The 103,391-nt window shown below is 37.2% G+C and overlaps 1 protein-coding gene across 1 annotated transcript; it reads left to right on the top strand.

Moving 5' to 3' along the window:
* On the top strand, positions 11,696-85,058 carry DDX4 (DEAD-box helicase 4). The gene is made up of 23 exons (XM_005694694.3): positions 11,696-11,877; positions 11,954-12,276; positions 13,321-13,397; positions 20,789-20,849; positions 39,386-39,463; positions 43,490-43,567; positions 45,449-45,499; positions 49,568-49,627; positions 52,262-52,363; positions 53,305-53,385; positions 54,651-54,698; positions 58,417-58,464; positions 58,568-58,615; positions 59,170-59,312; positions 59,937-60,089; positions 62,187-62,341; positions 64,915-65,044; positions 66,435-66,601; positions 70,906-71,051; positions 80,881-80,980; positions 81,755-82,025; positions 83,298-83,408; positions 84,360-85,058. The coding sequence occupies exons 3-23, from the start codon at positions 13,326-13,328 to the stop codon at positions 84,444-84,446; spliced, it is 2,190 nt and encodes a 729-aa protein (XP_005694751.1). The 5' UTR covers positions 11,696-11,877; positions 11,954-12,276; positions 13,321-13,325; the 3' UTR covers positions 84,447-85,058.

Raw genomic sequence — 103,391 nt, 5'->3', positions numbered from 1 at the left:
TCTTATACAGAAAGCCAGTGAATTTTTTTTTTTTTTTGGAAGCAAAACAACCAGGATAAATACAACAATGTAATATGTTAATAGAAAATGAAATAACCCAAATTTAACAAATATCTAATATTGAGTGCCAAGCATTTTACATGCAAAATATCTTTTAAAAATATTTTCTTTTATTATTTTTGGCTGTGCTGGATCTTTGTTGCTGTGCGGGCTTTCTCTAGTTATGGAGAGCAGGGCTACTCTTCGTTGCAGAGGCTTTTCATTGTGGTGGCTTCTCTTGTTGTGGAGGACAGGCTCTAGGTGCGCTGGCTTCAGTATTTGTGGCACTTGGGCTCAGAAGTTGTGGTGCATGGGCTTAGTTGCTCTGCAGCATGTGGAATCTTCCCTGACCAGGGATTGAACCTGTGTCCCCTGCATTGACAGTTGGATCATTATCCACTGTACCCTCACATTCAATATCTCTTTAAGTCTTTACCATGATTCTAGAAGTGTATATTACCCCTATTTTACAAATAAGGAAGCCATCCTAGAGAATTTAAGTGAGTTACCCAAGGCACAACAACTATTAAGCAGCAAAAGAGCTGGAAATCAGACTAAGGTCTTATTCCAAAATCTGTGCTCTCAAACACTGCCTCTGGTATTGAGAGTTTGACAAATACAAGGCAGGTGATGTGATGAATGTTGCCTTTAAGGTGCATGCTAAGTCACTTCAATAGCGTCTGATTCTTTGTGACCCTATGGACTGTAGCCCGCCAGGCTTCCCTGACCATAAGATCCTCTGGGCAAGAATACTGGAGTGGGTTGCCATGCCCTCCTTGCCTTTAAGGTAGATAAAAGTTATTTTACTAATGGTATCCTTATTTAAAAACTTTTGCAATTGCTCTTTAGATCAACATTACATTCTTCAGATCAACAGTACATTTCTTTTGATAACTCCAGTGATAGCAAAATGTTCTTTTTTTCTCTGCTTTTCAAGCTGAGAAAATATTTTTAGGCAAGGCTGAGAAGTGTAAAAGGAAATGGTATAGAATGACATCAGCAAAGATAGCTGAATAGGGAACTTGAAAATTGTCCCTCCCATAAAAGCAATGAATAAGCTGGCAAAACTGTCAGAATCAACTTTTTTGGGTACTCTGGAATCTAATAAGGAAAAATTACAGCAACCAGGGGAACACTTAAGGAGAGACTGCTAAATTTTGGCAAGAAAGCTCTATGATCATCTCCAGCTCGTCTGTGGCCTTGAAGACAGCAGCCCACATTCCTGGCTTAGGTTGGCGGTAACACAGAGGGCAACACGGACCTGAATCTAAAGGATTCCACGGCAGTCCAGTGCTAAGGAGTCCCTGCTTTTACTTCTGAGAGCCCTTGTTCAATTGCTGGTAAAGGAGCTAAGATCCCACAGGCAGTGCTGTGAGGGCAAAAAAAAAAAAAAAAAAAAAGAGAGAGAGAAAGAGAAAAAGAGTTGTAATTGTGTGTTTTGACCTATCTGGTGGTTCCCTAAAGGTTTGGCTCAAGGCTGTCCTGGAGCCTCCCCAGGACTGAGGCAGCTAGCTTCCTAGGCAGTGTTTGTCAAAAGGATTTAAAATATATTAGCCACTGCCATAAGGGTACAGTATAACAGATGAGACAAACAATAAGCAGGCCAAGCCTGGGAAGGAAGAGGCTGGGGGAACAGATACTTGGGGAATAAGGGTTTTGAAAAGCTTCCTCTTATTCTGGGAAATCTAGAAGGCCACATGCCTGCCTTGGTCTAGACACATACTCAGAAAAGACCTGAGAATACCCTGTCGACCTAAGCTCTCACTTCTGGTTGACTTTTAGAGTTGGTGCAAGGAGGAAGTGAAGACTACTGCAGAACTGTAAAGTATCTAACTAAGCATTGAAGACTACTGCAGAACTGTAAAGTATCTAACTAAGCATTGAAGGAGTGCCCCAATGACACAACTAATTGGCAAGCACTGGAAGAGTTTTTTTGAACCTTGATTGTTTATTTTTATTTTTTGCTTCTAGGCATTTAATAAAGACATCTCTGCTAAATTACTAGTTGACCACCAAGCTAATGGAATGGAGTGATCATGCAACAAAGAAGGCAGACTTTATAGAATTAGTTGACTGGTAGTTAAATCTCCTTGAAAAAGACCCTGATGCTGGGAAAGATTGAAGGCAAAAGGAGAAGAGGGCAGCAGAGAATGAGATTGTTATTAGATAGCATCACCTACTCAGTGGACATGAGTTTCAGCAAACTCTGGGAGACAGTGGAGGACAAAGGAGCCTGGCATGCTGCAGTATATGGGGTCACAAAGAGTCAGACATGACTTAGCAACTGAACAATGGCAGTTAAGTCTAGAAGCTTGATTATATTTAAGCTTGATTTTTAAAATCAATTCTTTGTAAGTGGTATTGTGTACTTCCTATCATATTAGGAAGCACATTTCTGGAAGTCTCATTTGCGATATTAAACTACTCCGTGAGCTCAAATATTTTCTCTTTCAAAATTCTCCTTTAGCTTTTCACCATTCTTTGATACGGAGAAAGCAATGGCAACCCACTACAGTACTCTTGCCTGGAAAACCCCATGGATGAAGGAGCCTGGTAGGCTGCAGTCCATGGGGTAGCTAAGAGTTGGACATGACTGAGTGACTTCACTTTCACTTTTCACTTTCATGCATTGGAGAAGGAAATGGCAACCCACTCCAGTGTTCTTGCCTGGAGAATCCCAGGGACAGGGGAGCCTCGTGGGCTGCCGTCTATGGGGTGGAACAGAGTCGGACACAACTGAAGTGACTTAGCAGCAGCAGCAGCAGCAGCCATTGATGATCATCTGCTAGATCAGAGGTTCATGTCACCTTTAGTGTCTGAGTAAATTTTTCTCAGTGTCCTTGTTTCCATTTACTAAGTAGTTAGGTCCAAACAAGTTAATATGTGTTTATGCCCTAACAATTTTAACCGTTTAAATAGATATGTCAATTACAAGAAAACTATTTTATTTTATTTTTAAAGAACCACAATTGCTTACTAATTGGGTGTGTATACCTATTGGGCACTGTGTAACTGCACAAACCTGGAAATCAGATGGGACATCACTATCTTCATGTCCTGTCCCACACTGGATTTTGCATGACACTTACTTGAGATCATAGCAACTGTTGCAAAGTCAATTTTCCAAAGATGTGATGTTAGCCAAAAGAATTAGCTTGATCTAATGTTAAAACTGTGAAGTATCTCAAGCTGGTTCACCTGGCATCTGACAGATGTTGCCGTGTTTACTAGCATGTGAGATGAGTGCAATTGTGCGGTAGTTTGAGCATTCTTTGGCATTGCCTTTTTTTTTTGTATTGGAATGAAAGCTGACCTTTTCCAGTCCTGTGCCCACTGCTGAGTTTTCCAAATTTGCTGGCATATTGGCACTTTCACAGCATCATCTTTTAGTGTTTAGATTGTTACAAAATTATGCATATCCGCTGAGGCAGCAGCAGCTCAGGGCTTCCAGGTGGCACTAGTTGTAAAGAATCTGCTTGCCAGTACAGGAGATGCAAGAGACGGAGGTTCAATCTCTAGGTCGGGAAGAGCCCCTAAAGTAGGAAGTGACCACCACTCCAGTATTCTTGTGTCGAAAGTTTCATGGACAGAGGAGCCTGGCGGGGGGGCTATAGTCCATGGGGCTACAAAGAGTTTGACACGACTAAGCACACACACACAGCAGAATTCCCATCACATTCAACGTTCCTCAGACAGCTGCCTCAACTCCAATGAAGTACTTTGGTTAACTGTCCTTCACATAACTCTTTTACCTTGTAATAGCCTTAGCCTGATTATTTCTCTTCTCTCTGTCACTCATCAAGTACCTCATGACTGCTTAATACTGATGGATCACCCCCTGAATTCTTATAATGATCTAAAGGAAATTCCACTGTGTAATATTTCTTTCTCATGATTTACTGATGGTTCTTATTTGAAAGGTGACAATGGAAAATATTGTGTTGGGTATGCTGTAACAATTCTTTCTGATGTTGAGGCAGCATCTTTATCGATAACTACTTCAGCCCAATACACTAAATTATATGCTCTTACATGGGCTTGTACTTTAGTCAAGGACAAAACTGCCAATATTTATACCGTTAGTAGACATGTTTTTGAAGTAGTTCATGATTTCAGAATGTGGAAACAACATGGCTTCCTTCTTCCAGTGGAAGTAAAATTTTAAGTGTTGGTTATTTAAAAACTGTGTTTTGGACCAAATAATAATCCAGTCCTGCTGAAGAGTCTAAAATTCCCACTCTTCACTACTATATATGAATTAAACAATTAGTATACTGACAAAATAATAGCCTTCATGAATCAATACTGGTGGGGAAACAACAAGGCTGCAAAAAGTGCCTACCTCACTTGTCTCACTTGTTCAAAATACAAACCTGGGAAGCTGGTTTGTATTACATCCTGGACGATTTAAATTGCATCGTGGACCATCTGAGGTCTGGCAGGTGGATTTCATACAAGTTCCTCCATCTAATGCATATAAGTATGTTTTAGACATGGTTTATATGTTTTCACACTGGACTGAATGAAGCCTTTCTTTGAAGACAGACTACTACTTCTTCTGTGGTTAAAGTCCTTTTGAAAAAGATCACCCCTACCTGGGGAACTCTTCTAGAACTATGAGGAGCCCATCTTATTGGCCAGGTACTTTGACAAGTCTGTGCTGTTTGGCTGGCTTTATGTCACTTTCACTGTGCTTACCATCCTTAGTCCTCTGGTTTAGTCTAACACACGAAGGGTGTTGTTAAGATTCAATTGGCAAAATTCAGAGAGGCCTAAAGCCTTGCTATGATTCCTCTAAATCTCACATCCATTCTTTTTGGAATTTATAAACTCTTAGATATAGTCACAGTATATCCAATGAACTTGGCTCCTGCTTCTTTTGATGCACAACTGATAAAAGGAGAGGAACTCCAGTATTGCAGATGCATAATAGCTTCTATTAAAAATAACCATGTTTTGGTAGATTAGTCTTTTCAAATGGCACCCTTGGGGGACAAAGACCCTAAGTGTCACGACTTGCAACTTGGAGATTTCATTTATTAGAAAATACACATCCAGAAGAATTCTCTCCAGTCTTGTTGGAAAGCCCTTTATTGAGTACTCCAAACAACCTTTGTGCCTCCAGACACCAAAGAATAAACTCTTGGATTCCTGAGCTACACCTAAAGAAAGCACCAAACCCTGACTAAAACTGCACGTCGTCTGGTGACATGAAAGTGAAGATTTTCCAGAATTGAAGCAGATGACATCTGATGAGACAACTTTCCCTAGATATGTAGACCAGGCCTGTTGGAAGTTTGCTGCCAAACCTTTGATGATGGCATAATACTTCAGAAGATCTCTGATATAATTATTTTGATAACAGGACTTTAGATAAAAAGTGCTTGACAGTCTTCCCTCCTTCCCCTCCTTGTTATTCAAATTTGACATTAATGGGTTTCCAATCTAATGTGAGACACTATGCCCAGTAATGGTCCTTTGTGACATTGAGGGACAAAAAGCTGTTAAAACTAGAAACCCTGACTCTTGATCAGCAATGCTTTCAGAGAAAAATCCTGATCAAAAGGGGAAGATGTAAAAAATTAATGAACAGAAACCTCAGTTAAGTAGAGTTGGGAGACCAGAAGGGGGAGCTCTTGTAACCTGTGATGATAATAGAACCCAACAGGAAGAGGAAAGACTCCTTTCCTGACAAGGACTCAGTGAAAAGCCATGAGCTGTTTGTTTTAGTCATGATCTTTATGTTTGTGCACTGGACTGAAGACTTTCCTTGAAGACAGACTACCTCTTCTGTGGCTAAAGTCTTTTTAGAAGTGGTTATCCCTACCTGGGGAACTCCTCTAGAGCTATGAGGAACCCATCTTATTGGGCAAGTACTTTGACAAGCCTTTCTCCTTTCTATAAAAGTGTTCTCCTTCCTTTGCCATGCCAGGGCTTGCATGTGGGTTGGGATGGCTGCCGACCCCAAACTGCAGTTCTCTTCTGATCCTGAATAAACAAATCTTTGCTGGAGAAATATTTAGCAGTGTTTTTGTTTCAAGTAAACATTAGTCTATGTGCTAGCATGTGTACTGCTGATGGGTTTGTCATAGTTGCTAAATTTTTTCAGTGGGCTGAGTAAGGAAGTCTTTGTGTTGTAAATTTTTTATTTTTTTTAAGGAGATAATATATCATGAGTTCATACTGATATTTCTAGTTCAAATTTGAGAGTATAGGGTTATTTCTTAACCTCTGCTTTTCTTTTTCAATTTCTTTTCTCTCACACTGAAAAATCTTACTTCTTAAACAATAGTAACTTAATTATGCACCAGTTTATTACTGACAATATGAACTACAGAACTGGTGGATTTTATGCAGTATTGTTTGCCTTATGATATATCTCACTAGGGACATATGGTCAAATTACTATATTTTAAAGCATTTGAAATACATTTCTGTGTGGTTAAGCCACTAACTAAATACACATTTAAGTGCATTTGTTTTTTTGCATTAACTTTAAAGATTGCCTTTTTAAATTTTGATTTGATTTAGTTTTATAATTTTGTATAACAATCACATGGTTTCACAATCAAATCCACTCATTCAGAGAAGTCTGACATTCTTCTCCTTCTTAACCTATTCTCTCTTAGTCATTTTATAATTTTTGGCTTATCCTTCCATTAAAAAATATATAAGCAGATGTATCTTTTTAGATATAAGCCAGCATACTTGACCTAACATACTTGACTACACTAAAGCCTTTGACTGTGTGGATCACAACAACCTGGAAAATTCTTAAAGAGATGGGAATACCAGATCACCTTACCTGTCTCCTGAGAAACCTGTATGCAGGACAAGAAGCAACAGTTAGAACTGGACATGGAACAAAAGACTGGTTCAAAATTGAGTATGTCAATATCAAGGATTATATTGTCATCCTGCTTATATAACTTCTGTGCAGAGTACATCATGTGAAATGTCAGGTCGGATGACTCATAAACTAGAACCGAGATTGCCTGGAGAAATATCAACAACCTCAAATATGCAGATGGTACCACTCTAATAGCAAAAAGTAAAGAGGAACTAAAGAACTTCTTGAGGAGGGTGAAAGAAGAGAGTGAGAAGGCTGGCTTAAGACGGAACATTCAAAAAACAAAGATCACAGCATCTGTTCCCATCACTTCATGGCAAATAGATGGAGAAAAAATGGAAATAGTGCCAGATTTTTTCTTTGGCTCCAAAATCACTGCAGACAGTGGCTGCAGCCATGAAATCAAAAGACACTTGCTCCTTGGAAGAAAAGCTGTGAACAACCTAGATAGCATATTAAAAAAAAGCAGAGACATCAGTTTCCCAACAAAGGTCCATATAGTAGAAAACTATGGTTTTTCCAGTAATCATGTAGGGATGTGAGAGTTGGACCATAAAGAAAGCTGAGCACCGAAGAACTGATGCCTTCAAATTGTGGTGCTAGAGGAGACTATGAGAGTCCCTTGGACTGCAATGAGATCAAACCAGTCAATCCTAAAGTTAATAAACCCTGAATATGCACTGGAAGGACATTACATTGATACTGAGCCACCAAGAAAACCCCTGGTCACTTCTTTGAGTCTCATATTTTTATGTGACTCCTGTATGTATGAAATTAAAATTGTTTTTCTCCTTTTGTTTAGTGTCAGCTTAATTATTGGGCCAGCCAAAAAAGTCTACAAAGCAAGAAGGGAAAAGTTTTCTGCCCCTTCAACTACATGGGTGGATGTTTTGGTCTGCTATTGAGGGATTTTGGGCTTATTTCTGGTTAACTTTTAGTTCTGCCGTTAATAACTTTGTGGAAACAGTGACAGACTTTATTTTGGGAGGCTCCAAGATCACCTAAGATGGTGAATGTAGCCATGAAATTAAAAGACGCTTGCTCCTTGGAAGAAAAGTTATGACAAACCTGCTGCTGCTGCTGCTAAGTCGCTTCAGTCATGTCCGACTCTGTGCGACCCCATAGACGGCAGCCCACCAGGCTCCCCCGTCCCTGGGATTCTCCAGGCAAGAACACTGGAGTGGGTTGCCATTTCCTTCTCCAATGCATGAAAGTGAAAAGTGAAAGTGAAGTCGCTCAGTCGTGTCTGACTCCTAGCGACCCCATAGACTGCAGCCTACCAGGCTGCTCCGTCCATGGGATTTTCCAGGCAAGAGTACTGGAGTGGGTTGTCATTGCCTTCTCCATGACAAACCTAGACAGTGTATTAAAAAACAGACACATTACTTTGCTGACAAAGGTCCATCTAGTCAAAGCTATGGTTTTTCCAGTAGTCATGTATGGATGTGAGAGTTGGAGTATAAAGAAGCTGAATGCCAAAGAATTCATGCTTTTGAATTGCGGTGTTGGAGAAGACTTTTGAGAGTCCCTTGGGCTTCAAGGAGATCAAACCAGTCAATCGTAAATGAAATCAATCCTGAATATTCATTAGAAGGACTGATGCTGAACTGAGGGTCCAATACTTTGGCTACCTGACATGAAGAGCTGACTCATTAGAAAAAACCCTGATGCTGGGAAAGACTGAAGGCAAAAGGAGAAGGAGATGATAGTTGGATAGAGGAGAGGATGTGATAGTTGGATGGCATCATTGATTCAATGGACATGAGTTTGAGCAAGCTCCAGGAGATGGTGAAGGACAGGGAAGCCTGGCATGCAGCAGTCCATGGGGTTGCAGAGTTGGACACAATTGAGCAAATGAACAGCAGATTTGTCCTTTTATATTTTTGTTAGTGTATCTTTGAGATAAATTCTAGAAGTAGGATTATAGGATCCAGGGGTAAATGCACATGTGATTTTGCTAGATGTTGTCAAATTCCCTTCCCTCAAGGTTTAGGCCGTGGAACATCCCCAACAGTGATGTAAGAGGGTGCCTGTTACCTCGAAGCTTCTCTAACAGGGTTCATTATCAACATATGCACTGATGAATGTGTCTAATATATACTAAGCTATTAAATAAATACACTAAAATGACTATCAAAATGAAAATTGTCTATGAGTTGCCTAAAATCAGTGGTATGAGTACCACACATTCATAAACACTGCCTTAGCAATTACTTGAAAAATAGTTATTTTGGCCCCTCTGAACCCTGCTTGGTATGCTGAAAACCCCTGTCCAAGCTGCTTTCTTCCTTAGATGTTTCACTAGTACAAGATGTGCTAACTGTCTGAGACATTATAACCCACTCCACCTTGTTTCTGTGTTGATTTATAGGGCTCCAACCTGGAGTATTTAATTTTTTTTAGCCTATTGTATGGTTATGCACATAATATAAATATTCTCAATATTTATAATACTTAAAGATGAACATCTAATTCTCCCCCACGTGAGGTAATCCATTTTTGTACTGTTTGTTGTTGTTCAGTTAGTAAGTCGTGTCTGACTCTTTGGTGACACCATAGACTGTAGCCCACCAGGCTCCTCTGTCCATGGGATTTCCCAGGCAAGAGTACTGGAGTGGGTTGCCATTTCTTTCTCCAGGAAGTCTTTGGACCCAGGGATTGAACCTATGTCTCCCGCATTGGCAAGCAGGTTCTTTACCACTGAACCACCAGGGAAGCCTCATGTACTACTGGTAGATTAAAAGAATTTTTAATAGACTTGACATGGTGCAAGGCACAGTACACATCAATTAAAAAATCATTACTTGAATAATGTGGAGAGAATGCTAAGAACATAAAATCTCTATCAGTCATCTTTATATGCATTACTTTGAACTAACTACATTGATTCCAAACTGGGAGACAGCTTTGAGGAAAATCTTCTCCTACCTTATTATAGGGGATTTAGGGAATTTGGTGGAGAAGGAACTGGCAACCTACTCCAGTGTTCTTGCCTGGAGAATCTCAAGGATGGGGGAGCCTGGCGGGCTGCCGTCCATGGGGTCGCACAGAGTTGGACACGACTGAAGCGACTTAGCAGCAGCAGCAGCAGCAGGGAATTTGGAGAAACATTACATAAGCTTTCCAGGGGATCTTTTGAGATAAGAATGTTAAGGTTTAAATTCCATTGGTCATTGCCATTCTTGTCACTAGAATGTTCCTTGAGAAGCTAATTTTACCTGGAACATTTAGCATAATACCTGGCATACAGTAGGTGCTCATTTAAAGCCTATTTAACTAATGAATGAATCCATGCCTTTTCCATACATTGTGATTTATTACTACCAGTAACTTAGGATCTGTTAGTGAGAACAAGAAAATAGAATACTCTTGCCTGGAAAATCGCATGGATGGAGGAGCCTGGTAGGCTGCAATCCATGGGGTTGCTAAGAGTCGGATAGGACTGAGCAAATTTACTTTCACTTTTCACTTTCATGCATTGGAGAAGGAAATGGCAACCCACTCCAGTGTTCTTGCCTGGAGAATCCCAGGGACGGGGAAGCCTGGTGAGCTGCCATCTATGGGGTTGCACAGAGTCGAACACGACTGAAGTGACTTTCTTGAGACACCCATTAAGGAGCAAGTGTTTACTAAACTGTGCTTGTCTTTTTTCACTGTTTATGTTCAATTTTTGAATTGCATGATTTTTATCCATTGTTTATCCTTTACTCAATACTGAACTTTAGTTCTCATCAGAATGCACTTTTTCTTAACCAGGAGCTCTCAAGGATTATATTGAGTGTTTCATAAAGGAACTATTTCATTGCAATACCTGAAAGCACAAAAATTTCTTCTAGAATTAACAGCAGATAATGTTTGCCAAGTGTTTTTAAAAATAAATGCTCATTTTAGAAAACATTTCCAAGCTTTCCATTCCTAAAATAAAAAATCTAGTTGGTTATCATTCTATTTACACAATTTCATATCTTATTTTCACTTAATACATATTTTCCCACAACATAAAAAATGTTGAAAGAACATTCAATTCAAAATGAGTAAAAATACATCAGAAGAAACTGTGTACAAATTCAGAGCATCAGAAAGAGTGTTGGTAGCTCTCCCCCATAGATATACAGTTGAAAGTATAAGATGCCTCAAGAGTATGATGTAAAAATTTTGTTTAAAAATAGAAATTATTAAAAATGAAAAAATAAAAATTATAAAAAATATTCTGGTTTCACTTTTGTTAAATGTAATCTTTTAAAGATAATTCACCTTGATAATAGTCTGACAAAGTTTGATGCTAACTAAATAAATCCTTTTTCAGGATTCAAAGAAATAAGTATTTTTAATTAAAGAGACCAATAATGATGGTTCTAGAGATGGAAAGTATAAAGTGTTCCATAAAGTACCTCAGCCTCTCTCCTCTGTGCCTGAGTGTCAGACTGTTTTGGGACTTACATTTCTGAACTATTTAGGAATTTATTAAAAGATTCAGAGCATGGAAAATGATGAAAATAAAGCCAAAAATAAAAATGGTATTTTTTCCAGCGGTCTGTTGTTATGCCTTTTGGAGGGATGGGAAAATATGGAAAGATTTTCCTGACTTTTTGTGGGACAGAACAAACACTAACTGGTTGATGAGTGGAAGTTCGAAGTACCTTCGGACATCCTTAGGTTTGGTCAGTAAGTAGGGCTATAAACAGGTGGGTCACAAATCAAATGAACGAACTTCACCAGCACAATTTACTTCTTTCTGGATCAGAGGGTGCCCAAAGAATTCGACCTCTAGCTCTGTAAGACAAGTTATTGTCTTCACAGCCTCCTAGGTATCGGCGTGACAGTTTCATCCTTCGGTCTGGGAAGAAAAATAAATACACCACCGCCCCCGGCCTCAGCCGTACTTTGTGGTACCTGGGAACCCCCTGGATGTGAAGCAAGCACCTCAGAAATAAGAGGCCAACTGCCAGGGACTGCAGTAGGCAAAAAAGGAGAGAAAGCTTAAAGAGGTAGGTAGGAGGACGTTTTAATTCCTCTTCTAGTTTAAACTTTGACTTGCAGTGCTTACATAGGAAAATTCTATAGCCTCTCCAGATTGAGGACCTCGCACAAGCATCCAGAGAAAGTGACCCACGGTCAGCCTTGTACCCCCAGGCCTAACGGGCCATTCCGTCCGGAACGTAATGGGTCAGCGGATGGCGGCCTCGAACGCGAACGCGTAGGGTAGGAGAGGCGGGAGATGGGGGCGGGACGACATGGCTGCCTGACGCTGATTGGCTGATGGAGCTCGTCGCCTGGTGCCATTTGTTGTTGGATCAGCGCACCAGACGCAGTCTGCGTCCTGCACGTGCAGCCGTTTAAGCCGCGTCAGTGCCTGTGAGGACCCCGGGAGAGCAAGCTGCGGAGAGGTGAGTGGGCCGCCGGCTCTTTTCCCAGTACGGGTTTCGTCCCAACGCTCTGGGCTTCCTAGTAGTAGCTGGACTTCGGGCCAAGTGAAGAACTGTTGGGGTGGGTAGGGGTTTGAAGCAGTCCTTTGGGGTCTTTCTGCTTCCTGCCGGAGAGTCCAGTAGCATGGTGCGTGTCCGAAATCTGGAGTTGAGGCCTGCAGGAAAGGTGAAGGAGCATTTTTGACCACCTGGTACTACACCATCCGTGTTCAGAGAAAAAGACTCTCTGAACACGGATGGTTGTAGAACTACTCGTGTATACACTCTCTTTCGGGAAACTAGTTGTTTGTTGGAGACATTCGGGCCACCTAATCACCCCTTCCTTCCCTGCCAAACTTCAAGGCCTTGAGCCCTGGTCAGTCTCCCCCTCCCCCGCCAAAGAAACTAAATAAACCCCACGCGAAACGTCGTACCCAGTTTTGAAGGGAGAAACCTTGAGTAGTATCTGAAAAATTTCCCCTCCCTCTCAATATTCAGTAAGACGTATTGGGAACCCTTCGGTGAGAAAATAAATTCTATCAACAGATTTTGGGGAAAAGCCTAAACTTCACCGGGACATGGTGGTTGCTAGAGTGATTAGATAAGTGATTCAACTAATTTTTTAAGGTAAAAAATTGGAAGTCGCTCAGTAGTGTCCGACTCTTTGGGACCCCATGGACTATACAGTCCATGGAATTCTCCAGGCCAGAATACTGGAGTGGGTAGCCATTCCCTTCTCCAGGGGATCTTCCCAACCCAGGGATCGAATCCTGGTCTCCCGCATTGCAGGCGGATTCTTTACTGTCTGAGCCAAAAGGATGAATATAAATGGTATCTCTTGGTAAGAAATAAAACTTTAATTGCCCTTTTTGCAAAAACTTTTGGGGAGGAACAACAGTTAATTGTGTAGTTTGGAGGTATATGTGTGAAAAGATGATTTATGCTTTTAAAGGTACAACTCTGATCTCTGATTCTGACTGAGCCTAAATGTGCATGTTTGTATTTTTATAAAAACTGAACTGGAAGCCACCATGGGAGATGAAGATTGGGAAGCAGAAATAATCAAACCTCATGTGTCTTCCTATGTTCCTGTATTTGAGAAGGTAATAAAATTTAAAGTTTGTAGTTATCGAATGCTACAGATTTATCAAAGTTGAAAATCTCTATGGTGAGAAAGTTCATCTGTGGTGGGAAGCATGCTGTGCTTCTCCACGTGATTGTTATTAACTGTCTTATAGGGAATGATGAAGCATGCTAAGCCTCAAATAGAAGAAAACAGTCTGACATAATAATTAAAACGTAAAACGGGTATAATATTATTAGCAACTTAATTTAAATCTCAATGATTTAGAACTTATTGTGGGTGAAGGCAAGCTTGTGTTAATGTGGTTGAATGTCTCTGAGATACAGTTGTATAGAAAATGGAAAAATAAAATTTTGTTTTTGGGTGGCAATTTGAATTCTGAAAATTGGTTTTATACAAGCAGGGCTCTCAAAATGAAAACATTAGGCTGGTTCAGATGGTAACATCAGTTTGATCTTCAGATGTACAAATCTGCAGATCTTTTCCCTCAATAGCTTTTTAAGAGTTACACTGTAATTTAGATGAGGGGGTTATGGAGTGGGTTTTTGGATTTTAGTTTTGACTCTAAGATGGTGAACAGAGTCTGCTTTGGAAGACAGTGTATTTAATGGATTGCTTTTACGTAAATGTTATCTATTTGAAAATGTCTCCAAAAGTCAGTTTGTTTTCCTTTTAGGATTTCCAGTTTGTATTTATGTTAGTCAATTCTGACACTTTCTATTTCAAGTGATGTCTTAGTAGAAATTCTTAATTTACCCCAAAACATAAAATTTAATTCTTAGCCTGTCTTGAATTTGGTCTGTTTGCATTTAAAGTTTAGATTAAAATACCTAAGATGTTAATCTGAGTTTATCATGTTTCTTGCTTTGGGACTTATTTTAGAAATAACATTTTTTTGTATGTTATCTTTTTATAGTCGTCTTTATGTTACAATATCATAAAATATTGTAAGACTAAAAGAGGAGAAACATTACCTAACAGTCTCGCTCACTAGCACAAATGCTCTGTTGAGGTTTTAGTAAATTTTCTTCTGTATTTCCCAAACACATTTTTATATGGATTGTAATGATTGTACATAATAGCAATTTTTGATTTCAGCTTTTTCACTCTTCAGCACTTGCTATTCCATATTACTAACTTCCTAAAAATAATTTTTTATGGTTATATAGTGTTTAATGGACTATAACTACCATACTGCTAAGTCACTTCAGTCGTGTCCGACTCTGTGCGACCCCATAGACGGCAGCCCACCAGGCTCCCCCATCCCTGGGATTCTCCAGGCAAGAACACTGGAGTGGGTTGCCATTTCCTTCTCCAATGTATGAAAGTGAAAAGTGAAAGTGAAGTCGGTCAGTCGTGTCCAACTCTTGGCAACCCCATGGACTGCAGCCTACCAGGCTCCTCCGTCCATGGGATTTTCCAGGCAAGAGTACTGGAGTGGGGTGCCGTTGCCTTCTCCAATAACTCCCATAACATAATTAATTTTCTGTTGGTAGAAATTAAAGTGTTATCTTTGCTCTGTAGTATTGTCATGAATATCTACAGTTTATTATTTAATTTGGGAGTATTTTTTTCCAAAATGGAATTACTTGGTCAAATAATTTTTTATGGTTCTTTTTTTCCCAGGTTCTTGGTAGATTTGTTCTAATAACACAGTTTAACTCACAGGTACAGATGTTCTTCCACTTAGACTTGTCTAATTTTTACTTTTTCTTACTCTGAGATTTTGTCTTCACTAAGTATTATTCAAACGGTATACTGCACTGTAGCATGTTGTGCATGGTTATTGCAAAGGGTGTCTGAAACTGAGGATGGTCAACTGTCAGGCTTCCAGATTTACCTTTTGGGAGTCTTTGTGCTATTCCGTAGCATACTTTGTTTCTTGATATTGGTCATACTGATTAAATATTAATTATGTCAATATTTCTATCTTACGATTCTTAGTACATATCTGTGTGGGGCCAATTTGTAGTAAATTTTTTGCATTTGTCCACAAACTTAACACCTGGTGCTAGATGTGCAGTTAGTAATTTGACCTACTTGACTTGAAGGAACATGATGCATTCAGTGGCTTTGTTTGCTTGTCTTTGTTGAATAAGCTGTGTAGAAGCTAAGGATGAACAAATGACATTTTTATGTAGGAGAAATCTGAGATCTTTTCTTCAGCCTGTTTTCTTTTAAAGGCCCCATTTGATTGGTTGGTCTAATTGGGTTTCTGTTTCAAGAAGTGACTGGGTTTCCCTTTTGTTCAGTTTGTATTGGCTGTGAGATCATCTTGGATTAGTAATAATATCTGTGATCAGCCTTTTCTTAATTTAAAAAATTGGGAGTATGGTTGATTTAAGTGTTGTGTTTCTGCTGTACAGAAAAATAGGTCAGTTATACATATACATATATTCATTATTTTTTATCTTCTATTCTTGTATAGGTCTATACAAAGTATTGAATAGAATTCCCTGTGCTATTCAGGAGGTTCTTATTATGTGATAAACCTTTTCTGAATGCTTCTAAGGATCCTTCTAAGGAGATTTAGTATTAACACAAGCTTATATAATTTTGAACTAACAGGTTGCTCTTCTGGTAGTTTTTAGAACCACTGCTAGTTTTTGAAGTGAGTGTACCATGCGGGGATAGAATAATAAAAAAATGTGAGGTTGAGAAATATTTGGTAATCTCGCAGTTACAGTAGTCCAGAAATGGTTAGGCATTTGCACATTGCGTGCACACTTGTTGGGGTGAGAGATGAAATGGATGAGCGTGATGACTGTAACAGGATACTGAGTTTGCTTGCTAGTTGTAATATTTCTTATTAAATGACCGATGAATCTACACACTCATCTCTTCTGTCTGATCTTTTTGCCTTTTTTCTGGTGTATTTCAGAAGGCATATACTCTTGTGATTAAAGTGGAAACTGCTTAAGATAATTAGTCCATTCACAATTATTATTTTGAAATTTATAATGTTTGAAATAATGTTTTAAAATTTCTAGATTGGTTCACTTGGATGAGTAAAGAGGTTATAAAAGTTTTATAGCTAAATGTTCTAAAAATAGGTAATGTTAAGACCTAAGACTCATTCAGCAAGTTTTTTTGAGCCTTATTAGTGCTGGAGCTAGTGGTGAACATGATAGATAAGGGGCTTGCTGGTATGGATGTTGTATTTTACTGGAGGAGGCAGAATAAGCACATTAAAAATCACATACTAATAGTGAAAAGTATTAAATAATAATTTAATAATAATAGTAATAAAAGAATCAGGAAACTCTCTGTGTGTGAGGGGGAGAGGAAGAAAATTGGTATGGGTAGATTTAGATCATATGGAGAGGAAAATATTCCTTGAAACTATGACTCGTAACCCGGAGACCTGAAAGAATCCCAGTAACACATGATGTGCAAAGATCCTGAAGAGGGAACAGAGAGGGGTATCAGGACAACAGGAAGAAGTACAAAGTATTAGTTGCCTATAGATGCTGTAACCAGTTATCACAAACTAGATAGCTTACAGTTCAGTTCAGTCGCTCAGTCGTGTCCGACTCTTTGCGACCCCGTGAATCGCAGCACGCCAGGCCTCCCTGTTCATCACCATCTCCCGGAGTTCACTCAGACTCAGATAGTTTACAGTAACAGAAAAATTTCTCTTATAGTTCTGGAGGCTAGAAGTTAGAAACCATGGTCTCAGCAGTGCTATTTTCCTTCAGTAGGCTCTTGGAGAGAATCCATACTTCTTTCAACTTCTGGTGGTTATAGGCAGCCTTGGCTTGTGGCTGCATCTCGTTCTGTTGTCTTCACTTGGCCTTCTCTGTGTTTGTGTTAATACCCTTGGCCTTTCATAAGGGCACTTGTGATGACATTTAGGGCCCACTTGGATAATCCAGGTTAATCTCTTCATTTCAGAATTCTTAGTTATATTGGCTAGAACTTTTTTTTCAAATAATATAACACATTTCAGAAATTAGGGCTTGATATCATTGAGTGGACATTATTCAATCTCCTATAGCTAGTATAGAGTTATTTCAAATCCTAAAAGATGATGCTGTGAAAGTGCTGCACTCAATATACCAGCAAATTTGGAAAACTCAGCAGTGGCCACAGGACTGAAAAAGGTCAGTTTTCATTCCATTCCCAAAGAAAGGCAATGACAAAGAATGTTCAAACTACCACACAGTTGCACTCATACACGCAGAGTAATGCTCAGAATTTTCAAAGCTAGGCTTCACCATAAACTGAGAACTTCCAGATGTTCAAGCTGGATTTAGAAAAGGCAGAGGAACCAGAGATCAAATTGCCAACATCCTTTGGATCATAGCAAAAGCAAGAGAAGTAAAAAAAAAAACACCTACTTCTGCTTCATTGACTACGCTAAAGCTTTTGACTATGTGGATCACTTCAAACTGTGTAAAATTCTGAAGGAGATGGGAGTACCAGACCACCTTACCTGCCTCCTGAGAAACCTGTATGCAAGGCCAGAAGCAACAGAACCGGACATGAAACAATGGTTTGGTTCCAAATTGGGAAAGGAGTACCTCAAGGCTATATATTGTCACCCTGCTTATTTAACTTATATGTAGAGTATATCATGTGAAATGCCAGGCTGAATGTAGCACAAGCTGGAATCGAGTTCCTGGGAGAAATATCAATAACCTCAGATATGCAGATGATATCAGCCCTATGGTTGAAAGCGAAGAGGAACTAAAGAGCCTCTTGATGAAAGTGAATGGGGAGAGTGAAAAGGCTGGCTTTAAATTTAACATTAAAAAAATGAAGATCATGGCATCTGGTCTCATCACTTCATGGCAAATAGATGGGGAAACAATGGAAACAGTGAAAGACCATTTTTCTGGGTTCTAGAATCACTGCAGGTGGTGACTGCAGCCATGAAATTAAAAGATGCTTGTTCCTTGGAAGAAAAGCTATGACCATCCTAGACAGCATATTAAAAAGTGGAGACATTACTTTGCCAACAAAGGTCCATCTAGACTAAGCTATGGTTTTTTGAATAGTCATGTATGGATGTGATAGTTGGACCATAAAGAAGGCTAAGTGCCAAGGATTGATCCTTTTGAACTGTGATGTTGGAGAAGACTCTTGAGAGTCCCTTGGACTGCTAGGAGATCAAACCTGTCAATCCTAAAGGAAATCAGTCCTGACTATTTTGGCTACCTGATTTGAAGAGCAGACTCATTAGAAAATACCCTGATGCTGGGAAAGATTGATGGCAGGAGGAGAAGGGGAAGACAAAGGATGCAACGGTTGGATGGCATCATGTGACTCAATGGACATGACTTTGAACAACCTCTGGAAGATGGTAAAGGACAGGGATGCCTGTAGTGCTGCAGTCCATGGGGTTGCAAAGAGTTGGACATGACTGAGTGACTGAGTAACAACAAATATCTAGTATGGCTAAACCATAGTAAGATAAGGCAAGATTTGTAGAAAATGAAATCTGAGAAGGAAAGAGAAAAGGAAGAAAGGGAGAGGACCCTGGAGATACAGGTGGACATATAGTTGCTAGGACTAGATGGGCTGGATATGGGGAACTCAAGAGTGATGCTAAGTTTTTTTATTGAAGCAAGTAGATGGATGATGGTGCTCTTTACTGAAATGGGAAATATGTGGAAGATGAACCAATTTGGGAGAGAAAAAAATCAAGAATTCTGTATTTGCAGTGTTCAATTTCAGATGCCTAAGATTTAAGTAAGGATACTAGTCAGTAGTTGTTGCTTAGGAGAGGAATCAGAGCTGTAGGTACAAATTTGGGATTTATCTGTTTTAATAGGATTTAAATCTGAGAGTGGGTAAAGTTGGATGGAATAAAACAGACTTAAAGAGCTCTGCCATGAACTGTGGGGCACTTTGACTTTAAAGGTATGTTAACTGGGGAGCTGGCAAATGGGACTGTGGAGGGAGTGGCCATGGGGCAAGAGGAAAACCTTATGTGTTCCCTAAGCCAGAGAGGGAAGTAGATAGCCTGTTGTTTCAAATGCTGCTGAGAGCTCTGGCAGGATGAAGCTTAAAAGTAGTAATTTTATTACATAATATGCTTACTATAAGCTTTTTGAGTGCAGAGGTGAGGATGGAGGCTAGCAAGAGTAGCTTGAAGGAAATTGGGAATGTGAGAAAATAGAGGCAGCAAATGTAGACAAAATTTTTTGCCTACAGTGGAGCAGAGAAATGATGCAGTAGCTGGAAGGGAATATGAAATTATTTTTAAGGTAATGAAAAATGTTAAGGATTTTAATGATGAAAGATGAATTCTATTGAAAAAAAATTTTTTCTTTTTTTTTTTTTTTCAAAATTTGCCTTAGAGGGTATGTGGGATGTTAAATTTCATCTTCTGAAGATTGTTTGGTAATAATAATTTTTCAGTTGTTTGGTACCAGGGTGTTTCATTACTTTTTATCAGTTATATGAAGCTGAGTGTTACAACACTTATAAAACTAACCCTTTTGGGGGCTCTATTCATCCAGTAGTATTTTGGATACTAGAAAAGAGAAAGTCTTCATTGTTTCACTTTAAATCGGGAAAGCCGGATTATTTTTCTGGTTTGTCTTATCGTCTATGGTAATCATAAATTGGAACTTTTTACTGTAGCAGTTATCAAAATCTCAAGCCATTTCAAGGATTTTATTGTATGTTTTTAGTAAGTTAGAAAAATAATTAAATGTCTTTTGAGCTTTATAAAGGTAGGTTGTTTTTTTTGTGTGTGTGTGGAAAGGGAAGTTTGCTTTATTTTGGATTCTGTAGGGTGAGGAAGGGTGGACTCCTGTCCAAAGGCCTACTCCCCTCATCCCTGCCCCACCACTGACAACCACTGGGCAAGAGCTTTTCTTCAAAGTCAGTGTATTTTGTGAAAGAAATTTTGGAGCAAAAGTATTACATGAAGATGTTAATACCTACCTTGGTGCACTTCTTCCAGTTTTAGGTTTATTTAAAGAAACTTATTTGACAAAAAAAATTGTGATTTTTCTAATTCAGTCAGTTAATTGAAATGTTACCTGTAAACTTTAGGTCACTTTTTGTTGGAATTATTGAATTTGATTTTGAAGAATTTCAGAGCTCTGTTCAAAAGTTTTGCCTTTAGTATCAGAAACTTGTTTGAGAGGAAGCAGCCTGTTACATACCTAGATGAGTTGAGGATGGCTTTTTTCCAGTAAAACTTTATTTCTAAAAACTGGTGGCCCACCAGATTTGGCTTGTGGCTATAGTTTTCTGACCATTGTTTTAAGTAATATATTAGTATGCTGTACATACAGTTTTAAAGTGAAGATGTTTTAGAGTAGTTAATAAAGGAACATGCAGTGACCCAGGAAATCTTACATCCTCTAATTGTTTTGTTCTGGACAAAACCCAGTTGTTATACTCATTTTTATTATTCAAGGTAGAAAACTAATCTTTTCTTTTTTCTTACAGGATAGGTATTCTTCTGGAGCAAATGGAGACACTTTTAACAGGACTCTGGCTTCATCGTCAGGTATGTGTTAAGGCAAAAATGCAGAACTGTTTTTAGGTTAAGGGCTTCATCCAATGGATGAGAAGCAGACTAGTAGATACCTTGTCAAGAAGTTTTTTAATTTTCTAGTGAGACATTCCGGAGAAGGCAATGGCAACCCACTCCAGTACTCTTGCCTGGAAAATCCCATGGGCAGAGGAGCTTGGTAGGCTGGCATCTATGGGGTCGCTAAGAGTTGGACATGACTGAGTGACTTCACTTTTACTTTTCACTTTCATGCATTGGAGAAGGAAATGGCAACCCACTCCAGTGTTCTTGCCTGGAGAATCTCAGGGACAGGGGATCCTGGTGGGCTGCTATCTATGGGGTTGCACAGAGTCGGACACAACTGAAGCGACTTAGCAGCAGCAGCAGTGAGGCATTCTGGCTTGAATATTTTGGGTTGGGAGCCTCTTAACAATTACAGGAAGAGAGAGAAGAAAGAGTGTAGTATTACAGAATGTATCTTTGATTTAGTGGGTTTGCTGTAAAACTTTTGCCCAGCCTGGAAGTTGCATGTTTGGCTTTCAGGCTGCTATGGGAATTCCTGATATCAGGATTCCTGATATAAGCCAGTAGGAGAGTAGACTCAGGTGTTGAAGCAGGTTACAGTGATGGTGACCTGTCAGGATAGCAGCTATTTAAATCAAACTCATATCAAATTAATACACATAAATCCCTTGCATTTCCTATATACTAACAATGAGAAAATAGATATAGAAATTAAGGAAACAATCCCATTCACCATTATGTCCAAAAGAATAAAATACTTAGGAATAAATTGACCTCAGGAAACAAAAGACCTATATTTAGAAAACTGTAAAACACTGATGAAAGAAATCAAAGATGACACAAATAGATGGAGACATATACCATGTTTGTGGATTGGAAGAATCAACATATTGAAAATGAGTATACTACTCAAAGCTATCTACAGATTTAATACAATCCCAATCAAGCTGCCAATAACATTTTTCACAGAACTAGAATAATTAATTTCACAATTTGTATGGAAACACAAAAAACCTCAAATAGCCAAAACAATCTTGAGAAAGAAGAATGGAACTGGAGGAATCAACCTGCCTGACTTCAGACTATACTATAAAGCTACAGTTGTCAAGACAGTGTGGTATTGGCACAAAAACAGAAATATAGATCAATGGAACAAAATAGAAAGCCCAGAGATAAATCCATGCACCTATGGACACCTTATCTTTGACAAAGGAGACAAAAATATACAATGGAGAAAGGACAATCTCTTTAACAGGTGGTGCTGGGAAAACTGGTCAACCACCTGTAAAAGAATGAAACTAGAACACCTAACACCGTACACAAAAATAAACTCAAAGATCTAAATGTAAAACCAGAAACTGTAAAACTCCTAGAGGAAAACATGGAACACTCTCTGACATAAATCACAACATGATCCTCTATGACCCACCTCCCAGAGTAATAAAAATAGAAGCAAAAATAAACAAATGGGACCTAATTAAACTGAAAAGCTTTTGTACAACAAAGGAAAATAAATAAGCAAGTTGAAAAGACAGCCTTCAAAATGGGAGAAAATAATAGCAAACAAAGCAATTGACAGTTAATCTTAAAAATATACAAGCAGCTCAATACCAGAAAAATAAATGACCCAATCAAAAAACGGGCCAAAGAACTAAACAGACATTTCTCCAAAGAAGACATACGGATGGCTAACAAAGACATGAAAAGATGCTCAGCATCACTTATCAGAGAAATGCAATTCAAAACCACAATGAGGTACCATCTCACGCTGGTCAGAATGGCTGCTATCAAAAAGTCTATGAACAATAAATGCTGGAGAAGGTGTGGAGAAAAGGAAATCTCTTACACTGTTGGTGGGAATGCAAACTAGTACAGCTGCTATGGAGAACAGTGAGGAGATTCCTTAAAAAACTGGAAATAGAACTGCCATATGACCCAGCAGTCCCACTGTTGGGCATACACACTGAGGAAACCAGAATTGAAAGAGACACATGTACCCCAGTGTTCATTGGAACATGGTTTACAGTAGCTAGGACATGGAGGCAACCTAGATGTCCATCTGCAGATGAATGGATAAGAAAGTTGTGATACGTATACACGATGGAATATTACTCAGCTATAAAAAGAACGTATTTGAGTCAGTTCTAATGAGGTGGATGAAACTGGAGCCTATACAAAGTGAAGTAAGTCAGAAGGAAAAACACCAATACAGTATATTAATGCATATATATGGTTTAATTTAGAAAGATGGTAACAGTGACCCTATATGCAAGACAGCAAAGGAGACAAATATAAAGTACAGGCTTTTGGACTCTGTGGGAGAAGGTGAGGGTGGGATGATTTTAAGAGAATAGCATTGAAACATGTATATTACTATATGTGAAATAGATGACCAGTCCAAGTTCAATGCATGAAACAGCGCCCTCACAGCTGGTGCACTGGGACAACCCAGAGGGATGGGATGGGGAGGTACATGGGAGGAGGGTTTGGAACAGGGGGACACTTGTACACCCGTGGCTGATTGATGTCAATGTATGGCAAAACCCACCACAATATTGTACTTAGCCTCCAATTAAATTAATTAAAAAAGTAAAATATTTAAAAAAAGATAATATGAGCCTCTTTGGGATCTGAAAACTAACTTAGGGAGGTCCTCAGCAAATAAGAGAAACAAATCAAAATAAGGGAACTGTTGTTTTTCCCCTATCACTTGTCTCCATCTTGTTTGCCTACATTTTTTATGAAGTTGAGAAGATAGCTGGAAGTGGTAGGACCTGGGCTAGAAAATTAAACTCATGACAGTAGTCTTTGATTTTAAGTTCACAGCAGGCTGATACGCTACTTCTAGTATTTTTCAATTAAAAAATGCATATAGCAACAAAATTTACTGTATTAACCATTTTTAAATGTACTGTTCAGTGATATTAAGTACCTTCATGTTGCTGTGCAGCCTGACCACAGTCTACCTCTGAGACTTTTTCACCTTCCCAAACTGAAATGTCATACCTAGTAAGCAATAACTCAACAATCACTCCTGTCCTCAGCTGTTGGCAACCATTGTTTACTTTCTACGAATTTAAGTTACTGTGAATTTTCTGTGAGTCTCTGTGACCTTGAGTAACTACTTCTTTTAAGCCTTACTGTCATCAAGAGAGGGGCTTTCTTGGTGGCTCAGTGGTACAGAATCCACCTGCCTAATGCAGGAGATGTGTGTTCAATCCCCAGTCAGGAAAATCCTCTGGAGAAGGAAATGGCAACACACTCCACTATTCTTGCCAGGGGAATCCCATGGACAGAGGAGCCTGGTGGGCTACACAGCCCATGGAGTTGCAAAAGAGTCAGATATGACTTTGCAACTAAAACAGCAACTAATGTAAGAAAGAGGGCCTGGTGATACCAGGTAGTTTCATTTCTCTCATCAAAAATTTGTGAATAAAGTAAAACATTTTTATAGTTAAGGGAGCTACTGGCTCACTGAAGCCTGTCCTAATGTGAAAAAACCTATGGAGAGGTAGTTTATAAAATGTAAAAGTGGGGGTGGGGGGGGGTTGAGAGAGTTCATCAGGTTAAAGCATATTTAATTCCCATGTTCACCTTAAGTTCAGAGTAATCCTCTTGATAGAAGGAAGTGAAGTTTAGACGAAATGCTTCTGTTATTGTCAAGATACACTTAGCTTTTGTAAACTTTTAAATGCAGCAGTTTAATATAGAATATCTTGATTCTGAAAAGTTTATTAAATTCCTGCCTGCTGAAACCCCAGCAAAAGGCTAATAACCATGTGTATGTGTATGTACTTGAAGTATTCAAAGAAGAAAATTGGGTGAAAGTAGTCTATACTTAACATATCTATATGCATAGATCATTGTATAATCAGAAGAAACCTTGTTCTGTGAGGTGTCAAAGAAAACTTTCATGAAGGAATGAAAGTTTGAATCTATAGTATATTAAGGTGTAACATTACTTTGTAGTGAAGTCATCAGTAAGTTAGATTGAAATGGCCACCAGCTAAAAACATGGACTTCTCTTAGCATTAGATCTTGAACGTTCAGACTAATGAAGTAAAATCAATAATAAAAAATATAGTTTGCCTGTTTACCTTCTGAATAACAAGTACTTTGGTATCTCTTTTTTAATTGATTTCTTTTTCATGAAAATAGATTTTCTTATTACAGAAATACATACCAGAGCAATGAATGCTATCCTAAGTTACTATCTAAATATTGCAAAAAAACCAAAAAAAATATTGCAAAAAAACAAAAAATGAAAAAACTTAAATATAGTGGTGTAAAGAAAGAAAATAATCTGAAATCTTGACTTCAAGGTTTAACCGCTTTTGTTAAACTCTGTTAAGTCTGTTGATTCTGATATTTTAGATTTCTTTCTTTTTAAAAAAAATTACTTATTTGAGTACAACAGAGTCTGCTCTGTTGCAGCGTGTGAGCTTCTCTCTAGTTGAGGCGTGTAGGCTCAGTAGCTTAGTTGTCCTGTGGCATGTGGGATCTTAGTTCCCCAACTAAGGATCGAACCTGTGTTCCCTCCATTGGAAGGCAGATTCTTTTTTTTTATTATTTATTTTAATTGGAATCTAATTACTTTACAACAATGGTGGTTTTTGCCAGACTACCAGGTTCATCTGTATTGCCAATTATTGTAGTTGATTTATAATTACATCGTGAGAAACACTGGGCTGGAAGAAGCACAAGCTGGAATCAAGATTGCTGGGAGAAATATCAGTAACCTCAGATATGCAGATGATACCACCCTTATGGCAGAAAGTGAAGAGGAACTAAAAAGCCTCTTGATGAGAGTGAAAGTGGAGAGTGAAAAAGTGGCTTAAAGCTCAACATTCAGAAAACGAAGATCATGGCATCACTTCATGGGAAATAGATGGGGAAACAGTGGAAACAGTGTCAGAGTTTTATTTTTTGGGGCTCCAAAATCACTGCAGATGGTGACTGCAGCCATGAAATTAAAAGATGCTTACTCCTTGGAAGAAAAGTTATGACCAACCTAGATAGCATATTGAAAAGCAGAGACATTACTTTGACGACTAAGGTCCGTCTAGTCAAGGTTATGGTTTTTCCTGTGGTCATGTATGGATGTGAGAGTTGGACTGTGAAGAAAGCTGAGTGCCAAAGAATTGATGCTTTTGAACTGTGGTGTTGGAGAAGACTCTTGAGAGTCCCTTGGACTGCAAGGAGATCCAACCAGTCCATTCTGAAGGAGATCAGCCCTGGGATTTCTTTGGAGGGAATGATGCTGAAGCTGAAACTCCAGTACTTTGGTCACCTCATGCAAAGAGTTGACTCATTGGAAAAGATTCTGATGCTGGGAGGGATTGGGGGCAGGAGGAGAAGGGGACGGCAGAGGATGAGATGGCTGGATGGCATCATTGACTCGATGGACGTGAGTCTGAGTGAACTCTGGGAGTTGGTGATGGACAGGGAGGCCTGGCATGCTGGGATTCATGGGGTCAGAGAGTCGGATACGACTGAGTGACTGAATTGAACTGTTGTGTGAATACTGTGTAATACAGTATGATTATACAGTTGAAGTGAGAAATAGATTTAAGGGACTACATCTGATAGATTGCCTGATGAACTATGGACGGAGGTTCGTGACATTGTACAGGAGACAGGGATCAAGGCCATCCCCATGGAAAAGAAATGCAAACAAGCAAAATGGCTGTCTGGGGAGGCTTTCAAATAGCTGTGAAAGGAAGAGAAGTGAAAAGCAAAGGAGAAAAGGAAAGATATAAGCATCTGAATGCAGAGTTCCGAAGAATAGCAAGGAGAGAGAACAAAGCCTTCCTCAGCGATCAGTGCAAAGAAATAGAGGGAAACAACAGAATGGGAAACACTAGAGATCTCTTCAAGAAAATTAGAGATACCAAGGGAACATTTCATGCAAAGATGGGCTCAGTAAAGGATAGAAATGGTATGGACCTAACAGAAGCAGAAAATATTAAGAAGAGGTGGCAAGAATACACAGAAGAACTGTATAAAAAAGATCTTTACAACCAAGATAATCACGATGATGTGATCACTCACCTAGAGCCAGACATCCTGGAATGTGAAGTCCAGTGGGCCACTACGAACAAAGCTAGTGGAGGTGATGGCATTCCAGTTGACCTATTTCAAATCCTGAAAGATAATGCTGTGAAAGTGCTGCACTCTATGCCAGCAAATGTGGAAAACTCAGCAGTGGCCACAGGACTGGAAAAGGTCAGTTTTCATTCCAATCCCAAAGAAAGGCAATGCCAAAGAAGGCTCAAACTACCACACCATTGCACTCATCTCACATGCTAGTAAAGTAATGCTCAAAATTCTCCAAGCCAGGCTTCAGCAGTACAGGAACCATGAAATTCCAGATGTTCAAGCTGGTTTTAGAAAAGGCAGGGCAACCAGAGAACAAATTGCTAACATCTGCTGGATCATCGAAAAAGCAAGAGAGTTCCAGTAAAACATCTATTTCTACTTTATTGACTATGCCAAAGCTTTTGACTGTGTGGATCACAGTAAACTGGAAAATTCTTCGATATGGGAATACCAGCTACCTTACCTGCCTCTTGAGAAACCTATATGCAGGTCAGGAAGCAACAGTTAGAACTGGACATGGAACAACAGACTGGTTCCAAATACGAAAAGGAGTACGTCAAGGCTGTATATTTTCACCGTGCTTATTTGACTTATATGCAGAATACATCATGAGAAACGCTGGGTTGGAAGAAGCACAAGCTGGAATCAAGATTGCTGGGAGAAATATCAGTAACCTCAGATATGCAGATGATACCTTATGGCAGAAAGTGAAGAGGAACTCAAAAGCCTCTTGATGAAAGTGAAAGTGGAGAGTGAAAAAGTTGGCTTAAAGCTCAACGTTGAGAAAACGAAGATCATGGCATCTGGTCGCATCACTCCATGGCAAATAGATGGGGAAACAGTGGAAACAGTGTCAGACTTTATTTATTTTGGACACCAAAATCACTGCAGATGGTGATTGCAGCCATGACATTAAAAGACGCTACTCCTTGGAAGGAAAGTTATGACCATCCTAGATAGCGTATTGAAAAGCAGAGACATTACTTTGCCAACAAAGGTCTGTCTAGTCAAGGCTATGGTTTTTCCTGTGGTCATGTATGGATGTGAGAGTTGGACTGTGAAGAAAGCTGAGTGCCAAAGAATTGATGCTTTTGAACTGTGGTGTTGGAGAAGACTCTTGAGAGTCCCTTGGACTGCATGGAGATCCAACCAGTCCATTCTGAAGGAGATCAGCCCTGGGATTTCTTTGGAAGGAATAGTGCTAAAGCTGAAACTCCAGTACTTTGGTCACCTCATGCAAAGAGTTGACTCATTGGAAAAGACTCTGATGCTGGGAGGGATTTGGGGGCAGGAGGAGAAGAGGACGGCAGAGGATGAGATGGCTGAATGGCATCATTGACTCGACGGACATGAGTCTGAGTGAACTCCGGGAGATGGTGATGGACAGGTAGGCCTGGCGTGCTGTGATTCATGGGGTCACAAAGAGTCGGACACGGCTGAGTGACTGAAGTGAACTGAATACAGTATAGAACACAATATATGCAAAACTCCATTGTGTGATTGTACCACATATTTGAATTCTCTCTTAAATGCACATTTGAGTTGCTTCCTTTTTTGTTGTTACAAGCAAAGCTACCATGAACATCTCTTATTTTCCCTTGTTTGCTAAATATATGTTTTAGGTTATGAATGGTGTTGAATTGTATTATGTACTTTAATCTGTGGAGATAATTAGTTTTTGCAATCTGTTAATGTTGTTAATACCTCTTTAGATGTCTGATGGTAAACACCCTTGAATACTGGAATAAACTCAACTTAGTCATACTGTTGTACCTGTTCAGTTTACTATTGGGATTGATTTGCTAATATGTATTTTTGAGATTTTATATCTACTCATGAGTAAAAGAGATTTAATTTTCTCCTGTCTTGTCATATAATAATTACTATGGCCTTGTGGAATTAATCGGGGAATAATTCCTCTTTCTATTTTCTGGTAGAATTGTATAATGTTGGAATGATTTGTTCTTTGAGAGTTTGATAGAACTCACCTGTGCACCTACATTTAAATAGGTATGATACAGAGATTTGAGTACTGGTTCCTTTTCTGTAGGGAAACAAAAACAAACCTTCTGTTTGTTTTTGTTTTCTTGAGTCAGTTTTGGTGAATCAGAACTTTGCTGTTTGTCTTTTTTTAGATTTCAGATGTAAGTGATATATGATATTTGTCTTCATTTTTCTGACTTGGTTCACTTAGTATGTTATTCTCTGGGTCTACCCATTTTGCTTCAAATGGCATTATTTGTCTTTTTTTAATGACTGAGCAGTATTCCACTGTGTGTGTGTGTGTGTGTGTGTGTGTGTGTGTGTGTGTACGTATTCTGTGTCCATGTCTTGGTTATTGTAAATAGTGCTGCTGTTATTCCACTCTGTGTGTGTGTGTGTGTGTGTGTGTGTGTGTGTGTACGTATTCTTTGTCCATGTCTTGGTTATTGTAAATAGTGCTGCTGTTAACATTGGGGTGCATGGGGTGTATGTATCTTTTCAAATTAGAGTTTTCTCCAGACATATGCTGAGGAGTGAGATTGCCAGATCATATAATAACTCAGTATTTTAAGGAACCTCTGTAACGTATGGAGGTTTTCCATAGTGGCTGCACCAGTTTACATTCCCACCAATAGTGTAGGAGGGTTCCTTTTTCTCTACACTCTCTTCAGGATTTATTATTTTATGACAAACCCACAGCCAACGTAGTGGTTTATTTTCAGGACCTTTTAGTGACAACCATTCTGACTGATATGAGGTTATGCCTCATTGTAATTTTGATTTGCATTTCTCTGATAGTTAGCTGTGTTGAGCATCTTTTCATGTGCCTGTTGGCTATCTGTATGTCATCTTTGGAGAAATGTTTGTTCAGGTGTTCAGCCCATTTTGTAATTGGGCTGTTTGTTTTTTTTTGTTATTGAGCTGTTTGTATGAGCTCTTTGTACATTTTTGAAATTAATCCCTTGTTGGTCCTATCATTGGCAGATATTTTCTCTCAGTCTGTAGTGTGTCTTTTAATTTTTTTTTATGGTTTCCTTTGGTGTGCAAAAGCCTATAAGTTTTGATTAGGTCCCATTTGCTTGTTTTTGTTTTTATTTCTGTTGCCTTGGGAGAATAACCTAGGAGAACATTGGGTAAGATTTATTTCAGAGAATGTTTTGCCTTTCTTCTCTTTTAGGAGTTTTTAATGTGATTTTAAAAAGAATTTTAATTAATTTTCCCTTTCTGATATTTCCTTGTAAGTGTTAAAAAATGCAATGAATTCCTATATGGTAATCTTGTATCCTGCTACTTTGCTGATTTTATCAGTTCTAGTAGTTTTTGTGTGGAGTTTTTAGGGTTTTCTATATATATTATCATGCCATCTGCATATAATGACAGTATTACCTCTTCCTTTCCAGTTTGGACATCTTTTATTTTTCTTATCTCGTTGCTGTGGCTAGGACTTCCAATACTATGTTGAATGGAAATGGTGAGAGTGGGCATACTTTATTTATTTTTATTTTTATTTATTTTTTTGGGGGGCATACTTGTTTTAGATTTTAGTAGGAAGGCTTTCAGCTTTTTGCTTTTGAGTACTATGTTGGCTGTGGGTTTGTCATAAATAGCATTTATTATGCTTGGATACGTTCCTTCCATATCCACTTTGGTGAGAATTTTTATCATGAATGGGTGTTGAACTGTATCGAATGCTTTTTCTGCATCTGTTGAGATGATCATGTGGTTTTTGTCTTTTGTCAGTATGGTGTATGTATTGAACCATTCTTTTGACCCTGTGATGAATCCAGCTTGATCATGGTGTATGACTTTTTATGTGTTGTTGGATTTGATTTGCTAATACTTCCTTCAGAATTTTTGCATCTATATTCACCAGAGGTACTGGCCTGTAATTTTCTCTTTTGGTAATGTCTTTGCCTGGTACCAAGATGATAGTAATGTCATAGAATCACTTTGGGTGTGTTCTTCTCAGTCTTATGGAAGAGTTTGAGAAGGATTGGTTCAAGTTTTTCTTTGTATGTTTGGTACAATTTTCCATTTATGCCATCCAGTTCTTAACACTTGTTTGTAGGGAAATTTCTTTTTTTTTTTTTAGTAATATTTTGGTCTCCATATTTAAGAAAATTTTAAATTTAGTTTTTAATTGAAGGATAATTGCTTTATAGAATTGTGTTGGTTTCTGCCCAACATCAACATGAATCAGCCATAGGTATACGTATGTCCCCTCCCATTAGAACCTCCCTCCCACCTTCCTCCCAATCCCACCCCTCTAGGTAGTTACAGAGCTCCAGTTTGAGTTCCCTGAGTCATACAGCAAATTCCTATTGACTGTCTATTTTACATAGTGGTAATGTAAGTTTCCATGTTACTCTCTCCATACATCCCACCCTCTCCTTCCTCCCCATATCCATGTCCATAAATCTGTTCTCTATGTCTGTGTCTCCATTGCAGCCCCAAATGAGTTCACAGTACCATCTTTTTAGATTCCATCTATATGCATTAGTATAAAATATTTGTTTTTCTCTGTCAAACTTACTTCACTCATCATAATAGGCTCTAGGTTCATCCACCTCATTAGAATTGGCTCAAATGTGCTCCTTTTTGTTGCAGGAGTTTTTAAATTACAGTTTCTATTTCACTTCTAGTGTTCAGTCTGTTCAGATTATCTGTTTCTTCTTGCTTCAGTTTTGGTAGGCTGTATGTTTCTAAAAACTTGTCCATTTCTTCTAGGTTGTTTAATTTATTGGCATATAATTGTCCATAGTATTCTCTTATGGTTTTTTGTATTTCTGCAGTATTGGTTGGTATTTACCCCCTTTTCATTTCTTGTTTTATTTCTGTTCTCTCTCTCTTGTTCTTGGTGAGCCTGGCCAGAGATTGTGGATTTTGTTTGTCTTTTCAAAAAACTAGGTCTCGGTTTTATTGATTTTTTTTCTGTTTCTTAATCTCTATTTTAATTTATTTCCTCTTTGATCTTTAATAAATCCTTCCTCCTTCTGACTTTAGTTTTTGTTTGTTCTTCTGTTTCTAATTCTTTAGGTAATAGGTTAGGTTACTTGTTTGAGAGTTTTCCTTGTTTTGTGAGGAAGGCCTGTATCACTATACACTTCCCTCAAAGGACTGCTTTTCCTGCATCCCATAGATTTTATGTATGGTTATGTTTTCATTGTCATTTGTTGCAAGGTATTTTTAAAATTTCCTCTTTGATCTCATTGATCCATTTGTTTTTCTTAAGTAGCATGTTGTTTAGTCTCTGAATAATCACTTTTTTTCTTGTTTCTCTGTGGTTGATTTCTGACTTCATGCCATTGTGGTCAGAAGAGATGCTTAAAATAATTTCTGTCCTCTAAAATTTGTTGAGGCTTACTATGTATCCTTCAGTTCAGTTCAGTCGCTTAGTCGTGTCCTGACTCTTTGAGACCCCATGAATTGCAGCACGCCAGGGCTCACTGTCCATCACCAACTCCCAGAGTTCACTCAAACTCGCGTCCATCGAGTCAGTGACGCCATCCAGCCATCTCATCCTCTGTCATCCCCTTCTCCTCCTGCCCCCAATCCCTCCCAGCATCAGAGTCTTTTCCAATGAGTCAGCTCTTCGCATGAGGTGGCCTAGAATGGGTCTAACCTAGAGAATGCTTTATGTGTAATTGAAAAGAATGTGTAGTATATTTGTTTTGGGGATGTAATGTGACTGGTTCCAAATCAGGAAAGGAGTACGTCAAGGCTGTCTATTGTCACCTTGCTTATTTAACTTATATGCAGAGTACATCATGTAAAATGCCAGGCTGGATGAAGCACAAGCTGGAATCAAGATTGCCAGGAGAAATATCAATAACCTCAGATATGCAGATGACATGACCTTATGGCAGAAAGCAAAGAACTAAAGAGCCTCTTGATGAAAGTGAAAGAGGAGAGTGGAAAAGTTGGTTTGAAGTTCAACATTCAGAAAACTAAGATCATGGAACCCAGTCCCATCACTTCATGGCAAATAGATGGGGAAACAATGGAAACAGTAAGAAACTTTATTTTGGGGGGCTCCAAAGTCACTGCAGATGGTGACTGAAGCCATGAGTTAAAAGACGCTTGCTCTTTGGAAGGAAAGTTATGACCAACCTAGACAGCATATTAAAACACAGAGACATTACTTTGTCAGCAAAGGTCCGTCTAGTCAGAGCTATGGTTTTTCCAGTAGTCACGTATGGATATGAGAGTTGGACCATAAAGCTTAGTGCCAAGGACTCATGCTTTTGAACTGTGATGTTGGAGAACTTTTGAGAGTCCCTTGGACTGCAAGGAGATCAAACCTGAATATTAATTGGAAGGACTGATGCTGAAGCAGAAGCTCCAATACTTAGGCCACCTGATGTGAAGAGCTGACTCATTTGAAAAGACCCTGATGCTGGGAAAGATTGAAGGTGGGAGGAGGAGGGGGGTTGACAGAGGATAAGATGGTTGGATGGCATCACCAACTTGATGAACATGTGATTGAGTAAGCTCTGGGAGTTGGTGATGGACAGGGAAGCCTGGTGTGCTGCAGTCCATGGGGTCACAAAGAGTCTGAGCAACTGAACTGAATGTCCTGAAAATATCAATTAAGTCTAACTGTTCTAATACGTCATTTAGGATCTCTGTTGCCTTATTGATTTTCTGTCTGGAAGATTTGTCTACTGATGTCAGTGAGGTGTTAAAGTCTCCTCTATTACTGTATTCCGATCCATTTTTCTCTTTAGGTCTATTAGTATTTGTTTTCTATATTTCAGTTCAGTTCAGTTGCTGAGTTGTGTCCAACTCTTTGCGACCCCATGGACTGCAGCACACCAGCCTTCCCTGTCTATCATCAACTCCCAGAGCTTACTCAAATTCATGTCCATCAATTGGTGATGCCATCCAACCATCTCATCCTCTGTCATACCCTTCTCCTCCCGTCTTCAATCTTTCCCAGCATCAGGATCTTTTAAAATGTCAGTTCTTCGCATCAGGTGGCCAAAGTATTGAAGTTTCAGCCTCAGCATCAGTCCTTCCAATGAATATTCAGGAATTATTTCCATTAGGATGGACTGGTTGGATCTCCTTGCAGTCCAAGGGACTCTGAAGAGTCTTCTCCAAAACCACAGTTCAAAAGCATCAATTCTTCGGCACTCAGCTTTCTTTATAGCCCAATTATCACATCCATACATGACTGGTGGAAAAACCATAGCTTTGATTAGACGGACTTTTGCTGGCAAAGTAATGTCTCTGCGTTTTAATATGCTGTCTAGGTTGGTCTTGGCTTTTCTTCCAAGGAGCAAGTGTCTTTTAATTTCCTGGCTGCAATCACCATCTGCCTTGATTTTGGAGCCCCCCCAAATAAAGTCTGTCAGTGTTTCAGTTATTTCCCCATCTATTTGCCATGAAGTGATGGGACTGGATGCCATGATCTTTGTTTTCTGAATATTGAATTTTAAGCTACCTTTTCCACTCTCCTCTTCACTTTCATCAAGAGGCTCTTTAGTTCTTCGCTTCTTGCCATAACCGTGGTGTCATCTGCATGTCTGAGGTTATTGATATTTCTTCTGGCAATCTTGATTACAGCTTGTGCTTCATCCAGCCTGGCATTTTGCATGATGTGCTCTGCATATAAGTTAAATAAGCAGGGTGACAACATACAGCCTTGATGTACTCCTTTTCCTATTTGGAACCAGTCTTGTTCCATGTCCAGTTCTAATTGTTGCTTCTTGACCTGCATACAGATTTCACAGGAGATAGGTTAGGTGGTTTGGTATTACCATCTCATTAAGAATTTTCCGTAGTTTGTTGAGATCTACACAGTCAAAGGGTTTGGCATAGTCAATTAAGCAGAAGTAGATATTTTTCTTGAACTCACATGCTTTTTCAATGATCCAGTGAATATTGACAATTTGATCTTGGGTTCCTCTGCCTTTTCTAAATCCAGCTTGAACATCTGTAAGTTCAAGTACTGTTCATGTACTGTTGAAGCCTGGCTTGGAGAATTTTGAGCATTACTTTGCTAGCATGTGAGATGAGTGCAGTTGTGCAGTAGTTTGAACATTCTTTGGCATTGCCTTTCTTATGGATTGGAATGAAAACTGACCTTTTCCAGTCCTATGGCCACTGCTGAGTCTTCAAAATATGCTGGCATGTTGAGTGCAGTACTTTCACAGCATCATCTTTTAGGATTTGAAATAGCTTAATTGGAATTCCATCACCTCCACTAGCTTTGTTCGTAGTGATGCTTCCTAAGGCCCACTTGACTTCGCATTCCAGATGTCTGGCTCTAGGTGAGTGATCACACCATCATGGTTATCTGTGTCATGAAGATCTTTTTTGTATAGTTGTGTGTATTTGCCACCTCTTCTTAATATCTCTGCTTCTATTAGGTCCATACCATTTCTGTCCTTTATTGTGCCCATCTTTGCATGAAATGTTCCTTTAGTGTCACTCATTTTCTTGAAGAGATCTCTAGTCTTTCCTATTCTATTGTTTTCCTCTTTTTGTTTGCATTGATCACTGAGGAAGGCTTTCTTATCTCTCTGTGCCATTCTTTGGAACTCTGCATTCAAATGGGTATATCTTTCCTTTTCTCCTTTTCCTTTCACTTCTCTTCTTTTCTCAGCTATTTGTAAGGCCTCCTAAGACAACCATTTTGCCTTTTTGCATTTCTTTTTCTTGAGGATGGTCTTGATCACTGCCCTTTGTACTATGTCAGGAACCTCCATCCATAGTTCTTCAGGCACTCTATTAGATCTAATCCCTTGAATGTATTTCTCACTTCCATTCTATGATCATAAGAGATTTTATTTAGGTCATACCTGAAGGATCTAGTGGTTTTCCCTGCTCTCTTCAGTTTCAGTCTGAATTTGGCAATAATGAGTTTATGATCTGAGCCGCAGTCAGCTCCTGATCTTGTTTTTGCTGGCTGTATAGAGTTCTCCATGTTTGTCTGCAAAGAATATAATATTTTTATATACTTATAAATATATAAGTATTTAAAATATTTAAATATAATTTTAAATATAAAAATTTATATCTATAAATATATAAAATGTATATATTTATATAAATTTAGATACTCCTATATTGAGTGCATATGTGTCACTGAATGTAATATCCTCTTCATATATTGATTCTTTTATCATTATGTAGTGTCTTTCTTTAGCCTTTTTATGGCTTTTTTTGGGTATCTGTTTTGTTTATATGAGTGTTGCATCCCCCACTTTATTGTCATTTTCATTTGCATGAAATACCTTTTTCCATCTCTGCACTTTCGGTCCTTTGTCCTGGAGTGTCTCATTGCTTTCTTAAAAGAACTAGGTTTTGTCTTTATTGAGCCACTATTATATTTTTGTTTCCTCTTGCATTATTTTTTGTTGTTAACATTTTTTTTAAGATTTATTTATTTTTATTTATTTACGGCTGTACTGGGTCTTATTTGCTCTGCACAGGCATTCTCCACTTGGGGTGAGTGGGGGCTACTCTCTGGTTGCCGTGCATGGGCTTCTCATTCCAGTGGTTTCTCTTGTTTTGGACCATGGGCTCCTGATGCATGGGCTTCAGTAGTTGCAACTCATGGGCTCTAGAGCGCTGGCTCAGTAGTTGTGGCACACAGGCTTAATTGTCCCACCTCATATGGGATCTTCCTGAACCAGGGATTGAATCTGTGTCTCCTGCATTGGTAAATTCTTTACCACTGAGCCACCAGGGAGATCTGCTCTTACCACTTTTTTTCTCCTTTATTCTTGTGTGATTTATTTTGTTGTTTTTCTAATGTTCTTACTAGTTGAGATGGATGTTTACCTAATAATTTTTCAGTTCTTATTGTATAAAAATTTAATTTCTGATATATATCATTATCATACAATTGTAAGTATTTCTAAAGTTCCATTGTAATTTTTCTTCTTTGAATTGTTTAGTATAGAAGTGTTTTAAAAATTTATTTCCAAATGTAAGAGAATTTTAAAATTGTATAATTGAGTTACACTGTCATATTAATTTTCAGTATATTATAGTGATTTGCTATTTTTATAGATTATACCCCATACAGAGTTAGTATAAAATATTGACTATGTTCCTTGTGCTGTATATTACATCCCTGTAGCTATTTATAACTAGTAGTTTGTACCTCTTACCTCCCCTTCACCTATTTCATACCTCCCTCACCCTTCTCCCATGTGGCAAACCACTACTTCGTTTTCTATATCTGTTCATCTTTTCTGTTTTTGTATATCTGTTGACTTGTTTTATTTTTTAGATTCCACATATAAGCAAAAATATACAGTATTTGTCTTCTAGTAACTTTTAATTTGATTGCATTGCAATTAGAGAAATTTGTGTATGTGATACTGATTTTTGAAATTGTTGAATTTACATTTTGGCCTTCCATGTGGTCGGTTTTTATGAACATTCTATTGAAGAATGTCACTTGTTTAATGTTTTTAGTTCTGTGAATGTTTACAGTGTTCTGTGGGTGATTGTAATTTATCTGTTCTCCTTTGACTGTTTTTCTTGGCTGTTATAGACAGTGCTTATCAAAACATTTTTATGTGTCTCTGTGTTACCATGTGAGTATATCCACAGGAAAAATTATAACAGTGTATTTTCAAAAAGTATTTTCTTTTAAAACTAGGATCAAGATTGATCTAGTTTATAGTTTCAATGTTGTATATGATTCGTGCTTGTTTCCCTATGTCCTTGACTAGTCTTGGTATTAAAAAAATATTTATTGAAATATAGTTGCTTTACAATGTTATGTTAGTTTCTATTGTACAGCAAAGTGAACCAGTTATATATATATTTCCACTTGTTTGGATTTGCTTTCCAAAGAGCAATGAGTTCCCTGTGCTATACAGTAGGATTTTCTTTAGTTACCTATTTTACACATTGCACCAATAGTATATATACATGAATCCCAGTCTTCCAGTTCATTCTTCCCCCCACCCCCTGCCTCTTGGTATCTATATATTTGTTCTCTATGTCTGTGTCTCTATTTCTGCTTTGCAAATAAGCTCATCCATACCATTTTTCTATATTCCACACTTATGCATTAATATATGATATTTGTTTTTATGACTTTCGTCATTCTCTATGACAGTCTCTAGGTACATCCATGTCTCTACAAGTGACCCAATTTCATTCGTTTTTATGACCGAGTAATATTCCATTGTCTGTGTGTACCACATCTTCTTTATTCATTTCCTCTGTTGATGGAAATTTTGCTTGCTTCCCTGTCCTGGCTTTTGTAAATAGTGCTGCAATGAACATTGGCGTGCATGTGTCTTTATGAATTATGTTTTCTCTGGGTATATGCCCAGTGTTGGGGTTGCTGGGTCATATGGTCCTTCTGTTTTTAGTAGTTTTTAGGAACCTCCATTGGAGAAGGCAATGGCAACCCACTGCAGTACTCTTGCCTGGAAAATCCCATGGACGGAGGAGCCTAGTAGGCTGCAATCCATGGGGTTACAAAGAGTCGGACACTTACTGAATGACTTCACTTTCACTTTGCACTTTCATGCATTGGAGAAGGCAATGGCAACCCACTCCAGTGTTCTTACCTGGAGAATCCCAGGGACGGTGGAGCCTGGTGGGCTGCCGTCTATGGGGTTGCGCAGAGTCGGACACGACTGAAGCGATTTAGCAGCAGCAGCAGCAGCAGCAGGAACCTCCATATTGTTCTCCATAGTGCCTGTATCAATTTAACCTTCCCACCAACAGTGTAAGAGGGTCTCTTTTCTCCACACACTCTCCAGCATTTGTTGTTTGTGGACTTTTTGATGTTGGCCATCCTGACTTGTGTGAGGTGATACCTCATTGTACTTTTGATTAGCATTTCTCTAATAATTAGTGATGTTGAGCATCTTTTCATGTGTTTGTTGGCCATTTGTATGTCTTCTTTGAAGAAATGTCTGGTCTTCTGGTGGTGGTTTAGTCACTAAGTCATGTCCAACTCTTGCAACCCCATGGGCTGTAGCCTGCCAGTCTCCTCTGTCCATGGTATTCTCCAGGCAAGAATACTGGAATAGGTTGCCATTTCTTTCTTCAGAGGATCTTCCCAACCCAGAGATCTAACCTGGGTCTCCAGCATTGCAGGCAGATTCTTTACCAACTTAGCTGTGAGGAAAGCCCATTTAGGTCTTCTGCTAGATTTGTATTAGCAAACTGTTCCAGTCAGTCATGGTTGGGAAAAGTTATATTCTTCTTTTGATTTTCAGTATCTTTAATTATCACCGAGAGTTAGTCAGAATGTTTTTTCTTTTGGAGGACTACCTATTCTTATTCATAGCCCATTTTTCTACTAGTCTAGTCATCTTTCTCATTGCTGTGTAAAATTCCTCCTGTGCCATGTGCATGGCACATTTAGATGGTTTAAAGCTTGCTTACCACCAGGATATTTTTTTGTTATTTTGACTTGGTTCAAATGTTATTTACTTTAGAAATGGGTGATGGATCATCTCGAAGAGATCATTTCATGAGAAGTGGATTTGCCTCTGGGAGGAGTTTGGGAAACAGAGGTAAGTATCTTTCTTTAACCATCTACTATAATAGGTGAATAGTGGAATGAATAGAGGCTTTTATGGCTGTTTCAGTTCAGTCACTCAGTCATGTCCGACTCTTTGCAACCCCGAGAATTGCAGCATGCCAGGCTGTCCATCACCAACTCCTGGAGTTTACCCAAACTCATGTCCATTGAGTCAGTGATGCCATCCAGCCATCTCATCCTCTGTCATCCCCTTCTCCTCCTGCCCCCAATCCCTCCCAGCATCAGGGTCTTTGCCAGTGAGTCAACTCTTTGCATTAGGTGGCCAAAGTACTGGAGTTTCAGCTTCAGCATCATTCCTTCCAAAGAACACCCAGGACTGATCTCCTTTAGGATGGACTGGTTGTATCTCCTTGCAGTCCAAGGGACTCTCAAGAGTCTTCTCCAACACCACAGTTCAAAAGCATCAATTCTTCGGCGCTCAGCTTTCTTCACAGTCCAACTCTCACATCCATACATGACCACTGAAAAAACTATAGCCTTGACTAGATGGACCTTTGTTGGCAAAGTAGTGTCTCTGCTTTTGAACATGCTATCTAGGTTGGTCATAACTTTTCTTCCAAGGAGTAAGCGTCTTTTAATTTCATGGCTGCAGTCACCATCTGCAGTGATTTTGGAGCCCCCCAAAATAAAGTCTGTCACTGTTTCCACTGTTTCCCCATCTATTTCCCATGTAATGATGGGACCAGATGCCATGATCTTCATTTTCTGAATGTTGAGCTTTAAGCCAACTTTTCACTCTGCTCTTTCGCTTTCATCAAGAGGCTTTTTAGTTCCTCTTCACTTTATACCATAAGGGTGGTATCATGTGCATATCTGAGGTTATTGATATTTCTCCCAGCAATCTTGATTCCAGCTTGTGTTTCTTCCAGGCCAGCGTTTCTCATGATGTACTCTGCATATAAGTTAAAAAAGCAGGGTGACAATATACAGCTTTGAAGTACTCCTTTTCCTATTTGGAACTAGTCTGTTGTTCCATGTCCAGTTCTAACTGTTGCTTCCTGACCTGCATATAGGTTTTTCAAGAGGCAGATTAGTGCAAGGTAAATCTGATATAACTTAGTGTACAGTAGACTGTGTTGGGATGATGAATTTTTTTTAATACCAGTATTCTTTTCACTCTGTTACTTTTTAAGATAGTAGGAAATAGTTGAATTGATTAGATGGGTAGATTGATTAAAGAGAGTTGCTTCCCAGAGCTGCTGCTTAATGTGTTGATGGTTTTTGTTGCCAGTTGGCATGGGAGGAATGAGAGAAACTCCAGAGACTAGAATGTGAAGGACCTCTTTCTTAAGTTTTATGTTTTTTAAGAAAAGGCAGTATGTGAAACAGTTCTGTTAGCTTGCTAGTATTAAGAGGTTGTTTTCCCAAAATTCCAAGTTTTTATTGTCACTTTTAGAGCAATCAGCACTAGATTTGACAGATAACGACCCAGCAAAATATTTCCCTCCATTCCATTTTTAGATTTGTTATTAAAATGCTGAAAATATTCTGCACTGTATTTTAGTATAGTGCAACAAAATATTATTAGAACCTTAAATGGTCATATGGATTTTTAAATAAATTTCTCTTATGGGATGCCGTAAGCTAGGGTTAATAGTTTTAAATGTACATGACACATATTAAATGTTACTTTTTGAAAAACTTTGGTATTTCTATATATTTCTATTCATTGGCAACTGAAAGTTGGTATATGGCATTTCATTTGTTACTTGAAAAACTTAATTTTTTAAGATAGAGTTAACATAAGTGTGAATTTTATGTTTTGACATATTTCTTCTGCTAATGAAATTTGTTGAAGATGCATACATATATTTTTATTTTTAAGCCTGCATATTAAGTAAGAGGCATTAATATTTTGGACCATGTAGTTGTGCTTAGAGATTCAAGTGTGAATTTTGTTTGCTACTACTAAGCAGTAACAAATACCTTAATATGACACTCAGGGAACTACTTAATGTTTGGATATATTTTAAAATCCTAATTTAGAATGATATTTTTTGATGCAGACTTCTAAACATTGTTGAATAGAGCCTTTTTAAATGAGAAAACCATCACTGAGATTTTACTATGAATTGTTATGTTGTAGATTTAAATACATTAAATTTCTGATCAAAACTCTCTGTGAATATTGATACTTTAAAAAGTTATTTTTGAAAAATCTGAAAAAGAATGAATATATGTATATGTAAACTGAATCACTTTGTATACCTGAAACTAACACAAAATTGTAAATTAACTGTACTCTGATAATATTTAAGCAAAAAGTTATCTTTAATACTGCATATAATCCTGGAAATTTATAGAAGAACCACACCTTTCCCAAATGATTTCAGTTTAACATTCTAGTTCGTTTCAATCTCTATGGTACTTTTTCTCACAGCTTGGATATATTTAGTAACATGGTTCTAAAATTGACTTTTAATTACTTAACATATATATTGACTAGCTTTTTATCTTCTGTGAAGTATGGCCTAAAAAGCCTTAACTTCCTGAATCACGTGCTTTTTTTTAGAATATGATAAAAATACTGATAGTTGCATATACACAGTTTTACATGTGGCATTAGGAGTTTCACAGATCTCTTAGCTCCTCTGTATTAGGATATTACAGATGTAGGGAAGACAATTTGTGAAAATCACAAGATAGTGATAATTATCCTAGTGATAATTTAAAGTGGCTATTTATGATGTTTTGGGTGCTTTAAGTTTGTTTTAAATAACTGTGCTGCTTGACATAGAAACTCTGCCCTCAAAATTCTTAATTTAGTGGTAGAGAAGCACATGGAAAGAAGTATTGCTTAAAAAGAGATACACATAGTATGCTGTGGGAATGTGATTGATGAATTGATTACAGTTGGGAGGACTGAAGGAGGACTTCACCGAAGAGGTGGGTTTTGAATCAGGCTTTTGTAAGAATTTTGCTAGGAAAAATAGGAAAGCAAGGAATGTCATGCTGAAGGAATAGCATGTAGGAAATAGAACATATTAGAAGTTCACAGTGTGGAGGATGGGAAGTTGTTTTATGAATTAAAATGTTGGGTGTTCAGAGTTGCATGATAGTGAAGTCGCTCAGTCGTGTCCGACTCTTTGCGACCCCATGGACACCAAGTTCCTCCGTCCATGGGATTTTCTAGGCAAGAGAACTGGAGTGGGTTGCCTTTTCCTTCTCCAGGGAACTTCCCAACCCAGGGATCGAACCCAGGTCTCCCACACAGTAGACAGACGCTTTACCGTCTGAGCCACCAGGGAAGTCCGAGTTGTATAGTGGGATATAAAACTAAGACGGTTGATATAGGGAAATACTATGAAGGAGTGGGAGATAAAGGGAATTGGTATTCTTAGCATTTTTTCATTATTATATAGCTCCTTCTTAATTCTAATTTTAAAAAGTAGATTGAGAGTGAATTAAGTATTAGAAAAATGAATCGGGACTTCCCTGGTGGTCCAGTGCCTTAAGACTCTATGCCAATACCAGTGGCCCTGGTTTGATCCTTGGTCAGGGAACTAGATCCCACATGCTGCAACTAAGAGTTCTCATGATGCAACTAAGACTTGGTGCAGCCAAATAAATAGTAAGTGTTTTCTAAAAAATGAATAATTACAGGACAAGAGTATAGAGTTTTCATTGGCAGTGACTTTCACATAGAGGTATAATGTAAATAGCTGGATCTATCAGGGTGAGGTTTCAATATATAGAAGATCAGAGTTGAATAGAGTTCAATTGTAGAGTTGAATTTCTTGGTTAAAGTTCTCTAGTAAAATAGCAACTAGTTGAGAGCTGTATTTCAGCAGTAGTATATTTACGTTTTTAGTTTGGTATAATGTAAGAATTTTTAAAAAAGAAGTTGCAGATATATTTTAATTTTATAAGTTCCTGTAACCCTCTCTCCTCATCCTTGGAAGTTCCCTTACCACACAGATTCATTTAATTCCTAGTTATTGATGACACACTTGATTTTATACTTTAAAAATTTTTAATTGTATCTGAACTTTTTCAGATCCTGGTGAGTCTAATAAAAGAGAGAATACGTCCACAGTGGGTGGTTTTGGAGTTGGAAAGAGTTTTGGAAACAGAGGTAATCTGCTTATGATGTCTTTCAATTGAAACTTAAGTGACACCTTATAGTCTTTGAATTCTGTTTCCTTTTAGCATACATAGGAAGTGTGTGTCTTTCCCAAGAATTTATGGAGATCGCAAAGGAGTGCTTTCACTTTCGTAATCATAGTTTAGAGCAAAACTTTATGCTGCTTTGGATATGTTTGCTGTTCTGTTTAGTTCTCTTGGTTTCCTTTTTAATAGCCGTGCTACTTGCTGCAGCATCTCATCAAATTGATTTACTCCACATCTGAACCCCACGTCTTTTCTCCTCTACTCATGATTTCCTTGCCGTCTCCTGCAACAAGAGATCTATCTTACACTTCCGGAATGAACCTGAGTTTCCATCTTTACTTGAACAAAGAACCGGTGGTGGTGGTTTAGTCACTAAGTTATGTCTGACTCTTGCGACCCCGTGGACTGTAGCCTGCCAGGGGGATTCTCTGGCATGGGATTCTCTGTCCGTGGGATTCTCCAGGCAAGAATAATGGAATGGGTTGCCATTTCCTTCTCCAAAAGAACCAGTAGAAATTTTGAATTTGCATTTTGTTTCTAAAAAAGTTTAAAAACCATAAGTAGAACTTACATACAGTTTAAGATCAAAACCAATAGTGTGTAGATGGAAGACTTCTCAAGCATTTTGGAGACTCAGCACTTGACTTTTCTGGGAAAGGTGTATGGAGGGGAAGGGGCAGTTGTAGAGGGCAGTAGAGTATAATCCTTTTCTGAACCAACTTCAAAGATTGCAAATATTTAAATGAATTAAATAACCAAAAAATCTGTTTTGTTATATATAATCTTTTTGTAGGGACTATCTTTACTTTGAAATTATAAATCTGCTTAAGGAAAAAGTGTTATCCATTCATATATAGAGATCATATATGGCAGGCCTCTATATATGGACACTTACTTTTTTATATGCTAATTGTATATTAAATGTCTCTGGAGTTTAATGCTGGGACATGAGATTTTGTTGAGCCTGAGATGTTAAATGACTTGATATGTAGACACTTTGCATATAAATTTAATGTCTGTCAAAGAGTAATTGATTAGTCTCTGTACTACTGAAGCTGTAATTTAATATATTTTATCATTTAAATTAGATCATGATTGATAGACATTGCATATTGACATTTAATTTTGTTACATTATCTAAGTAACTTGTAGTCACTCAGATACCCTGAGTATCACTTCAGTAAAGATCATTTTATTAAGACTCATATTTTTTAAAATGTATGAAATATTACTGATGGATGTTTTTAAAGTGAATTTTAGAGCTACATCTATATGTTCCAGAGATGCATAGATCTAGATACAAGGTTTTATTAAATGAGAAATTTGAAAGCAGACTTTGGTGGAATTGTTTTTAAAATATTATAAACAGAAGTTGGCAGAATCTCCTTGATACTGAGAAGGGAAAAATGATATGATATTGGATTGTAATTTAGTTGTCCTCCAGCAGATGAGAGTATAATTTATAAAATTCATAAAAATTTGATATTTTGAATAGAAAGTACATAGTGGTTATAGTGAGATACGCACATGCATACCCATGTTTCACTCATGTACATATGGAGGAATATGTAACATTTCAGGTAATATAAGATTGGCTGGTATTTTAATCTTAATAAACTGACACAAGGCAGAAGTTGTCATACAATGTATATGCATTCTCATTCACTATTTATATATATAGTTGTATGCGATTTATACAGTTTTAAAGGGACATCATAACTATCAGTCCCTGTAAGGTGTCTGTTTCTCTGTTTCTCTTTCTTCTGCAGAAGAAATTGGTTTTTGGTCATTTGATTCAGGTAATTGTTTTCAGAAATTTGCAAGTTTAATTTTATGTTTCATGTAGGTTTTTCAAATAACAAGTTTGAAGAAGGTGATAGCTCTGGTTTCTGGAGAGGTAAGTTCACTGTTTTTTGTAGTGACTTAAGAATTTAGTGTCTAGAATACATGTTAAGGAGAAAATAAAATTAAGTGTCTTAATCTGTTCCAGCTCTGATTTATTTAAACACGGTTTTATAAAGCAGCTATCAGTTCAGTTGCTCAGTCATGTACGACTCTTTGTGACCCCGTGCACTGCAGCATGCTGGGCTTCCTGTCCATCAGCAACTCCCAGAGCTTGCTAAAACTCATTTCCATCCAGTCGGTGATGCTATCCAACCATCTCATCCTCTCTTGTCCCCTTCTCCTCCTGCCTTCAGTCTTTCTCAGCATCAGGGTCTTCTAATGAGTCAATTCTTTGCATCAGGTGGCCAAAGTATTGGAGCTTCAGCTTCAGCATCAGTCCTTCCAATGAACATTCAGAACTGACTTCCTTTCGGATTGACTAGTTTGGTCTCCTTGCAGTCCAAGGGACTCTCAAGGGTCTTCTCCAATACCACAGTTCAAAAGCATCAGTTCTTTGGCACTCAGCTTTCTTTATGGTCCAACTCATATTCATACATGACTAGTGGAGAAACCATAGCTTTGACTAGATGGACCTCTGTTGGCAAGGTAATGTCTCTGCTTTTTAATGCTGTCTAGGTTGGTCATAGCTTTTCTTCCAAGGGGTGGGCGTCTTTTAATTTTATGGCTGCAATCACCATCTGCAGTGATTTTGGAGCCCAAGAAAATAAAGTCTGTCGCTGTTTTCCATTGTTTCCCCACCTATTTGCCATGAAGTGATGGGACCAGATACCATGATCTTCATTTTTTGAAAGTTGAGTTTTAAGCCAGGTTTTTCACTCTCTTTCACTTTCATCAAGAGGTTCTTTAGTTCCTCTTGGCTTTCTGCCATAAGGGTGGCGTCCTCTGCATATCTGAGGTTATTGATATTTCTTCCAGCTATCTTGATTCCAGCTTGTACTTCATCCATGAATTCTCCTGGCCAGAATACTGGAATGGGTAGCCATTCCCTTCTCCAGAGGGTCTTCCCAACCCAGGTCTTCCGCATTGCAGGTGGATTCTTTACCAGCTGAGCCACCACGAAGCCTCAAAGCACTATCAATTCAGTTCAGTTCAGTCGCTCAGTTGTGTCCCGACTCTTTGTGACCAAAGCAGTATAGGCAGAGCCTTAACCAAGAATTCAGCCTTCCTAATCTGGGCTGTTGTCATCTATCTTAACTAACCTATGAAGTACAACTTTTGAATGCTGTGTTACCTTAAGAAAAAGAGGATAGTAGAACAAGTCAGGAAGCAAAATTTCACTTTCATATATAAGTACAATTTGGGGCATGTAGGTCCTTAAGTGAAGTTGCTCAGTCGTGTCCAACTCTTTGCAACCCCATGGACTGTAGCCTACCAGGCTTCTCCGTCCATGGGATTTTCCAGGCAAGGGTACTAGAGTGGGTTGCCATTTCCTTCTCCAGGGGATCTTCCTGACCCAGGAATTGAACCCAGTCTCCTGCATTGCAGGCAGATGCTTTACCCTCTGAGCCACCAGGGAAGCCCATGTAGGTCCTTATTCAGACCCAAATAAGTATTTCCAGTGGAAAAGGATTCATGAGACTGGAGCACTGCTGAACAAAGACATTTATGTAAAGGTCCTGACACTCTGGTTTGGAGGAATACAGAAAATGGTGAGAATAGAGTATTGTTAGCAGAAGATAAACTACAATAATTAACAATACTTTCCAAGAGAACCTGATGAGGAATTTGAGTGAGGCCCTGGATCCTGTATTTAAAAGCCTCCCTGCTGACTCTGATGCTTCTTTCATTTGGTAACCACTGATCTATGGAGTCTTTATAACTTCTCTGCACACGGATACATAGTGTATTTTTTGGTTATTTTTCCTGTATCTTTCTTTTGTCCCTTAGCTGGTCCAGTTTAGCAGTAAGCTTCGATTTTGGAATCAGACACCTGGGATTTGAGACCCAGATCCTTCTCTTCCTGTCAGTTGTATTATCTTAAAAAAGCATGTTTAACTTTGTATTTCTTTTTCTCTGTTTATAAATTGAGGCTATTAACCACCTTATAAGGTTTTTTTGAGGATTTAAAAAGTTAAAATAGAATTCATTTAGAAGAGTGTCAGACGGATACTAAGTTTTATGTGTTATTATTACATTATTTTTCTATAATTAATAGATTATAACTAATCTTGGGATCATTATCTCATTTTTGTTTGTGCTTAACTTTATTTTTAACTCTACAGAGATTATTTCTTTTTAAATAACTTTTTATTTTGAAATCATTTGACCCAAAAGTTTCAAAAATAGTACAGAAGATTTCCTTCAGCTTGCCTCTAATGTAATTGTACTCCTCACCCAACTTCTCCTAATGTCACTCAGTTCAGTTCAGTTGCTCAGTCGTGTCCAACTCTTTGCGACCCCATGAATCGCAGCACACCAGGCCTCCCTGTCCATCACCAACTCCCAGAGTTCACTCAGACTCGCCTCTATCGAGTCAGTGATGCCATCCAGCCATCTCATCCTCTGTCGTCCCCTTCTCCTCCTGCCCCCAATCCCTCCCAGCATCAGGGTCTTTTGCAATGAGTCAGCTCTTCACATGAGGTGGCCAAAGTACTGGAGTTTCCGCTTTAGCATCATTCCTTCCAAAGAAATCCCAGGGTTGATCTCCTTCAGAATGGACTGATTGGATCTCCTTGCAGTCCAAGGGACTCTCAAGAGTCTTCTCTAACGCCACAGTTCAAAACCATCAAGTCGTCAGCGCTCAGCCTTCTTCACAGTCCAACTCACACATCCATACATGACTACCGGAAAAACCATAGCCTTGACTAGACGGACCTTAGTTGGCATTAGCCTATTTTAATTCTCAGTGTGGTCAAAATAACTGTAAGTTTGTTTTAGGAGAACAGTTGGCCAAAGGTTATGTGAGGTGGGTTTTCTTTCATATATGGCAATAAGATGCTACCATCATCATCATTCCAGATGATGATGAATTATTATATCATCAAATAATAATTCCATTATTCCAGATTATTCTAAGAATCTTTCCAGAATTCTTTTTCCTCTTCAACCCCCTTGTATGAAATCTTGCTTCTGAGAAGGTGGTCTTGATATTAAATGACTTTTCAGGAATATTGTCAGTTGTTGATGTCAGCTCAAATAGGAGCCTGCAACAAGAGCTGTGTGTCATTGTTTATTATAAATCAAGATTAATTGAGTAGATTAGTACTTTTGTACATAAACAACTGATAGCTTTTAATCTGTTTAGCTACATATGTCATCACTGGGACCTAAAGTTCTGTGGTACTAAATGTTAGTGATATGTACAAAGATTCCTTGAAACCATCTTGGTATTTTCCAAATATGGCTTTATTGGAATCTTCTAGAAAGCTTAAGGTTATTACTTAAAGTTATATCAATAATGTATAATTTTTTAATTTAGAAAAACTGTTCATTCCTTGATGTCACTCTGCACATTCAAAATGAATCTCTCTAGGGTGGGTTCTAATAATTTATTTTTAACCAACTTTCCTGATATTTTTTAGTCATCCTTCAGTGTAGTGATCCTCATACTACTATGTAGAAACTCTGGTAATGTTAGTTAATAATGTCACCGAGAACAGAAAGCCAGGATATCGCCAAATGCTTCCATTAGGATGGATGGGGGAAAGTTTGCATATATTAAAAAAAAACACTAATGTCTCAGGTTTATTAAGACAATTTACAGAAATAATGATGACATTATAATACAATAGTTATCCATTTCTGAGATCCATTTGAGTACTCAACTGTTCAGATATTTCTGAAACTGTTTCATGACATTTGTGAAATTCTTATTTTTTGGCTGTGCTCAGAACTTGACAGATACATGGTTAACATTTAGTATTTAGGTATATTAGGTGATTTTTAAAAAGAATTGACTGAATAATGTGTTTATATTTTGTTGTTATAGTTATTTTAAAATTTAAAATTTTGTTCTTATGTTAGCTTATGAATATATTTATTTTTCTCAGTAATTTCTCTTGTGACAGTACTACTTCAGTAATTATTTAGATGCTATTCACATGTTAAATTTTTATTCAAGAGTCTAGTAATGACTGTGAAGATAATCAAACACGGAACAGAGGGTTTTCCAAGAGAGGCGGTAAGGACCATGTTTTGGAACAACTTGTACTTAAGACAGAAATTAAACTGAAAAATTGATTTTGGAAGAGCTGAAAGAAAAATTTTGGTGGTGAAAACCTTTCAAGAAAAACACTTTGGCATATCCTTTATGCTATTAATATTTGAGTTAATATTCAGTAGGTGTCTCTCCTGCTTTCTGATGTCACTAGATTTGTCTTTTCCTAAGACCACCAGAGTGTTCTATGAAGTACGAAAGGTGGGACTGTGTGAATCTTGGTCAGTCACAGTATAGATAAACTGGAATGTCTTTGTCTCTGGGTAGGAACATTGGAGATATGGGAGAAGGGAGAAATTGTAGATTAATTACCATACTTGCTAATCCTGCCTCTACTTGAGGTGAGATGGTATAAAAGTGCTCAGTTCTGGATTATCTGTAGGCAGACATGTTAAAATAGCAACAGTATCCACGAAAAACCACAGTGAGCTTATAAAATTGCTACAAGTGTGAAAATATATTTATGATAGAACTTTAGTTTTTGGAGCTGCGCTAGATACATCAGATACATCATAGTTTTTGCTGCAACTGGAGATATATTTTCCCCTTGCCTATTAGAGATGATTGGCTCATTGAATAGATCATTGAATAGCAGGCCTTCCTAGTGAAGCTGAGACTTGCTGTGGATTTCACTATAGCCTTGGTTGAGTTGTGAGGGGGGTGTAGGAATTTGGTGGTGAATGAGGGATGGCTTATTTGTCTCGTAAGCTGAGTCTTTAATGGCAATTGCAGGGGTCCCTGCAATGATGGGGTGGACATTTAGTTAAGAAACAGACTCCTCTTTCAATATTGCTTTCCTTCCCCCTTTAACAAGCAGTTTTGACACTAATGTTCCTAAAACATAGCTCTTATTTAAATTTTTTGGTTTTCTGCAGAACAATGATTATCTTGCTTACTATTCAGTTTTCTTTAAATCATTTTAATTCATATTTAAGTGAAGCAGTGAAAAGCCAGTTGCAGCTCTTTGTACTTGATCCTGGTTTATTGACTAGTGTAGGTTGCCTAATAGGGTGTCCCTGATTGTTATTTTCTTTAGATGTATACATTTGAAGGTAGAAAATTTGTGTTTGACACGGTGGTCACTCAGTAAATACAGATGTGTGTGTGTAAATAAATAGAACTGTATCTAAGTTTATGTTGAAGTATGATGTCATACAGGAACAGGTAGGTGCATATGTCATAAATGTATACAGCTCAGTGATTTTTCAGTAACTGAAAACACCTGGGTTCTCTGTTTTCCCAAGCACGCAGATCAGGAGTAGAAATTACTAGATCCTCAAAAACCCCTTTCATGCTCATTTTTAGTCATTAGCACTGCCCTTCCAGTTAATCTCTATTCCGACTTCTAGCAGCATAAATTTTAAAAAATTTTCTACTTAATATAAATGGAATCACATAGTATATTTTTGTGTCTAGCTTCCTCTTAATGTAATTGTGAGATTGTCTTATTGTTGGTTGCAGTTGAAGATCATTATTGCCATATAGTGTTCTTTTGTTCTCCTGTTCTGCTAATGGTGGGTACTTGGATTTTGTACAGTTTTGGACTGTTCTGAAACTGCTGCTCTGAACATTCAAGTACATTTCTTTTGGTAACACTTGTTAGTGTTTGTCTTTTTGACTGTAGTCATTCTAATGGATATAAAGTGGTATCTATCATTTTTTATAATTGAGATATAGTTGATATATAATATTTTGTAAATTACAAGTATCAAAACAGTGATTCATACCTTTTAAAGGTTATACTCCATTTATAGTTATTATGAAACGTTGGCTGTATCCTCTGTATTGCACAACATATCCTTGTATCATTGTGATTTTGATTTGCATTTCCTAATGACTGTGATGTTGAGCAGCTCTCCATGTGTGTATTGGTAATTTGTATACACAAATCTTCCAGACAGAAAATCAGTAAGGCAACAGAGATCCTAAATGACATATTAGAACAGTTAGAATTAATTGATATTTTCAGGACATTCAGTTCAGTTCAGTCACTCAGGCTCTCTGCGACCCTGTGGACTGCAGCACACCAGGCTTCCCTGTCCATCACCAACACCCATAGCTTGTTCAAACTCATGTCCATTGAGTTGGTGATGCCATCCAACCATCTCATCCTCTGTCGTTCCCTTCTCCTCCCACCTTCAATCTTTCCCAGCATCAGGGTCTTTTCCAACGAGTCAGTTCTTCACATCAGGTGGCCAAAGTATTGGAGTTACAGCTTCAGCATCAGTCCCTCCAATGAATAGTCAGGAGTTATTTGCTTTAGGATTCACTAGTTTGATCTCCTTGCAGTCCAAGGGACTCTGAAGAGTCTTCTCCAACACCACAGTGTTTATAGGTGTCACTTTTTCTTTCTAGTCATTTTTAGGTTTTGTTCGCAGAGCAAATAGTGGATTTTTAATAAAAAAAACATAGCTTTTGTCTATTTACTGGTAAAGTTGAGCATTTATAGGTCAAATACAGCATTTCTCTTTAGTAACTATCTGTTGATGGCTTAAAATATTAAAGTCATTGAATTATGCAAGGCCTAAATTAACTTGGCCACCATGTCCCCAAGATTGCTTTGTTGGTTTTTGTGTCGTTTGTGTTTTAATATTATAGGTTATCAAGACGGAAATGATTCAGAAGGTTCAGGATCGTCCAGAAGAGGTGGAAGAGGTAGTTTCCGAGGTTGCCGTGGAGGATTTGGTTTAGGAAGTCCAAGTTAGTAGTGGATTGCGAATATTGTGCTTCATTTATTAAAGAAATGATTAAAAATAACACCTATCACATATAAGATTGTTATGACTATATGGGAATGGTTTAGTATAGTGGCTGGTATATAATCACTTATGCTATGTAAAAATAGACACATGTAATTCCTTATAGATTAAATGAGAATATGTGAATCTTTCTAACAGTTTGTGTGATGCAGTTCTTTAATATTACATGCTGTGAAGCATTTCAGAGCTTTGATAAAGATGGCTGACCTTACAAATAAGTGGCATTCTCATGACTCAGCCTCCCATTATACCTTCTTATACCAGTGTGGCTTTCTACCTAAATTTTTCCAGTCGTCTTTCCTTGGTGCTAAGATATTGTCTCCTGAAGTCACTTTTGGAATGCATGTCTCTCTTAACAGAGGAGAACAGAATAGTAAAACTAAAAACATAAAAGATTTAATGATTTAATAGATGTGTAGCAGATTAGTGAATTGTCACTTTTTAAAAAGTGAAGAGATCCTGTGGGTTGCTGTTTAAGACCGATAAAGTTTGATTTGAGTGCAGTGGGTACCAAGCGATGAAATTCTGGAGAATAAGCAGTAAGATTATGTAATGTGAAATTTTGAGGGACAGTAACAGTGCTGTTTTTCAAAGGTAATTTAATTTGCCTATATCATATTTTGGTGTAGTATTAGCTCTGACTACTTTTATAAGATAATTTTAATAAAATTTTGAGAAAGTAATTTATAATTGTAGGAAATAATTTATGGAAAATTCCTTCTGTGTGATACTTCAAAAACACTATGATTCCTGTTAAATTTAAATTATTTTATCTTGCATCTTTTTAACTTTTGGTACCATAAATTGATTTTTTTCTGTTTACTGCATGATTTAAAAGTTTTAAAAAGTAACATAATCTAAATTTTTTATCTGGAAATCTAGATAGCAATTATGAACAAGATGAGGGGACCCAGCGCTCTGGTGGCATTTTTGGTTCTAGAAGATCAGCATTAAGTGGTGCAGGTGAGAAATAGAATTTATTACTGAATATTAATCATTTACATTTGCTTTTAGGTCTAGGATTATTGAACCTAATATATATTTTTAAGTATATTAGATTGGCTCATGATTGTCGCTGCTTTTTTAGATTTGTAGGGAAAAAGAACGTGGACAGTTTTCCCTCCCTCATAAAATTTGTACTCTGAATTATTCCTTCTTCCTTATCTACCAGTTAATTATTATTAGGTATAAATTATACTTTTAGTTAGAAGAAGGAAAATGAAGTTTCCTTTGGTTTCAGAGAAAGGATTCTGAGGGGATTTGAGGAGAAAGTGAAAAAAAAAACATTCTGTAGATGAAAATGTTTAAAAGTAGTTAAATCAACTGTGGTGTTAAAGAAAAATGAGCTATCAAGCCTGAAAAGACATGGAGGAGCCTAAAATGCATACTGTGTGCATGCTAAGTCACTTCAGTTGTGTCAGATTCTTTGCAAACCCATGGACTATAGCTCACCAGGCTCCTCTGTCCATGGGATTCTCTAGGCAGGAATACTATAGTGGGTTGCCATGCCCTCCTCCAGGGGATCTTGCTGACCCAGGGATTGAACCTGCGTCACCTGTGACTCCTGCATTGCAGGCAGATTCTTTACTGCTGAGCCACAGGGGAAGCTCTAAATATGTGCTACTGAGTGAAAGAAGCCAATATGAAAAGCCCATATACTGTATGATTCCAGATCTGTATGACATTCTGAAAAGGCAAAACGAAAAGAAGAGGGGTGAAAAAAAATGAGTGGTTGCTAGGGGTTCAAGGAAGAGATGAACAGACAAAGCACTGAGAATTTTTAGGGTAGTGAAGTTACTTTGTATGATACTATAATGATGGAGACATGCCTTGATACATTTTTGCAAACATAAAAAACACTGTACAGTACCGTGAATGAGCTGTAATGTAAACCATGGACTTTGGGTGATTATGTTGTGCCAGTATAGGTTTATCAACTGTAACAAAATACCTCTCTTGTGGGGAGTGTTGATTATGGGGAGGTCGGGAATATGCAGGTGTGAGGACTGGAAATATCTGGGAACCTGAAATTGCCCTAAAAAAATGAAGTGTTTAAACAAAATGTTCAAATGAGAAAAAGGTTTTAATATAGAATTAGGAGATGGGTGGGTTAAGGGTCTAGGAATCCTGAGAAATCACTCAGTATTTGAAAAGAAATAGCTATATGTTTTATGTGCTTGAAGAGGAGCTGTGTTTTCTCTAAATATTCTTAAAACAATGCCTTACAGATAATGGTGACACTTTCCAAAGCAGAAGTGGTAGTGGAAGTGGACGAGGTGAGTTCTTAATTGGTTTACCTGTAAGTGGTTAAAATGACTGTAATTCAAGTTTAATTTTTGAAGTTAAAGGTAACTGTTGCTGCTTTTATACACACTTCGAGGAGTATACATTTGCACGGCCAGTTTGGAGAAGTTGTTTACTTTTGTTGTTTAGTTGCTGTGTTTGTGTCTGACTCTTGCAACCCTGTGGGCTATAGCCCACCAGGCTCATCTGTCCATGGGATTTTCCAGGCAAGAATACTGGAGTGGGTTGCCATTTCCTTCTCCAGGGAAAGCCAGTTGTTTACTACTACTCTTTAATCCAGCAATTCCATTATATACTATAGGTATATATGCTCAATACATGTAAAAGGATGTTCACTGAAGCTTCATTTATGATAAGTGAAAACTGAAAATCACCTAAAAGTCATCAATAAATAACTGCTTAATAAATAATATAACCATAAAATGGGAGTTACCATGCAAATGTTAAAGACTGAGATGTAATCTATGTTTACAGATTCTTATATTAAAATAATTTTTCTTACTATGAAAAGAAAACATGAATATTTAAATATAGCTCAGTAAATTTATAGCCATTATTTCCCAATCACCTTGATTCAATATATGAAACATTTTGGTATAGCTGATAGAGACTTGAGAAACACCTTGATCTCATTAGCAACATAATAACACTCTAACTCTAAAGTGTATCGTTTTCTCAGAGGATTTGTTTCATTTTCTTTCTGTTGAAAAATGTTTAACCTTTTGCAAAAAGTCTGTGAATGCACTCTATTTTGGACTCCTGATCTCCTATATACTGTCACCATCTAGAACATTTCAGAGAAAGTTCTATTACAAACACAAGTAACTGTTCATTTTTAAAATTGTTTTGACATTTACAGATTAATACAGAAAAATCAACTGCCCTATGATCTTGGAGGAGCAAGGGTTTTCATATGCTTCTGTTCACTCCTTTCCTTTTAAATCAAAGAAAAATTCTGATTGTAAGACATTTTACATAGTCTTACTTTCACCATCCGTGATATATCTTTACTCTCCCTGCTACAATTCCAAAGCCTTAACAACTTCAACTTTCTCTAAGAACATCTGCCTCTGAACCAGAATTGTAACATAATGCCTCACATAATTTATTCTACACCTTTTAGATATGCTTAAATAATTCTCATTGTTTTAAAATGAGTGGTTTTATTTAAATAAGGACTTCCCTGGAGGCTCAGACGGTAAAGCATCTGTCTACTGTGTAGGAGACCTGGGTTTGATCCCTGGGTTGGGAAGTTCCCTGGAGAAGGAAAAGGCAACCCACTCCAGTTCTCTTGCCTTGAAAATCCCATGGACGGAGGAACCTGGTGTCCATGGGGTCACAAAGAGTTGGACACGACTGAGCAACTTCACTATCACTATTTAAATAAATTGAATATTATATCAATTTAGGTAATTCATTTTTAAAAACTACTGTTTGCAGTTTTAGAGAATTTAGCATTTTACAGAATCTGAGACATAACCATACAGTTTTCAAACAAAAATTTGTGGTTGACTTTTTTATTAATTAATTTTTTAAAATCTTTAATTCTTACATGCGTTCCCAAACATGAACCCCCCTCCCACCTCCCTCCCCATAACATCTCTCTGGGTCATCCCCATGCACCAGCCCCAAGCATGCTGTATGCTGCGTCAGACATAGACTGGCGATTCGATTCTTACATGATAGTATACATGTTAGAATGCCATTCTCCCAAATCATCCCACCCTCTCCCTCTCCCTCTGAGTCCAAAAGTCCATTATACACATCTGTGTCTTTTTTGCTGTCTTGCATACAGGGTCGTCATTGCCATCTTTCTAAATTCCATATATATGTGTTAGTATACTGTATTGGTGTGGTTGACTCTTGACTTATAAAATTGTTGCAATATTTAAGAGAACTGAAAGCTTGGAAAGGTTTTGCTTATAAGGTCAAGCATTTAAAGTGTTTAGATTGGAATGTATTAAATTTACAAATGCAGTTTAAAGGTTTAAAGAAATGCAATTAACTAAGTATAATCGCTTGATGAAGATTTGTTTACTCAAGTGAAGTTGATTGCATATTCATTAGGTAATTTTTGACATTTTCTTGATATATAAATAAAATAATTGAAATTATTATAAAAAATAATGGTCGGTCTTATGAGATAATTAGCTTGGTGTAGGGGATAAAGAAAATTCAGTATAGATAATTTTATATTACTAAAAAAATCTCAGAGTTAAAAATGCTTAAATTTCATATAATAGTTAAAATATTTTCCAGACTAGTAAAACAATAAAGCTTGTTTAATATCTCTGAAAAATTCTGAGATCATTATTAGTCTGAGAGCATTCAGAGTGGCAACTCCCTTGAACCACTTTTCCCTGCTTCACTCCTTCAAATTCTTGGTTTCTTCATTATAGAAAAAGATTAATGGCTAAACCATATTTTATACAAATTCTTAGATCTTGTTTGAAAAGGGGTTTGAAGACCTGTGGACATACAGGACAAGAAAATTAGAGAGTGCACGTATAAAAATGCTATATAAGCACTCTTGCCTGGAAAATCCCATGGACAGAGGAGCCTGGTTGGCTGTAGTCCATGGGGTCACTAAGAGTCGGACACGACTGAGCGACTTCACTTTCACTTTTCACTTTGATGCACTGGAGAAGGAAATGGCAACCCATTCCAGTGTTCTTGCCTGGAGAATCCCAGGGACGGCGGAGCCTGGTGGGCTGCCATCTATGGGGTCGCACAGAGTCGGACACGACTGAAGCGACTTAGCAGCAGCAGCAGCAGCCTTTCAAATCTAATGCAGTCCTTATTCTTTTTGTGATAGTACCTGGAAGTGGCACAATCAATGACTCCTTGTCTAGAAACCAGAAAGGTAGTGTGTGGAAAAGAGTTAACATGATAGGCCTGACTGTTCTTCTTGGAAAGTCCTTCTTACAAGAGCCTTCCCTGACTTCTGGGAACTTGGATTTGGGGAGGGATCTCAACACCCTTAACCAGTGTGAGTGGTCCACTGTACCTAAATGGTTTGTATAACAATGTGGTTTATAATGAATACCCACTTTTCTTCTGGGAGTTGGGAAATTTGGTACATGCCAGGCAGAAGGTTCCTGCCTGCTTTATCAGCCCCTCCTGGATATTGAATCTCTAATTGATTACTCTGGTAAACATTTTCAGCATGTTGTCACAACTTGACCTGTATAACACCAGTGGGAGTGACTCTTAAAATCTTGCACTTGGTCTTCTCTGGGCTTTTCTCCATACCCTTTTTACCTTTGCTCATTTTGCTCCATATCTTTTCTGTGTAGTAAGTCACAGCCATAGTTATGACTGTATTCTGAGTCCTAGCAAATCATAGAACCTATAGGTTATAGTGGGGACATCTCAACAGAGATGGTCTTTTAGTTCCTGTTAGAAAATATATTCCTTTGTTGAGGAATATAGGAATAGAAAAGAGACATAACAGCTTAAACAAGAAGATCCTAATATATTATAACATTGTAACCTGCATAAAGTCAGCATTTTAAATGCTAAGGGAACTTAAAATATTCAGGATTCTATTTATCTTAATTGTCTCAAGTATTATTTGTTTGAGGGGACCATCCATGTTTAGAACTTTTTCTCTTTGAAGACAAGCAACAAAAATAAAGATAGACACAGTCTTGTATATTGACTGACTGTCACTGTGTATTTCTTTAATAGGTGGTTACAAAGGTTTAAATGAAGAAGTAATTACAGGCTCTGGAAAGAGTAAGTTTTACTTTAGATAAGGTATTTGATTTTTATAGTGAGTATTGTTTTACCCCTCAATTTTAAAAAACGTTTGTCTTATTTTGGCTTGATTCCTTTTAAGATTCTTGGAAGTCAGAAGCTGAAGGAGGAGAAAGTGGTGACACTCAAGGTATATTAATTTTTGTGTGATCCACAGAAATGTATATTACATTTAAATACAAATGCAGAATATTTAAAGAGATAACTTTAAAAGTTTGAAGTAAAAACTTTAATGGTAAACATTGGGAACTTTTTTGTAATTTTATTTATTTACTTTTGGCTGTGCTGGGTCTTCGTTGCTACACAGGCTTTTCTCTAGTTGCAGAGAGTGAGGGCTCTCTAGTTGCGGTCTTCTCATTGTGGTGGCTTTTCTTGTTGCAGAGCATGGGCTCTAAGGTGCACAGGCTTCAGAAATTGTGATACGTAGGCCCAGTAGTTGCAGCTCCTGGGCTCTAGAGCACAGGCTGCGCATGGGCTTAGTTGCTCTGTGGCATGTGAGATTTTCCTGTGGCAGGGAGTGAACTTGTGTTTCCTGAATTTGGCAGGTGGATTCTTTTCCAGTGAGCCACCAGGGAAGCCCAGGAATTTGCATGTTGTTTTAAATTCGAGTTTGTCGGTTTTCTCTGTTTTCTCTCTTGTTTTTATTCTAGTCCTTATAATGTAAATTTTCTTTTAAATTCTAAGGACCAAAAGTGACCTACATACCACCTCCTCCACCTGAAGATGAGGACTCCATCTTTGCACATTATCAGACAGGCATAAACTTTGACAAATATGATACTATTCTTGTAGAAGTATCTGGACATGATCCACCACCAGCAATACTGGTCAGTGCAATAATTGTTTCTGTAATGACTGTGAGGCAAACTTTGCTTTTTAAAAATTTGGCACATTTCTTTAAGTTGATATTAAAGAATACAAAAATTTCATCTTAGAATTTAACGTCTTAGGTTGGAAATTTAGAATCATATCTGACATCTACATTAGAATTAATTGCTGTGTTGAAAGGGAGGGTACTATATTTCCTCCCCACCTCCTCAAACTAGGATGGAAACTTCATTTAAATTTATTAAAAAGGATACTTTTCCTAGAGATTCAGTGTTTCTGCTTTCTACGTATGTGAAAAAGTGTATCTTAGGGGAGTGATTTTTCTAAGGAATGGGGGATCCCAGAGTCCCCTGTTGATAATGAACCACTTTTATTGATCAGAGTTATTTGTATCTCACAGGTTTTAAGGGGGCTGAACAAGTTCTTAGAGCCATTTTCTATATGGAATATTCCTTGATTCTATCAAGTAATCGCATACAAGTTCTAGATACTACTTTTGAATGGGGGCATATGCATATATAAAGTAGAATTAACAACTTGAAACTAATTCAAATGGAGTATGTTTATGGAATGACTAGTGTATGATACATGGAATTTAACCACTGCCCCCTGATTTTTTTTAGACTTTTGAAGAAGCTAATCTTTGTCAGACACTGAATAACAACATTGCTAAAGCTGGTTATACTAAGCTTACTCCTGTGCAAAAATACAGTATTCCTATTATACAAGGAGGACGAGATTTGATGGCTTGTGCTCAGACAGGCTCTGGAAAGACTGTAAGTCACTTCCCTACATATATTTTGCCCAGTATTCAAACTATCACTTTTTGAACTTTGGTTCTTCCCAAGTAGATGATTTTAGTGAACTGTCATAAATACTCATGTTTTTGCCTCTGATTTCTGGTTTTATTGAAGTTTGTGTGCTTTTGAAGAAAGAATTTTTAACTATTTCTAGAGTAGTATTTTGCAGTTCATAGATGTTTAATCTCTAAGTGTATTCAGCTCCTTCTGTGGGACATATATAAAACAAAACAACTGAGAGTCAAAGCACCAAAGGTTATAAGACTTTTGATTATAAGAGGAAGGGAAAAAATAATTTATGTAATGTAAAGTTTTCCCTGTCACTTCATGGCAAATAGATGGGAAACAAAAAGTGGAAACAGTGACAGATTTTATTTTCTTGGGCTCCAAAATCACTGTGGATGGTGACTGCAGCCACGAAATTAAAAGATACTTCCTCCTTGGAAGAAAAGCTATGACAAACCTAGACAGCATATTAAAAAGCAGAAATTTACCACTTTGCTTACAAAGGTCCTTACAGTCAAAGGTAAGGTTTTTTCCAATAGTCATGTATGGATGTGAGAGCCTTAAAGAAGGCTGAAAGCCAAAGAATTGATGCTTTCAAACTGTGGTGCTGGAGGAGGCTCTTGAGAGTGCTTTGGACAGCACGGAGATCAACGCAATCAATCCTAAAAGAAATTTGCCCTGAATATACTAGAAGGACTGATGCTGAAGCGCCAATACTTTGGCTACCTGGAGCAAAGAGCTGACTCATTGGAAAAGACCCTCATGCTGGGAAAGATTAAGGCAGGCGGAGAAGAGGGCGACAGAGGATGAGATAGCTGGATGGCATCACCAACTCAGTGGACATAAGTTTGAGCTAACTCTGGGAGATAGTTAAAGGAGCCTGACGTACTGTAGTCCATGGGGTCAAAAAGAGTTGGACACAACTTAGTGACTAACAATAACAGTGTATAGCTGATACAGTTTTGGAGTCAAGAGAATGAGAAATAGCTGTGTGTACTGTTGTTGTCTGTGTACAGTGCTAAGTCGCTTCAGTCGTGTCCAACTCTGTGCGACCCCATAGACAGCAGCCCACCAGGCTCCTCCGTCCCTGGGATTCTCCAGGCAAGAACACTGGAGTGGGTTGCCATTTCCTTCTCCATTGCATGAAAGTAAAAAGTGAAAGTGAAGTCCCTCAGTCGTGTCCGACTCTGCGACCCCATGAACTGCAGCCCGCCAGGCTCCTCTGTCCATGGGATTTTCCAGGCAAGAGCACTGGAGTGGGGTGCCATCGCCTTCTCCCTATGTACAGTACCTGGTCCTTAGTATGAAGTGACCTCTGGTTATGCTAATTCTAAAAGAACTCTGATGGGACCAAGCTGGTCTTAGGACTAAACTGTGAGATTTGTGAATTAAATAGGGTTCCATGAGATGAGCATTAAAGACTGTCATTTCCAGGATCATAGTCTTCCCTCATACTATATATTAGTCTTAAAAGTCCTCCATAGTAGAGTTGAAAGGAAAATAAGTGAAAATAAGCTGTATAGTATAGCAGCTAATGTGTCACTTAAATGTGGTTTTGGTGGTAGATTTTAGTGTCTTATTTAATAAGAAAACTGTAGCACAGAGTTACTCTTGCCATATGTAACTTTTACAAGGATAATACGTTTAGTAATCCAAACGAATGCTTTCCTAGTTTTTGCTCTGCTTTGTGGACCACTTTTGTCATGCATTCTGATTTTATTTCTACCTCAAAAGGAATCATTTAGAATAAATGCTACATTCCTCATTAACCTCTCAAAATAAGTTAATGTTTGTTTATTTAGAATCTTTGGTTGTGTTATTTTTTTTAAAGCACAAAAGATAGTTTCATAAGATAGATTAACTTTATCAAACATTTTATATTTTATAATATGAGCATGACGACCAAAATGTTAGAAACTCATTGAAATAAAAATTTCCCTGTGTCATTTTAAATTTATCAAAAAGATGAAAGAAGAAGCTAAAGCATATAAAGACATGAGGAATAGGTTGCTATAGGGAAAAGGATGATGCCCTATAAATTTGTAAGTTATGCAATTTAACTTCTAGGCAGCTTTTCTCTTGCCAATTTTGGCTCATATGATGCGTGATGGAATAACTGCCAGTCGTTTTAAAGAACTTCAGGAACCAGAGTGTATTATTGTAGCACCAACTCGAGAGTTGATCAATCAAATCTATTTGGAAGCCAGAAAATTTTCTTTTGGGTAAGTACATCTGGAATGCCACTCACAAGTTTTTCTTTAGAGAATTATTGTATTTATTTTGGGAAAAACTCAGTACATGAATAAGAATGCAGTCATATAATTTAATTTGGTGTTACTTGACTGAAGTTGACTTTTTCATAATCTTGTTTATAGAATCTATTTTTTAAAATGCTTATTAAAAATTAGATAATGATAGAAGTAGAACGATAAGACAGTGTACATATTCATGTGTTTTCTGGTAGTCTTTAAGTATATGTTTAAAAATGAGTTTATGATGTTCCTAATAATTTTCTATTCCTAATAATTTTCTATGTGTTAATGTTTCTTTAACACATAACTTTGTAAAATGGATAACTGCTTATTTAACAATCAGACCTAATTTTTAATGACTGTAAGATTGTCCGTGTGTTTGTATTTTATTTCTCTATTTGGGAGATTTAAGTTGTTTCTAATTTGGGGCTACTATAAATAAAAGCAGTTCTTGCTTTAATGAACAGCTTGTTTATAAACTTTTCTACTTTTAAGTATTTTACTAGAGTAGATTTTTATAAATTGAATGTTAAAGAATATGAAGTTATTTTAAAGCTTGCATTCTACCAGCAGTATTTGAAAATGTTAACTTCACTATACACTTTGCCACTATTTGGTATTATATTAGTTATCTGTTGCTGCTTACCTTAAAACCTAGTTGCTCAAAACAATACATATTATTATCTTACAGTTTCTGAGGGTTAGGAATTGAGGAACACTTTAGCTGGATGTTTCTGGCTTGGCATCTCATGAGGTTGCAGACAAGATGTCATTTAGAATTACAGTCATCTGGCTTTATTGGATCTCTCTGTAAGAATGGTTGTCTCTAGGAAATGACAGCTAGCTTCACTTAGATTGAAAGGTCAGTGAGAAAGAGCAAGGAGGAGGTTTCTGTGACTTTTGTTAAGACAGTTGCATCACTTTTGCTATATTCTGTTCGTTACTAAGGAGGTCACTAAGTCTAGCTCATACTCAGGACTGGCTATATAATTTGTGAGAACTAGCCCAAAATGAAAATACAAGGTCCTTTGTTTAAAAATTATGATGAATTTTAAAGCAGCAAATAGAATATTAACCAGGCTCAGGTCTTTTTTAAGCATAGGACTCTATATGACTGCACAGGTTATATACCTATGAAGCCAGCCTTGCACACATCTTTGGAGGAAGGGAGTTAGGATCTACATTTAGGAAGGAAGGCATATTGAAGATTTTGTGTATGTATTTTTAAATCACTACAGCTATCTTCATGTTTTCATTTATTTGGTATTGAGAGGTTGAACTACTTTTTGAATGCTTTGTACATTTTCCCTGTGAATTATTCATTTGCTGTCTACCCGTTTATCTGTTGGTATATTAGTGTTTTTTTGTACAGTTCTTAAGAGCTTTCTATCTAAAACCTTCACCTTTTATTTTGTATAAATCAGTTTATTTAAAATTAGAGGAGAAAAATTGAAATTTTTTAAATGTCAACCTTGACAGATCTTTTGTAAGAAGTAGATGTACATTGCTTATACCAGTGTTTATTTCTTACCCCCAGGTACTGTGTTGTTCTTCAAGCTTTTAAATCAAGTAAAAGATAAAAGTTTTTTTAAAAAACAAAACAAAACAATAATGATATTTCAGATAATATGTATGCACAAAATGTATTAGTATGTGGATATTTGTTGGAACACTTTTGTGGCAAAAAACTGAGAAGTATCTAATTATCTTTAATCCTCCTCTTCAAAGTTTACATACTATTACCAGTTTTATGTGAAATAGTATAGAAAGAGCTGGTGCATATGTACACACTTTAATTCTCCTCTCGACAAATCTTAGCATACTAAGCTTGGTTGCCACCCTTTTTTAAAAAAAATGGTATATGTTGGAGCTAACGCTTACCATAGAACTGTACTCCTCTTTATAGATGCTCTGTTCTTTTGTAAGGAAGGCCTATAATTCTGTTTCTTATTGTTAGACAACTAGATAGTTTTCAGTCTTTTGATACTAAAAATCATGTTAGCAGTGAATATATTACACAGTCATCTTTACCCATTTGTGGGGACATATCTGAAGGGAAAATCCTATATGTGAATTTATTGAGAAAAATAAGTTTAAAAATTTTAATAGAGACTAAAATTGTGAAAGGGATTGTATCAGTTTATCTCTCAGAGTGCCAATTTCCCTGCACTGGCTAACATGGCATTATCACACTTGAGGGAAAATTTTGTTAGACTTCATTTGTTTTGTTTTGTTTTGTTTTGCTTTTAAAAGTAATATTGAACTTAAAGTGTTTAAAAACCATTTGTATTTTTAATGAACATTTGTTCATGTTGTTGGCCCGTTGTGTGGGTGTTGGTTGTGTTTATCATTGTTTTTGAAGAGCTCTATGAGACAGGTTGCAAATATTTTTTTCCTGCAGCTTTTCAACTTTCTGGGATGAATTGTAAAAGAATGTTGAATATATTAGCTCTTTCTTTATGGATTTCATTTTACATCTCATTAAAAACAAATGACTAATTTTCAAGCAACTAGAAAATGACATTTATTTTTATTGTCAATAGGACTTGTGTAAGAGCAGTTGTCACATATGGGGGAACCCAGTTGGGGCATTCAATTCGACAAATAGTACAAGGCTGTAATATATTATGTGCTACTCCTGGGAGACTGATGGATATCATAGGCAAAGAAAAGGTAGGCTCTAGAGGGATAACAAAGTTGTGAGATTGACTAATAATTGTTTTGTTTGGGAAAGAGAGAAACTTGTGTAAAGACATGTATGTTCATTACAGCACCATTTGTATATTAGGCTCCCATTTGATTCCTTGAATGCTTTCTTATATAAATCTTAATACAAATAGGTAAATAGTATTTTTCATTTTATACTTGGGAAACAAACTTTTAGTGAGATTATGTAATTTATTCTAATCTCTAAATTAGCTCTAGTAAGTGATAGGGTTGGAACCTGGATCTGATTCCAGAATCCATATCCTAGACCCACTACACTGGGAGAAAAATGAAATCAATAATTTTTTCTAGTTTCATATATGTCTTGAGGAAATCAATTTTTTTTTCCTGGAAGAAAACCTTTGTGGCATCAGTAATTTTGTCTCCTGTTTTAAGTGTGAGAGTAATATTATCCAGGATTATTAAGTTTCTGTCTTTGGAGAGAGATTTTAGGGCTATTTATTTTCAGTATTCATATACCACATCATTACATCTCTGTATCAGTATTTTCAGTTCACTTTCATGACCCTGCTTTTCTTTTTTAAGACTGTTCTCTAAAGGGATTATTAAAAATATGCTCTTTCTGCTGAAAGGAAATTTTCTTTACTTATTAAGAATATCCAGAGAAATTCACCTTGATTTCCCACCTTGTTTCCCATCTTCCATGGGGTAACAAAATCACTTGTTTTCTTTTTGCAAATATGTGCTTCTGTTTTTAGCACTAAGTATTCATGATAGGTAAGAAAAGTTTCCCAGTTGTTCCTGAGTGATTAGAGAATCAGGGATTTATTAAGGGTTTAAAGGAGTTAGAAATAAATTTGTCAGTTATAGGCCATTTGATAATGTCATGCTATTAAGAAATTTTATTTCTTACATTGAATAGCCTGACTTTATCAGATAATGCAGTCTAGATATGTGCTGTCCAATACAGTAGTCACTAGCTACATGTGGATATTTACATTTTAACTGATACAAAATTAAAAATTCGTTCTTCAAGGCACGCTAACTACATTTCAAGTGCTTAATAGCTGCATATGGCTACTGGCTAATAGTGAAGATATAGAATTTTTAAGTAATTACAGAAAGGTCTATTGTGTAATACTGATCTAAATGTTTTGATTTCTTTCAGTTTTATGAAATGTTTTATAACATAAGACAAAATTGAGAACTGAAATGAATACTAATACTATTACCTAACCGTAACAGTAGTCTCATCATTGTATGCATTGATTTCTAATCTTCATCTTTGAAAATGTATTAATAGTTAGGCTTGATGAGAATATTTTCATTTAATATATCAACTACTATACTAACTAGTATGCATTCTTTGCTCTAACCCTTGAAAATATCTTAAAAGATTGGTCTCAGACAAGTCAAATACTTAGTTTTGGATGAAGCTGATCGCATGCTGGATATGGGTTTTGGACCAGAGATGAAAAAGTTAATTTCCTGCCCAGGAATGCCGTCAAAGGAACAGCGTCAGACCCTTATGTTCAGTGCAACTTTTCCAGAAGAAATTCAAAGGTAAATTTTTTCTTCTCAGAAGTAGCTGCTATGTACTAAAATGCTTTTATAGCAGGAGAACCAATGTGAATATCTTATTCTTGAGAAATTTACTTTTTTAAAAAATTTAGGATTATAACATAGTTTAAAAGTAAAAGTATTTCTAAAAAGTTTCCTATATTTTTCCTTGTTTCTTACCTTAATTCCTGGCTTTGCATTAGCATCGCATTTTATTAGAGTGTATGTGGTTGTGTGAGTGAGAAAATGAGAGCACGTGGCACCTAGCTAGGATTTAATAAGTGCTTACTAAATGAAATTATTTTTATGGTGGTGCCGCCTCTTTGACCCCAAATTATAGAGCTTGGGGGAATTGCACTTGTGTTAGGAAATTTATGTACTAATTGTTGACAGATATTTGAGTATCATAAATACACAGTGTAGTCTGTGACTTCTGAGGTTAGCATGACATATTCCGGCTAGAATGGTGACTCTTCTTTCTGCCTGCTAATCCCTTGGCAACAGGGAACCTGAAGTACTTATACAGTTCAGTAAAACTCCTGTTTTCTCTGGTGGAACTGTTAAGTGAAGTTGCTCAGTCGTGTCTGACTCTGCGACCCCATGGACTGTAGCCTACCAGGCTCCTCCGTCCATGGGATTTTCCAGGCAAGGGTACTAGAGTGGGTTGCCATTTCCTTCTCCAGGGGATCTTCCTGACCCAGGAATCGAACTCAGGTCCCCTGCATTGCAGGCAGACGCTTTACCCTCTGAGCCACCAGGGAAGCCCCTTTGGAAACCAAGACCTCCAATACTTGTAGTAGGTGCAGTAAGCACAATTTCCCATGTTGGTCACTGGGAATGATGGTAAATGGGCCACTCTAGCTTGGATCCCTTGGTTCCCAGACCCATATACTCTATAAAGATCTTTGGTTCCTACTGAATGATTGCTTTACTCTCTGCTTTTAAATGTTACAAATTGCCTATTATTCCATCCGAAGTCCATTTTTCACATTCTGCATATTCCCCAAACCGTTGTAGCATCCATATCCTTGGCTTGCATTTCTACCTGTATGTTCTCCCAAACTTACTACCTGTAATTTTTTGATTGAAGTATAGTTGACTTACAATATTATTAGTTTCAAGTGTACAACTTAGTAATTTAATATTTTATAGAATATATTGCATACAAAGTTATAAAATGTTAAATATGTTCCTTATGCTGTACATTCTGTCTTTGTAACTTATTTTATACCTAGTAGTTTGTAACTCAATCCTCTTCACCTCTTTTACTACTCTCCTGGCCCCCTCCCTTTTGGTGACCATTGGTTTATTCTCAATATCTGAGTCTGTTTGTTTTGTTACATTTGTTCCTTTGTTTTATTTTTTAGATTCCACTTATAAGTGAAAATGTACAGTATTTGCTTTTTTCTGACTTCTTTTACTAAATATAATTACCTCCAGATTCATCCATGTTATTGAAGATGGCAAAATTTCATTATTTTCTATGGCTGAGTAATATTCCATCGTGTGTGTGTGTGTGTGTGTGTGTGTGTGTGTGTGTGTGTGTGTTCCACATCTTCTTTATCCATTCATCTGTTGATGGAAACTTAGGTTGTTTTTATATCTTGTCTATTGTAAATAATGCTGCTATGAACATTGGGATACATGTATCTTTTCATTTTAGTGATTTCATTTTCTTCAGATACTTACTCAATGGTGGAATTGCTTCCTATGGTAGTTTTATTTTGAATTTTTTGAAAAATGCCCATTCTGTTTTCTGTAGTGGCTGTACCAATTTACACTCCCACCATCAGTGCATGTGGATTCTCTTTTCTCCACATCTTGCCAGCCCTTGTTATTTCTTGTCTTTTTGATAATAGCCATTCTGACAGGTGTGCAGTGATATCTCATAGTAGTTTTGATTTGCCTTTCCCTGATGATTAGTGTTATTGAGCATATTTTCATATGCCTATTGGCCATCTGTATGTCTTCTTTGGGAAAATGTCTATTCAGGACCTCTGCCCATTTAAAAAAATTGGGTTGTTCATCTTACACTATGAAAGAGATCATGAAGAAACCCAAAAACAGTGTACTGATTGGGAGAAGATATTTGTAAACAATATGTTCAATGAGGGGTTAATATTCAAAATACATGAAGAACTTGTGTAAGTTAATGTATTAACTTGTATAAGTTAATATAAAAAAACAAACAGCCTGATTATTACTTGTATGCTTAATCCTTTTCCTCAGCTTCAGACTTTTAGATTTAACTCTTCAGGATTATGTTTCCTCTTAGATGAATTACCAGTAACTCATGTTCATCAGGTACAAAACTGAACCTCTTCTTCAACTCCCTCTTTTTTCTTTCCAATTTTCCTTGTTGGCATCAAGGTCTTTTGAAACCAGAGTCGTTTGAAGCATGTTGATTCCTCCCTCATATTCCTTTAACTTCGCCCTTCAAAAGTATTCAACTTGGCAGTTATCTCTAAAATATTGCAAATTTGTTAGTTTCTTCTCTGTTTACCATTATTTTAGGTCCTTTTCAGTTCCCCTCTCTTCATTGATAGTAGCTTTCTAATATGTCTGCAGTTTGACTTTGGGGCTGTTAAAATTGCAAAACTAAGTCTGATCTTTATCACCATGTATTTAAAATAAATTCTCCCATGTCTTTTCATTTCCACAGACTAACCAACTTTTAAATGCTTTTGTACATGACAATTTTTGCCTCATTTGCCACTTTATTCCTTGTAATGATGTTTTTCTGGCTTATTTAGAGTATTTCCTATTGGCTACGCAAGCCAAATTCTGTTCCTCTTCATGATTTATCCTTATTTCTTCTTTCCTTCTGCACAGAGTGCTTTTCCTTAGTCATCACTATTTCATGTTCTTGCTTGCTGCTTCTTTAGATAAAGGTTTAAACTTGAAGACTCTTAATAGACATCATTTCATCCATTTCCTGCCAGTCTTATAAAGTAACCCTCTATCTTGTGAAAGAAACTATTTAAAACACTTTTCAGTTTTCTTGTAATATAGTAAGGTTAAATTGCTGTTAAATATTGTAGCACTAGCTTACTATAGTAAAACATTAAATAATTAAAATATGTAAATATTAAACTAATAAAATATTTTTAAATTATAGTAATTGCTTTTATATAGCTATATTTATGCTGTTTGATATGAGGAACACAGGCAGAGATCATCATATTCATCTTTATACACATAGTACCTTATACCACATATGCCTCACATGAGGCACTCAGTATATATTTTAATGAGTGTAAAGGATGATTGATAATTAAGAATTTTAGATAATGTCAAGGTTTGTGCCTGGATGAAAGGGTTCTTGACTCTAGAAGTAGTGTATGAACAAGAAGTTTTTCTTTTATGATAAGAGAGCAGATGAAAAAGAAGCAGCAGTGATTTATTAAGATTCTAGATATGCGGAGTTTGAACTATTTTCTTAATATGCTAGGAAATGACTAGAAAGTAAGAGATTGCTATGTAGGAGAGAGGAAGACTGCTCCATGACCTCCTCTTTTTCCCTCCCAAACTTTCTCTGTAATTGGCAATTCCCCTTCTCCCCACCTCATGTTTCTGTGATCTAAAGCAGGGCTTCTTCATTATATGTTGTCCGTGAGTTGTGTGAGTGTCAGGATGCTGGTACCCTCAAACTTTGGGGAGATCATCTGCAGCTTGGTGTGGCCTAGCCCCTAGTCTGTTCAACTGGTCTCATTTTTTTCACCAGTAATGCCCTACAGATATTATCATTTTGTATGTTTGTCATGATGTGAAAAGCATTGACTTAAGGTCTGGTTTGCTCAGAATATTATAGTTCATTTAGAATATACTAATTTAACAGCTCATATTTTCAGGAAACAACTTTTATAAATAACATATATGAAGCCATTGAATGAAGAACAGAATTTTTGCTGTTGGTTTGCATTTTAATCTTTTTTTTTTTTGAAGGAATTAATCTTTAATTAAAAAATTCCTGCTTGTTGTAGTCTGATAGTTTAGCATACTTTTGTTGTATACACATTTTATATAGTTTCATGTGGTCAGGGCTCCACTTGAAATTACCCATCATTTGACACAGACTTTTTATTCGTAATAAGTGTTTTGCAAAATGCTAACATTTTACAATGATATTTGAAAGTGATACTTGGGTGATATAATATCTACCATCTCTTATTATGACTGCTATAATCTGGCTTATAAATGTTATAATCTGGCTTATAAATGTTGAAGTAACACTTGCGGGAATTCAGTGAATATTATTAGTATTGATGGAAGAGAATAAGTTAAGGAATACTCTTTTGTCTTTCAAGGTTGGCTGGGGAGTTTTTAAAGTCGAATTATTTGTTTGTTGCTGTTGGACAAGTGGGTGGAGCATGTAGAGATGTTCAGCAGACCATTCTTCAAGTTGGCCAGTACTCAAAAAGAGAAAAACTTGTTGAAATTCTACGAAACATAGGTATCTTATGTTGATTATCTTTTGTCATGATTTTGATTTTTAAAAAAGTTACTTCTAGAAATGACTTTAAGCATTATTTGTCATGAGTTAAGTAAGTTTTCACTGTTTCTTTTTCCTCTAAAGTTCTTTTTCTTATGATTTGATTTTCTGGTAAATTATATAGCAGTATAGACCTTTCTCCTCCATAAATGTTAAAAAAAATAGGAAGAGTTTAAGACTTTAACAATGCTTGAACCAAAAATTATTCCAGCAAAAATATATATGTTCCTGTTTTAGAAAATAGAAAGGATTAGTAACATATTTTTACATCAAGCTCTATTTACTCCACTAAAAGTAAGATCTTTGTTGTATTTCTAATTCCAAGCTTTTGCTCTCTAAGGCTTCCTATATTCATATATTCAAAGAATTTTGGAGCTAGAAGGGACTTTAAAGGTCTAATTCTGTTCCTTACAATGAGAATCTCTAGCCCTCCCTTCAAAAAAGCCAGTTTTTATGGAAAGTTATATTTCTTTGATTGAGATAGCTTTAGTTTATTCCTAGAAATAAAACTTTATAATATGGCCATTTTAATATTTTTTTGTTGCCTCACAGGCTAAATGTATCATATGGATCCTTTCTCCTCATCCTCCATTTTAAGTGCCTGTTTCAGTTTGAAGTCAGTGTTAGGAATGGGGAATAAAAAAAGCTGTCTAATTTCCAACAGTAAGAAGAAGTTGATTTAGAAATGCTTTTAAAAGGCTTCTAGTCTTCAGTTTTTTCTGAGTTTTATATAAAAAAAAACTTTTAGAAACCAAGTATTCATCTTGAGTTTGAAAAATGTTATTAGTTTTATTTCATGATATGTTTCATAGCATGTACTGTTGCATGCAAAATAAAAATAGTAATTGTTGTGGGCCATATATTATTCTGATTATTCTACATGTGTCACTCATTTAATTCTCAAAACCACTTCTGAGGGTAGGGTTTGTTACCCTCATTTTAAAGTTGAGGGCACTGAAATACAGAGATTTCAAATAACTTGCCCAGTATAAATTGAAGTTCCAAATGCAACAGGAGATAAGTAACACATGGTTTTGCTGAAGTTAGAGCAAATTTCTAGTATAATTATCTTAAGACTTTTTATGTATGAATTTATGGAATGAAGTTTGAGAATAATTCTGCTGAAGATAGTGTTTCAAAAGTGCTGGTTTCTCTTTGGGAAACCTTTGAAGTCAGCATGTAACACTGTTGGTATACTTCTGTATTATTTGAAAGGTTAAATGTTTGTAGTTCATAATTTATTATTCTTGGTTTCTTTTTACTTTGCATAGAAATGTTATGCTGTATATCATATTTTACATATTTTTGTTCATATAAATTGCTCTTTTTCTAATCATTAACTTAAATCTGGTAGCTTTCCTCTTCTGCTTTTAAAATGTATAGGTTTCATTATTTCATAGTATATACCAACTGCCTTTTTCATTATTTTAAATGAACAGGTGTAAAAGATTTTATTGAGCTCATTAATTACAAAGGAAACTAGTAAAATGTTATAGCCAGTTCAGAGGAGAATTCAAAGAACGCATTTATGTGTAGGATATCAGGAAGACTAAGATGAATTTATAAATAGATGCAAAATTGATCAATGTCCACAAAGTGTAGTAATCTGTTACATTTGAGGGAAGATTTTCATTTGTATTTTTAACAATAAGAATCATTTTCATTGCTCTCAGTTGCAGGAGAGGTATAAAACAAAGGTAGTAAAAGGTACAGACAACCTTGAAGGGTATGCTAGTCAGTATCGGCTTTGCTCATTTCAGAGTCTTCAACAGTTTTTTCTGACAACCTGTATTCTCAAATAGTCACAATAATCTCAGATTACTCTTGATCAAAGAAAGGCTGGTCTCATTATGTTTGGCCTGTTTTCATAGGTGCAGCAAGACTGTTTCATAACAAAGACCTCTCAAGTTTGTTTCACGAATCTAGAGCCGTACAATATTGAACAACTATGAAAGTCACAAAATTAACTTCTAGATAGTTTTCATAAGAAATCTGAGATTGAAGTTGTAAAGGTCTCTGAAGAATAGGAAACTAAGTCTAAGATACTTTTCATATACCATTTACAGTACCTAGAAATTTACGTGAATTCCTCTCTTCTAAATTTCCCCAGATTTTTAATGTAATTGATTCTTGTTTCATTGAATCTGTCAGCAGGTTCCATCTGCTTTTGGACTATAAACAGTTTTAGAAATTATCCTCAATCCAGTGATCTTTGCAGGTTGTCAGAATGTCAGTTTACAGCCTTTTACCTTGAGGTATTAATAGTTTGAAGTGCCTGAAACAGCCCTTTCCCACAAGACTTGGAGTCTGTTCTTCTTCACTATGATAGAAATTCTCTGGTTTATAGAAAGTCTTTGGACAAGCATCAAAACAAAACAGAAACTGTCTGTAGTTGACAGAGAATGATTGTGGTTATTAGTGATCATTGTTAAATACAGAAGATCTGACGAAGGCTGAAAGTAAGAATAAATCTACAAACAAATTTGGTTGTATGAAGCAGTGTACCTCCAAGCCTCTGAAATATACAGAAAACCTGTTTAGAGTTGTTTCATAAGTGTCTTTGTCAGTGTTTCTCCTGAAGTTTAAAAAAAATACTATGAACAGCAAGAGAATTTACCTAATTCTAGGGACTTCTCATAAAGTAAGCAGTTTTGAAATGTATGAATAACATTTTACCTATGCATTTCAACCTAGGGAAAGCTTAATGTCTTCTGATAAAACAATTCTTACCACGCAACTCCTAAAAGTAATAACATACTATACAAGCTTAATTATTTTTAGCCTCTTTTTTATTTTATATGGTGAAATAAAAGGCCTTTCTTTTCCCTGGGGTTATTTGAGAAATCCAAGAAGTAGTTTAGGTGGATTTCTTCTTCTAAATTTATCAGTTCCGTTTAGTCGTTCAGTTGTGTCCTATTCTTTGTGACCCCATGAGCCGCAGCACACGAGGCCTCCCTGTCCATTACCAACTTCCGTATTCTACCCAAACCCATGTCCATTGAGTTGGTGATGCCATCCAGCCATCTCATCCTCTGTCATCCCCTTCTCCTCCTGCCCTCAATCTTTCCCAGCATCAGGAAAAGTCAGGAAAATCTGACTTTTCCAGTGAGTCAGCTCTTCACATTAGGTGGCAAAAGTATTGGAGTTTCAGCTTCAACATCAGTCCTTCCAATGAACACCCAGGACTGATCTCCTTTAGGAAGGACTGATTGGATCTCCTTGCAGTCCCAGAGACCCTCAAGAGTCTTCTTCAACACCACAGTTCAAAAACATCAATTCTTAAAAAAAAAAAAAATCAATTCTTCGGCACTCAGCTTTCTTTATAGTCCAACTCTCACATCCATACATAACCACTGGAAAAACCATAGCCTTTACTAGACAGACCTTTGTTGACAAAGATATGTCTTTGCTTTTTAATATGCTGTCTAGGTTGGTCATAATTTTCCTTCCAAGGAGTAACCATCTTTTAATTTCATGGCTGCAGTCACCATCTGCAGTGATTTTGGAGCCCAGAAAAAATAAAGTCAGCCACTGCTTCCACTGTTTCCCCATCTATTTGCTATGAAGTGATGGGACCAGATGCCATGATCTTCGTTTTCTGAATGTTGAGCTTTAAGCCAACTTTTTCACTCTCACTTTCATTAAGAGGCTCTTTAGTTCCTCTTCACTTTCTGCCATAAGGGTGGTGTCATCTGCATATCTGAGGTTATTGATATTTCTTCTGGCAGTCTTGATTCCAGCTTATGCTTCCTCTAGCCCAGTGTTTCTCATGATGTACTCTGCATATAAGTTAAATAAGCAGGGTAACAATATATGACCTTGATGTACTCCTTTTCCTATTTGGAACCAGCCTGTTGTTCCATGTCCAGTTCTAACTGTTGCTTCCTGACCTGCATATATGTAGGTTTCTCAAGAGGCAGGTCAGGTGGTCTGGTATTCCCATCTCTTTCAGAATTTTCTATAGTTTATTGTGATCCACACAGTCAAAGGCTTTGGCATAGTCAGTAAAGCAGAAATAGATGTTTTTATGGAACTCTCTTGCTTTTTCGATGATGCAGAGGTTGTTGGCAATTTGATCTCTGGTTCCTCTGCCTTTTCTAAAACCAGCTTGAACATCTGGAAGTTCACAGTTCCTGTACTGCTGAAGCCTGTCTTGGAGAATTTTGAGCATTACTTTGCTAGCGTGTGAGATTAGTGCAATTGTGCGGTAGTTTGAGCATTCTTTGGCATTGCCTTTCTTTGGGATTGGAATGAAAACTGACCTTTTCCAGTCCTGTGGCCACTGCTGAGTTTTCCAAATTTGCTGGCATATTGAGTGCAGCACTTTCACAGCATCATCTTCCAGGATTTGAAATAGCTCAACTGGAATTCCATCACCTCCACTAGCTTTGTTCATAGTGATGCTTCCCTAAGGCCCACTTGAGTTCACATTCCAGGATGTCTGGCTCTAGGTGAGTGATCACACTATCATGATTATCTGGGTCATGAAGATCTTTTTTGTACAGTTCTTCTGTGTATTCTTGCCACCTCTTCTTAGTATCTTCCATTTCTGTTAGGTCTAAATTTATAGTCTGATATTAAAAAAACAAAATCAGAAGTTGTCAGAGGAGAGTTGAACATTTTACTAGTGTAAGATTACTTACTTCTTAGATAGTAATTTAATTGAAGTGACAAAGCATTTAAAAATGAGTAGACGGTAATGTGGTTATCAAGACAATAGCTCTTTCATAAAGGTCTTTCTCTCTTTAAACAACCAAAGACATAATAAAGTCAAAAGATTCTCTGCTATATAGGTTGATTATAAGAAGAGAAAGAAGAACCTTTCATATTATAAGTAAAGGCATTAAACAGTAAATCAGGAAATAGCTCCATGCAAATTGATTGAATTTGTTAAAATTTTAACACATTTCATCCTTATTTTTGTTGAGGGGGGGTGGCTTTCCCAGTGGCTCAGTGGTACACAGGATACCTTCAATGTAGGATACGCAGGAGATGTGGGTTCGATCCCTAGGTCAGGTAGATGCCCCCTGGAGGAGGGCATGGCAGCCCACTCCAGTATTCTTGCCTGGAGAATCCCATAGATAGAGGAGCCTTGTGGGCTAGCCCGTTCATGGTGTTGAAAGAATAGGACACCACTGAAGAGACTTAACACAAGCACATAGCTTTTTTTTTTAAAGACTCACATATTATAAACTAGTATAAAATTCAGTTTCCACGTTTTATCTTTTATTGTGCATTTTTCATATTCTGGAGCAAACTGACACTTCAGGACAAAATGAATCTCTCTCAGGGTCCCTGAGATGCTCTCAAGGAGTCTGTGAGGTAAAAACAATTTTCATAATTATACTGAAATTATTTTTTTTTTTGGTGTTACCTCAATGTTTTTATTTTTATTTTTATTTTAATTTTTATTTATTTTTTTATTTTTAAAATTTTAAAATCTTTAATTTTAACATGCAGAATGTTCCAGTAAATATTTAAATTTTTTTTTGGTTTTAGTTTTTAGGGTGGTAAATGTTGTTACAACCCATGTAGCTAAAACTCTTTGGGATTGTTGGTAATTTTTTGAGTTTAAAAGAGTCAGACCAAAATTTTGAGAGCTGTAACTTTAGGGAAATTTTACTTTTTCTTTCCTTGAAAAATAAATGCAAAAACAGTTTATATTTCTTGGTCAATATTACTCCTAGTACAGTCTCAACCACTTATGTTAATTATTGCTTTTAACCAAAGTTCACTTCTGTTTCATAGAGGAAACGAGTCAGGGATGAATAGTTGAGAGATACCATACAGAGACATTGAGGCTGACTACCAGAACTCATGAACTTTCTATACTACTTTCTACACCATACATATCCTTTTACATTTAAAGTAGCAAAATTGAGTATCTTCCTTGTTATGACTCAAAGATATTGCCTCTCTATAATATATGAAAAATAACAAGCAAATTCTATCCTATATTCAGTGATTATCAGTTTAATTAACTCAGTATAGTCTGCTATTTTAACGTAACCTAAAGCCAAAGATCTTGGAAGTTATCTTCTAGATGACAGTATGCAAAACAGTAGATAATGTTGAATAGTTAGTTTAGTTGAACACAGATTTACATTTTCATACACTTAAACATTATGGAGAATATTAATTTGATTGGCAGATCTTCATACATTAAGAAAAACCCAAGTAAAATAAGATATGTTTGTTTTCTACTTAACACTGATAAATTGGAGGAAGGACATGCGTATTTTTAAAACCAAAGTTATTAAGTTAGTCTTACTTATCAAAAGTTTCACTTAATTTATGAGAACTTGGAATCTTAAAATATTTCTGCTTAGTTGCTATAGGAAGAGTTTTTAATTTGATATAGTTGGAGTGCGTGCTTAGTTGCTTCAGTTGTGTCCGACTCTGCGACCCTATGAACCATGGCCTGCTAGGCTCCTCTGTCCATGGGATTCTCCAGACAAGAATACTGCAGTGGGTTCCCATTTCCTTCTCCAATAGTTAAAATATTATGAGTCAGTTTCTCTATTTTCTGGGAATTTTAGATTTCTGGAATGTTTAGAATCATAGTTTTTAGAATTATGGATTTCTATAAATTCTCTAATTTATCTGTGTAAACCAGTCAGAATTGAGCTCCTTTAAGAGACTTTTACTTGTCCATAGAGTATTAACATAATGATTATATACAGTGGTAGATAAACCCCTTTCTGAATTATAGCTACATAAAGACTGATAACTTCAGTTCTGTTGCTTAAGCCGTAGGTCAAGAATGTACACAGAAATAGAAAAAAATTGCAATTTGGGTACCAGAGCTAAAATTCTTTTCAGATTCTTAATTTTAGTTCACAATGGACTAATAGACAAAATAAGCTGACAAGATGAATTCTGTATTATTTTTCACCTCACAGAATAAATAATTATAATTCATTAATCCATTTACAAAGATCACAAAATGGTCTGATCATAAAACTAAATTTTCATTATCTCTGCCACTGAAGGGTTATAGCTTATTACCTGAACTAGAAAAAAATCCGAAATTTTTAGTAGAGGAAAAAACAGAGAAAGTGTCAGCGGAGTTAAATTTTTATTACCATTTTGGGATTCACACTGGGGAACCAGGAAAAGATGAGGTCAAGTCTTTAAGCTGCATAGTAGTATTATGTACCTGACTATATCAAATGAATCAGTTTTGGCATTGGGCATCTTGATGGATGATCTCCAAAACTGTTGAAAGATAATTTTTGATAAAACATAAAATCATTACTCATTAATAAAATGACTGTGTCTCAAGGATATAACTCATTTATTACTGTAGGAATCAGTCATTCTCTTGATCTCCTACCTTGTTGTCTGATATCTGAGATTAAATATCACCTCTAAAACCTTCCTTTCTTGCAGTCCTACTGTCTCACTTAGGAAGTTCCATTCAGTATCTTGCCTGGAGAATTCCAGGGACAGAGCAGCCTGGTGGGCTATAGTCCATGGGGTCACAAAGAATCAATCAGACATGACTGAGTGACTAACACTCGCTCCAGTTGTTCAGACACAAAAATATGAGGCATCTTTGATTTCTTTCTCCAGTGTACATATCTGATCTATCAGCAGAGTCCTCTGTTTCTGTCTAGCATCAAACTGTATCAGAACCCATCAGTTGCTAAGTTAAAACAAAGATCATATCTGCTACTTTTCTCCAAACCCAATGGCTTCCGTCCTCAAAGTAAAGATCTTTCAGTGGATTTCAGGGCACTTCATGAAATGGCTTCCATTATCCCTCTCCAAATCCTACTGCTCTCCATTGCTCACCCTATTCTAGCTGCACTTTGCTCATTACTCTTCCCCACATGTACCAGACATGGTCCTACCTCATTGCCTTTGTTCTTGGTATTCCCTCTGCCTAGAATGTAAAAACCAGATGGGGACCTCTTTTCTGTTTTTTTTTTTTTTTTGGATCACATAAAGAAGACCTATACCTTAGAACCTTTATATTTGTTCTTACCTCTGACCTATAATGAGCTTCCCTGGTGGCTCAGAGGTTAAAGTGTCTACCTGCAATGTGGGAGACCTGGGTTCGATCCCTGGGTTGGGAAGATCCCCTGGAGAAGGAAATGGCAACCCACTCCAGTATTCTTGCCTGAAGAATCCCATGGAAGGAGGATCCTGGTGGGCTATAGTCCATGGGATCGCAAAGAGTCAGACACGACTGAAGCGACTTCACTTTCACTGACCTATAATGCTGTTTCCTCAGATATCTGAATAGTTCACTTGTTTAGTAATATCTGTCCCCAGATGTCATCTAATTGGAGAGGGTGCATAAACCCATCTGGCCCTTTATTCTGCTAAACTTTTTCTTTTTTAGACTTAATGCATCGTATTTGTTATTTACCTTTCCACAATGAGTGTAGGTGCTTTGTTTTATTTGCTGTGTTTTCAGTATCTAGAATAGACACTGGCATCTACAGGGTGCTAAATGTTTGTTGAATAAATGGAGACAGCTGATAGGGACACAGGGGAATGAGATTATGAAAAGTAACACCTTGTTACTTCTATTCAGGATATAGATTATTATCTTTCGTCTCTAATATTTTATAGAAAATTTCTTGGTGTGGAAAAGTCTCTGGCTCATGCTTATATTTAAACCAATTAACTAAGCTAACAAGTAAATATTCTTTAATGTGTTAAGACCCTGAGATAATATCTTATATATCTATCTATCTATATATAAAAGATACTTTGGGGATTAAGGGGGATTAAATTGAGATAATGTTGAAACATAGAATATTGTAGAGTTTGTCAGCCCTGGGTTGAATGCAATGATTATGAATGCCTCTGGCAGTCAAGGTAGAATAAAAGATTCTATAACCATGGGAAGAACAAAGGCATTTATTTATAGAGAGGAAAATGAAGGGCCTGAGCCAAATTAGGAACTGCTAAGAGTTGGCAGGTAGATACCATTTATCTTTCCCTGATTGCAGCCATGAAATTAAAAGACGCTTACTCCTTGGAAGAAAAGTTATGACCAACCTAGATAGCATATTCAAAAGCAGAGACATTATTTTGCTGACTAAGGTCCATCTAGTCAAGGCTATGGTTTTTCCAGTAGTCATGTATGGATGTGAGAGTTGGACTGTGAAGAAGGCTGAGTGCGAAGAATTGATGCTTTTGAACTGTGGTGTTGGAGAAGACTCTTGAGAGTCCCTTGGACTGCAAGGAGATCCAACCAGTCCATTCTGAAGGAGATGAGCCCTGGGATTTCTTTGGAAGGAATGATGCTGAAGCTGGAGCTCCAGTACTTTGGCCACCTCATGTGAAGAGTTGATTCATTGGAAAAGACTCTGATGCTGGGAGGGATTGTGGGCAGGAGGAGAAGGGGACGACAGAGGATGAGATGGCTGGATGACATCACTGACTCAATAGATGTGAGTCTGAGTGAACTCTGGGAGTTGGTGATGGACAGGGAGGCCTGGTGTGCTGCGATTCATGAGGTTGCAAAGAGTTGGACACGACTGAGCGACTGAACTGAACTGAACTGAAGTCTCTACTTATTGGTTGGCCTATGAAGGCAAAGGACAAGTGGATGCTTTTCTTTTTTTTCCTTTTTTCAGTCATAAAGTAGGAAAAAGTGCTTGTCTCTCTGTCTTTGACATTTATCCACTCAGGAAATATTTGAATTGCTCTTACCTATCAGGCCTGAGTCTAGGTGCTGGGAATACAGTGGTGGATAAGACAGTTTCCTACTCACTCTATGCTTTTTTTTCTTTTCCTGATTTTGTAGTTTGAATGTTTCATTGTCTTGTAGGTGATGAAAGAACTATGGTCTTTGTTGAAACTAAGAAAAAAGCAGATTTTATTGCCACTTTTCTTTGTCAAGAAAAAATATCAACAACAAGTATTCATGGGTGAGTAGATTATTATGATTTCCTAATAAGGAAGTAAGTTCTATTTGTCATTTGTTAAGAAATGTTGGTATATTTAACTAGTAAAAAATCCTGGAATTAGGATCTCAAAATCTAACTATTATTCTTCATCTTTAAGTTTTTATAAGAACCAAGTGACAGGGATGGGTGAGTTAGAAGTATTTTAAGTTCCTCATTATGATTGTCAAGCAATCTCACCTAAAGTCTCTCTGATTCTTAGATCTAGGTGTTTATTCAGCTAAATCTATCCAGTGCTTGATATTCTTTTCACTGGAGTCCTCCCTCAAAAATGTCATATTAACACAACTTCATTGGCACTTTACTAAGAGATCTAAAATATTAATCAGTAAATATGTAGAATTCAGAGATTATACTTTTAAAAAAATCAGTAGTTTTTGAGAAAGCATTTGATCAACTAGTTGTGTATTTTTTGTCAAAACTAGAAACAGTTTATTAGTGGGTAAGATTTGATGTTTGTTGTATTTGAGTCTGTAGTTTGGCTGTAGGTATTAGCTGTCACCTTACTTCATCTGCAAACGGGGTTATTCATCCTAACCTCAAAGTATTATTGTAAGAATTAAATGATGACTTAAAATAAATTAGTATAATACTTTGTATGTAAGAAGTAGACATTAATGTTAACTGTTGCTATTTTTTTAACTGTTATTAAAAACAAATCTATCCGTTGAACTTTAATGGATCTCTTTAATAATTTTCTGAAGGGCTGTTCTAATACATGCTTTGTTTTCTTTCAAGTGATCGTGAACAGAGAGAAAGAGAGCAAGCTCTTGGAGATTTCCGCTGTGGAAAGTGCCCTGTTCTTGTTGCTACTTCAGTAGCTGCCCGAGGGCTGGATATTGAAAATGTTCAGCATGTTATTAATTTTGATCTTCCTTCTACCATTGATGAATATGTTCATCGAATTGGGCGTACTGGTCGTTGTGGAAATACTGGCAGAGCTATTTCCTTTTTTGATCTGGAATCAGATAGCCATTTAGCACAGCCTCTAGTGAAAGTGCTATCAGATGTAAGTTTTTAATTTTTAAAACTGAATGGATAGTGTTCTTACCTTGTCATTGAAAGCAGACATTTTATATGTATGGATTTTCAGTTCAGTTCAGTTGCTCAGTCGTGTCTGACTCTTTGCAACCCCATGGACTGCATATACCAGGCTTCCCTGTCCATCACCAACTCCCAGAGCTTACTCAAACTCATGTCCATCGAGTTAGTGATGCCATCCAACCATCTCATCCTCTGTCGTCCCCTTCTCCTCCTGTCTTCAATCTTTGCCGATATCAGGGTCTTTTCCAATGAGTCAGTTCTTTGCATCAGGTGGCCAGAGTATTGGAGCTTCAGCTTCAGCATAAGTCCTTGCAATGAATATTCAGGACTGATTTCCTTTAGGATTGACTGGTTATATCTCCTTGCAGTCCAAGAGATTTTCGAGAGTCTTCTGCAACATCACAGTTCAAACACATCAATTATTCTGTGCTCAGCTTTCTTTAAAGTCCAACTCTCACATCCATACATGACTACTAAAAAAACCATAGCTTTGACTAGATAGACCTTTGTTGGCAAAATAATGTCTCTGCTTTTTAATGTGCTGTCTAGGTTGGTCATAGCTTTTCTTCCAAGGAGCAAGCATCTTTTAATTTCATGGCTGTAGTCATCATCTGCAGTGATTTTGATGCCCAGAAAAATAAAGTCTCTCACTGTTTCCATTGTTTCCCCATCTGTTTGCCCTGAATTGATGGGACTGGATGCCATGATCTTAGTTTTCTGAATGTTGAGCTTTAAGCCAACTTTTTCACTCTCTTCTTTCACTTTCATCAAGAGGGTCTTTAGTTCTTCTTCGCTTTCTGCCATAAGAGTGGTGTCATCTGCATATCTCAGGTTATTGATATTTCTCTGGGCAATCTTGATTCTACCTTGTGCTTCATCCAGCCCAGCATTTTGCATGATGTACTCTGCATATAAATTAAATAAGCAGGGTGATGATATACAGCCTTGACATACTCCTTTCCCTATTTGGAACCAGTCTGTTGTTCCATGTCCAGTACTAACTGTTGCTTCTTGACCTGCATACAGATTTCTCAGGAGGCAGGTCAGGTGGTCTGGTATTCCCATCTCTTGAAGAATTTTCCAGTTTGTTGTGATCTACATAATCAAAGGCTTTGGTGTAGTTAATAAAGCAAAAGTAGATGTTTTTCTGGAACTCTTGCTTTTTCGAAGGAAAAGTAAACGTGAATCTTTTGAGACTTTATGCATGTTGTTTATGAAGTTAATTTTTTTTTTTAAGGCTCAACAGGATGTTCCTGCATGGTTAGAAGAAATTGCCTTTAGTACGTATGGTCCTGGCTTCAGTGGTAATGCAAGAGGAAATGTGTTTGCATCAGTCGATACTAGAAAGGTTAGTTGAGGGGGAAAATTTAGAAATTGGCTTTTAGTTATTTACTCTTTATAAATGTTGTGCTTAATATTGTAAAGTAACTATAACAATAACTTAAGCCATTATTTTCATGCCTGGAAGATTAATGTTTCTCTAAATTTTTTTTTAACACAAACAAGTTTATTATCTTTGGTTGACCTATATTTGCTGTCAAACATACATCATTTTTAATGTCAGAAAATATTTTGCCTCAAAATATACTGTTCAGAATTAGTGATAAATTTTCATTTTACATCTTTTGTAACATTTAACCGTTATGACAATGTCTTCCTCATATATATCTCCATCAGTTAAGTTCAGTCATGTCCAACTGTCTGCAACCCCATGGACTGCAGCACGCCAGGCTTCCCTGTCTATTAACAACTCCCAGAGCTTGATCAAACTCATTTTATGTACATATATAGTTTTGGTATTAAAGGGGAGGAAATTAAGATTTATGCTCAAACACCTTCCTTTCCCATTTTAAATTCTAATTTGGTATCTTTTGAGATTTTTGTAGTAATTCTTTATTTTTTGAATTCTGACCACATTATTAAGTAAGACAAACTAATAGCAGTGTGATTGCATATCTTTTCTATTGTGTCAGTTTCTAGGCAACATAATTTTTATACAGAAACAATGGACATACTGGTCATTAAGTATTTATGCTTATTCGTTGAAGTGAAGAGCTTTGTTTTTCCATTTGCCAAAACTATTGGCTTACATTTTTTCTTTAAATACTCTGTGCAATTTAAACTTCCTAGGTTGATATGGACCTTTTTTCAAATGAATTGGATTCAGTGAGAATGAAATTTTTTGTTTGGGGAAGAAATGGTAGAAAGCTTGAGTCCTTGCTATCAGTCTAGGTAGTGTAACTTTAATGGTGCATAGAATTAAATGTTTGTTTGTTTGTTTGTTTGTTTGTTTTTTAAGAATTACCACGGCAAGAGCTCTTTGAACACAGCAGGGTTTTCTTCATCACAAGCTCCTAATCCAGTAGATGATGAGTCATGGGATTAAAACGAAAACAACCTGCAAGTTTGTGGTACAGTTTTGATGCAGAGAAGAAAGTAGTTTTGATTTTTGAGTTCTTAAAACAGAAGTATAAAACCTTGCATCTCCTATCCTTCTGTTCTTACTCCCACCCTTAAAAAAAATCTTTACTGACTAGTTATGTGAAATGCTAAAAGTTACAGCATTGCAATTACTAATACAAATGGTGTTAACCAGAAAGATTAAAGCATTCTAAATGTCTTGCCTATTTCTATTGTATTCTTCAAGGGTTTTAGACATATTTCATGTCTAAATGCAATGTCTTAGTATAGTGTTTATTGATCCTACAGCGAACAGGATTATAGGATACACTTTAGGTTAAAAATTATTGGGTTCTATTTTTACTTAAAAGGAGCCTTTAAACAATAGTGTGTCACTGAAATGTAATGACATGATTTTCATGATAGAAACAGTGAAAGACAAGCTTTTAAAAGCAATTTTGATTTTATATCATCAGATATGTGATGAACATGCTTGAATGTTTGCAACGTGAACTCTGTACTCAATGATACAACTGTTTGTATTTATAATATACAGACTTCTCCTTAAAAATAAAGGATGAAACTCTTTCCCCCCTAAGTTTTCCAACAGCACTTTTAATTTTTCTTGTTATAGATTATAGTTCTCAACTCTTGTATTTTGAAATTTTATTTGAGTCTTATGAAATCAATGAAGTGAAAAGTCTTATATCAATTGAATATCCAAAAATATACATTAATGCACAGATGCAGTAATGAAAATCATTCTTTGAGCTCAAACTATATCAACAGAAACAGTGTTGTTCACTCGTGCCATAATTAACTTTTTGATATTTTAATATTGAGGGTGAAAACTTTTTTTCACTTACCATTACATATCTTAAACTTACTGTGTCTACATGTACCCCAATGTTCATCGCAGCACTGTTTACAATAGCCAGGACACGGAAGCAACCTAGATGTCCATCGGCAGACAAATGGATAAGAAAGCTGTGGTACATATATACAATGGAATATTACTCAGCTATTAAAAAGAATGCATTTGAATCAGTTCTAATGAGGTGGATGAAACTGGAGCCTATTATACAGAGTGAAGTAAGTCAGAAAGAAAAACACCAATACAGTATATTAATGCATATATATGGATTTAGAAAGATGGTAATGATGACCCTGTATTCAAGACAGCAAAAGAGACACAGATATAAAGAATAGACTTTTGGACTCTGTGGGAGAAGGCAAGGGTGGGATGATTTGAGAGAATAGCACTGAAACATGTATATTATCATATGTGAAATAGATTGCCAGTCCAGGTTTGATGCATGAGACAGGATGCTCAGGGCTGGTGCACTGGGATGACCCTGAGGGATGGGATGGGGAGAGAGGTGGGAGGGAGGGTCAGGATGGGGAACACATGTACACCCATGGCTGATTCATATGAATGTATGGCAAAAACCACCACAATATTGTAAAGTAATTAGCCTCCAATTAAAATAAAGAATAATAATTTTTTTAAAAAAGAGGGAAGAAGGGAAAAAAACTTACATGTCTAGATTATAAGAAATTCTTAATAAATCATTAAATAGATGAACCAAAATATTAACATAAAACAAGTGAGACATAAATACAGGGGGACAAAAATAATCAGTTTCAAGTGTATGTTATTATTCACTTAAAATATCCAAAGCAGCTTTTCCTGAACATGTATGTCTTGTTATAGGAATTTGGTTAATAAATGAGGCATCACAAATTGAAAGAGGAATGGAACATTCAGCAGATTCTGCTGGGATAACTAGATGCCTACCCCCGTGCCATATTAAAAATCAGCCCTATGTGACATGTAAAAATTACAACTACAAAAAAATACAGTTAAATATTAAACCTTTGACTTGGGAATGAGTGTTGACATTAAGCTCAAAGGACAGAAATGATGAGGGAAACAATGAACAGATTTGATCACAATAGATTTAGTTGCTTATATAAAAATAAACAGACAAGGAAAAATATCACTATGACTATAGTGGATTATCAGCATATAGTTATTTATATATGTGGGTATGTAGGAATACTATTAAACAAATACACAAAGAACAGACAACTGAAAATGAGAAGTTTAGTTTAAAAGAAAAAGCAACAGAAATTCCCTAGGAATCCAGTGGTGAGGATTCTGTGCTTTCACTGCCAATGACCTAGGTTTGATCCCTGACTGGGGGAACTAAGATCCTGCAAGCAAAAAAATAAATAGGATATATTTAACTTAATACTGTTATCTCACTTCTGGGAAAGGCTAAATGAAAGTGTTTGCATCGTTAGTTATTTTGTCTGTATGTCTTAATTGTCTCTTCCAGTTTTGTTTACAAAGAGAATTTATAGGTCATTTCTTTTTTTATTTCCTCAAAGAGCTTCTTGGTCATAGCCTGATTGCTGTAAAACTTTTTTGAGTCATGCTTGATTTATCAAGTTTACCATCAGAGCATTACTGAAACAAATGTAAAGAGAAAGTCACACATAATCCTACCATCATAACAAACCAACTGTAAACCTTCAAGTGTTCATTTACTTCCTTATTTCTGAGTATAGATTTGAAAATTTTCTTTAAAAAATATCAAAGTGACAGATACACATGACTAGAAAATAAAATTCTGTAGAAGGATTATATAGTAGAGCAGTGTCCTGCTGCCTCTCCCTTTCTAAATTGCTGTTCCACATCCCACAGTCTACTGACTGTGCATGGTAAAGCCCACTCACCTCATTCTCCCTTCCTTGGTAACTTTTTTCCAATTCTATTGAGATGCAGTTAATATATACCGCTGTGTAAGTTGAGGGCATATAGCATATGGTTTCACTTATACTGTATTGTGGAATGATTACTGCGATGTTTAGTTAGCATCCATCATCTTATAGTAGATAAAAAGAGAAAAGAAAAAAATTGGTAACTTTAATATGGTTAGAAGTATACTTTTTGAGATGATAAAGGCACCCTACTTCTGTTTTTACATTGCAGCATCTGTAAACTATACATTTCCAAAGTTAACATTTGCATTCTGTAACAAAGCTCCCTTGTTATATCTACAAGTTGATTCTAAAACTCAAAATCAATAGGGTGTACATAATATAGTTTGTTCTCTGCATGGGCCAGTTAACATAGTCTGATTATCTTTCCTTTACTGTTTTTCCAATTTTGTCACCTCTGTGTTTCTAGGGACAATTACTATAAATATTCCACAGACCAATTTGCTTTAACTTTGGATAAACTCTTAGAACAGTTTGCTTACCCTATAGTTCGATTGTCTTTCTCTTTTTTGGAGAAGAAATGTGTGCTTTTCATCATATTATCTTCTGTGTTCAAAGTTAGTGTCTGGAAGCTAGCTGACCAAAGATGTTAATGTTCTTAAATTGTATAATGAGGGGACCTTTAAATTCTAGAGTATTTGGTGTGCTTTGCAGATCATACTTTCCTGACTCTGGGAGTGTATTGTATTTCTCTGATAATTTTTCCTAGATTTTCTTTCTTCTTTATGGAACTCCTGTTGATATTAATCAGATGCTAGAACTACAAAATTAATCTCTAAGTCTTCTTTCATGTTTTTTCATCTTTTTGCTTATGTTTTGATAGAATACTATCTTTAAATCTTTTTATTTTTTTAGCAATTATATTTTATTTCCAATAGCAATCTTATTTTCTTTTGTTTTTCCAAATGTTGCTTAATAGTGAATTTTCTACTTCACTAATGCTTTTTTAATCCCTGGAATTTAACCTGAGAATTTTTTTTTTTTTTTTTTACATTAAGCATGTGTTTTCCTGCTGCTTGACATCAGAAATCTTTAGCCTTTATCAACTTTAAGTTGTTATGGTATATAGAATGCTGCTGTTGCTGCTCAGTTGCTTCAGTTGTGTCTGACTCTGTGTGACCCCGTAGACGGCAGCCCACCAGGCTCCCCTGTTCCTGGGATTCTCCAGGCAAGAACACTGGAGTGGGTTGCCATTTCCTTCTCCAATGCATGAAAGTGAGAAGTGAAAGTGAAGTCGCTCAGTTGTGTCTGACTCTTCACAGCCCCATGGACTGCAGCCTACCAGGCTCCTCTGTCCATGGGATTTTCCAGGCAAGAGTACTGGAGTGGGGTGCCATTGCCTTCTCCGATATAAAATGCTGGCTTTAGTCAAATTCAGTAATCTGTTCATTTTCGTGCCTTCCTGCCAACTGCTGGAGTCTAGTGACCTCTCCTCTATCTGTTCATTGAGGCTTCCTCTCAAGTGAGTGCCTAGTCACTTTTCTCAGTTGTGTCCAACTCTCTGCATCTCCATGGACTGTGTAGCCCATCAGGCTCCTCTGTCCAGGTAATTTTCCAGGCAAGAATACTGGAGTGGGTTGCCATTTCCTACTCTGGGGATCTTCCCAACTGAAATTGAATCTATGTCTCTCCAGTCTTCTGCATTGAGAGGTGGATTGTTAACCACTAGTGCCACCTGAAAAAGCATAGGTTAAGATATGAATAATAAAGCTTAGATTTTCTTCCATTGAATTCTTTGCATTGTAAAGCTTTGCAGAGTCAAAGGTTGTGGCCCAAACTAAAGAAGCTCAAAATGTAGAATGTCAGGCATTAGCTGTACAAATCAAGGTTTGGGAATAATGGTGATGTTAGTAGAGAGTAAAGATGAAGAGTGGTCCTGATTTCATACTGGGTATATGACCCATCCAGCCCATCTGTCTGTTAGGGTCTTGGGTAGAGTAGTGATTGTTTTCTGATTTAATTTTTCAGCATTGATAACATAGGGCAGCTGCTTTGGACAGAAGTTCACCCCTTCTTTACACTTTACACCCCTGGCTTTACATTTTGTGCTGTTCCTATAATCTCTCTACTGGTCCCCTAACTGGGGAGAAGAGAACATTTCATTTTGTTTCATATACTCTTTATTGATTTTAAGCTATGTTTAAAATGGCTGTGTTAAAAATTTCAGCCACACACCAATGTGCCTGATGCTGTGGTCGGCACTTACGTTCAGTGTCGGCTTTAGATTTCCCTGCCATGCCCCACGCAGAACCGGGAACCTAGTACCTCCTTAGGAAAAGCCCAGAATGGACTTGTATTATGTCTCACGATTCTGGTGGTGAGGAAAAGTGAGCTCAGCCTTGGGGTCAGACAGATGTGAGCGATCAGACAGCTGTGTATGGCTGTGGTCACCTTGAAGCTGCTGGTGCTGGGAAGCAGCTTCGCTTGCATCCCGGCTTGGTCCCCAAAGCAGCTCTGAGCTGGTGGTCCTTCCTTTCCCGAACCAGGGCAGTGCTTTGCTTTGCCGGGAATGACAGCTACTGAGGGTGTGGGGGTGGCGGGAACCTTCCCCCTGGGGCGGAGCCAGAGGTTGGCTTCCTGGGATCCCAGGGACTGGGATAAGCAGATAGGAGGGCGTCCCTGCTGCTGAAAACTTGAGCGCTGATCGTATCCAAGTGAGTGTGGGGCGTGCCTGCGTGGTGGGCTGGTGCTGCTGTACTCCTAGGGTTCTCCCTTTAGAATCGCGGTTCTTAATCACTTTAGATCACGTTGGTTTTCTACTCAAGTTTTACTTGAAGTTTCAGGGGATTTATCTGTGCTGTGCTTAGTCGTGTGCTTAGATTTCTCTACCTATGTAAAATCCATCCATAGACACAGCAAAAAGGCCAGGGAACCAAAGATTAAATGACTCCTGCTTTAGAAACAGTTCCCTGAGGAATTTCTTGTAAGGAGAGGACTGTGGGGAGGGACAATAAGGTGTGCTGGAACACTAAGGATGCTTGAAATTGAAGTGAGCAAATGATTTGTCTAGAGTTTGGGGTCTGGCAATTTAGGTTAATCCTTTAAGTGCTTCATTAATTGTTTTGCTATAATTTAGGAGATTGCCAAATTGTCATAGTAGGGCATTGACATCTACTTCTCTGTGGGGGATTTTGCATGTAAGAATTCCTTGGAAAAAAATTTTTTTTTCCTTTATCAGTGTTTTCTGGATTTGGAATCATGTTTTTATAGAATTCTTTTTCAGCATTCAGGAACAAAGCCCAGTTTTTTCTTTCCTGTGTATATGAATTTATTATCCTGAAGTCTTGGCTATCTCTATTTAACCTAATTTTCTTTTTAGTTTTGGCAGAGTTTCACCATGTGAGGGATATATTCTCAACAGATAGAAAAACAGTTAAAAATACTCAAAAACTTTTATATATAGGAAGAGACATTCCTGTATAACAAAGTGGGTATGATGCTTCACATTAAAGAACTAGTTGGAGTAGCCTTAACATTGGTCTTATTCAGTGACTTGGCTGGTACCTAGCACTGTCAGTGATCTAGTTTATCCTTCAGTTTGCTTTTACATAAAAGAAAGACAATAACTGGAGGTTTCTTCATCCAGTGTGCATCCAGTGAAGATGCTACACAGTCAGTGTATGCAGTTACAATAAAATACTTTTAAAAGAGGCAGCCCCATGTAAGAATGCAGAGTATCATAGCCGTATGCTAGTGCCCTTATATTTTAATGTTCATTTTATTCTAATACAAAAAATCCCCTACATACAAATAAATTCTATTCCAAGAGCACATTCATAAGTCTGATTTGCTTATAAATCCAACAGTTAGCCTAGGTACCCAGGCAGAACAATTGGCTACAGGGGACTGTACTGTATTGGTTTATAATACTTACCACACAAAACATTAAAAAACAAACATTGTTAGTCTTACAGTACAGTACCTTGAAGAGTATGGTAGTACAGTACAGAAGCTAGCATACAGGAGCTGGCACTGAGTGAACAGACAAGAAGAGTTACTGACTGGAAGAGGGAAAGGAGATGGGAATTGATAGACCTGAAGGATTGTCAGCAATAGGAAACAGAGGGCAAGCTGCAGTTCACTCATGCCTGATGTTGATGGAATGCATGTTTGCATCCTTCAAAGTTAACAATTTGAAGGTTTGTATTAGGGGACATACTGTATTGAATTAGCTGATATATCAATGATCAATAAATAGTTGTTTCCTGAGAAACAGTGGTCTCATTTGCAACTATAGTGTTTGAGTTGCTTACAAATATCACATGAGTGACACCACAGTTCAAAATATATGAGTGACACTTGTTAATTGACCATTTATCATCTCATTATATCTTCCATCTATTAATTGTTTCATCAGTTTTAGGATGATCTACCACTTGAGATTTTTCATGATAATCTACAGATGCTAATCAGCTAATGTATTTGTGTTAGTTAAATGGCAGGTTCTGACAGTTTTATCTTACCATGTTTGTTCTTCAAGTGGATTATCTTACTGTGTTACCAGTTGTATGGGATGGTGGAAAGTTTGATTTCAATAATTTGTTTCAGTTTTATAGACAGAATTGTTAGTGCTGTAGTGCCACAAATTAAAACCATCATTTGAACTATAGAATGTTTTGGTGCCAAAATCAGTATAGTTCAGTTCAGTCACTCAGTTGTGTCTGACTCTTTGCAACATCATGGACTGCAGCATGCCAGGCTTCCATGTCCATCACCACCGCCCAGAACTTACTCAAACTCATGTCCGTTGAGTCAGTGATTTCATCCAACCATCTCATCCACTGTCATCCCCTTCTCCTGCCTTCTATCTTTGCCAGCATCAGAGTCTTTTCAAATGAGTCAATTCTTGGAGTCAGGTGGCCGGAGTATTGGAGTTTCGGTTTCATCATCAGTCCTTCCAACGAATAGTCAGGACTGATTTCCTTTAGGATGGACTGGTTGGATCTCTTTGCAGTCCAAGAGTCTTCTCCAACACCACACTTCAAAAGCATCAGTTCTTCAGTGCTCAGCTTTTTTTATGGTGCAACTCTCACATCCATACATGACTACTGGAAAAACCATAGCTTTGACTAGGCAGACTTTTGTTGGCAAAGTAATATCTCTGCTTTTTAATATGCTGTCTAGGTTGATCATAACTTTTCTTCCAAGGAGCAAGTGTCTTACTGCATTCGCCATCTGCAGTGAATTTGGAGCCCAAGAAAGTAAAGTCTCTTACTGTTTCCATTGTTTCCCCATCTATTTGCCATGAAGTTATGGGGCCCAGATGCCATGATCTTAGTTCTCTGAATGTTGAGCTTTAAGCCAGCTTTTCCACTCTCCTCTTTCACTTTCATCAAAAGGTTCTTTAGTTCTTCGCTTTCTGCCATAAGGGTGGTGTCATCTGCATATCTGAGGTTATTGATATTTCTCCTGGCAATGTTGATTTCACCATGTGCTTCATCCAGCCCAGTGTTTCGCATGATGTACTCTCTATATAAGTTAAATAAGCAGGGTGACAAACTACATCCTTGACATACTCCCTTCCTGATTTGGAACAAGTCTGTTGTTCCACGTCCAGTTCTAAATGTTGCTTCTTGACCTGCATACAGATTTCTCAGGGGGTAGGTCAGATGGTCTGGTATTCCCATCTCTTTCAGAATTTTGCACAGTTTGTTGTGATCCACACAGGCTTTGGCATAGTCAATAAAGCAGAAGTAATTGTTTTTCTGAAACTCTCTTGGTTTTTTGATAATCCAATAGATGTTGAAAATTTGATCTCTGGTTCCTCTGCCTTTTCTAAATCCAGCTTGAACATCTGGAATTTCACGGTTCATGTACTGTTGAAGCCTGCCTTGAAAAATCAGTACAGTTTATCATAATATAGATATTATGGATAAATTATGTAGTGAGAGTGATGTTACTGACATTTTTAAGCTAAGTAACAACAGCTTGTAGTTTTCTCATTTCTCTATGTATTGGATGGGAAAGTGAACCCTACTCAGGTCAGAAGACTAAGATTAACTTAAGTTTGAACCTGAGCTCAGCATCTTATATTTGTGTGCTTTGGGACAAGTTAACTTTTTAATCATTTTATTAGAAATATGATTTACATATTTAAAAAGGCACAAACCTTTAGTGTATGGCTTAACTTTTTATTTACATATACTTAAAACCATTGCATGAATCAAAATGGGTAACATTTCTGTTACCCTCTTGCCCCTTGGCATTCAACTCCTTTGCCCAGAGGTAACCACTATTATGATTTTTATAACCATAAATTATGTTTGTTCCTAAACTCTATATAAATGGAATCATAAGCTCTCTTTTTTGTTGTTTTTTTCAACATAGTATTAGTGAGATTTCTCCATGTTGTGTGTATCAGTTCTCTCTTACTGTGTGGTGTTCTGTCATATGAATATACTATAAATTGTTTTTCTAATTTCTTGTTGATGGGCGTATGAGTTGTTCCCTGTTTCTTACTACTGTAAATAAAGCTCCTAGGTATATTCTGTAAGTCTTCGGTAAACACAGCTCTCAGTTCTCACAGGTGTGTACCTAGGAGTGAAATTGCTGGATCATAGGTATGTGTTTAGCTTTCTTAGTAACAGCAAAAGAGTTTTCCAAAGTAGTTGAATTATTATTATTAAAGCTACCAACATTGTAGGAAGATCGTTCCATTTGCTTCACATCCTCACCATTATTTGTTATTGCCAGCTTTAAAATTTTACCCATATACTGTGGTTTTAATTTACGTTTACCTGATGGTTAGTGATGTCAGGCACCTTTTCATGTGTCTGTTGGTTATTTATTTCATTGTTTCTTCATCTGTTTACATGTCTACCCAGTCACAGTCTTGGCAGCAATACACCTCGGAGTTATACAAGGGGGTAGAGAAGAGATGGAATCAGGGATAGATGGGGTGTTATCTTACTGCTTCATGATGACATCAAGAGTTGTGAACTGGTTTATTGTTAGCCTTTTGAGTCACTGATTTTATCTCCTAGGATGACACTAGCTGCTTTTTAGAAACCCCCAGAACTTCAGTGACTTAACAAGATGGAGGTAGGTATTTGGTCGCCTAACTGTCCTAGGAGGGTGCTCCTGCAAGGTAGATATTTAGGACTCCAGGCTTTTTCTGTCATGTGCCTCTACTATCTTTGGTACATGGTGTCCAAGGACTTTATGCTTCTCTTCATCAAGCCAGGAAGAGGGAAAGAGTTGGGGGCCAGGGGAGGGCAGAGGTGGACAAGAGGAAGATGTTTATGAATTAGACTAAGAAATGACATAGATCTCATTTCCTCTTCCACTGTTGAGAACTTAGCTCCTTAACTGTAAGGAGGCTAGCAAGTGGCAGAGTTGGGCTTTGAACCCAGATATTCTGGCTCAAAACTCTGTTTGCTGAACCTCCAGTCTAGCCCATCTCCAGCTGCTGTGTGTATGCTCAGTTGCTCAGTCGTGTCTGACTCTGCGATCCCGTGGGCTATAGCCCACCAGGTGGTTCTGTCCATGGAATTTTCCAGGCAAGAGTGCTGGAGTGGGGTGCTGTTTTCTACTTCAGGGGTCTTCCTAACCCAGGGATCAAACCCATGTCTCTTGAGTCTCCTGCATTTGCAGGTGTATTATTTACTGCTGCCTCGCTGGTACGGGATAGACATATGTGATCAGTATATCCCAAATATCATTTCAGTATATAATCAGTATAAAAATTCAGGTATTTTACATTTTGTGCTGAATCTTTGAAATCCAATATATATTTTACAATTACCTCATATCTCAATTTGGAAGCTGTTTTCATTGGAAATAGATTTTATAAACTATACTGAATATAGTAAATTATGATTTACATACCCAATATAGATTCACATACTCAAGTTGTTTCACATATACTTAAGTTTCCCAATAGCCAAATCAAGTCGCAAGCTTTAGGTTAAGTAAAATAAAATTTAAAAAATTCAGTTTCTCAGTTGTACTAACTGTGTTTCAAGTGCTCAGTAGCCACATGTGGTTAGTGGCTAAGACTCTTTTAGCAACAGTGGCTAAGACTTTTTAGCAATTCTCAAGTCTAGACTAAGCTCTAGGAAGGCAGAGACTTCAGCCTGGCTCTGAGAAAGTGCTCAAGAAATATTTGTGGTTTGAAAATAATGTCATCCTATTCTGAAGTTGGTAAGAGTTGAAAGTGAGGTTTAATAAATAATTTAATTGAAAAGCTGGGAGGAAGCCAGATTTCCAAAGCTAAGTTTTGTCTCAAAAATTTAATTATTCTTAATAAGCATTTAGTGTATGCTTATTATATATAAATATAGCATTTATTTTTATTTATATATTCATTATATATATATTTGTTTTAAAATATATTTTATATATTATATAGAATATATTTTAATTATATATATAGCATTTATATATAGCATTTATTTTTTATTAAATATAGCATTTATACGTGTAGTGATTTAGGCTATAATGGCTATACATTTTTGGAGGATGTCTTTTTTCACTCCACTGGCTTGCAACTCTGGTCAAATTACATATTAATAGCCACATAATGGATTAGCTAAATAACTGTGGAGGAAAATATTCAAAGTTAATTTTTCTTCAATTCATTGGTTTGAATTGGGAATAGAAACTAAAGGAAAATGAGGTTAAAACAAGGTTCAAATTCTGAAAAATAATTATACATCCTATTTCATGTTGCTCTGCAGAGGAAATTATTTTGTTGTGTTACAGAGGCATACACATGTAATTTAACAACAACAATGAAAAATGTTTTTTGAAATAAAACATGAAAAACTATATTCTTTGAGAATGGGAGTTTTATATATTAATATCTGTATGTTTTTCCCACTAATTACCCAGACTTTACTAGTTCAGTGGTCTACTCAAGTCACACTTCTTTTGCAAAATCTTCCTTGGTTACTGTACTTCATAGTGCTTCCTCTCATCCTGGAACTCATAGACTCAAAATATTTTGTTATCCAAATATATATCTACAGTGTTGTGAATTGTTTCTCATTTGACTCATGTTATGTCATGTCTAGCCATCTCAACTCAGTCGTCTCAGTATTTAACAAGTAACAGTTGCTCAACATGTGCTTGAGTACACACAAAAATGACAAATGGAAATCCTGACTGACAGCCTTCTTAAGAACCTCTGACTGTTCTCATGCTTTGAGTTCAAATTGCTTTACTGCATTCTGCTTGACTTGAATAGTGAGAACAGTTCAGCTGAGCTGGAGAGAGCTAACTGCCAAATGTTGGAGTACTGCATTGAACAGGTCTAAAGAAAGTGAGTCAAGTCTTTAACCACTAACGGCATTTGTATAGACAAGGGTCTGAACTAAAAGACTCCCTCTGTTCCTCTTCTTCCTGTGAAATGGCCTTGTTGAGGGTCAGATGGATCAGTACAGATGGGGGGTTGTCTCACTGTTTAGGGAGCCCTGAACAAAAGGCACCTGCAGACGTATGGACCCAGAGGCTGGGGAAAGGAAGAAGGAAAGGCTAGGAGTGGGAAAGTACTGAGTCAGGGTCTAAAAAATTGTCTTCTAGTTTTTTCCCATAAGAAGACTTCCAAATAGAGGTGCCTGGGCCAGAAATGAAGATGTGTATAACAGCACCGCCTTCCAGGGGGACCTGAATCCTTGTCTGCAACAACTTTCAGAGATGGTAATGCATTGTGTATTGATTTTGTATCAAATCTGATATGGGGAGGAAACCTCTGATGTGAAGCCCACCAAGGAAAGTTTTTGTAATTGCTTATTGTCAGGCCTAAAAAATTGGTGTTTTTTTGGCTGGGACATGGACTCCTTATGTATGAAATCTGTTCTCAGGACCTCAAACTACCCTTATCTGTTCTAGGGTGGACATTTTCCAGCATTTTAATATCTTTGAAATCAGGATGTATTTTATAATTGATGTCATCCAGATAACAGTTGTGATCTAACTGATGCTTTGGGATAAAAATCAAGAAAGTACCAGCATACTCAGCCCTAAAAAGGAATGAATTTGATTTAGTTGTAGTGAGGTGGGTGAAATTAGAGTGAAGTCAGAAAGAGAAAAACAAATGTCATTTATTAGTTCATGGAATCTAGAAAAGCCCTGATGAACCTATTTGCAGGGAAGGAATGGAGACACAGATTTAGAGAATGGACTGTGGCCATGGGGAAGGTAAGGGTGGGATGAATTGAGAAAGTAGTGTTGACGTATATACACTATCAAATAGTGAGAAGTTACTGGATAGCACAGAGCCCAGCCTGGCACTCTGTGATGACCTAGAGTGAGATGGGGGAAGGGAGGGAAATATATATGTGTGTGTATGGTTTGTGTATGTGTTTGGTTTGTATATGTGTATGGTTTAGTTACTAAGTTGTGCCTTACTCTTGTGACCCCACGGACTGGGGTGTGTGTGTATGATTTGTGTGTATGGTTTGGTTTGTATATGTGTATGGTTTAGTTACTAAGTTGTGCCTTACTCTTGTGACCCCACGGACTGTAGGCCACCAGACTCCTCCGTCCATGGGATTTTTCAGGCACGAATACTCTAGTGGGTTGCCATTTCCTTCTCCAGGGAATCTTCCCAACCTAGGGATTGAACCCGGGTTTCCTGTGTTGCAGGTGGTCTCCTGCATTGCAGGCAGATTCTTTATTGACTGAGCCACCAGGAAATCCCATGTATTTTTGTGTGTGTGTATATATAATTATGGCCTTTTCACATCATTGTTTGGCAGAAATCAGCACAACATTGTAGAGCAATTTTCTTCCAATTAAAAAAATAAAAGTACTAGCAGATGGAGAGCAAGAAAGCCAAGTAGGAGAATGTGGAGCTCACCTCCCCTGATGAACACATAAAAATACATCTACATGTGAAGCAATTCACACAGAAAAACTGGAGACTGGCAGACATATAACCAAGGCTGTAAGAAAGATCCACACTGAGTTGCATAGGAAGGGAAGAGAAGTGGTCAGGTCAGGACCTTTGCCCCTGGGAGAAAGCACAGAAGAGGAGCAGGATTCTGTGGGCTTGGAGAGCCTCCCTGATGAGTAAACAGTTTGAACCATACATTGGGTGTCTCAACCCTGGGGTCTGACACTGAAAAGACAAGTCCCTTTAGTTGGTGTGAAAATCAGTGAAACTAACACCTGTTAGGAACCTAGACTTCGTTCATGAGGAAACATGCACATGCTTGCTTACTCCTGAAACAAGGCAGAGGATGCAGATTGAAGCTGCCTGGAATTTACTCTGGTTTCCCTCAACCACCCCAGTGCATGCCTCAGTCCATGCCAAGCACCCAAGCACCAGACAAAGAATCCAGAGCATTAGTAATAAGAATGCTAACTGAACTAAGGAAAAGAATAGATGAACACAATTTTAATAAGGAACTAGAAAATGAATAAAAGAACCAGTCAGAACTGAAGAATACAGTAGCAAATGAAAAACACACTTGAAGGAGTAAACAGCAGACCAAGGATACAGAAGAACACAAGTGATCCAGGAGACAGAATGAGGGAAATTATGCAATCAGAACAGGAAAAAGAGGGTGGCTCAGGTAGTGAAGAGTCCACCCGCAGTGCACGAGACTCAGGTTTGATCCCTGGGTCGGGAAGATCCCTGAGGAAGGAAATCGCTACCCACTCCAGTATTCTTGACTGGAGAATTCCACAGACAGAGGAGCCTGGAGGGCTACAGTCCATGGGGTCGCATAGACTCGGGGCACAACTGAACGACAAACACACACGTACAAGGAAACAGAAGAACACAAGTGATCTGGAAGACAGCATAAGGGAAATCACCCAATCAGAACAGGAAAAAGAAAAAAGAACAATTTAGGGTATTTGTTGGAAAACACCAAGTATACTAATATTCACATTATAGGTGTCCCAGAAGAAGAGAGAGAAAAATGTGTTGAAAATATAATTTGATTAAATTGTGGCTTAAAAGTGTCTGAATCTGGAGAAGGAAACATATCTAGGTATGAGAGGCACAGTGAGTTCCCTAAAATTTATGAACTCAAAGAGACCCATACCAAGATACAATTGAAACAGCAAAATTTAGAATTTTAAAGGCAGCAAGAACAGACTCATATAAAAGGGGATTCTCATAAGGTCATCAGCTGATTCTTCTGCAGAAACTTTGTAAGCCAGAATGAAGCGGCGGTTTATTTAAGGTATTAAAAGGGGAAAAACCTACAATTTAGGATAATCTGCCTGGCAAGATCATAATTCAGAGTTGGAAAAATAAAGAACTTCTCAGACAAGTAAAAGTGAAAAGAATTCATCAATACTACACCAACCCTAAAAGAAATGTTGAAGGATTTTCTATAGGTGGAAAGAAAAGGCTGCAAGAAGAACTTATAGGCAAGGAAAAATCCAATTAGTAAAGGCAAATATATAGATAGTAAAGATTGTGCATCAATCAGTTAAGCTTGTGTAAAGATTAAAGATTAAATTAAATCTTTAATTAAAAGATTTAATTAAAGAATTAAATTCTAAAATCATAACTATAATAATTAAGGGATAAACATGAAGATGGAAAATATGACATCAGAAATACAAAAATGCAGGGGAGATGAGTAAAAAAATGTAAATCTTTTGTTTTTTTACTATTATTTTTTAATTTTAACATAATGTTGGCTTCCCTGGTGGTGCAGAGGTTAAAGCGTCTGCCTGCAATGTGGGAGACCTGGGTTCTATCCCTGGGTCGGGAAGATCCCCTGGAGAAGGAAATGGCAACCCACTCCAGTATTCTTGCCTGGAGAATCCCATGGAAGGAGGAGCTTGGTGGACTACAGTCCACCGGTCGCAAAGAGTCGGACACGACTGAGTGACTTCACTTTCACTTTCAACATAATATTTATTTTTTTAGACCATTTATCATTTATTATTATTATTTTACTTTACAATATTGTATTGGTTTTGCCATATATCAACATGAATCCACCACAGGTGTACATGTGTTCCCCATCCTGAACACCCCTCCTACCTCCCTCCCCGTACCATCTCTCTGGGTCATCCCAGTGCACCAGCCGCAAGCATCCTGTATCCTGCATCAAATCTGGACTAGCGATTCATTTCTTATATGATATTATACATGTTTCAATGCCATTCTCCCAAATCATCCCGCCCTCGCCCTCTCCCACAGAGTCCAAAAGACTGTTCTATACATCTGTGCCTCTTTTGCTCACTCGCTTTCAGGGTTATCGTTACCGTCTTTCTAAATTCCATATATATGTGTTAGTATACTGTATTGGTGTTTTTCTTTCTGGCTTACTTCACTCTGGATAATAGGCTCCAGTTTCATCCACCTCATTAGAACTGACTCAAATGTATTCTTTATAATGGCTGAGTTAATACTCCATTGTGTATATGTACCACAGCTTTCTTATCCATTCATCTGCTGATGGACATCTAGGTTGCTTCCATGTCCTGGCTATTATAAACAGTGCTGCGATGAACACTGGGGTACACGTGTCTCTCTCAATTCTGGTTTCCTTGGTGTGTATGCCCAGCAGTGGGATTGCTGGGTCATAAGGCAGTTCTATTTCCAGTTTTTTAAGGAGTCTCCACACTGTTCTCCATAGTGGCTGTACTAGTTTGCATTCCCTTACAAGAGGGTTCCCTTTTCTCCACACCCTCTCCAGCATTTATTGCTTTAGACTTTTGGATTGCAGCCATTCTGACTGGTGTAAAATGGTACCTCATTGTTGTTTTAATTTGCATTTCTCTGAATGAGTGATGTTGAGCATCTTTTCATGTGTTTGTTAGCCATCTGTATGTCTTCTTTGGAGAAATGTCTGTTTAGTTCTTTTTGATTTGGTCATTTATTTTTCTGGAATTAGGCTGCAGGAGTTGCTTGTGGTTTTTTTGAGATTAGTTGTTTATCAATTGCTTCATTTGCTATTATTTTCTCCCATTCCAAAGGCTGTCTTTTCACCTTGCTTAGAGTTTCCTTTGTTGTGCAGAAGCTTTTAATTTTAATTAGGTCCCATTTGTTTATTTTTTATTTTATTTCCAGTATTCTGGGAGGTGGGTCATAGAGGATTCTGCTGTGATTTAGAATGTGTATGAACTAAATGACTACCAGTTTAAAACAATAGATACAGGCCAACATATGTGAACCCCATGGTAACTACAAATCAAAAACCTACGATAGATATGCAAAAACTAGAGAGAAAAGGACTTAAGCATACCACTGAAAGGAATCAAACCATAAGAAAAGAATCTAAAGGAAGAAAACAGAAGAACTGCAAAAACAACCAGAAAACAAGTAACAAAGTCGCAGTAAGTGTATTTAAATGTCAATAAACCAAATGCTCCAATCAAAAGACAGGGTGTCTAATTGGATAAAAAATAAGACCCCTGTATATACTGCTTACAAGAGACTCACTTCAGAGCTAAAGACACACATGGAATGAAAGTGAGGTGATGGAAAAGAATATTTCCTGAAAATAAAAATAGCAAGAAAGCTGGGGTAGCAATACTCATATAAAACAAAATAGGCTTTAAAACAAAGACTGTAACAAAAGACAAGGCCATTATATAATAATAAAAGGATCAATACAATAAGGATATAACATTTGTTAATGTGTGTATCATATAGGAGCATCTAAATACATAAAGCAAATATTAACAGACATAAAGGGAGAAATTGACATTGATAATAGGTGACTTTAACACCCCCATTTACACTGGTGGACAGATCATCCAGACAGAAAATAAGGAAACTAGTATTAAACGATACATTAGATCAGTTGTGCTGAATAGATATGTGTAGGACATTCCATCCAAAACCAGCAGAATACACATTCTTTTCAAGTGTACATAGAACGTTCTCTAGGGTATTTCATATGCTAGGTCACAAGTTTCAACAAATTTAAGAGGATAGAAATTATGTCAAGCATCATTTTCTGACTACAATAGTATGAAACTAGAAATCAACTACATTTTTAAAAATGGGGAAAAAACCAAACACGCAGAGACTAAACAATAAGCTACTAAAAAAACAGTGAGTCAACAAAGAAATAAAAAAGGAAATCAGAAAATACCCCGAGACAAAAATACAACTTTCCAAAATCTATGAAAGTGAAACTGTTTGTCGCTCAGTCACGTCCCACTCTTTGCAACCCCACCAGGCTCCTCTGTCCATATAATTCTCCAGGCAAGAATACTGGAGTGGGTAACCATTCCCTTCTGAAGGGATCTTCCCAACCCAGGGACCAAACCCAGGTCTCTTGCATTGCAGGCAGATTCTTTACCACCTGAGTCACCAGAGAAGCCCCAAATCTAAGGGACACAGCAAAAACAGGTCCAGAAGAGAAGTTTATAGCAATGCAGGCCAACCTCAGGAGACATGAAAAGTTTCAAACAACCTAACCTACTATCTATAGGAATTAGAAAAAGAAGAACAAAGCCTGAAGTCAGTAGAAGGAAGGAAACTGTAAAGATCAATCAGGAAATGAAGTAGAGCCCCCTTAAATAAAAAACCAATAGAAAAGATTGGTGAAGATATGAACTGTTTTTTGAAGAAATGAAAAACAGAATTGATAAGGTTTTAGCCAGTTGCCATGTCAGGCTCTTACACATCTCTACCAGAAATATGTTATTTTTATAATTTTTCCATTTACTTTAAATGTACTGCTAAAATGTTCCTTTCTCTTACTTTCTGGGATCCATTTCCCTTAGGGCACAATTAATGGCTCCTCTTTCCCATTTCCTGTAGCACTTTATACACACCTTTAAGGGCACTTGCCACTTTGTTTTATAGTGCCTTGTTTATTCTTGCCTAGAGAATCACGTGGACAGAGGAGCCTGGTGGGCTGCAGTCCACAGGGCAGCACAGAGCTGAACACGACTGAAGCGACTTAGCACAGCACAGCACACAGCACCTTTGTTTATGAGTCTGTTTTCCCACCTGAGCTGTGAATTTTTCCCAGTTGGGACCTCTGCTTTGCTCAACTTTGTTTCCACTATCTCAAGCATAAGATCTGACACTGGCTTATGTTTGTGGAGTTGAGTTGAAAGGCTGGAATGCGTGGGTTTCATCTCTCCTCCTCCAAACTCAATGTTACTTTCTTCCAGTGTATTAATTAGCCCTTCTAGCCAGCACTGTCTCCTACTGTGCTCTGTTGCATGCTTTCTGTCTTATGCTCAGATTGACTTAACTCCCTATTAGTAA

Source organism: Capra hircus, chromosome 20 (assembly GCF_001704415.2).
Source record: "Capra hircus breed San Clemente chromosome 20, ASM170441v1, whole genome shotgun sequence".
Taxonomy (NCBI): domain Eukaryota; kingdom Metazoa; phylum Chordata; class Mammalia; order Artiodactyla; family Bovidae; genus Capra; species Capra hircus.
This window is presented reverse-complemented; position numbering and strand designations above follow the sequence as displayed.

Coding starts and splice junctions, on each gene's coding strand:
- DDX4 (XM_005694694.3), top strand. CDS start 13,326: ATGGGAGATGAAGATTGGGAAGCAGAAATAATCAAACCTCATGTGTCT. Junction 20,850..39,385: donor GACTCTGGCTTCATCGTCAG/GTATGTGTTAAG, acceptor TATTTACTTTAG/AAATGGGTGATGGATCATCT. Junction 45,500..49,567: donor TAGCTCTGGTTTCTGGAGAG/GTAAGTTCACTG, acceptor TTTTTATTCAAG/AGTCTAGTAATGACTGTGAA.